The sequence below is a fragment of the Numenius arquata genome, chromosome 9, assembly GCF_964106895.1.
Source record: "Numenius arquata chromosome 9, bNumArq3.hap1.1, whole genome shotgun sequence".
Lineage (NCBI taxonomy): Eukaryota > Metazoa > Chordata > Aves > Charadriiformes > Scolopacidae > Numenius > Numenius arquata.
The window spans coordinates 46,715,363-46,837,258 of record NC_133584.1 but is presented as its reverse complement, the minus strand read 5'-3'; the positions used below and the strand labels follow the sequence as shown (position 1 = coordinate 46,837,258).

At 39.2% G+C, this 121,896-nt stretch overlaps 2 protein-coding genes across 2 annotated transcripts in view; one reads left to right on the top strand and one right to left on the bottom strand.

The window, feature by feature from the left end:
* Nucleotides 1–4,398: 4,398 nt before the first annotated feature.
* ROCK2 (Rho associated coiled-coil containing protein kinase 2) lies at nt 4,399–104,562 on the top strand. The gene is made up of 34 exons (XM_074154104.1): nt 4,399–4,556; nt 48,795–48,876; nt 59,316–59,416; nt 65,887–66,024; nt 68,654–68,914; nt 75,292–75,436; nt 77,624–77,762; nt 79,447–79,538; nt 80,329–80,488; nt 81,092–81,155; nt 82,962–83,041; nt 83,403–83,451; nt 84,380–84,515; nt 84,645–84,736; nt 84,957–85,203; nt 85,505–85,611; nt 86,216–86,375; nt 87,253–87,413; nt 87,855–88,039; nt 89,260–89,329; nt 89,898–90,001; nt 90,097–90,283; nt 90,618–90,711; nt 90,827–90,921; nt 91,551–91,730; nt 91,967–92,135; nt 92,528–92,704; nt 95,217–95,287; nt 96,344–96,432; nt 97,142–97,220; nt 97,433–97,694; nt 98,397–98,610; nt 102,101–102,219; nt 103,466–104,562. Exons 1-33 carry the CDS (start codon nt 4,407–4,409, stop codon nt 102,204–102,206), a joined length of 4,446 nt encoding a protein of 1,481 aa, XP_074010205.1. The 5' UTR covers nt 4,399–4,406; the 3' UTR covers nt 102,207–102,219; nt 103,466–104,562.
* A 7,331-nt stretch (nt 104,563–111,893) lies between these two features.
* The window catches only part of SLC66A3 (solute carrier family 66 member 3), an 11,513-nt gene continuing 1,510 nt past the window's right edge, over nt 111,894–121,896 (bottom strand). The window contains exons 2-7 of the mRNA XM_074153647.1: nt 120,329–120,411; nt 119,793–119,862; nt 119,107–119,164; nt 117,765–117,885; nt 116,589–116,630; nt 111,894–113,633 (exon numbers count right to left, since the gene is read on the bottom strand). Coding sequence (XP_074009748.1) covers nt 113,545–113,633; nt 116,589–116,630; nt 117,765–117,885; nt 119,107–119,164; nt 119,793–119,862; nt 120,329–120,411 — 463 coding nt within the window. The 3' untranslated portion in view covers nt 111,894–113,544. The remainder of the gene's footprint in view (nt 113,634–116,588; nt 116,631–117,764; nt 117,886–119,106; nt 119,165–119,792; nt 119,863–120,328; nt 120,412–121,896) is intronic.

Below are 121,896 nucleotides of genomic sequence, written 5' to 3'. Positions count from 1 at the left end.
AAGAATGTTAAAAAATGTTTTTTTGTGGATTTTACATAACTATAATATTTGCACCAAGACAACACTAGAATCAGAAAATCAACAATGACGATGATTGCGGCCGACTTTGCAAATCCTTAAAAACATGTGCTTATAGATCTCCCAGATACAGAAGACATCTACCTTTCTTCCCGTCCATTTTCCTTAATCTAAAGTGAAGAAAAAGGGGTTTATTTTAACCCAGAAAAATAATTTATTAACCCTTAGACTGATTGAACACCAGCATGTGAGAAAGGAAAACTAGAAAAAAGCAACATGATACACTTGCATTCCTTTCTGTCCCCATTTCATATTTATGAATCTAAAAATAAACCCTTATGCTAGTGAAGTAAATGTAAATTATTTTCTGAAGGTAGAATGACAATCTTTAGCTACAATCTCCAAAGTCTCAAGACCTCATTACCTAAAAAACCCACCTCTTGTCCTATTTCCATCACAACAACAATGATCAACTGTGACGTTCAAACTGTCAGAGCGGCGTCCTCGATGCCCCAGTGGGGAGGGATTATAGTTATGCACCTTTGCCTGTAGCAGTTTGACATGGCTTAATTTTGGGCAGCTTTCAAATATTGTGTATTTGCTCAGACTATTTGGCTCTTTTGTCCTTCCTACTCTGTTGTCACAATTTGCTTGTCATTCAGGATGAGAGTCAATTCATGTCTCTAGGCAGAGACAGACCATGAGATCATCAGCAACTTGCTTAACTTTTCTATGCATGTTTTCCCATATGCAAAACAGAAAAAAATGGACTAGATCCACATGAAACATTACACCTAAGTTTTAGAGACCCTACCAATTACCAGAAACAACTCTCTTGTCAATAGCGCTTTTATGCTCTCTATACAATACATCCAGAGAGTGGGAGCCTAAGAAGAGGATTTGCGAAAGCCTTAACTAGCCAGCAGCAAGTGCTCAAAACGTAGCAGCCCTTTCTCCTGAAACAGATGCACGGATGGGTAGCTTGTCTCCTTTTTCATCTTTTGCAATAGCTAGTAGCTAAAAGCGTGCCTGAGGTCCAGAGCCAAATCCCTCTTCCTCCTGAGAAGTCCTGATCCCTATGGAAGTACCCTAAAGGAACAATGTGAAGCTGGTGACTTTTAACCAATAAGCCAAATTTCTTACAAATCCGGTTGTTAAAATGCAGCCAGTTCTGAAAATGGTCGACAGCAAATTCCCAAGTGCCTCAGGACACCTAAAACATATTTGGACTGTAGACACCTAAAGAGTTAAATGGCTTCTGAGGGCGTAGAGAGAGAGGTAAAGGATCCATCTGTGGACTCATAGGCTTAAAGCTGCAACACACACGCTGGAAGCCTTGGACTTTGCCTTACAAAACATGGTAAATAACATTTGACAATTCACTGTAACAGACTTCAAAACCACCGTACGCAGATCAAGTAAAAAGAGTTCTTTCTTAAGACGGTCATTGTCAAGGATGGGTGTTATCCTAAGAGATAAATGCCACTATAGGCAGAAAAGGTCGAACTGTAAAAAGACCGCAGAAGGTGGTGCTAATTTTCCTTCAGAACATCCATATCAAATTTGCCCAAACTGCATGTTAAAACAGTATTTTTTGCAAATAGTGAGGGCAGGACCTGACTTTCTGGGTACTCTTTTTGCCACTTAATCACTTACAACCAGCAATAAAGCTTCTGCTGTTAGACCTTAGCTGATGATTTTGTTGAGGATTTGTGTTGCGCAAAGGAATTCAGCTGACTCGGCCGTTGTCAATTTGTCCCTGTAACAAAGTAAAACTTGTTTCCTCGGTAAACAGATATGTCCTGGAGGCTGGAGGAACAGATCTATGGTAAAGAATTTCAAGAAGGTACTGTTTCTACACACTCGCTTTTGAAGTCACAATCACACTTTTTTTTTGTATGCAAAAAGGGCTGTTATGCTAATTTAAGAATTTCTTTGTTATGGTCGTTTAAATAGCACTGTGAACAATGTCATTAAATCATATAAGCTAGATAAAGATTAGTTTTTACAAAGCTTATTTTATAGATAAGAAACATGAGGAAAAGAGAAGCAGCTTGCCTATAGCCAAGGGGAAACTGAGAAGAGAGTTTAAATCTTCACAGCACCTTGTGCTCGACTCAAAGCTCATTGAAATCACTCCCGAGGTTCCTGTGGACATAAGCAAAACCCAGCCCAGGCTCCTTATTGATCACTGGAGACACATTCCCCACGTGCCGTCTTTCATCCAAACCTACTTTAAATCCCTTCTTTGAAAAACCAAAACATTTGTGCTGTGTTGCTAACAAGAAATTAGCCTATGAGTAGGCTGCATGTGAAGAAATCATGTTTCTTTTAGGTAATTTAGAGCTTTGAATGGTTGATGTGCTAGGCCGTGTAACTTCATGTAACCCATGTCCTAATCCTAGTAGGAACCCTACTAGTTGTTGCTCCTACTTATTTTTTGTAAACTGTTAGAGAAAATGATGTGATTTTTGTTGTTGGTGTTGCAGTAAAGTGGATCTTAACCTGTTTTTGCGATGAAGTAGTCCTATGATATAAATAAAGCGCCTCTCCCAAACAGATTTTCACTAATTTCTTACGAAAAGTCACAAACATGGTTCAGTGATAGAACGAGCCATAGCACCCGATTTGTGTTTTCACAACATTCATACGTGTGTTTCTGTCAGGTTCAGGGATTTTGATTCAGCAGACTGTAAAACAGAACCCAGTTCTGGGGTTTGGGTTGATCTTCAGACCTGACCTTCCCTCGAGCCGGGGGTTGTTCAGCACCAAGGCCCTGACTCAGAATATCACAGAGTGATCTCACTCAAAGCCATCCAAGTGACTCATGTATTTACTTCTCTTTGATTCCCTCTCCTTTTCAAGTTAAAAATATTGGCCCGTTTTTTCTGACATCAGCTCACTGACATCCAGCTACCAGCTGAAAGTCAACACAATAAAGCTGTTAACCTTTCCTCCCTGAGGTCCCTCCACCTCTGCAGATGGCACTTCCATGGGCTCTGCCGCCCTGCCCAGTGACGCTGGCCGCATCACCGGGCTGCTGGAACCACAGTTGGGCCACAACCTCACCACGTTGTCCCATGCAGCGTCCCCGCTGTTCGACTCGCCTCCTCTGTCCCCGCAGCCACAGCTGGAGGTGTCGGTGGCACTCTCCCTCTCTGCCATGGCCAGCTCTTGCCTGGGTCGGACACACATCATCCCCACCCCGGGAAACGCTCGCCGTTCTGTCCAGCACAGCCTGTGGGGGTTCATCTTCCTCAGGGTGAAGGAGGGGATTCTGCATCTTCCCTAGCACAGCTCCTCACCGTCAAGCTCTCCATCTTCCCTCCGATACATGCCCTGAGCACTGCTGCTCTACCCGAAACGCTGCTCGCCCGCTTTCTCAAATGTTTCCTATATTCATTTACTTTTCGGTGTGCTTCACACAACGCGGGCAGGATGAGGTCTCGGCCAAAATTCACGCAGTCACCACACGGCCCTTTTCTCTCTCCGGCCCCTCCGTCGGGCCTAGCCCGCAGCGGCTGCCTCGGGGGCCGGCGAGGCGGGAGGGTCACCTTGGGCGCTGCGGCCGGGCTGCGGGCTCCTAGGGCGGCGGGGCGGCCCCGGCCCCGGGCCTCCCCTCCGTGCGGCGGGGCGCTGAGCTCAGGGTTATAGTTAGGCGGTGAGTGAGCGCTGAGCTATGCGCCGCCGCTCGCAGCGGGGCCTTGTGGGTAGGGGAGGCCGCCTCCGCGGCGCGGGGCCGGGGGAGGAGGAGGCCGGGCCGAGCCGAGCCGGGGGGCGGGCGCAGCAGCAGCAGGGCGCCGCGGGCGGCGGCCGCACCATGGAGTGAGCGGCGAGGCGAGGCCGGGGGATATCGCAGCTCCCGCCCGAGCAGCCGACGGACGAGAGGGAATCGGAGTCCCAAGTCCGGCTCCGCGGCGGCCCGTTCCCCCTTCCCTTCCTCCCCTCCTCCCTCCCTCCCCGCCCTCGCAGCGGGCGCCCGGCCGGTGCGATGGCCCCGCCGGCGGCGGGGAGCGGGCAGTGAGCCGGCGGCCGCTGAGGGGACGCCCCGAGCGAGGGGGAGAGGCGGGGGCACGGCGGGAAGCGCTCCCTCCTTCCCTCCCTCCTCCCCTCCCAGCTCTCTCCTCCCTCTCCCCGCGCTCAGGCGGAGCAGCGGCCGCTTCCCCGCGCCCTTCATGCCCGGGCGGCCGCCAGGCGGCCAACGGCGGCGCGCTGCCCTCTGCTCCCGCCTCGCTGCCCAGGCCCGGCCCGCCGCCGCCGCTCCCGCCCTTCCCCCGGCCTCTCCGCCGCGCTAGGCCCCGCGCCGGGCCCGCCGGGCGACCCCGCTCAGTCCCCTCCTCCCCGGCAGCGGGGGCCGGTGTGCCGCCGCCGCTAGGCGGGCCGGAGGGATGAGCCAGCAGCCGGCGGTGAAGATGTCGGCGGCTCCCCTCACGGCGGAGGCGCTGGAGCCGGCGGCGGGGATGCTCGAGGGCCGCCAGAGGAAGCTGGAGTCCATGATCCGCGACCCGCGCTCCCCGGTCAACGTGGAGAGCCTGCTGGTGAGGGAGAGGGGCGGCCGGGCCGGGCCGCGCCGCGGGGGGAAGCGCTTGGCGGGGTAACAAAGGGAGCGCTGCCCTCGCCGCGGGCGGGCGGGAGGGGGAAGGAAGGAAGGAAGGAAAAGGGCTCCCCCGTCCTGGAGGAGCTTTCCTGGGGGAGGACGAAGGCTCCTTCCCCGGGGGCGGCGCCTCTCCACGCCCCCGGCCGGGCCGCCGGCGAAAGGGGCGAGGGGCGCCCGGGCACCTGAGGGGAGGTGGCGGGGAGGGAGCGGGGGCCTCGGCCCCTGGGGGCTGCTTTGGTGGCAGTGGGGGGGACTGCGTCGGGAGTGACCGCTCTCCGTTTAGGTACAGCTTATTTGAGGGGGCGTTCGGAAGCGAGAAACGCCTCTGGAAAGATCTGACCTGGGGAGGAAAGCGCCTTTTTTTTTTTTTTTCTTTTTTTTTTCTTTTTTTTTCTCTCCCGACATCGTTTACATAGTCTTTACTTTCCCGCTTTCGTAATCCCAGCGTGTCCCTTCCCAAAGTACCTGCCTTTGTGTGCCCTGCCGGGCACCCCGTACCCATCCTCGCCACCCCCCGGTAAAACCGCCCTCTGGTAAAGCTGGGGTTTGCTCTGCGATGTGGGAATAATTCGGGAAAAGGACACGCCTAAGGGAGAAATGTAACGGGGGAGGGTCCTGTGGGGTCACATTTATTTTCCATTGGGGCAGATGGATTCATCTCTCTCCTATTTCAAATAGCATTTTTCGGTGTGAGTGTCTGAAATATAATTTCCTTTAGTAAGAAATCCATGCCCTCGGGAAGGAGTGGGAAGAGAGTTACATTTCCCCATTTAAGACATCCAAACCCTGCAAAGGCAGTGAGAGGCAGTCTTTATTATTTTTATTATTATTTTAACTGAACTTCAGGGTCTTCAAACGTTAAATTTCCAGTCTGTCCCTAGATTTCCAATGTGTCCCAGCTATGAGGAACAGAAACGGGGGGAAAATATCCCAGTCCTTCCAAGAGCTGCTCAAGGCACTTACACTGAGTCTTTTTTTTTTCCTGCTTTCAAATGACTCAGTTCTGTTTGGCCAAAAGTACAGGAACTGACTGAACTGTATGTATGCCTGTGCTGTGTGGAGAATATAGGAATTTCCTATAACATCTGAAAAATGTTCTTCTCGAGGCTTTAGTACTGTATTACTGCTCTCATAGATGTTCAGAGGCATAATGACAGCCATAGTAGTCAATGAAGGGGGGTGGGAAACAGTGCTACATATCTAACTGGATTCAGATAAGTTTTTGCCTAGGCCAAAGCAAAGAGAGCTGCCTCTGGGCTTCGCTCCCAGCATTTTCACTTTGGTATTTTGCTAGGAAAGCTTTGACCTGTGGCCAAAAAAGAGCAGTTAAAAATAGTACAGTTGTTCTGAAAAATGCATCAGGTTAATACTTAACCCCAGTAGACTTTTTCACACTCTCTGCTTTTATACTCAACAGCGTGTTTCTTTTATTCTCTTGCCTCCTCTGCCTTGGACATAGATTAGATAAACTAAAAACTGTTTATGTTTCTAAAGAGAAATTGTAATTGCAAAATTGAGACTGGACTGCTTAGCACTTGATTTTTTTTTTTGTCATGTTTTGTACACTTACAATGTAGACCACTTCATGTAATACAGTGGACAAATTAGCAAACCATGGGAGAGTGTTAGCTGGATTGTAACTGCATATTTTTTAAGGTAAAAGACATCACTTCGCTCTCTGCACTAAGTATTGTTTCAAAAATTAACAGTAAGTAAAATATAATACTAATCAATCAAATTTCCTAGCTTGTGCATTCTACGTGTCTATGTGTGAAACAATGATCTACTTCATTGTTTTAAATATTCTTACTTAAGAAATTTGCAGTGTATTTCCTGTAAAAGCCTTTCTTTTGGGCTTTGGTATTGTTGCTTTATGCTATTTGACTTTAATTTTGTATTGGCGTTCTGCTAGGCAGTCTGAGTATGAAAACATCATATTCAGTTGCAAAATTTATTTGTTTGCTAAACAGTTCACTTTCAGTGTGAATTATCATAAGTGGAAATGTGTTTTCAGTTAAAAAGTAGAAATACAGCAACAGAAACCGAGAGTCAAGGAAAACGTCTTAAAGAGACTAGCTGGAATGCCACTATTTCATCCTCCAAAAATAACATAACCAAAACTAAAAATGTGGAATGGAATTCAAAGTGGAATTCATTTCCTTACACTGTAAAAAGTCATAAACAGCTGCTATTCTGCATTTTGTGTGCATGCTTTATTTTTGGGAAGCCGTAAAAAGCAAAAAAGTAACTGTTAATCTACAGCACATGGTGCAAATTTGAAAGATGTGAAAAGCTGAGGTAATAAGCTGTCTTTCTGTAGATACCGGTTCCGCTGCCTATCAAGAGATAATTTATTCAGTGGCTCTAAATGAAGAGACTTTCTTTGTGTACCTTCCTGGCCACAGGATGGCTGGCCACATCCATTCAGTTCTTTAGCAGGGGAATCTATGAAGCCGAATACATTGATTGATTATTTTTCTCCCATCCCCCTTCGGGGCTCAAGAGAGACAGTCAGATTTTCTAATGTGTTTTTTGCTTTATTGTACATCTTAACACTTGTCTGTTTATGCCTGTGTTGAGCATAATTGTTTGTGTTTGATTAAAATGTACCTTTGAAAAAGACACGCGGTCTCAGTTCAGAGGCATTAAGAGATGGAGAGCTTGCCATTTAGTTTGTCCTGGTAGTTAGTTATAAAGGCAAAATTTTTCAAAAATGTAAATTAAAATTTATGGCATGGTTATCACTATCCTTTTTCTCTAAATTAAAAAAAAAAATAGAGAGGACTTTCTGCTCGTCAGCATGGGTCAAAGGCATAGCCTGCACTTTGTGGGTTTCTTCTGGCTTTGGTCTGATAAAGAGGTGACAAAGGGAACGCTGGAACTGTATAAACTGTCTATGATGGGTTTCAGCAAAGATGTCTACAAAGGGAAGTGGTTTTTGCAACCTTCTTTAGACATCCACTGAGTGCTCTTCTCATTGTTTCACGTTGAAAGTCTGTGTTAGGTTGCCTATGGTAAGATAAATAACTTTTTTATTTGTCACAGCTTCCTATGATACAATCTCTTTCTCTTTTTGGTCGTGCAACGTCGCATTAGTGGTTATGAAAACCTGTTTCGTGTATTACCTTTAGAATGTGCAGATCAGTTCCTAAAACTACTGTATTCTTATTATTTGCTCTTCTGCCGGTTAGTGTCATCCACTAATTTAATGAAGTGACATTTTTATGCGTACTGCATGTACACATTGATGATAACGCTAAATGGTATTTGACCTTGGGTGATCCATAAGAAACCCTTCTATAAATACATTCCTACCGAATAGTTCCGAGTTGGCAGCTACATTTAAGAAGAGCTTAACGGTTCTCAAATACATTTGTGTAGTTATTCTTTTGCGTATATGCTCTATCTGCAGTGTTAACTGAGTTGTTTTACGTAGTATTAAATACATGTTATTTAAGGGTGTATTGGTAAGTGTTAGCTGAATGCTTAATGTGTTCTAAAACTAGAGCAGATAGCTCAATGTAGGCTGTGTAAAACTAATCCAGATCTCGACTTCCTTGCCATGTGTAATTGTATCACTTCAGCACATGTTGAACTCAACTTCAGAGTTTTATGGTGGTGACGAACAGCTCTGATAAATCTTATCATCCTCCTCCCTGCAGTTGCCTGCCTGGTCCTTTTGCTGGAGCTGCAGCCGAATGCAATTTGCTGGAGAAAGGAACCTGGTGCCTGCCCTTGCTCTCGTTCAGTGCAAGCCTTAGGATTTTAGTATTAAGCTTAAACCTTGACATAACACTGGAGATGTAAAGTATTGAGCATTTTCTGCCTGTCCTGCTATGGTTGTGTCAGCCTTTGAAAGGAGGAGTTCTTAAAACTATTAGGCAGTGTAGTGCTATGCTGAGCTACGCTGGGAAGGTATTCATGGCAGGCAAAGAAATGGAGAGATGATTAGCAGGAGAGTGCTTAATTGCCTCGGAATATACATGCTGTAAAACGTAAAAAAACCCAAACCCAAAACCGAACTAGTTTGCTATGTTCTTCATTAAAATAAAGCTGACAGGCAAACTGTGTATTTATACTACTTTGAACATGAATAGATGTTCATCTAAGTTGATCCTTGCCATTAAGACCCTGGAATTTTACTCTTAATGAAAAGTGGGTTGCAGATAGAGCCGTGACTCTGATCCTTTCAATAGGTGCATCTGTCCATAGCAATCTCATCAACTGGGTAGATACCACCTTTATACCGAGAGTGTTAAATTAGCGGATGACTAGGCTGAGCTCTGTTAATACAGGGTCTCCAGGTCATCATGGCTGACATACATGTATCCCTTGACAGGATTTTGGACTTACGAGATTTGAAAATGTTTCATATTGAATATTAAAGTTGTCTCATATTCCTAATTTTATTGCCATGTAGTTTTGAATCAGTAAGAACAGTCTGTTGTGTTAATTTGAACCAGCACGCACAGGGAAGAGCTGAAAACATAGCAGTTAGCAGGATCTGATCTGAAATTCATCTCCCAGTAGTAAGCAGAAAGGCCAAATGATTCTCTGTTCTTGAAGAAATATTTTCTGTCTTGTTTGTTACAGTTCTTGTGCTGTTACTTCTCCTTTAGCTTCTGACTATAAATTTTCCATTTTTGATCTGTAATTTCAGAACATCTACTGCAGAGTTGAAAAAGATGAGCTTTAAAGAAACAAAATTGTCTTTTGTTCATTGTTCCCGTGTGATGGATTTATATATAGCAGTGTAGTTAACTGGAAAAGGACAGTTCTATTTTCTGACAGTTTTACGTGTTCTTATATTCTGTTCTATTCCACTGTAGGATTAAAGCATTTCACTTTTAGTTTAAGAAAGGAAAAAGCCACTTTGTTCAGGTTTGATACTTTTACTGCGGCACGAGATATGTGCAGATTTTGCGTGTGCATTCACAAGAGGAATGTTTACTCCCGTTATTTCATCTGTATTGATCAGATTGCAGGGTGGGTCAGTAGTATCTTTCAGTTGTTCAGCCTCTGTAACAATTTAAGGGATGAAAAAAAAAGACAGCCACGCTATCAAATTAGCACAATTCTCTTCTGCTTTATCTGTGATGGAATAAAAATTCAGGAACTCTTCACTTCTCTAAGTATTAGTAGCCTCAGTGTCAGTTGGGAATGTGTGCAAATGCTGATTAAAACCTGTTTTTTTAAGTACATTTTTAGTTTTCAACTAATGGCAGAGCAGTGCCAAAGCATTTGGCTGCCTAGTTATGCAATCCATAACAAAAGCTGCCTAATTTAAAGAGAAAAGAAAATGCTACCACAGTAAGTAATCTCTGCAGCTATCACTTTATGATTTCTTGCCAGTGGCTGAGCTACAAAATATGACTGGAATTGTAGCACTTCCACAGAGGAACTGACCTTGTATTTTAAGGGTGAAAGTGATTGAAACTTGGTAGTAGTAGAGTTTTACATAATGAAAGAATATATATAAAAAAATAAATAAATGTTTTTATAACCCATAAGGATAGGGGTTTTTTAGGGGGGTATGTGTCCTATATTGTGTCCAAGGCTGGTCTGAGCTGTTATACTGAAAAGCACCAAATGTTTCTGCTAAGAAATTTATTTAAAATACTGTTTTCTTGGTACATCCCATTGGTTAAGAACAAGAATACTATGTTTATATTGGCAGCCTTTGCAAGTAATAAACTTATTTTAATGAGTTTTTCGCTATGTAAACAGAATGTTGAATGTAGTGCTCAGTTCCAAAGCCATACCTACTGTGCGCGAAGCTTTTGCTGCTACAGTAGTGAAATGTCAAAACACTCCCCATAGTGCCAGCAGCAGTGCATCTTCACAGCCAGCGACATGTAAGCTTCTTTAGTGCAGGTGAAGCGTCACTTGCATCCTTATTTGGGCACATTTTAGTAATTACCCACTAACAAAGTTTTAAGAACCTATGCTTAAAACAGTGATTTGTCCACCCCCTAATGTGCGGAGGTTCTATATTTGGAAGATTACGTGAATTTCGTCCAAATTTCACTAGATTGGATAGTCTCAATCAGTAACAGCTGCCTATGTGGTGTGGACTTAGCCTTTTCTTTTTTTCTGCGTTCATCTGCTATGGTTACAGCTACTGAGAGAGGGGGCTTTTTTTTTCTTCTGTGACATATTATGGAGTTTAGTTTTTTAGTTTCACATAAAGGGACGCAAATTTCTCCCTCTTTGTGAAACATTCCTCTTGTTCAATCTCTGCTTCAGTTGTTGTAAGATCTGGAAGGTGAGACATGAGAAGAAAAACAATCTTAGTGCCACATACAAATGTTTTTTCATTATGCCTGCCTTTTATTAATTTTATGTAGAATGACTTACTTAAGTCATGTGGTCACCAGTCACATATTTTGTGTTTTCTGTGTGCCCAGATGGAGGCTACTGGGTTTTGGTGTTAGTGTGCAGCATTGGTACTTTAATGCCGTAGTGATATCATTGTCCATTTTTGTTGGTACGATGGTGTTGTTCAGACAGAACAGGCGGAGGGATAAATAAAAAGGATGATGTGCAGGAGGATCTGAACCCTAATCTAGTGCTGGCACTGTGTGTCATCAGACAAATCTTTCTTCTTTTCCAACTGTATGAAATGGAGATGATGAAGGGTTTTTTTTTTTTTGCCCTTTTTTTTTTTTTTTTAACTATACTGGAGAAGAATTAACTATTTAGAAAAAAACCTTATGTCATATAAAAAAGGTGATCACGAGGAAACTTCACGTCAAAGGGTTTAATTCTGAACCTTGAAGATTCAGATAACTGAGTGGTTGGTTTATTGCCTCTTGACTCTTCTAAATCACGGGTACTGATTTTATTAGTCTGTATTTAAAGTACAGAATAACAGGATCCCACATAAAGCAGGATAAAGTTTGGGTGACTCATCCAAACAAGAATTTTTTTTATACTTCAGGAGGAAATGAAGAGGAGGTCACATTCAGACACGAAAGAAAGTTTGAACTACAATGAAATAAGAAAAGCTTCTCTTTACAAAATATTCTTTTTATTATTTTTTTTTAATCTCACAACAAATGATGTTCACTGTTACTATTACCAAATAAATAACAAACTAGAAGGAAAAAACACTTTCTTCTGAATGGTATTTAAAGTTTAACTAAAATCTTGATTACTATTTGAAGGCTGTAACGCATCATTGTTCTTTGTCCATGTCTGTCATTGCTGTTACGGGTAGTTGTCCAAAGTCTCTAGCTTAGTTGTTGATTAAGTATCAAACGTTGCTCTCTCAACAGTGTAGGTTTACCCTAGTATGCTGTGGGTATAGAGAAGTACCTTTGGGTGCTTCTTGGAAATTACTTCTTATTGAATGAGTTGTGAATTTGGAAAAAAGTCTGCTTGTGTTTGTTGCTGCTGTACGAGTTGATCCTCTGTATTTTTCTTTTGTTCAAGACAAAGAGTGTTGCATCAATAAATTCCCTGTAGTGTGTATGGACATATCTTCAGAGATTATGCACTAAAACCTATGATAGCACATGTTTTGGTCAAGGGGTATAAAATCATTTGGCTTGACTATGCTATGAAAATGTTCTGTTTCGTATGGAAACTAGTTTTAAACTGGTTTTCCCTGTGGTTTCTGAAACTGGTTTGTGCTGGTCTCCATTTTCAGTTTAGTGCTGATTATGTTGAGTGCAAGATTAGGGAGACGAGCCTTGTCGTTTGTTACATGGATAGGGCACAGGTTTTTATTTGTAAATGACTTTTAGCACCATCTGGCATACAGGAGAGTGTATGTTGTGGTAGACTTGTAATATGTGCAGCTAAAGTAATTTGGAACAAGCTGTAATAAGTAGATATAAGGTGTTAGGGGGTTGCTTAATATTATTTCTTCCCCTTCTTACGCAATTTTATAACCATGCTTGACTTCTGATTACGTTTTTGTAGAATTTTTAAACTTCTGTGATGAAACAACCGTGAAGTCGCTTGCCTTAGGAGTAGAATTATTCCTTCTAATAACACAAGAAAATGGAGAAGAGCAGTAAATAATACTGTTGGAAGCTGTTGGTGTAGTGAATAATGAAAACCTTTCTAATGCCAGCTATGCGCACGTACGGTCTGTTTCTGTTAGTGAATATTTTGTTCCTCCAACAGTAAAAGTCAGCCCACTTAGGCCTTAAGCCATAAATTGCAATTCTTGGCCTATTTAATTTAGTGACCTCTTTAATGTGTATAATCCTGGATTGTGAGGTACCCCTCCCCTCTGTTTTTAATTTTAGTCTTTCATATGAAAAGTGACTGAAAACAACTACTTGAATTACTCATGTGGCAAGGAGGCACTGACAGTTTACTATTGTATTGCAGCTACTGCAATTAATTTAAACATTATTCTATGTTAAATTTTTTCTCTATGGGTACAAAGTAGTTAGTTTTGTTAAACTTCAGAGTTGCATCCATGCTGGTATTACAAGCACCTAAACTAAGCTATAGATCTGATAGGGAAAGCTAAAAATAACTGCATTTTCAAGGTAAAAAAGTATTCCTGTTACTAATTTGTAAAATTTTCTAAAGCCCTGATTTTTTTAATTGCTGTCAAGTTCACTGTTCAATATTACTATGAAAAAATTACTTCAGTTATATGAAATGTAGGGGTTTTTTTTAATCTTTTTTTTTTTTTTTTTAATTAATTTTCCTTAATACCCATCTGTATGGGTTTCTCCACCATGCGTCTCCCGAGAGTTGAAGGGCTTGTGTGGTGCAGCGGTGGTGTTTATGCCTGTAAGGGTGGGGAGCAGCAGAACTCTCTCTGTCAAAATTCTGCTGGGAAAACCTAACTGTAGCAGAAACACTGTTTTGTACGTGTGTAGTATTTGTCTGTTTCGGGAATATTTCAAGGTTGAATTAGAAGATAAATATGTAAGAAATAATGAATGTACTAATACAAGCTGCATCTCCTGAAAAATAACTATCCTGACAAATCCTTATAATTGTAGACATCCAGCTAGTTCTCTGTTTTGAAAATAATTTCTAACTGTTAGGATTATGAAGAAAACCTCTAAATATGGACAGTATGATGAAGAATGGTTCGTACGTGTAAAAGCCTGAAACAGTAGCACCATGAAGTGTGAATCACTTCATCTATTTTAATGGTTGGCAGCCTCTGAAGAAAGGCAATTTAAGTGTCAAAATAAACTATTTCAGTGCTTTTCATTTTTTTTAGAAGAAATACCAGTATTCTTTCCCACGTGTGCCCTGCAGTGTTTCTCAAGAGCCAGAAATCCCAACTGTCCTCTCTCAACACATCAAAGCATTTTTGCCAAAATTTAGCATATTAAAAATGGAAAATGGTTGAAAACCAATTCTGTAAAGTATGACAGTGTCCATTATTAAAAAAACTCCTATTGCAGAACTTATTTGACTAAATCACAAAGCCAGAGACAATATTTGGCCTAACTATAAAGTTTATTTTAAGTTTTCTATACAGTATGGTGTGTTTTGGTTAGACTGTATTGCTGAAAGTGTGTTTGGTAATAATACAGTATTTATTTTTTGAAATCGCACTGTGTACATTTATGAGGGAAGATGTACAGTGTGTCTTTCAGGCTTAGGTGAAAATTGGTGATGTTTCAGTATTCTTGCAATCCAAGTACTCTTTTATTAAATCAAAACCAAGCAATGTACAATGAAGTTAATTCTGTTTACCAGCGTGTTACATCAAATGGATGCTGAATATTGGGGGTAGAGGAATGGCATCGCGTGTAAGCTGTTTCGACTTTTTGTAGTATGTGAAAAGCAGGACTGAAGAATAGTCTTACACACGTTTTATTCCAAGGTCAAACGTTTTAACTACATTGTGATTTCAAGCTTCATTTCGAAAGCATAACTGTCAGAAGAGGCTACCATGTGAAATGGTAGCCAAGGCTACTCCTTTCTTGCCACATGGGAATTGTTCTTGGTTTTATACACCGAGTAATTTTCTGAATTGTGGAATTGTTTTTACTCTCACCATGTCTTGATTTTTTTTTTTTTTTCTGATGTATGAAATCTTATCGCTATCGGGTTAGTTGTCATCGAAAATGGTGAAGAAGCGGGTGAGGGAGTAAACAAACATGTTTGATGCTGTAACACTGTAGAGTCAGTCAGTGATGCTGAAAGCACTTACAGATAGTCAGAGGATCGTAACATTTTCGTCCTTTGTGTTTGATTGCATGCAAGTAGTCACGAAAGTAAAATATCGCCGTCGTCTGTAAGTCTGTATCTCTAACCATAAACCAGGCAGTGTCAGGGTCCTGTTGTGCTTTAGCTGGCACGGTCTTGCCCTGTCGCTGGTGTGGAAGTTCTCAGCGTCCAAAAAGGTGCCCTAGTGACAGCGTGAGGAAGGGAGGGCTCTCGCGGGGGCTCAGGTGCTGCTGTTGTTTCACTTGCTGCTGCACATGTGGTCTTGGAAGCCATCATTGGCCCTGAGCACTGTCAAGGTTCACTTTAAACATAAATTGCTGATGATTCTGCTGGTTTTGACTTAATTACTAAATTAGACACAATGTGACAGAACAGGCTAAGAAATATTGTGGTGAAATTCAGTACTACCATTCTTTTGGTAGAGCAAGAGGTAGTAAAGTAGAAGCAAGAGGTCTTTTAATCTAAAATAATGCAACTCCAATTATCTGGTTTTATTCCTATGTTCACTTTCTGAAAATGCTGATCTGTGAGTAAATGGACATAGCTCTATTCCATAATCAATTTTTGTGTATGTTTGAACTCCCTTGGAGAGTGAGGCACATATAGCTAGTTGTATGCAGATTTTCCGTTGAAGGGTAGTAAGGAATGACAAGAAATCCAAGTCAATTAGGGACACAACTTTGTAATGGCCTGAAACATTAGGGTCATGTTTTTACCTAAATGATCTATGGTGAAGCTGACAAACTGCTTTTTTGTTGATGTAAGGATTTCGTTTTCCCAAATTTAAATGCTGCTTTAGTAGGCAGCTAGTAATAGTCCATGCTTGCTCTAAGGTAGTGCCGCGCTGGTGTGGCTGTCCTTCTGGTTACCTCATGGGTCTGTGCTCTCCACTCGCGTATATACGTACACGATGTGTGCTGCAGTGCTCTTACAAGAGACGTATGTAAATTTTCTTCTCTCCCACAACACTTCAACAAGTGCATACACCTCTTCTGAGCCTAGTGATCTTGATGCACAGGCATTTTTCCTTCAAATGTGAAAAATCTGATTCCTCGAGGAAGCAACTGATTCAGATGGCTCATCTGAATCATCTGTGGGGCTCATCTGTGGGGCTTGATCTGCTCAGGTCCACTGGAAAGGCGAGATAGTATCTCAGAATCATTTGTTGCCAAAGCTTAAGGAAATTTTAGGAAACATCAAGTTATTATCTATGGGAAAACTATTTTCCATTTATGGAACCATGATGAACTGGAAATCTATTTTCTGTTTTGCTTTATATTCCCAAGTAACTTGGTATATTCACTTAGCCCTGATTTTTTTGTTGTACTTTTGTTTCACAATCATGTTTTTTAGTCTTTGTATTCCAAAGTAAAATTTGCACAGAAAGGGGAAACTGATCACAATAAACACACGTGGAATAAACACAAGCTAAATAAACTGAAAAATACTCTTCCATTTTAAAATTTGTTTTAGCTACCATAATCTCATCTGATATTTTTATTATCATTATGTAAACAAATTCTGATAGAACTGTAACTTAACTGTCTCATTAAAGGCAGGCATGCATGTCTTCTGCTAAATGACATGGTGGTTAAGGCAACATTTCATTGCCCAAACGTATGAAGATAACACCACTACCTTGCAAAGCTATTGTCTGTTGGAGGAAAATTTTTATACCTGCTTTAAGTTTTACAGTACCTAGGAGTCTTTCCTTGTAATAACTTTATCTTGAAAAGACTGTGAAATAGTCCTACCTTTCTAAAGGTACAAGGTACTTAATTGTCAGGTTGAGACCAAAGTTCCTCAGGATGTGGGTTCCTTTGTGAGGATCTCTATCAGCCGCAGACAAATACCTTTAGAATGTCTTTTCAGATAAGCTCTGTCGTCATCCATTTAAGACCCATGAGTTGTCAGGGGATTAGGGAAACTTTAAAATGCTGTAGGATGCAGTATCTCTTTCTGAATGATTTCTAGAAGCAGAAAGAGATGAGATTTTGCAGACCTGAGCTTACTAAATATGCGAGTATGGTCCTTGGGTCAGACAGCTCTGCTCTGCAATGTGGAGGTGAGTACAGCAGTAATTAAGACTAGCCTGGCTATTTTCAGGTAGTCTGTCATGCTCTGAAAGAAGGAAGCTGCAACAAAGAAGGTGACCTTTTTATTTTTAAAGAGGTGGGCACAGCTGAGGACAGACATGAATTCTCAGTGGTATGTATGTGCAAAAACTATTATTAATGGAGCCAACTTGGCTTTTCTGCCTTACTAGTAGCACATTTAGCAGAGGAATAAACATATCTTGATAATTGAAATAATGGTTTTTGCGTTGTTCTCTAGTAGTCTAGATTCTGATTTTTTTTTTTTAAGTGTTTATATTTTTGTATTTATTTTAGGGCTTCAGTCATTAAGGACAGTTACCATCATGTTTTTATATATTTAATAAATATATTTCTCTTACAAGAGTTTGTAAATGAACTGATAAAGTTGTACACTGTTTGAGGGAGATACCAAGCAGCTTTTAATATTAGAAAAATAAATGTTCAGAAATTTGAAGAAGGTAGAAGTTTCTCATTACAGGAGGCTGAGCGTGAGTGATCGCAGAAACTTTTTAAGGTGCGTCTTTCTCCCTTAGTTATATGGGTCCATTTAAAAACAAATGGCTAACAGAGTTCCACAAATAGCTTCACTATCAGTTAAAGAAGTAGCTCCACCTGCTTCCATGGGGCACCACCTCCATGGTGACACAAATGTTTGTGCTGGTGTGTTTTAAATTGACTTGAGTAATTAATCTGGATTAAAACTAATCTGAATCATTTTCCCAGTTAATCCTGGTACATTTGCAGAACACAATGGTAACTACCACTATTACATTTTTTAAAAAAAACAAACTCGCAACCCTAAACCTGTCCAAAACAAACAAAAAAAATCCATGTTGTCCCTCCTTTCCTCAAAGAACAAGGTTTCAAATGAATGGTTTGTTTATTAATTAAAATACACAGCCTGCTTTTTTGAAATGTAGGCCATCATCTGTGTGTCCTACCACAATGTCGGTAATAAAACTTGGAAGGGAGTGTGGGGACAAGAACAAAGCTCCGTGTACTGCTCTGCAAATACTGTAGCTACTTTGAGAATTGCAGAGAAGTTCACGGATTCGGCTCGAATCTGCTTTTTAACTGTTATGTAACGGTTGGAGCCCTAGAAAAAGGTGTTTTGAGACACTTCCTTCCAAATCTACTTTTCTGAAAGTTAACCGAGTTAGTATAAACTTGGAAGAAAAGCAAATTGGAATAGAAGAGTGAAATAAATTCTGCTATCACATTCAGACCTATCTAGGAAAGTAATGGAGCAATAGCATGCCATCTTACTAGCCTATGTACAGAGATGACTATAGGAACTGGAAAGATTTATTTTTTTAAGAAACTTGTGAAAGGCTAATTGCTATTAGTACTTGTCTACATTTGAATTCAGGTAACCTAAACCTATTTTTTTTTTTTTTTATTGTAGTCTGTTGCTTTAATCTGTTGTTTCCTCTCCTGTTTTAGGCAACAACAGCATTGTCTGTAAACAGGCTTCTTTTAAAAATGAATACTGGCTCATATTTTCTTCTGAAAATAACGGGAAATAGTGGAATCCATCGACATGCAAAGTGCCAAAATGACTAATTTGAGGTCTTAGCTGCCAGTGCTTATTTGGAAATTGTTCTTAGTGCCATGTTACTATTGCTCCATCTCTAATACGTATCTTATGTTATACTGGCACAAAGCAAACTGATACCAGTGCAGCCTGCTTTGATACCTGACTGGATTAAATTATACAAATGCTAATTTGAATTTACACTCATGCAGTTTTCTGATTTCATATTCTTACATCAGAGCAACAACGTCAGTTACATCAGTAGCGTTATATTGAGTCGGAATTGTTTTAAGTTTAAAGAATAAAAGGGGTTACTTCTAGGTTGTTAATGGAGAGATGGGTATGTTTATCACAGATAAAACAATTCTGAAGGTTCCACAGAAAATAAATGTTTAATTTTACAGTTGGTAAAAAAACCCAACAACCTATTTTTAATGACAGATACCATTTACAAATTATTAAGAAAATAGTTGATTATTGATGTAGACTTGTTTTTTTTTTCCAGTACTACTAACAGAAGTATTTCAGAATCACAGAATAGTCTGAGTTCGAAGGGACCTTTGAAATCATCTGGTCCAACCCCTCTGCAATGAGCAGGGACGTCTTTCACTTGATCAGGTTGCTCAGAGCCCCATCCAGCCTGGTCTTGACCACCTCCAGGGATGGGGCATCCACAGCTTCTCAGGGCAACCTGTGCTACTGTTCCACCACCCTCATTGTAAAAAATTTCTTCCTTGTATCTACTCTAAGTCTTCCCTCTTCTAGTTTACAACCATTATGCCTTGTCCTTTCACAACAGCCCTGCTAAAAAGTTTGTCCCCATCTTTCTTATAGGCCCTCTTTAGGTACTAGAAGGCTGCAATAAGGTCTCACTGGAACCTTCTCTTCTCCAGGCTGAACAACCCCAGCTCTCAGCCTGTCCTCATAGGATAGGTGCTCCAGCCCTCTGATCATCTTTGTGGCCCTCCTCTGGACTCGCTCCAACAGGTCCATGCCCTTGTTATGTTGGGGGCTCCAGAGCTGGACGCAGTACTCCAGGTGGTGTCTCACCAGAGTGGAATAGAGGGGCAGAATCACCTCCCTTGCCCTGCTGGCCACGCTTCTTGTGATGCAGCCCAGGATGTGGTTGGCTTTCTGGGCTGTGAGCGCTCATTGCTGGCTCATTTTGAGCTTCTCATCCACCGACACCCCCAGGTCCTTGGCAGGGCTGCTCACAGTCTCAATGCCCTGACCCACATGAAGGACCCTGCATGTGGCCATGTTGAACCTCATGAGGTTCATGTGAAGGAATACGCCAGTAGTCTACTGGAGTTACAACTGGAATTGTTGTCAAACAACTCTTGATTGTTTGTCTTAAAATCTTACAAAACTGTCAGATATGCTTTATGGAGGGAACAGACACTTGCAGTCAATTTTACATTTAATTTGTTTCCTATTTGTGCCCTGATGTTAAGCAATTCAGGACCCTGTTTTGGTAAAAAACCAGATTGAGGGTTGTACAGAAAGTATTTTTTCACCACTAGTATTCATGAACTGTGACAGGATCACTTCCTGTAGATACCCGATCTTCTGGTCAGACATGCTAAAGGAAATTTTCTGTCAGAGAAGTATGTATCCCAGGGGATGGTATTAGTCAGTTATTTTCATAAAAATTCCTTTTTTGACAATACTGATCTGAAAAATCAAATGCAGCAAATCCAAAATCTGTTTTATTATACTGTGCAGATGTTCCCAAAATGTGAATTTATCATGTATTCATAAAAAAGGTGAGATGAGTTTCTCTGTCACAGTGGGGAGTTTCCTTTGGTTTTCGTGTTCTCTCAAATCTCTTATCTCTCTTTTATTATAAATTCTTTTCCCCAAGATAAACAGATTGGGTAGCTAGACTAGGATATCTTTTTTTTTTTAATTATTTAACAAATTATGAAAGTGAAATGGATGCTAGAGGGAGAGATTCTTGAAAGTTTTTTTGAAAAACACTTTGGGACTGGGGGAGTATTTTTCAGAAATATTATTAGAGTTCAGTTTTACAAGCACTTACATGCTTGTTTAACTTAAAACATTTTAGTAAATGCAACTAAGTGGGTAGGACTACCTGTGGGCCCAGAATTAGACATGAGATTGATTTAGTCCAGAGGACTATGGATTTGGTGATTGTTGCCAATGACTGTGTTATTTTTTTATTTTGGTCATCTCTTTGATATGTAAGATATCTGTTGTACCCACTTCATTTTAATCTTTCTTCTCATCTTAGAGCAACATGGAGCCATTTCAATTGAGACTAACAAACGAAGTCTATTTCCTAATAAAAGTATGTTTTGTTTAAGTGGATTCCTGATATCTTAGACCTAATATTTGAATGTGTGTTTTGTTAACATGTAGTTCTGTGAGCTCAGTCATTACTGCTCTAAAGCCAAACTGTTTACCTCATGTGATACGTTCAGTAATTTAGTAATACATTCAGCTTAATTCTGTGGAATTCCACCCCTTTTTTCTCAGGTATTTCATGGTATGTTTGGAGTGAGTTTTGTGTGCCTTATAGAGAAATAATTGAAGGAAGAGGAAAGGGCAGATGTCCTGGGTTGGTGATGATTTGATTTTGTTTTTTTCAGACTCCAGATGTTTTGTTCTGTTGTTAGCATATCCGGGTGAAACTTGAATTGGAGTGTAACTGGAATATTTGCCACTGTGCCATTGTGATGAAAATAATGGAATTAAGATTACTGGTTTATCATATCTTTAAACATGAACAGGTTGATAGAATCTTTTTATTGATTTTCTTAAAGGATGGTATTTTAATTACATTGAATGTTTTGCTTGGTACTATCAACTTTTCTTTGAGTTCATTGTTAGGAGCTACAGCGTGCCTTGTTATGCATACATGTATGCATACTTGGAAGTTAATATTTCTTTATATTACTGAAAATGAATTTTGGCCAGAGATTTTTTCATGTGCGTGACTTGAGTGGTTACAAAAATGTGTTAACTGTTCATATCCCCTATGATTATTTAAGTAATTGTTCATTTTTCTGAGTTATTCATCCACTTTGACAAATATGAACATGTAACACTGGAAATAATAATAAAAAGTATTTTCAATGATTTTAGTGAGGAAATACATCCATTGCCTGTATTTCCTTTCCTCTGAGCTTTTCAGTAAGTTTAATCAAGTGATATTGGCTGATAGATGTTCTGTCCAGTTCATTGCATTTTGCCAAACGTTTAGTGAAAATTACTTCAATTTTATATATAGTTTGCTCATCTTAGCGCGAGCTGCATTAGCTTTGTTAGGCTAGTCTTTGAAAAGCAATTTCAACCCAAGCTGTCAAATAATAACCAGCTATTCTCTCTTTTTCTCCCCTTTCTCTCCACATGCACACAGAATAAGTATATTTTAAAACTTTGAGATAAACTATAGTATCTTCTAACCGCATATGTTATATGTAATTTTGGTAACTGCTAACCTCTGTTGCATGTAGGAGAAACTCTGCAACAAACTTCAAATGTGGTTGGAAGAACACACTTCAGTCTTATGAAATGTGTTTTAAAAATGAGCTTGACATAAGCAGAGAAAACTCCAGTTTATCTCACACTCACGGGGCTGGCTGCCCTCAGAGCTCCTGTAAGCTCTCTTTATCTTAGAGTTTGGGGCATTTTATTGACTTTACTGTAAGCTGTTACGCTTCCTCAGCTATGATTTTTTGAAACAAATCCTGTAGCAATCAGCCGCATCTGACTGGGAAATGCAACTGGTGCTGGTGATGTTGGTGAGCTTTTCTGTGATCTTCAATTTGTGTGGAATTTCATTGCCTGGTTTTGGACCTGTACCTCAAAAGCTCAGGCTTCTAGATAGAGATGATAAAACTTGTCTGTTGTAGAAAGCCTCTTTGCTCAAGAGGAATGTAATTATAGACCAGGATCTTCAGGTGGGAGATTTCATTGATGTCTTGATACTGGAAGGTGCAGTTCATGAACGCAGTGTTTCTCGAGGAGCGGTAAGATCAGTCTTCAAATTCTAAATCAACCATGGGAGCCAAAGGCAAATGGATTGAAGCGGCTGGTGTGGCTGAGGAGGAGCACTGAAGTGTTCTGAACAGCAGGACTAAGCTCCAGAAGTCTTCATGTCCATAAAATTGTCCGGCAGTACTCCAGCCAAGATTTAAGATAAGTGAATAACTAAGGCTTATCCGCAGAATGGGATAGGAAGCTGAGGAGGAAAAGTGTTGTTCGGATTTTGGCAGGGTGGTTTTTTTGTTTTGTGGTGTTTGGGGTTTTTTTTGAAGGGTAGGGAGGGAAAAGGTTTTCAAGTTGACAGCCCAGATACATGAAACCCAGGATAAACATTCTTTCCAACTACTTAGTATAAATCCAAACAACACTTTTATGAGAGGGGTCATGACCATTGTCTTACATAGAATGAGAAAGAAAAACTATTTGAAGAGGTGAAGTGATCTTACCATTTTGCTATAAAGCATGGGTCCATCTAAAATAGAATTATTTAAATGACAATAGTTTGTAATTAATCTTTTCCCAAAATATAAATTTATTGATACAGCTGTGTATGTTAGTTTACAGCTGAACATGACCTTTGTGCAGCATGTAAATATGACTTACAAATTATCTTTCTAACACTCTCTAAATTTCCTGCTCTATTTCCTAAGCAAAAGGAGGTATTATAATAATGTTTGAACAATTTTGTATTTAATTATATAAATATTCACTATTTCGACATTTTGCTTTTTTCTTTGTTTGTTTGTCAGGAAATAAAATATGAACTTACTGGATGACTCTCTAAAATATGTAAGGGAGTGTTTTGTTCTTGAGACATCTATCTGTCCACTTGGATGTGAACCATAACTCAGTGAAATGCAAAACATTTTCTATGGTTAAACTAATAGCTATTGATAGTGTGCTGAGCATATTTTTCTTAGAGTTACGAAAATATTTTCTGTTCTTAAAATAGACTGATTAGTATGACCAGAAACAATCAGTTCTGAAGACTCAATACATCTTCTCAATTGAAGTTGTATTGGTAGAATAAAAGAAACAAGTTCTTTCCAGGTTTTTGTTGGTTTTGTTGTTTTTTTCTCCCCTCTTGGTTTTTCAAGTTTGAATGAAATTACATTTTCTCAGAAGACGCACAGGGAGAAAATACTCCTAACTGATCTGTCTTGGTTGCTATATTCTTTCTGTTGCCTTTCCGCTGATCGTTTTACTTCTCTGACCCTGCAGTGAGCAGGTTTACGAACCTAAATGGCCAAAACTGCAGAAGACCTGTCCCGTTTAGCTCCCTAAACTGGCTTGCTCAGGGTGAGAAAGGCATCTCTGCAGAGTCAAAGGAGGGGTGGGGATTCTTGTTTAGGGGACGGAGAGACTGGTTGAGACTGTCCTGGAACTTCATCCTCAGAGCTTGACTAGATCATTGCTGTATGCAAACATATGCTGCTTGACTGGTTAATCTGCAGCCCTGAAAATTACTGTGGGTTGCTATAATTGATTACTCATTGTTAGATGCCTGCAACATACACAACTCTAGAAGCAAATGATAATGTTAACCTGCTTTCGAAGCTTGTTTTGAGAGGAGTCAGGTGGAGTAAGTGCTTGAGAAATCTGTCTTAACTGCTGTGGATATCACATTTCACAGAACTGTAGCATAGGCTTGAGCTTCTCATTTCTCTCCAGTTTTCATTCAAATGCTTCTTAATAACATAAACAATATAATGACTTTCCTACAGTTTGTGGCAAATGGAAAGAAACAAGCTTCAAAAGGTTCTTTTACACTTGTCCTTGATACAGCATGTGTATTAGAATGCCATATAATGATGATTACTTTATATGAAAATTTGATCAGAGTTGGTCAGTCTTAATTAAAAGTACAGGCTGTTCACTAGATTCCATCTTGGAACCCCTCCAAAAGAACTGGTTTTGATCATTTTCTTCAGTGAATTAAAACAAAGCAATTACCAACACATTCACAATTTCAGCATTTTCACATTTGTTATTTGTGGAGGTCGTTCAGGCTTTGTTAAAATATGTAGCAAATAACTGCTTCATTATGTGTTCCAAGAGTCAGATTCACTTACTACAACTTCTGGGGTTTTTCTCATTTTACTGCTAACACAATCCTATGTAAGTGATTTTAATAGACTATAATATGTTTAGAAATAAGTTGCAACTTTATTAACTTTATTTTTTAAAACTTGCATTTTAAAATAACTTTTATACATTCTATATAGTTCATGGGTGGAATATTTGTTATGATTTGTTTGTATAAGCCAGATATTTTGAGATGTTGAGACCTGGAGGTAGGTGATGTAAGAGGGATAGAGTACATAGATTTTATTTATAAATTTCTTATATGCATCATTGCTAATGGGAGACTGTCACGTTAGGGAAAGAATGTATAAAAGGGGAGAGCATGCATTGATGTTCTCATTTAGATAACCTTTTTAATGAAATGGTTTAATTGGCTGAAGGCTGTATCTTACTAAAGAGGTGAAATGACATTACACACCTAAAACTTAGACTGGAAAGACTTCTGTGCTAAACTATGAACTGCATTCCAAGAAATTACGGAAAATAAATACTACGAATGTAAAGCTGCAACTTCATGTGGCCACCCAGGCGCTGTGTCGATGCTGGTGTTCTGAAACCCCGGCAGTTTGTGCAGTGATGTGCGTCTCCTTCGGAGATGGTGCCAGGCAGACCCTCTTTTGCACCCCTGTGATGGTTTTGAAGTGCTCTTAAATAACGTTTCTATCAAACATTTGCTAATTTACTGACAGCATTTTTCAGTTACATTGGGTACTTCTGTTAAATCTCACTGTGTAGCCTTGCTCGCTCAGAAATTCTCCTTGAAGCAGATGGAAGTTAAATGCTTGTGAAAAAGGTGCAACTTGACTAAAATTGTGTAGTAAATGTAATGCTTTCACAGAAAATGCTGAGATACTATCATTCTGTGCAACAGACCTCCAGAACCTCTTTCTAAATAGTTATTAATAGTAGTTATTTAGCATTTCTCTGCTTTTGTGAAGTTGGTAGAGTGCCATTGTTTAGCTGTGAAGTAGGTTGGACTATTGTTTTTTGCCATTGAGCAGACTGAAAAACAAAAAGCCTTCAGAAAGCAAGCTAAAGAAGGCACTAAGTTCAAGGAAAAATTCTGTATGTGCATGTAGGGAAAAAAAAGAACAGCTGTACTGTTGGAATGTAAAGAGAAGAATTCTGAAAATTATTGTTTAAAAGCTTGGCTTTCCTAAAAAAGTCCCCAATCTTCAGAAGTTTGTGGTTTTTTTTCAATCTAGAAGTTTGAAAAGGTCTTCTACTGCGTGATTTGATGCGAAGAGCAGCACGCATTGTTAAAAGAGCAGTCCTCTTCACTTTTAATGATGGAAAGACGGCCGTAGGAAAAAATGACATGGCAGTGTGGACCGTGTAGATAAGATGAGTTTAAAAAGCTGTAAACGTGCTGGCCGGCAAAGACATTGCAGCTCTGAAGAATACATACGACTGTGGTCAAACATTTCATGTTAAGATCAGTTAATGACAAATTATGGAAATAATGCAAGATCAGTTTCGAGACAATGAAATTTTTCCTGTGAATCAAGCTGAGATGGAGCTTTAGCAAGGAAAGAAACCCCAAGAAAGAAAAGGCAGGAGACAAGAGGAGCACAGGAACACCGCTTTGTTAAGTAACGACTGCTGGCATTGTATTACTGACACAGTTAAAGCACTTTTTAAAAAGCCTTAAATATTCAAGTGAGGCAGCTCTGCTGACTTCCGTAGAAATGAAGTGAATTTTGACTGAAGAGCAGCACAAAGTAGGAAGAAACTTTTAGCGTTTCCTCCTTATTTCTGTAGCATAAAGAGCTGGTGCAACTTGGTTTGCAAGTGGAGGTTGAGAAAGCACATCTCATTTTCATGCCTGCTGCGCAGAACAGCTTACCTCTCTGCATTTATGGGGACAGTACTTCATGTTCCTCGGAGCTGCCCAAAAAAATCACAGCATAAATTTCCATTGATCTTTATGCTTCTATCTTACTTTAACATGTGCGTTCAGTCCGTTTCTATCCAGGGAAGGACCTAGGTCTTTTAGTGGGGCATGAGGTGCCAGTGGGAAGGTTGTGCAGCTGGGAGGTGGCTGTGTCATAGGGCTCTTGGTGGCATTGCTGAAGGTCTCTGAATGCTTCCTCGCTTTTGATTCGGTGAGAAAATTTAAAAGGAGGGAGTTGGTTTCCTAAGGTCATGGCTAGTTGGAAGAATACGCTTAAGTACAGTGTGCCATAATTACATAATCAGTCAGAAAGTGAGTTTGCATAGAGCATTGTGACTTACATTGTCACAGCTACATTGAGCGTAGCTTCCCTTCTTTCTATTGCAAATGTCAGAGCTTAACAAATGTATGATAAAACACTTTAAGTTTGACATATGTATAGTTTGGATACATTACAGGTCACTGTAATATTGTTAAAAATTCCTGCTTTTCACACAGACATTCACAAGTAGCTCATGCAGATGGCTATGTGTTATGTAGCACCTTCTTAAATTTGAGGCAGATCAGGAACTTAAATGATTTTCCCATCTAATCGTGTATTTACTAGAAGATGGTATTTGAGCAGCTGTTCATAGGGATGGGCAGGTGTCCTGTTCAGCTTTTGTTCAACTACTTCCTGTAGTGAGTGGAAGATGTTTTTTAAATGAAGCAAAGCATTATTATAATTTTCTAAACATTTTAGAAGATGAAAATGTCATACTGTTGACTTTGCATGTACAATCTTAATTGCAGCACTGAGCGGGTAGAATTAATACACAGCAAAGCGTGGTTGCAGGTTTCAGTGTATATTATAAAGTAAGATTGGATTGCAAGCTTATAGGTAGCTTCAGAACTTGGGAGACTTGTGAAAATGTCTTCTTAGTATGATTCCTACTTATTGTACGTTTTCCCATAGTATATTTTTTCCTAGCATTTTTTTTTAATACAAAAAATCTAGTATCGTACTAGTAAGATGCTTCAGGTTTAAAATATTTCTCCATGGCAGAGGGAGTGAGTTAATATCTTCATTCTTGGTAATTACCAAGCCTTCTTGGTAATGGGATAGCACAACCCTAAACATAGAATTGATACGCAGAACAGCAAACAACCCTGATTTCTGGTAAACTGCATTTTGATAAAGAAGGATAACATTTGTTCAACGAGAGTAGAATTCCATGTCAGAAATAAGGGTAAGACTTCTGCTCTGCAGGCAGTGTTGGCGTTTGTGTGTAGCTGAAAGACAGTCTCCTCCTTTTGGAAATTCTTCTCTGTGGGTTTGGGGGTGGGGTTTTTTTCCTTCCCCTTTGCAGTTTTCAGACAGGCAGATGTTGCCATGAGGTGGAAGGGAAGAGCTGGGAATGGCGGGGAAGCAGCTTTGAGGGCTTCTTGGCACAAGGCGGAAATTCTGTTTTTTACTCCTGAGTGCATAAAGGAGCCACGCCTGGTGGCGGAAGGGGACCAGAGTGGCTGTCCCCTGGCCACGGCCACGGTCCCTGCCAGCTCTCAGCGCCGCACAGCCCCGGCTGGCTGCAGGGGGACAGGCTGCTGCCGCCCTGAGATCCACGCTTCCCCACGGCCTCGGCCAGCGGGCACGGGGATGGTGGGTGGATCTGCTGAGAGTGCTTGATAAGGGTAAAGCGATAGATCCTTTTGAAGCTTGTATTTGGATATGGTGTATTTTGCATATTTCTTTCAAGTTGTTTCAAGTTTTTTAAAAGCCAAAGAGCAGTCTGTAAAATTTCAGTCAGCAGATGAGTTACATAGTAAGAGGGTCAGCTTTCGTGCACGTGACAGCTCTGCGATGGTGGTCCATGAGGATTTTTCCCAAGTTTAAAATAAGTTACAGGTTTTATTACTTTGAAAGATACTTCTTAAAAAGATGCTGTGCTTTCTTGGTTTATTTAAAGCACTCTTGCTATATAGCGCTTTTAACACATGTATTTATACAACTATAGACAAGGGACATTTCAAATAAGTGCAAGGTTTCTAAGTGTCAAGTAAAGAGTTTTTTGTTCCTGAACTGTAGAAACTCCTGCAAAAGTGGGAATAAGCAGGGGATGTAACAGAAGAAGATGGCACTGAAGTACTTTGGTTGCTTTCATTGCGTAGATAGATGTTTTCTAGCTAATGGATATTGCTGGTAAACATTTGCTTCTTCTAATTTACGGCACCTCACAAACTTAGCTTTGATCTTGAGGTCATTTGCTCCTCGTTCGCTGTGTACACTGTCCTGCTGGTTCGGCTAACAAAGGGGTGGAAATGCAGCAGTTTTGTTAAACCGATCTGATTTCCCAATGAATGAAGTTATTGCCCGAGTACCTGAGGGTTGAGTTTGCAGCATGGATGAGGTACGAGCTGTGACATTGCTAGAGTGAAAATTGGTAAGAGGGAGGAGAAGGGAAGTGCATCAGTTATCTTGTGTGATTGTGCACCTACTCCAGGCAGAAGTCTCTGTCCACAACTCTGCCTGTGTTTCAAGTTACCACGAGAAGTGCAAGTAACAGCTGTTGAGATCGCCCACCTTTCCATTTGCAGTGCAGCAGTAAGGCTGTGCTGGACGCTGGGCGTAATCTCTGCTGCTGGTGTTGCTCTGAAACACAGTCACGGGCATGAAATACAGCTGTGCGGTCTGCACGGGGCCTGACTCACCGCTTTGGGTGGTTTCACTGGAGAAGGCTTCATTGGCTTGTTGTAAAGTACCTTTCCTTACAAACTCAGAGCACTTGTGATTCTGAAATCCTCTTGGCAGCAGACAGGACTTTTAAAGTTTTGGGTTTGTGTTTTTTTGGTTTGGTTTGGTTTGGTTTTTTTGTTTGGTTGGGTTTTTTGTGTTTGTTTTTTTGTTTTTGTTTTGTTTTTTTAATTTTATTTGACCTGTACCCTTCCCAGCCTGTGCTCTCTACCTGAAAGGCATCCCATTTGTCTGTACCCTCTTGTCTGGGCTGCTGCCATCCCCGCTCTTGCTTTGTAAACCTACTGGATTGCTTATCGTAGAGTCATAGAATCATTTAGGTCGGAAAAGACCCTTAAGATCATCGAGTCCAGCTGTTAACCTAACATGACAAAACAGCAAACTTCCACTTCCAGGTTATTTATCCCCGTGTTATTCTCATGGATGTAACGTGAGGCATCCTGGAAACCATTTGCAAATACCAAATCATGTACTGTGTTATGTACATGTACTGGTGAACGACCTGAAAGAAATCTGTCTTACTGGCTCAACAAGCAACTTGAAGGCACATGTATTTTTCCATGATTGAAACTGGGATGGACTAAGATAAGAGGTCATAAAATCTGATTGTTAATTTATGATGCTTTATTGCTGTGCTGGTTTTTATATATGTATGTAAGAGGAACTGCAAAAAAAAAAAGTATGCGGTCCTTTTACTAAAGAAATTTATGAACAAAAATTATAAATAAATCTAGGACTAGGTCTAGAATTCTAACACTAGTTTGTGTCAATAGTATTTTAAAATTTTATGGGAAAGCTCACTTTTGAAATAAGCAGTTTCGGTTTCTCTCACTGTATGGTTCAATGATAGGTAGGGAGTCGAATTTCCATTTAATTCATTTGGTGACTTTTTTTAAAATTTTAAAATCTAATTATAATTTGTGATACAGTTCAATCACAGTAGTACAGTTTAAAGGCATAAAAAATGTCTTTGGAACAATCTTTGGCATTTCCCTGTTCCTTTTCTATGTTTTCATCTTTTTAACTGTTGACCCCCTTTCTTGTCTACATTATGTCTGCTGAAACTCTGGCCTGTTTTTTCTGATCATTTTACTATAAACTTGGATTTTCAGTAGCATGATTTACTGTAGAAACCTGTCTGTGGATTTTCATTTTTCCAAATTAGGAAATAAACGGGGTCTAGTTTTCAAGCCAAACTTTCATCGGTATTTGTGATAATTAATATTTCAGATCTTAAATATCTCCTAATTTGATGAGTGCAGTATTTTTTAGCCTCTTTAACACTTCTTTACCTGTTCTTTGGAGAAGGAGTTTTACTTTGCTGCTATCGGGTAAATAGTTATACATACTTTTCAAACAGGCATTCTGTGGTCAGTTTATTATTCAGGTGTTTTTAATTCGCTGTAGGATCAGACCAAATGACAGGGATTAGTTCACATTAGTGAAGTTTCACAAACTTAGTGTGAAAACAATAACTGTAATTCAGAGTTTCTGAAACGCACACTTAAATATCGGTGTTTTGAGCACATAATAAAGTTAGATATATGCTTTCGAAGAACCGTAGTTATATTTTCAGATAAATGAGTCAGCATAAAGGATTACTGCTTCTAGGAGTTCTATTTTGGTATCTAACTAAAGTATTTCCACTGAGAGTGAAGGCATTCTGACTGAAGAGATGACTTAAATATAGAATTTCATAGTGTGTAGTATGGGGTGATACCAAAATTTAGACATAAGTATTAGAAAGTCAGCTGCATTGTGGTTTATTGCACCTTTGTTTTAAGTGATTAAATCAGCACACTACATTTTTATAGTGCTAAGTTTGTGTATTAGTAATGAGATGTTTTCTTGGGAGTTGAAAGTAAAAAGGGAATTATTTTTATCTATCACCAACATACCTTCACCTTCTTGATTTGCGTGGAGGAAGTTAGGGACCAGGAATTCTCTTAAAGAGTAAAAGAAGGTAAAGATACATACTGACTTCAAAATGTAGTGGTTTTTGATGGGATTTTTTTCTTGAGAGCTTGAAAACTTGTATATTCATCTGAAAATCACATTACAGGTCTCATGGCTAAAAGGATGAATGTGCAGATGTACAGCAAGAACTTCATTTTACTTCATCTGTAATGAACAAAAGTGAATATACCGTAGTCCAGGAACATCTTCTTTACTGTAAAGGAAATACGTTTAGTACTACTGATTTCAGAACAATTTCACAATACTGCTTGTGTTAGTAAGGATAAGTCTTATTTTGGATTGGTAAAATTGTGTGACAAACACTAAATTGAAAATTGAGATAGTTGTTGTGTCTTAAAAAAATGACACTGGAGCCTTTTAAAGATGAATCCTATATTTAAAACATTGCTACACCTTGCAACTATTTTCACTCTCAGCCATAAAAAAACCTAAGGAACTGCATTATGATTTTGAGTCTCTTCTAGAAAAACTGCAATTTCCTTTGCTAATTTGATGTGATTCCTTTTCAGAAATGCAAACACAAAGGTCTTGTATACATAAGCACACCCAACTGTTTGATTTGCACCTACAGCTGGAACACTTGGGAAGAAGAATGTTCTGGGAACTCATTATGCAAATGCCAGACCAAGTGTCCCACTTTATTTCAGAGTTACCATCTAGAGTATTACCACAACAAATAGCCTTTTTTAACTAGAATGAGGTTTAACCAGCTGTAAAATTGATAATCAGTCATGGTATTTCAGAAATTGCAGTGTGAGTGGTTTTTGCATTGTCTGTGCAGTAATGAAAATCAAGTTTCTAGAACATTGACTCTACCTGAAATGTTGTTTTTCAACTACCAAAGAGAAATTTTATACACTTAATTCCATTGGTTTTATTTTCACTGAGCAAGAGATGACGTTGCATCCAGGAAAAAGGACACAAAGCAATATTGCACAGCCACCCATTCCATGCAGGAAGGATTATCGTGATGTGGAAGGGGAAATGAAGTAAGGTTGCGCAATCAACCTCTATTCTATTATAACCTAAGTTTTGAATTTTCTTTCCCTTAATGTATCTATATGTGTATGTAATTGTAATGCTGCTTCCAAGACTTACAAGTTAGCCTAAAATAGATGCAGTATGACTTTTAAACGTCATTAATGGTAAATAGTTTTCTGTGTGTTACTAAGATTAGACAAATTGTCTTATTCCACATAGGGCTGATACTAAGTCCTTGCAAATGTTGTCTGCAAGCTCATAGCCTGCTTTATAGCAGTGGCACTTGACTTGGCTGTTGCCAGAGCTGGCATTTGAACTCAGCCTCCATTTTCTCACGTTTGAGGCAAGAATCAATGTACTGCTGGTTTCAGAATGGTTTCTCCTAGTCTCTGTTGTTGAAACTCTTCTCTTTTTCCTTGTGTATTTTTGAGTTTGACACCTGGTGTCCTCTTTTGTCCAGAGCATGTAATACTGAGGCTGAAACTGTCTGTCTTATTTCCCTGTAATTACTTACAGGGAATGAAGCTGCTTGTGTAGGAATAAAAAGACAGTTGCCTCAAAGTAATAACATGAAAGTGGATCAGTACAGTGGAAACTAGAGTGAATCAGGGGTTTAGTCAAGCCAAAATACCCTGTTTCCAGCAGTAGCCAATAGCTCAGAAGTGCCTGGGACGGAGTGCAGGAGGACTCTTCCTGTTCCATTACATTCCCTCAGCCTGTGGAGAGGAGGCAGCTCGGGGACTCTCCGAGGTAGATGTGGTCCTTTCCTGTCTCATAGCTCTTGACAGCTTTATCTCCCTTGAATCGAGCAGCCTTCAGCCCAACGTAAACTCCTTGGCAGTGTGACAATAAGTTCTAGCTTAATTCTATGATGTGAAAAAACCCCTTCCTTCTGTGTTGCGTCTCCTGAGTGCCAGCTTCCTTTGCCTTCCATCTCCCTGTTAGTGGGGATCCAGTAGCCAGGGAGCTGAGTCATCACGTACATAAGAGACCAGGTTCCAGCTGATGGCCTGCGATACTGTCTGATGTTGTCTCTGCTTATTTCAATTTGTGCTTATCCATCAGGCATCTCTTATCTTAGATTTGACTGCAGTACAAAACAAAACAGTCGTGATCTTCCACAGACAGGCCCTGGTCCGTGATCGATGGCGCTGTGATAATACAATTCACAATGATATAATGTTTCACAAAATAGCCTGTCGGCTTTTCTAACAGCAGTGTCTAGCCAAATAATTTGTGCTATTTCTGGAGACTTACATGGCACCCTGTCAGTAATTAAGCTCTGGTTGAAACTCTTTTCAGACCTGAATAAAAATACCCATCATAGAGTAATTTAGGATGTAAGGGACCTTTGGAGGTCTTCTGGTCCAAGCCACTGATGTGCTCTTAAGCGGGTTCAGTCAGATGATGTGTAAGAACTAAGTTTTGAAAATCTCCAAATGCGGAGATGCCACATCCTCTCTGGGCAACCTGTTCCAATGTTTGACCATGGTCAACATTCCATATAGCCAATTGCAGTTTCCCAGGTGGCAACTTGTGGCTGTTGCTGCTTGTCATACCCCTGTGCTGCAGGCCTACTGCTGACTCACGGCCAGCTTCTTGTCTACTAGGGCCACCAGATCCTTTTCCTCAAAGCCACTGTCTGGCCGGCAAGTGCCAGGCTCTCCTGGTGTGTGGTGGTATTCCATCCCATGTACGGGCACCTGTGTGTGTCTTTGAACTGCATGAGGCTCCTGTCATTTTCTCAGCCTTTCCCAGTGCCTCTGAATGGCAACTCTGCCCTCCGGCATATCAGCCGGGTTGTTTTTACCCATGAAGTTGCTGGAAGTACACTGTGTCCTAGCTTTTGGGTCATTAGTAAAAATATTAAACAATATTGGTTCCATTATCAGTCCCTGGGAATGCCAGTGGTCACCAGCTGCAAAGTTGGACTTGATACTACTGATCATGATAATTCTTTGAGCCTGATGGTCCAGCCAGCTTTCCACCCAACTGATGGTTCGCTTACCTGCTTGGCCCATAAGATGACTATAGGAATCCATGTTGAATACCTTGGTGAAGTCCAGATAAACCACATACACTGCTCACTCTTTGCGCACTGAAACAGTCATCTCATTATAGGAGACAATCAGGTTGATCAGGCACACTTTGCTTGTGATCAGTTTATTTGGTTATCTGTTTCCTCGTGTACTTGGAAATGGTGTCGGGGGACCTGAAGTTAACCTGTCCTGTTCTGCAGGTCCTCCTTGTTGTCCTTGTTGAAGATGGGTGTGACACTTGCCCTTTTCCAGTTAACAGGAGCCTCCCCGAGTTGCCGTGACCTTTCAGAGGTGGTAGAGAGCAGCCTGGTGATGGTTTTGACTGGTTCCTTTGCTCCCACTCAGATGGATCCTGTCAGGGTCCGTGGAGTGGAGCTGTTTATATCCCAGGGAACAGCGGCAAAAAAAGTATCGAGTGCCCATCTTCTGTCCCTAGGTCTCCTATCCACCAAGAAAGTGTGCCCACGTCTCCTTTCTTTTGCTGCTGATTTATTCATAGAAGCTTTCCTTCTGGCACTTCATGCTCTTTCATTGCCAAGATCTGAACCTGTCTTTGTGTGCGAGGGTGTACCTGTTTGTGTGTGTATTCTGGTTTTCTAGTCTAAATGCTTCCCAGTTTAAGAGAAACAAGTTCAATCATAGTCGTTCAGATATTTAGCTGCTCTTTTATGCTTGGCACAGGATGTTTTTATCAGTGACAAAATACGCTGATTTTATTACGGTCTTGTATGGCATTTGACTATCTCACAAACATTGATAAGGTGATGTTTTATTCCCCCACTGAAACAAAACAGGCGCTGTGTATTGACACAAACAGTATTTATTGATGATGGTTTGTCTGTTCAAGCTGCAATAGTTCGGAGTTTTTTCGTGAGTGCCTGGTGTTATGTATGATTTAGCTTATTTTTAAATACAATTCCATCTGTCTGATACAACTTGTAATTAGCACTAAAAGCTTCTGCAAATTCCTTCGTAAAGCAGAAGGTGTAACAACACCCACTGACTGAAAGTTACGGGTAGATAACTAGAAGTCAAGAGCTGTTATTTTCCCCAGTTTGTGGTCAGCTGTGGTGGAAATTGTAATGATTTTTTTTGCTAGCAACTTCTAAAACAAGGTTCTGCATTTACCCTGATGTCTTTTAAACCTTACCTTAGGTGGATTTTAGTGACTGAAAAAGTGACCATTCTTTGTGACTAAATCAGTTTATTGATGAAGTAGCGGACTTCAGAAGAAATTATCTGCTCTCTTCTGTGGCCCTTTGCATCACCTCCTCCTCTGAGAAAGAAAACCAAAGATCTCAACAAAGCCTATCCACAACTTTGGGGAGCGGGTTGTTTGCAATGTGAAAGTCCTGACTGATCTTCTAGATGAAATAGCTAATTAATATAGATATGTGCACAGAACAAACTTGTTGCTTAGGGAGTTGAAAAATGAATAATTACAGCAGCAGGTTGCAAGAGGCACTCGCTTCCTCTGGCTTACTGAAGTTGGTCTCCAAGATCTGCAGGGAGGAAGCTCCTGTCAGCCACGCTTCTTTGCTATTGCTATACTTCTTACTTTTTTCAATAAGGAAATTCCCTATTTAAGGATTATGTTTATCTCACGCTAGACCAGAACTTTTTGGACTCATTGACATAAAAAACCTGATTTTAATAGTGCCGACCTGCATATGCTCAGGTCAAAGATAATTGTAGCATCACAGAATAGTTCAGCTTTGAAGACCTCAGGAGGTCATCTGGGTCCAACCCATGCTCAAAGCAGCTGCTTAATGTCTATCCCAAGTGCGGATCCCGTCTCTGTTTTACAGGACAGTCACTTATATGGGTCTCATAGGTGGGGGAGGGTTGGGTTTTTTACCTTTTTTTTTTCATCGCTTTTTCTTTTCTGTCTGGTATTTCAGGAATAGGAAGTTTCTCCAGATTGTTTCAGATGACAATCTTCTTTTTATTCCAGAGAAAAACATGGGAGATCAAACACTTGTAATTGGACTTTCAATTCAGCATTTTCCTTTCCAGTCTTAGAGGCTGAGGCTACTGACCTCTTAAATATATTTTTTTTAATTGAAGTTGGTGAGAAAATGTCAATTCATTGATAATACATCATCATCATGGATTTGACTTCAGATGGAATTATTATTCTAGTGAATCCCTAGAAGAGGATGTATTGAGTTTCAGCAGAAATCACCTAGCAAAGTTCCTGTTCTGCTTTAAAACCTAGAATGTTGCATTAGTAGTCCTGACAAGGGAATTGGAATTTAAATGCTATTTTACATATTTAAACATTTAAAAACACTTACATATTTTAACATAGTTACATGTAGGCTTATTTTGTGGGAAAATACATTACTTGTTTAAGAGACAAATTTAATAATGAATTTGACTGCAATCCAGGGTCATGAGTGAAGTTTGCTCCCAGGATGCATGTTGGACTGTGGAACAGTGTATCACAATGTGTTTATTTGAAACTCCAAATGAATATAATGTTATTTCTGAAATGGGAAGCATTTTATGTGAACACACTGTTCTACTAAAAAAAACCTAAAAAGCATTTCTTCAAATGTATTCCGTAAAAATGTTTTTCAAGTTGTATGCCCCTTTTTGTCACTAATAGAGATCTGTATTGACTAAGATCGTGAACAGCTATAACTACTTTCAAGAATGTCAGACTTAAAAATAAGGCACTCGTATCTCAAGAAAATACTGTACGCTTTACTAATTAAATGAATGGAAATTACTGTAAATAACTTCCTTTACTCTCAAATTCATTTCTGTGAGAAGGCTGTTTTTAGGCTTACTATAGCTTTTTAAAATAAAAAACTAATCTTCTTACCAATCAATAATGCATATATATTATTGCAAAAATAAAAGCTCTTTTTCCTGATGTTGATACTCTTTTGCCCCATTTATTTTAGCTATTGGTGATTGCCGTAAATGGATATATATATTAGTTTTGTTTAAATTCCATTCATTTTCCACCAGTACCATTAGGTCTCTACTCATGCAAAGATAATCTTAAAATACTTGTTTTATCCCCATTACTAGACAATAGACCAAAAGCAGTTTAAGATTAAAAAAGGTCTTTTGGCTCTTCATTATTTAAAATTAATTTTTTAGCCCATTTTGGTTTCTTTTCCATGTCTATTTAATGTTTCTTGCTTTCTCTTACCTACAAGCTCCCTTTCTTCCAGCAATCAGTTTCACAACTATTGACTTTTCCAGAAATTGTCCTCAAAACACATCCCTGTGTTAATACGTGAACAGCAGCTAAATGGTAGGACTGTCTCTGTTTTCACTATTTCTATTTTACTTGAATTATTGTCTCCTGGAGTAGAAGCAGTGCCTTTTTCTGCTAGCGTATGGATCAGCGCCTCCTGATACTGGATGGATTGGTCTTGATATCCAGACTTTAAAAAAAAAAATAAAATCCATCTGCGGCAATAAATGTTCTACATCTCTCCACACTGTATCCAAATTCTGTACTCCAACGTTAGATGTGGTTTTGATTGCTTCAGTTTTATTTGTCATTTTAACTGGAAATCTGGGCGTATAGAATTATGGTGGACCACAGCGCTTGTATTTTAAAGAAATACGTGGTACAGCTGACTAGAATGTGCTGCTGACATTAGATTTGAAGTTAGGAGATAACATGATAGGCAGCTATTATTTATTGGGTTAGGAATGTTCTGAAGAATGATACTAAATAGTTAATTTTCCTGTACTAAAAATAACAGTTTGTTTTCAAACAACCGTTTGTTCTGAATCAGTGATAAGAAAAAACAAGTCATTTTATTACTTCCAGTCAATCGTGCTTTTAGGTGAGGAGGATGCTAGATGAAATGGATGATGCCAGGGAAATCTTCATCTGAACTGATGGGTAAATGGCTGCTGCGGGAGAGCAACAGGCAGAATTACCAGGCTGCTTTTGCTCTCCTGCTAAGGAGAATTCCAATTAGTAAGCCTCGGAGAATTCCAATTAGTAGGAAATTATCTCTAGTGTTATTTTAACAGGTTTGCAATACTGAGCATCGGTGCACATTGATTTTCTTGAAAGTGATATGAATTCTGAAATCAAAAATACCTAAAGAACGTGGAAATGTACAGTGACTTTGGATGGAAGCAGATAATGCTGAACTACTGAATTTTCCGTGACTATAGCAATAACCAGCAAGATGTGCAAGACCAGTTTTATCTTATTAAGGAGAAAATAGCAACAATTGATCTGGATAAGAAAATACGCATTTTTGTAATGGTTAAGTGTTAATACATTGGGCTTTTTAAATGAATACTATTTTAGAGATTAAGTTGTATATTCACAGCTGCTGGCTTACTCCTCTTTCTCAGTCCTTTCTCTTTGGCTTAATTTACTGCTTCTGTGTATTTCTTCAACTAATTTATGAAGAGTTTCCAGGTAAGCTTGGAAGGAATCTTAGAGGTCTCTAGTAAAGTCCGCTTCACAGAGGTAGGATCCACAGCTGGATCTACTGTAATAAATATTTCTCTAACTTGTGAATCTCTAGTGAAGGTGATTTCTTAGCTTCATTGGATAGGTGTATTATGTCAGTTTTTCGCTACTGCTATTTAGAATTTTTTCTGAATCTGTAATCTAAATCTCCAATCCTAATTCAGCTATTTTTTTTATGCTGTTTCTAGGGATGTGAGGAAGCGTCCATCATCATCGCTTATAGCAGCTTTTTATGTTCTGAAAGAAGTTGTCCTGTCTCCTCTTAGACTAACCTTTTTTAAGACTGAAGTCTCTGGTCTTGACAGCCTTCCCTAGCACAAATTGCTTGTCACTTCCCAGCTCTTGTTAACTTCCCTTCAGTTCTTTTCCAGCTTGTCTTTTGCAATCCCCTGTGTAGGGATTCACAAAGCTGGACACAGTATTCTGGTTTAGGCTGTAACAATATCAACAAATGATTTCTGATCTTTGTTTACAAAGGACCCTTAGCTCTATGAGGTCTTATACAACGCTCCTCTTGTTTATGCATCCTAGATTGGATTTTTAGTTTGCTAAAACCCTGTGTCTTTTTCTTTCTTTAAAATAATGTTTACTCATTATTGCTGTTTTATGTTCTCTGCAATTAATTTCTTTCAAACGCATATGTTGGTGAGGATTTTCCCCCTCTTTTTGTGCTTATCAACTTTGACTTACATCTGTATTTTGTTCAGATTTTTTCCTTTGTTTTGACATAATTTTAAATGCAGTAAAAAGCATGTGCTCAGAATTCTGAAGTTTGGTATCATTTGCTGATTTTTATTTGTTCTTATTAGATTAGTTTCTTACTTTGTTGCTTTATTGTGGTAATGAAAATATTCTGTGTAACTGGAACAGGACAAACCCAGAGGAATTTCTTTTTGACGCACTTTTCCAAGTCCTGATAATTATGAAACTTCTGATAGTTACCTTTTGGACATTGTGTCCATTATTTCCTCTACAGTATTTTTTTACTTTGCCAATGAGAGTGGTGAGCCTTGTGTTTTATTTCTGTGCTAAAATGCTTTGCTTTATTGATTACATCATATATTCTGCCAGAAATCAGTTACATGACACTATTTTATTTTTGAGAACACAAAAAACCTTAAAGCCTGAATCTTACATGTTAGTAGTCTTGGTGTTTACAAATTGATGAATGTCTTGTTCTAATTCCCTCTCCCCGGATATTCTGATAGCCAGTTTGGAAAGTCCTTCCCCTTTTAATGGTAGTGCTTTGATTTGCCCTTTTCTGTCCTGATGACCTCTCCTGAGTTCTCAAAGAAAATTGATTAAGGCAGTCTCCTTAAATATTTTAGAGTGAAATTCAGTTGCTCTTGCTGTTCTCAGCACATTTTTTCATGCAGAGTGATTTTTCTTTAGGATTTCTTTTCATTCTTATCCCTTGCAAATATGTCCAGATAAATAACATCTTAAAAAAGTTGAAGAAAGTATGGAAAATTTAAGCCTTCTGTGCATTCTTTGCCTTTCTTAACTCTTAATGGACTTTAATCACTTATGTAAAGTATCCTCCCTTATTTCCTGTTGTCCCTTGTAAACTACAACTTATTATGTACCTTTGCTTTTCTGATCTTTATTTACATGCTTTTACAGTTCCATAGTGTTATTCCTTAACGTTCTTCTTGTTGCATCTTGGAACAATTTTGTGATGATTATTCTGTTAGTATTTAAGGATTAAGTGATTTTTGGTCTGCTGTCATCCTGTCACTACATTGGAACAGTTTGACCCTGTGCCTTTCAAATAACAAGGTAGATTCTATAAAACCAGTCAAGTATGTGTGTAGGGTGCAGCACGTGAGATGGTGGTCCTTGAGGAGTATTGCTTTTACGATGAAGAACAATTTGCATTTATTCAATAGTAGACAACTTCAAAATCATTTCAGTCATTTAAGTCACTTCAGTATTTGTTTACTTTCATATACAGAAGCCTGTTGTTAAGCATTCATATACTTATTTGTGGCCAGCAGCTGCTTTTAGGTTTCAGAACTGCACATACTCAATACTCCTAAATCTGTTAATTAATGTAGAACTATTAAACTTCTAGAACAGCAAGACCTCTCATCAGTAAATGTTGGCTGCATTATCATGTCCTGAATTATTCCTTCACGTACTAATTATGCTTCAGTAAGACAAAAATGAATTGCAAGATATCCTAATGATCGCTGAGTAGGATACGCTTGGGGAAATGATATATTTGTCTTGCATATGACCTTTGAGTTGTTTTTCATATTGTATGCTCTTACTGAGCTGTCAGCCTTATATCCAAAGGTATCGTCTAGAATTTGGAAAGTAGCTCCTCAGGGAAGACCAGAATTAATTAAGGGTCCATTTGGCATATAGAAGAATATAGTGGAGGTTTAATCCATCATTAGATGGTCAGTTCCTGTGTGCATAGATTTAGGAAGTTCTGTCTTAAAAAAACATGTAGGTCAAGTTAGAAAAATGTAATCTGAAGTTACAGACTTTTTACCCTTACTTTCCACTGCAGCATATTTTATTAAATTTTATTTGAGGATTTGGAAGGGGAAAAGAATAGTGTTTTGGTTTTCTTATATGTAATGGTTTAGTGATGTTTTCATAGAATCACATGGGTTTGGGTTGGAAGGGACCTTGAAAGATCATCTCTGCCGTGGCAGGGGACATCCTTCTCTAGATCAGGCTCCTTACGTTTTCCAGTTATTGCAGGATTATGAATTGTTTCCTGAAGCAGCTGATACCTCTTCTGTTCAGTCGTCATTACTTTTTGTTCTTGAGTTTTACTTTTTTCTCATTGTGAAAATGAGGAATAAATTGAAGTAGCCAAAGCTGTTGTGACATCCCGGGGAGTTTACGTGTGCATATCAGTGTTAGACAGGTTCAATTTCAGAAATTTTAATTTCAGAAATTGGTATCAGCACAGTGTGGCTTAATTTGGTGAGGGCTTCAGTGGGATTGCATGCATTGAGCTCACTATTTAGAAGCTACCATTACTTTTCCCTATTACTGCCCCTTTTGTCAGGGAAGACCATAAAAACGTTTAGTTCCCGTATCTCCTGAACTTTTCTTGCCTGTTTTTTCTTGGGTTCATTCAGGTCTGTAACAGTAGAAGCTGCTTGTTGTCCCTAGAGGTGGTGGCTGCTGCCAGCGTGGCCTGGAACTCTTCTCCTGGTGTAGGAGGGTGTTGCAAAAATAGCAAATTTGGACGTTTCTCATGGAAAACAAATCTGTGGAGAACATTTTAGCATGTTTGCCATGAGCAAAAAGGTTTTGATGGGGGCAGAGCTGTATTTGCCAACAGTGCGTTTGTTTGGAAGCTGCTATTTTTGGGCTGTGAGCTTCTGAGCCTTTTGTAATAGCAGAAAGAGGAAGCGAACAGTGAAATCACTTTAATAACATATTTCCTGGTTGAAGTGACTTATCTGTGAGGCCTAGACAGAGGAGATGTCATTTCCTGCATTACTTCTCTTCAGTTTGAACAGTCTGTGTAGTTTTTTGACCCAGCTTCATAATCGTAGTGCAATTTTCATGTTAAGTGATGTAAACTAGCACTTTTAATGAAAATGTAAAGCTTTAAGGAGACACCTTTTCACAAAATGCTAATGTGCAAGACAAGTCTTTCATAATCTACATGTTGATGAGAGCTTGAAATCCTTCACCTTAAAATTATGTTCAAGAGCTTAAAATCTTGTCTTTGAGAGAGTATGATAATAAGGTTTGTTCACAGGTATTAAAAAAAAATTGTCGCTCTTTCTACTTCTCATGATGCTGGTACTAATCACCTTGTCTGTGCCACCAGCTGTAGCTGAATGTCCTCAAGAGTTAGGAGACTTCCAAGTCGTTAAGAACAGGCAGCTGCGCTGTTTTCAAACTTCTGTTCATTAATAGCGACTTGTGAAAATTGTTACCAGAAGTCCCTGAAAAGGAGACAGAGAGAGCTAATATAAAAATTAGCTGCAAATATGGTTCTTATTTTTTTATAACCCACAGAAAAGGCTGTGGAATTGGAATGACATGGAGGGAAAAAACAATGACATCTGAAATGATAATGTACAGCTCAGTTTAAATTGGAAGTTATGGTTGGTTTGGACCTTGTAATCCTACTTTACTAAAATGTCTGTTAGGGATGATAACTTTATTCTTTTCCCTGACTTTGTGCATAAGATATAAGTAGAGCATACTATAAATGTTTTACTTGTCAACCTCTAAAATACCTTTGCGTGAAAAGCATTAAAATAGCAGATGATCTCACCTTTCTCCCCCAACAAAAATATGAAGAACAAAAATATGCCTCATTGGTTTGTGTTAGCACAGAGTGCTTTTACGTCTCCCCTAAAATGTCTACCCAGTTGTTAGTCATCATTAAAATATAGTTTCAATAGAAATGAAAGATGAATGTAAAAGGCGTGATAAATAAGGTATTAGACTGCGAAGAGAGAAACAGAGTAAGAAGGTGCTTGGAGCCCTAGAGAGCTAGTTTTTATTTTTGAATCTGTGCAGTAGAAACACGAACTGTGATTCATCAGAAAAAAATATGCTCAGGACCAGTTGTGAAACTAATTGCATTAAGGGATCCTAAAGAGTAAGAAAGACTCTTATTGTGATACTGTACATAGATACTGTAAACTACACTCATATATTAATGCAATTACACTGCAAATATATTAATGCAAGTGTAGCTTCAAGTGATATTCGATGTTGGAGTTAGGTGTTGTGTGTAAACTACCAGCTGATTGGAACTGAGACTTCATTGTGTTGGGTAAAATCATAAGAGGTCCCAGCTGTTCTCCATCAGGGAATTCAGTATGGTCCTTTTCTACGCATCGCAAGGTGAAGATCCATGTTTCTGCAGATACACTGTGCTACAGAATGAGATATCCTTTTTTGGAAGGCAGTGTTTGCTACATAAAAGAGTTTGGTATTACAGATTCTATTACGTTATTTTACAGGAAGTCACCTCAAGTCAGAGTACTTTCCGTTGGATTTGTCCAGGTTATTGGGCAGTTCCTGTGCAATTCATGCAATGATTAATCCAGAAGTATTTAACAACTTTGTTACTTTGGTTTAGTATCTTTCATTAAAATGTCATCAAATTTTAAAAATAGGTACTAAGTCTTCTGTCCCTCTGAAAGATGAGTACAATGTCCTAATGCATCACTCCTTCATCCTTAATGACTCTTGCGGGAACAGTTACAGTCAAGACTAAAATAATGCCTATAAATGTTGTTCTTAAAGTGACTAACGATTGATACTGTGTCTTCTTCATTGACTTCCCTTTTGGCCTATTAACACTGTTTTCTGTTTCTTTTTGTAAGGAAGTTCTGAAACATGATGCAAAAGATCTTTATGACACAGTTCATATTTCAAGAGTAAAATTCCACTTTTACTCTGTGCAGCAGTGGAAATATTATAGGTGTTACATCACAGAATGGTTGAGGTTGGCAGGGACCTGTTGAGATCACCTTGACCAACACCCCTGCTCAATGCAGGATCAACTAGAGTAGGTTGCCCACAGCTGCATCCTGTCAAGTTTTGAATATCTTCACTGATGGAGACTCCACAACCTCTCTGGACAACTTGTTTCAGCGCTTGACCACCCTCATGGGGAAAAAGTGTTTTCTGGTGCTCAGATGACTGCTATTGATACTTCTCAAGACACTTTCATTTGTTAGGAATTAAAAAAAAAAGCAATCAAATCTCTTAGTTTTGAAAATGTGCTTAATCATTAATGTCTTTTGTGGTGAAAAGCAACATCTCCACAGATGAGGTAGTCTTATCTGTGCATGTGCGTATTTAGGACAATCTGGCATTCAAAATTTATTTAATAATCTTGGGCTTTGCCTTTAACTCTATCCAAGTAGATATATTATTAGAGTGAAGATAATAATCTTAGTGAGATTTACAACAGAAATGATCCCTTCCCAGTTACATTCTTCTGACTATTACCCCCTTGTAGTTTTTCAGGTAGGCAGTGATGATGTATATAATACATCCAGGAAATTAAAAACAATCATAAAGGACTTTAAGACACTGGGAAAACTGGTTGAGGGATCAGGGGCACAGGTAATTTTTTCAGCGATACCCTTAGTTGCAGGAGGAAATCCTGAAAGAAATAAAAAGGCAACTGCGATAAACAAGTGGCTCAGAAACTGGTGCCATCACCGAAATTTTGGGTATTCTGAACTCAGGGAATTTTATATGGCACCGAGTCGGATAGCAACAGATGGAGTACACCTGTCTCAGAAGGGGAGAAAGATACTGGCAAGTGAGTTGGCGGGGCTTGTTGAAAGGGCTTTAAACTAGGATCGAAGGGGGAGGGGGTTAAGCGTAGGTTGAGCAGAAAAAAACTCAAAGAGAGCCTTCAACCTGCCATCTCAGCTAATAAGTCGGCCCCTTTAGGCACCCAGCTGAAGTGCCTTTACACAAATGCACGCAGCATGGGGAACAAACAAGAGGAGTTAGAGATGTGTGCACGCCTCCAGGGCTACGACATTATTGGCATCACCGAGACGTGGTGGGATGGCTCTTACGACTGGAGTGTTCGAATGGAAGGTTACAAGCTCTTCAGGAAGGACAGGCTGGGCAGAAGGGGAGGGGGTGTTGCCCTCTATGTCAAGGACCAGCTGGAATGTATGGAGCTTCACCTGGGGATGGGTGAAGACAAGACAGAGAGCTTATGGGTCAGGATTAAAGGGAGCACGGGGGCAGGTGATGTTACAGTAGGAGTCTGCTACAGGCCACCAGATCAAAGTGACAGCGAGGATGTGGCCCTCTACAAACAGATAGGGGCAGCATCGCGCTCACACGCTCTGGTCCTCATGGGGGACTTCAACCACCCCGACATCTGTTGGAAGGACAACACAGCAGAGCACAGGAAATCCAGGAAGTTCTTAGAATGTGTCGACGACAACTTTCTTCTGCAAATAATAGAGGAACCAACGAGGAAAGGAGCAGTGCTGGACCTTGTCCTCACCAACAAGGAGGGGCTGGTCGGGAATGTCAAGTTCAAGGGTAGCCTCGGCTGCAGTGACCATGAGATGATAGAATTCAAGATTCATAAGGCAGCAAGGAGGGTGCGCAGCAAGCTGGCTACCCTGGACTTCAAAAGAGCAGACTTTGATCTCCTGAGAGATCTGATTGGTAAGGTAGCGTGGGAAAAAGAACTGGAAGGGAGAGGGGCCCAAAAAAGCTGGGTGGTATTTAAGGATTGCCTCCTCCAAGCTCAGGAGAGGTGCATCCCAAAAAAGAAGAAATCGGGCAAAATAGCCAGTAGGCCGGCGTGGATGAACAAGGAACTGCTGGACAAACTCAGGACCAAAAAGGAGGCCTATAGAGGGTGGAAGCAGGGAAAGGTAGACTGGGAAGAATACAGAGAAGCTGTCCGAGTCACCAGAAACCTGATCAGGCAAGCGAAAGCCCAGGCAGAACTAAATCTAGCCAGGGATGTGAAAAATAACAAGAAGAACTTCTATAGATATATCAGGGATAAAAATAAGACGAGGGAAGCTGTGGGTCCCCTCCGGAGGGAAACGGGAGACCTGGTCACCCAGGATGTGGATAAGGCTGAGCTACTGAATGACTTCTTTGCCTCAGTCTTCACTGGCAAGGGCCCTAACCACACTGCCCAAGTCACGGAGGGCAAGAACAGGGGCTCTGGGAATGAAGAAGCACCCACAGTACAAGAAGACGAGGTTCGAGACCTCTTAAAGAACCTGAAGGTGCATAAGTCCATGGGACCTGATGAAATCCATCCACGGGTCCTGAGAGAACTGGCGGACGAAGTTGCTAAGCCCCTCTCCATCATATTTGAGAAATCGTGGCAGTCTGGTGAAGTTCCCACTGACTGGAAAAAAGGGAACATAACTCCAATATTCAAAAAAGGAAACAAAGAAGACCCGGGAAACTACAGGCCGGTCAGTCTCACCTCTGTGCCTGGCAAGATCATGGAGCAGATCCTCCTGAAATCCTTGCTAAGGCACATGGAGAATAAAGAAGTGATTGGAAACAGCCAACATGGCTTCACCAAGGGCAAATCGTGCCTGACAAATTTGGTGGCCTTTTACAATACTGCCACAGACTTGGTAGACAAGGGCAGAGCGACTGACGTCATTTACCTGGACTTATGCAAAGCATTTGACACTGTCCCGCACGACATCCTGGTCTCAAAATTGGAAACTCATGGATTCGATGGATGGACCACTCGGTGGATAAGGAACTGGCTGGATGGCCGCATCCAAAGGGTTACAATCAATGGCTCAATGTCCAGGTGACGGCCAGTAACGAGTGGTGTTCCGCAGGGGTCGGTACTGGGACCAGTACTGTTTAACATCTTTGTCGGTGACATGGACAGTGGGATAGAGTGCACCCTCAGCAAGTTTGCTGATGACACCAAGCTCGGTGGCGCAGTTGACACGCTGGAGGGAAGGGATGCCATCCAGAGGGACCTAGACAGGCTGGAGAGGTGGGCTCGTGCAAATTGCATGAAGTTCAACCAAGCCAAGTGCAGGGTCCTGCACCTGGGACGTGGCAACCCCAGGCACAAATACAAGTTGGGTGGAGAATGGCTGGAGAGCAGCCCCGAGGAGAAGGACTTGGGAGTGCTTATGGATGAGAAGCTCAACATGAGCAGGCAGTGTGCACTGGCAGCCCAGAGAGCCAACCGTGTCCTGGGCTGCATCAGGAGAAGTGTGGCCAGCAGGTCTCGCGAGGTGATTACGGGTCCAGCGGAGGGCCACGAGGATGATCAGAGGGATGGAGCACCTCTCCTATGAAGACAGACTGAGAGAGCTGGGGTTGTTCAGCCTGGAGAAGAGAAGGCTCCGGGGAGACCTTATAACAGCCTATCAATACCTGAAGGGAGCCTACAGAAGAGCTGAAGAGGGACTCTTTGTCAGGAAGAGTGGTGACAGGACAAGGGGCAATGGTTTTAAATTGGAAGAGAAGAGATTTAGATTAGATATAAGGAAGAAATTCTTTACAGTGAGGGTGGTGAGGCACTGGAACAGGTTGCCCAGGGAAGTTGTGGATGCCCCATCCCTGGAAGTGTTCAAGGCCAGGCTGGATGGGGCTTTAAGCAACCTGCTCTAGTGAGAGGTGTCCCTGCCCATGGCAGGGGGGTTGGAACTAGATGATCTTTAAGGTCCTTTCCAACTCTAGCCATTCTATGATTCTATGATTCTATGATTCTACATTAAGAAAAAAAAATAATCAGCAGGTTCTTAGATATAGCCTCAGTTATTAAGACAACTGAAAAGGTGTCTAGTTCCTTTGGCGGCCTATTAATAAAGGTGATGTGGTCTCTGACTTAAGTCTCTGGGATGCCCTGTCAAGGCTCAATAACCTGAAGAAACATCTCGGGATTTTCTTCTTAGAGCAATGAGCAAAACTGCCAGTTCACTGGAGATGCTGAGAACGAATGGAGTCTCTGCCTCCACTTAGTATCTGAAACTAATTTTTATTTTTGTTTGTCCTTCTGTAACTAGAAAGGGCTGTGTGTTTTGAAGAGTAATTTTATAAGGTTTTCTAGGTTGCTGAAAGGTGGAATTGAGTTAAGTCTTTAGATTTTGGTGATGTCATCCCTTGCTATTTTAAGAGGTCTCAATTGTTCTTTATGGGGACATTGATAATTGGTAGCAGAATGGCATGTAGACCTCTGGCTTGTCTTCTGTTGAGTCACTTAGAAAAAGTAATCTAGTCTTGTGATCTTGAATTATGTGGTGAATTTTCTTAAGTTTAGGCCATGTCTTGCTTCCAGGAAGAAAAATGTGCAGTTGTTTTTTGAATATCCAGAATGAGAAGGCAGAGAGAATGTGATCAAAGCAATAATATGGATAATACAAAGATAAAGTTTTTTAATATGCAGGAAAAGTGTAATGGAAATAAGAAAAGCAGATTGACTAAACTAAGTACCTTAAATCAGTGTTTAATGAGTAAGATTACTTAGTGGTTGAGATTAAAACTACTACTCCAGTTTAAGTCCCAGTGCCAGTAATCGGTGGTAATGTATCTGTACTGTTTATAGACCAACTTGGAGCCAGTCACTCTGTGTTAGCTCCTTTGCGGTGACTGGTTTATAAACATACTTGAGAGCTTGTTTGATTTGCCTACTAGGAATGTAATGCGTGCTTGAATGATATGTAATCAGTCTCAGCATAGTAGTTTTAAGAAAGTTGTTAGTTACTCAACTTATTTTTATTTCTTTTCAGGATGGCTTGAATTCTTTGGTCCTTGATCTGGATTATCCAGCGCTGAGGAAGAACAAGAACATTGATAACTTCTTAAATAGATGTAAGTTGCAAGTGGCCCTTAGACAATGCCTTCGTTGTGATCTCAGTCAGGGGAAGACGAGTGGTCAGAAATGCATTGCTGATTTTCATTTTACTAATTTTTATAACTCTGAGCTTTTATATTCAGAAGGCTTTGGAGGGCCATTTATAATTGAGAATTTTAAGTTTGGGGAGTCATTGTATTGCTGAAAATAAGTTGGAATATACCAGTTGGAAAACTCCTTTTATGTTAATTTTTAACATAAGTATGCTCGGTGACATAATTTGCAAAGCATATCACAGTTATTATTCTTTAGGAATTAATTATTCAAAAATGTCAACATTGCATATACAGTCTTGCTTAGCATCCAACAGAGAAGCCTTGTGTTGATTTTAAAAACTAAATTATTATACCTTAAAATCTCTTGGTGCATTTTTGAACCTTTGTTGTAAATGTTTGTGGTTCTCCCCACATTAATTGTAGACAGGGTCTTGGAGTTTATTGGGCATATGAAAATGGAAAACTTACATCAGAGTAGCTGTATTTTGTCGTCTTAAAGTCTTTTCTGTCCATGTATATAAACAATTTTTTTTCCCCGTGTAAAAATAGTATATTATTTGCTTTAAAATGTAAGTTACAATGAGTAAGCCTTCTTGGAACAATTACGCTTTATAGTGAGCTTATTTTGAGATACTACTTTTTTAAAAGAAACTATTGCATATATTGAGGTTACTGCAGATGCAGTCTTATCAGCAACTCTTCTTTTGGGTCGTTACTGGTAAGGTATGTCTGCCCTCCGTTGCTCTGGGACTCAGTTTGAATATCCACTCGTGCTCCTCAGATAAGTGGTGGCTGGTGTAGTCATTTGTGGTAATTTCTTATATTTGGAACCAAGTGCTTCTCTGTGAGGTTTAGCAGAGCCCTGTAGCTGGACATACAGCTTTACAGTGGCCAGTAAAGTCTCACTTAGAGAAGTCACTGAAAACAGAATAAATAAGAAGCAGCAGATTAGGAAGGAGAGACATACCTTGGGATCATTCTCAGTTTGAGTTCAAAGGAATTCAAGCAGATATTTATGAAAGAAAGGGTCAGGAACAGCATTTTAAGTAAGTTTTTTACCTGCAACTGTGCATTGTGAGTGTGATGAGAGGAGAAAGCCCTATCTACAGCAAATATGAAAAGGACGTAAATGACAGTATCATCACTTATGATCTGTTCAGATTTGCCTTTACATTACAATACTAATTTTGCAGTAGGACAAAATTGGAAGGTTTTTATAATCAGAAGGCCAGTATCTTGTGGAATCTGGCTATTAAAAATAGCAACTCTGGGAAAACAATTTAACCTTGGGAAGAGTGGGTTTTTTTGGTTTGTTTTTTTTTTTTTTTCTGCAGCCCCTGAACATTCTGTCTTCACTTTTCTGAAGGCTGTTGCTCCTTCTCCTACTCAGCTCCTCTCCCATTGTTGCAGTAAATATTACTAAGCATCTGATGTGGCCTGAAGGCTCCCAGCAATGGCAGAAACCCAAAAATATATTTTGGTTCACAATTTTATTGCTTTTTTTTTTTTTTTAGATCAGTTGACACTTTTCAGTTGAAATAGGCAGATAATAGTTGAAGAAAATTCTGAGATGTGTTACAAAAAAAAAATCAGTGGAGTTAATGAAGAGTTTTCACCTGTTGACCTTTAAAAAAAAGCATTTAAGAGCTGATTATTTTGGTCCACACATAGCGAGGCCGGGCATCTCTCTTAAGTATCACCCATGCAACCTCTCTCCTGTTTCTCTACTGCCTGAGAGAGAATGAAAACCAGTGCTGCGTATCTTCTGTGATTTATACATTTTTTTTTTTTTTAAATATTTCTGAAATTAGACTTTTGTAAACATTTGAAGCTGGTAATATTTCAACATTGCAACTGAATCAGTCCCACCACAGTGATTTGTTTTAAAGTCCTGTCTGACATGGGTGTTTGTGTGGTTTGTTATGAATCAGGTTGGGGAACTGAGCAGAATTAATGCAAAGAGTGGGGTGGTTGGTCTGTTTATTTCTTTTTGTTGAAACTTGTCAGGTAAAAGAAACGCAAAGACCAATTCTAATTTTTATTTCACTTTTGTGCCGGCACAAAGGGAGCTGGTCGGGTGCAGGAAAAAACAGGAGGGCAGTTGGGTTCTTGCTGGCATTGCCATTTTATGCAATTTAAAGTTGTTGAACACAGCTCATGTCTTTTTGGAAACTGTTCTGAGAGTAGCACGTATCAGTGGAAAGGAAGAGCGTACACGTGCTTGCTGAAGCCTCTCGCTACCTTGGACTTGGAGAAGGAGCTGGGGCTTGTATTAAGAATTTGTGGAACAGTAAGTTGTTTCTCTCTTAAGTTAGGGATCAGCGAGTTCTTGTCTCTTCTTGATTTTTCTCAGCATGTGAAGAGCTGTAGCAAATGCCTAGATGAGAATTATTGTCAAAAGGTTCTGACAGACTCTGATGAGCGGTTGGTGCCGGAGGCCTGGAGCCTGTGTCCCTCCTCAGGGCTTCCTGAGGCAACCGCGGAGAGGTGACAGGGCCATCCTCCGAGATAGCACTCTGTACTGCAAAGTGGAGCAGCTGAGGCGGAGTTGTTGCTTACGATTGTTTTAATCTGTATTACACAAGTCCTCAAAAATTGTGGAGAGCAATGCAATAATCATCACACTTTCAGTCAATTTAATCACTTAATTCTTCCACAATAACACTTCAAGAAGGAAAAATTTTTTTCTACCATATTCCCAGGAGTTTGGAGATACCCTGCTTCAGACCTACTGCGAGTCATTGCTAATCAGGTTAATGTTTTATTAATAGCTTATTTTAATTTAAAAATGAAATAGTTTGCGTCTCAGCTGAGACATTAATTGATACTCAGCTCATCTCCTAGTTTCAAGCTGAAACTCAAATGTTTTAACTAATTTCACAAACTACTATTTATTAATTGCCCATACTATAGGAGTTTGGTATATCCTGTTTCTGTGACCACTGTGCAGAAGGAACCTCTTCACGTTTAATTTGCAAGAAACTTTTTAATTGCCTGCTTTCCCTTATTATTCTGATTTCTTACCGCTTTCTCTAAGGCATTGAACCAAAGTAGAGCTTGTATTTATTATTAGAGGCACCTAAGTATCTCGTATATTACAACTATTCTTTTTCAGTCTTCTGTGTTGCTTTAATCAACTGTTAGGATTCTGGTTAAACTGCTGCTGTTTTTCAAGTATTCATGGGACAGGGAGGCATAACACTATATTTAATTCCCAAAACAATGAGAGTAATCTCATAGTCTTCTGAGAGCGAAAATTGACTTGCTTATTTTAGAAAAGAAGCTTGAGCTTTCCAGCATGGGCTTGGTGTATCAGGTCTTTCTTGGTCTTTTCTTTTCCTCTTCTGTCATCTAGGCCATGACAACAGGTTGAGTCAATTCTTCCGAGTCACTTTTTCTGCCATCTGAGATTTGCCAAGTGTTGAATCATGTCTTAGTGGCTTGTGCCTTTTTTGGTGGTCTCCCATGCAGGTACTACATAGCTTGTTAGCTGCTTTAACTTCTGGGAGCAGATAGTTAAGCAACAGTTAAAAATATTTCACCATTTATAATATTATCATCAGGAATAGAAAGGCATGAAGAATGGATTTTGAGGAAGTCCGAACAGCCGCACAGGGAGTGGTGCCATCAACAGGCCTGGTACAATCCAGAAGCCTTGACTCCCTAAATGGATCAGTGACTTCCTATGCATTATCCAGCATCACTCAAAAATTGGAAACCTCCATTGTTAAAATGATTTGCTGATTTTGTGGAGGTTTGCAAACTTCTAGAGTGTAATAGCAATGGACTTATTTACAGTAGAAGGAATGTTTAGTACAGGTGTGTCACTCATGCAGCAGCTTTGCTAACCCCCAAATAAACTTCCTCAAAAGTTGCTCTTGCCATTTTCCTCTCCAAGCAGACACTGCTTACTTAGAAGATTCATCTGTTAATCTTAACTTCTTGCAAAAAGTACCAGTTCTGGTTCCTTTCCTTATATTTTGTTGTGTTGCTTGCAGTTGCTGAATCATATGCCAGCCATGTGGTTACCAGCAGAAATGCGTGATCTGGTATGGTGTTAATGCCTGCCATGACTGTGATTCTCCGTGCTCCGCGCTTCCTGGCAGTGACACAGGCGAAATGTCAGATGCTAAGAAAAATCTTGGAAATTTAATGCACTGTAGAATTTACATTAAGTTAAGGTGCTAATTGCCCCTCTGGTTTTCTCTTGGCTTCTTTAAGGCCGCTCCTTGCCAGGTCTTTGCAGACACCTTGGCAGGTGGGGCTCTCCTTCCATTCTTAATGATACTGTTCTGCTAAGAGTAGCTATGGGAGAGGTATCGAATAAGAAACTTTTCCCAAGCAGAGCATGAATTAGAGCCACAGTTTTTAGATGTCTTAGTTGTATAAATGAGTTATATGTCAGTCAAAAACTACTTTTGCTTTTGGGTACTTGATAGATACAAAGCAATTCATTTCTGCCATCAGACTTACTTTCATTAAGTCAGGGATGTGTCCTCTGCAAGTCAGGGGACTGCTGCTTTCCATTTCCTTAAGGCAAAATACTTCTTGTGTTCCCATTCCTTTTCTCTGGAGGGGGAAACGCTCGCTTGTCTGAAGCTGTGCCTTCTGGTTTCTGCTCCTTCTGCAAGGTCTCCAGCAGCTTCTTATTCCTCACACACCTTTGACCAGATATTGTGTATGCAGCCCTAATTACTTCAGTCTTTCTGTTGTGCTTTTTTGTTTGGTTTTGGGCGGGTGTGGGATTGCAGCACTTCCTGGCTGTACTTCAGTTTAACTGCTGGCCAGACTTTTGCCTGGGGCAGCAAGTTTTGACTTAATGTACTCCATAGCAGCACTCATTGACTGACTGTGTCTGGTCTGTGGGGATAAAATTGCACTCCCTTGCATTTTTATTCCTCATATATACACACCCCAGAACTGCTTGATACATATTCTTTTTAACTTTCAAGAAAATAACCTGGATATGAACCTTTTTTTTTTTTTTTTTTACCTCAAAGAGTGGAACAGGTTGGTTTTCTCCTCCTCCCCACCCCCCTTTACTTTTCTAGTCAGGTATTTATTCCATTTTCACAAGCGCTTGTAACCTTCAGCCACATTCTTGCTGCCAGCTGTCAGTGACTGATCCAAACACTCTGCCCTTTCAGAAAGTGAGGCTTCATTTGTTTAAAGGTTATAGTGCCATTTTCAAGCAGTAAATCAAAAGCTGTCTTTAAACATTCATGCTGTCCAGCATTCCTGGTCCTTCCTGCGTTAATGAAGAAACCTGAGTCATAGGCGATGGCATTCTCACATTTTAGGACTTTTACTCAAATATCACAATGCTTTCATAAGATTCCATTACATTTTGGGGCTGGGGAGTCCATCTAATATCTTCCTTTAAACCTAACATTTTTCTTCTGCTGAGCTTTGTGTTGTTGCAGATTCATGGGGCCGTAAGACAGTCTGTGGTATGTGTGCAGATACCACAAATGTACAAACTCATCTGTGTGAAACCTTCTGAAAATTCAGTCCTCTACTAAAAGGATAGTGTTGGAAAGGTCTCCAGCACCTTGAATTAGAACATGTTATGTGATACATGAACTAAATCATATGATCCAGCATGTTGCAATTATGACATTGCTTCAGGGTTTCTCTGAGCTTGCCTTGGTGCAGCCCGTTTTTTGTTTCAAGTTAGTTCTGTGCTTTGATTATCTGTTCTGTATCTGTTAGATTTTATGACAAAATAGACAATCCATCTGTATAACTGATACTTCCACAAAACCTGCATCCCTAGATGATGATGATTGTTTTTAACCAAGATTATTAAATCTTAGTTTAAGGAGTTGTGAGAGCGATGACCTCATTGCTCCCTTCAGCTTCCTGAGGAGGGAAAGTGGAGAGGGAGGTGCTGATCTCTTCTCCCTGGGATCCAGTGGCAGGACACGTGGGAATGGTTCAAAGCTGTGCCAGGGGAGGTTTAGACTGGAAATTAGGAAACATTCCCTTACTGAGAGGGTGGTCAAACACTAGAACAGGCTTTCTAGAGAGGTGGTCAATGCCCCAAGCCTGTCAGCGTTTGAGAGGCATTTGGACAATGCCCTTAACAACATGATTTAACTTTTGGTCAGCCCTGAATTGGTCAGGCAGTTGGGCTAGATGATTGTTGTAGGTCCCTTCCAACTGAAACTATTCTATTCTATTCTATTCATCTTTTAGTAGAGGAAGGAGGATTTCTGCATCCTCAGCAATTCACAGGGAAGACAAAACTAGCAAGTGCTCAGTTGGTATCTCATTTTCTTCTTCAAATATCGTTGGGTTTTTCATTGCTTAAGTGCAGTGTTTAATGCTTGAACAGTTTCACTGGAGCTGTATTAACATTGTTTATAGTTTCTGTATTATATTTTGAACACAGAAGTATTCCTGTGAGTTTCTGACCAATAATGGAGCTGTGTAAAACTGCACTCTACTCTTTCAACATGTTTAAATCCCTGCCATCTCATCTCACACATCTGAAAACATTTGAAACATCTCAGAAACATTTGAAAATAGACTCATGTGATTCCTCTCCCTCGTGAGATGTAACATTGTGTTCACACGTGTAATTGCACATTCTCTCTGACTTGAAATGTGCTCATACTCCTTCCCTACTGCTGCTTCCCGTGAATTTGCATTTGTCCTCCTTGTCTTCTGATCTGCAATTAAGTAAGCTTCCAAGCACAGTCTTCCCTTCTCAGACTGCAAAATTAGTTCACATCATGAACAAAATAATAAACTTGGTGTGGGTAAAGCACTGTTGCTGTCCTATGCTTCCTGTCTAAGTTTTCATGATTCACTGTAGAAATCAGCCTCAGAATTCTCTCAGCTCCTTTTCCTGTTCACACTCTGGATTACTTCACAGTCTTATTGATACACTGAATGTAGCAGATTTGTCTGCTACTGAGGTTTTTACTTGCCTGTCCTTACAACTTTATTAACAGACTCTTTCCCTCAGTATTAACTTTTTTTTCCCTTTAAATCTCTCTCCTTCCCCTTCATACATAATCTTTTCCTCAGAAGAATAAATTTTTAGTTGCAATTTGTGTTCCACAGGTTAGGAAGGACCTCTGGAGGTCAATCATCCAACTCTGATCAACACCAAACCAGTTTTGATGCCAGATCAGGTCGTTCAGATCCTTGTGCAGCTGAATTTTGAAGATTTCCGAAGATGGAGGTTTTGCAGCTCCACCAGTCAGTCTGCTTCATTCCTCAGTTCTCGGGATTCTTTTCCCACAAAGTAGGATTTCCGATGTTCCAACTTGTCTGTTGCCTCTTGTCGTTTCACTTTGCACCTCTTATAAGTAAAACCTCCTTTCTGCTTCTGTTGAGGTCAACCATTTATTTCCACTTCCCTAAGCTGAACAATTCCAGTTCTCTCAGCTTCTCTATGAGCATCATGTGGTCCCACACTCTAAGCACCTTGGTGGTCTTCCATTCAGCTAGGGAATGTTTTGATATTTTTCTTGCACTGGGGAGCCTGAAGCTAGACATAGCATTCCAGATGTGGCCTCACAAGTGAGAGAGGGGAAAAAAAAAATCACTTCCTTCAACCCACTGGCTGTGCATTTACCAGTGCAGCCTTGTATGCAGCCAATGCAAGGGCTTGCTGCTCATTCCTCTTTGTTCATCTTCCACTCCAGTCCACCAGGGCTCTCGGGTCCTCTTTCTCAAGGTGCTGATGAGTGCCATGCTGTCCTGTTGTGTGGTGTCGTTCCATCCCAGCTACAGGACTCTGCATTTACCTTTGTTGAACTTCGTGAGGTTCCTGTCAGCTCATTTACCAATCCTGTCTGGGTTGCTCTTAGGAGCAGCCCTGCCCTCCAGCGTATCAGCTTTGAACTTTGAAGCACTGACCATGACTCCAGCAGGTTTTCCGCCTACCTTGTATTTTGTCTGTACAATCCATGTCAGCCTGGTTTGGCTACAAGGATACTGAGATGCTCTGTTGAAAGTCATTCTACAGTCAAGGAAAGGAAAAGTGTACTGCTCTCCCCTTGTCCACCAAGCCACACATCTCATCATGGAAGGCAAATCACGTTCATCAAACACAGTTTGTTCTTTTTAGTTCCTTTCTGGCTGTTCCTATCCTTTCTTCTCCATCAAGTGCTTGGAAGTGGATTCCAGAAGGATTTGCTCTGTGATCATACTGGGCAATGAGGTTAGGCTGCTGTTCCAGCCTGTAGCTTTCTGGATCCTCCTTGTCATCCTTCTAGAACACAGACGTGACATTTGCCCTTTACCAGTCATCAGGAGCCTCCCCAGGATGCCATGACCTTTCAAAGTTGATAGAGAACAGCCTGGTAATGGTGTTGACTGACTCCTTCAGCACGGTCAGATGCATCCTGTGTCATCTTATGGCCCACTGTATGTCAAGTTTGCTTTATTGGTCCTTAACTCTGACTTCTACTGCTATACCACTGCCTCACACTCTGCTGTCACCTCTGGGGAGCTGGGAGGTCTGTGAGCAGAACTTGCCAGTGAAGTCTGAGGCAAAAGAGGCATTGAGTACCTTGATCTCCTCCATGTCCTTTGGCACTAGGTCTCCTACTCCACCAGGAACAGCAGGCCCACATTTGCCTCATTCTTTTTTTGATTGCCAGTGTATTTATAAAGGCTAGTTTCATAACCCTGGCTAGCTTCAGTTCCAGCTGAGCCTGACTTTCCCAGTTCCATCCTTGCATGCTTGGGAGATTCCTGCTGGGTAGCACATCTCTGCTTCCATGTTCCAAACCTTTGCTTTTTGTGTTTGAGTTGAGGCAGAGGATGCCCATTCAGCCAAACTGGCTCTCTGCCATGCCTGCTCGGTTTCTAGCTGACTAGAACAGACTGTTCTTGTACTATGAACATGTCATCTTTGAAGATCAACCCACTCTTCTACCCTCCACAGTAGCTTCCCACGAGATGCTGCCTGTGAGTTCCCTGAACAAACTGTGGTCTGTTCTCCCAAAGTCCAAGGTCTGCTATTTTCCTTCCTCGGTTCTCTCAGGGTCTTAAATTCCACCATCTGAAGGTTGCTTCAGCCAAGGCTGACACAGACTTTGTCACCCCTGGCCAGTTCTTTCTCGTTAGTGGGTAATAGACCAGAGTGCCTCCCTGGTTGGGTTTGTTGCTCACTTGGGTCAAAAGAAATGTTCTTGATGGTCAGGCATCTCCTGGATTGCTTGTAGCCTGCCAGGTTGCTCTTCATGAATGTGCAGGAATGGTTAAACTATTTACTAGATGTTTCTTATCATTAACTCCCCACTGACAGTGTCATCTTTAATGCCATACTGAATTAACTGTACCTCTGATCTGTTTTCCCCCTGTGTTCAGAGCTGAGGTCCCCTTTAACGCCTTTCTTGGGATCAAATTCCACAATCTTTGAGCCTAAATGGGGATCTCGCAATATACAGCTCTGCTCTTCTCTGAATATAAGCATCCACAACTCTTTGTACAATTTCATGCTTTTCCCTGGTAGACATCTTGCTCCAGCCAACCAGTTTTCCTTTGGTTTGTTCTTCCTCTCAGCATGTGTGGGGACAGTGTCAAAGATTGTCACCTTAAGATTACCTCCAGTAGTATGGATTCCATTCATTGCTCCCATTGTCTTTGTAATAAGAATAGATTTTTAAAATGCATTTAGCCAGGAATACATTCACTAGAGCATTCAACCTTTGCCAAATTAAAGAGTTTAGGACCCTGCACGTTTTTAGAATTTGTCAGAGGTCAGAATTTCACTGGTTTTCCTTACAGATTCCCACAACTGCCAACAAGAAAAATACTGGAAAAGTTTATCTGCAGAATATTGCACCAGAGGATACTTGAATTGAGCATCATAGACCTAATTTTAAAAAATGTAGAACTACACATGCAGTGAATGCTAAAAAGCGCTTTGAGATGGCCAGCAGTTACATAAACATATGTAAATTTGAATTACCATTTCCTATGGAATGAAGGAGTGGATCTGAAGCCATATCCCTGCAGTTGAACCCTCCAGGTGTGTAGGAGCAGGTTGCACCTGCAGAGCTTTTGTGTTCACCAGGTATTTCACATGTTATCAGTGGAGTGTCAGGGGATCCTGGCAACACAGCGGGTGGCAATGAATAATTGTCTGAAAATTCAAGATAGGCTTTTCTGGTTCTTTTCCTTACCAGAGTCTTCCTGTGAGCTTGTGAATGATTATTAGAGGTGCGAAATGAGAGTCAGCAAAATCCAAAAGACAGTTCCTGAACAATAATGAAAGGGGATATTATTCATGACTTCAGATTTCAAGAATTACCAACAAGGCTCTAAACGTTTAAATAAAAATAGGTTTTTTTGAATCTGAATGAAAAAATCGTAAAGAAAATTCTTGTGTTCTGTTAATGCATGCGTTATCACAGCTTTTATTTGATTTGTTTTAGATGAGAAGATTGTGGAAAAAATCCGAGCTTTACAGATGAAAGCTGAAGACTATGATGTTGTCAAGGTGATTGGAAGAGGGGCTTTTGGAGAAGTGCAGCTGGTAAGAATGTAATGATTTAATGATTAGACAGATTTATGGCTCTAGCCAAAACCCTCCCTGGTCTTGCATGCTTTCTATCTAAAAGTGCATTCTTACAAAGAATAAATGTTATTTTCATTGTAACATAAGGTCATTTCTGTACATCTGAGTTTAAAACATGATGGATTGGAAGGGAAGGACTTGGGAAACAGTTTGCTATCCTTTCATCAAAATGAAATAAAGCAGTTCATGGTAATTCTATTTTTTTTTGGCCACAAGCCTTACTATATAATACGTGAAACCTTCCTATGAAAGAGCAAGCTCATTGTGCAACAATGAAATATTTGTTTTGCCCTTATAATTGTGCTGCTTGTATTGTATTTAACTGATATAACTCATGTAAGATTGTCCACTCAATGTTGTATCCTATATAATATCTAATGTAAAAATGGGATTGCTTTTTAAATTTATATTGCAGAGAAATTCTATTTTTAAAAAAAGTGATCAAAATACATAAAGTAAGTTAGTATATGATGCTTAGTCTGCTTTTCATTTAGTTTTGAATTTTCCTGGACTTCCAAGTCATACCATGTGATAAATAGCACAAAAATGTGAGCATATGTATATGATGGATTGATAATGTTGCTTTTGACATAAGCTATGGATGTAAGCACCAAATAGAATCTGAGAATACAAACATTGGGAACAAGTTATCATGAACTAACAGATAACTGTGCACCAGCTCATCCATTTTAATTTTCCGTGTAAGCATTTGTAGAGGAAGAGAGATGTGAAGCAAGTCAGTGGGAAGGGGAGCAACTGATTAGCAGCAATTGAAGCGTTTTATCTTGTTACCACAAGGTAACCAAAATTACCCTTTTGCTTGAGCCTTTTCGTTTGACATGGAACTGTCATTTTACAGTTCTGGGCTAATTTTGCACAAAGAAGCTGGGAAAATCATATTGTCTTGTAATATAAAGCAATTTTGGAAAACACAAAGATGTTTTGGAGTTTTGTTGAGGAATGTGGCAAGATCTTAGCTCTGAAATGCTTATAGGAGGTACACAATATATAACGGCAATAAATTTATTATCCTTTTATAAAATTACTTGTATCTTTCGTATCAGTATTGGTGAAATTGTTTAGAACTGGGGAAAAAACTCTGCAACTAGCCTAACACTATTCACGTGACTCATAGGTGATTTGCAAATTTAGATGTAATTCATGTGGCAGTTAACATTTAATCAGCAATTTTTATTCATTTATGTTATTTTTAAGGCAACTTCATCCAAGTATGGCAACGTGAGAATGTAGCTCCCTCATCCTTGTTTCTTTCTGAGTCATTTGCACTTTGTTTTTACCCAGAAGAATTTATGAAGTATGGAGGGGAGTATTTCCAAAGATCCCCATTTTACAACAGACTTAAAAAAATTAATATGAATCTTTATATGCTTTTATATCCTTGTAGCAAGAGATTAAAAACCAAAAACCTTCAGCAGAACCTTACTTATCTGAGAAGGGGCTGCTGCAGGGAGGTTTGTAAGAAAGCAGTCTACTCTTTGTCTTTTCACTAACAGTCATGTCAAATGGTATGTTTTAAAGTCTTCTATTAGATATTTTTATCATTATATATATTATAAAGCTAATAGAGATGCTCCATTTTCACGCACTTGCATGGGAGGTCAATGAAGAATTGAGCTTTAAGGAGCAGAATTCCTCACCTGTTTGTTGTGAGGGGAAGATGAAAAAGAGAAGATCCCAGTAGCAAGTCCTGCATTTTTTGGATGTAACACTGATGTATTTGCTGGAAGCATCCAAGAGAATTGTATTTTTAATGTACTTCAAAAGTCAAAATACATTGTTTTCATATATGTATTTTTAAGAACTTAAGGGCTTTTCTAAATTTTTTTTTTAACATTTCATTTAAAATATAAGTTCTTAATTTGTTCTGGCTTAGAATGGAAATTTATTTTTTTTAATTCACTGTGTCATGCACAATTTAAATTCTAAAGTAGAGATGATTTTTCACAGTGTACGGACTGCAGTTAGGTAGTTTGAGGGGTCTGAAGGCAAACTTCTCATTTGCCTCATCATTATAATGTGCTGGTAAAATGCATAGTAACGTAGTCATATAATGATGGGGTTTGAATTTTTATTCTTTTTTTTTTTTTTTTTAAATTCTTTAAATAAGCCCTTCAAGCTCTAAAATAATAAAAGCTAAGAATGCTTAGTACTGGAAGGGAGCTCCTGTGTGTTCATATAGAGCTCTTCTGTACTTCATGCCAATTTAAAAGAACATTTTTTTTCTGGAGTGTAAAAATATAATTAGAAATCATAATGTTATGCAGTCTTACAGCTAAAAAGCAGTGGGTTAATAAATACAGCTGTAGATCTGAACTAATATTAGCTGGTGATGAGGGCATACATACCTAAATTTTTTGCCTCACAAGGTATGATACAAGTTTAAACTATTGAGCTAAGCTATATCTATTTCTACTCCATTCAAAATGTTAACACCACAGTTGCAGATGATGGATTTGCAGTAATCAAAATATTTTGCAACACATTCTGTGATCAAAATAGAAATTTGCTTCAGTGGGGGCTTAAACGCAGAAAGAACCATAAATAAAACATGATTAAATACATGGGTTAAATTAATGAATGTCATGTTACCAGTGTGTGCTGTTGTGCATAAATATTTGTAGCACAAATATTTGTTAAATATTTGTAATAGTTAAATATAACAAGCCAAAAAATGAGTATGTTAATATACAGCATAAAATAGTTGGCGATGGCCTGCTTCATTTATTTTTGTTTTCCCCAAGCTTTCTGCTCCAATATAGCATTTTCTTGTGAAAGAAGTGGTGTGCAGAGAGCAGCTTCCCAGATTCTAGCAAGAAAGGAAAACAGTCTCTGCTGCTGTATTAATTAAAATTTAGAGCTAGATATTTTTTTTTTTTTTCAAATAGCCTCGCTTTCTCCCCTCCTTCCCCCCAAAAATTCAAAAACTCAGTCCCGTAAAGAGAAATCAGATGACTCTGGTCTGAGCATCTGACTTTGGTGGAAAAACAATTTCCTATAACTCCAGAAGTAGTAAACTCTAGCCAGAGCTTTGGCTTCTGGTTTTGCTGGGTCTCTAGTGATGGGGAAAGCGAAGAAAATAATTGCCAGCTGCCAGATCGTGTCTTCTCTTATGCAGTGCCGTGAATTAAAAGTGGCTGGTGTCTAGGGCAGACAGAAAAATTGAATTATGGTGCTTAATATGTTACTTGTGGTTTATGCAGAAACAGTAATCATGAAAGCACATCCTGAGTAGCTCTTGTTTGTTTTCACTTGAGGAGAAATCCTCTTGATTTGAAATTGAAACGTATCCTCAGTCCCTTCTCCCAGGTCTAATCACAAAGCGCTGTAACGTTGCGGTGACACAGCAATGACTGACTCCACGTGCTGGAAGAGAAAACCAAAGCAAGGCTAACGCTTTCTTGTGTTGGCTGGGAACGGATGGTCTGGGTGAGATAGTGTGTGATTTCTTAGTGTTGCACGCCAGCCGGTTGTCATGGCGTATGTAAACAGGTGCTGGTTTAGTTCTTTCCATTAAGTGCTTTGTTTATTAGGTTTAGTTCCCCAGCTGCTGCTGATGCACACGTCTGTAGTAATGCGAGTAAAGCAGTTGTGGTCTATTACCTGAAAATTTGTCAGGACATGGACTTTGGTACTATAAAGTATTTTAGGATACTTGTGATTATTTCAAACCTTATTTCACAACTCCACTCTAGGATCTTCATTTTCTTTTATCATAAAAGAGATGGTACCATTATCAATACTGTGTACTCAATCTGATCACTTCAGATATATTATTTTCTTTACCTACAGATTGTTTTCTGACACGATTCCTATAGAAATGATGGATGCATTTTGTGCATACTTGTTTCTTGATAGGCTTAGATTGATGAAGCAGAGTAGAGGGAAATTCTTATTTCTTAATGCATTTCCATAAGTTAAATGAGACCGTGTTACTCAGTCTGATGGCACGAAGGGATTTTCCTACCTATTTTGAGAGTTGCTGTGGTGAGCTGCAGTTTAAATTTGGCAGTTCATTTAAACAGTTGGAAGAAATCGAAACATCGTGACAGTTTAATACATGAATAATCTGCTATATGAGCCAATATATGTATGTACAAATATAGCTCGGGGTAAAGAGCACAGCGGTTAGCAGCTAAATAGGCTGTGTCCAGGGGCCATGGTGGTGATTTAAGGAGTAGTATCACCAGTGGGGCTTTCACCTGTCAGGCACGGGCACGACACACTCAGCCTTTGGGTGTACCAGCAGGATAGTTGTTGCTTTGTTTCCTTGATTTTTGTACGGGGAATGAACCTATGTTGAAATTTTCCTCAAGAAATAAGTTACCCAACTAATAACCTGTTGGCAGTACTTCAGAGAGGAGCCCAGACTGTGATTTCTGGGCCCCCTACCCCTCTTTGCTTCTCCTGTGCATGAGCTCGCTTCAGGCTGTGCTGACTTTTGGAGACTTTCATCAACAGTAACTTTTTGAGGTGGCTGGTCTTCGTGTTTCTTCTGGTTTTGAGCAGGATTACAAAAGCTCTACTTCGTGGTGTGTAGTTCGTGGTGCATCACTGAGTCTGTAAATAATCACATGTGGGATTAGTAAATGGGAAGGAGGTAGTTTTCAAAATCCTTTTTTTAGGACACCTTCATTAGCTGGTTAATTGTTAATGTCTTAAAAAATAAATTCTTATAGGGTCGTTAATGCATGTAGGTAATGTGTTTCTGTTTTGGTGTTTGGTTGGAGGGTCTTTGATATGGATGTACAGGAGGTTGTTAGTTACTGTTAAACTATGCAAAAGGCTAATCCTAGAACTTTTGTACCTATACCTTGAGAGCAAAAAGTTCCAATTTCAAGAACAGTAAGTTCATAAATATCCTCATTTCTGTTCACGTTCTCACTCTTTCCATGATTCCCCCCTTCAATGCCACTTCTATTTCTACAGCTCGTTCCTGTTGGCCTCAGCAGCTTTAGCCTTTACAGCTCCTCAGGAGCTGGAGACTGATGCTCCCAGACCTGTAGACCAAATAGGTGCCTCTCTGAAGCTTTGCCCTGCAGATGGAACGGTCCTGAAACATTTACAGCTGTTCAGGAAAAGAGCTTATTAAATATTCTTTCTAGTAATGTAATTAAACTTAGACATTGTGTAAAACTAAAAGATTGGGGGATAGGGTTTATTTTACTAAATGTCAGGTTTTTAAATGTACCAGAAAGTCGTAACCGTTTGGTTCTGATTTCTCAAATTAGTCCACTGAATTTTTTATTTTCATGTGAAGAAAATATGCAGGAACTTAAGATGCAGTTAATTTATTTTATTCTGCTGACTCAGGTATCTTACAGCTGAATACTTCTCACCTCGATTTCTGTAAGGAACACTCAAGAATATTAAAAAAAATGGTCCTTCAGTACTTGTTTCATAAAGTAGCATAAATCTAGCGTTGTTCATTAACAGGGTAATGACTTTACAGTCTGGGCTGTAAGGATTTTGTTTCGTGTCCATATTCAGATGAAGTTTTCCAAAATATTTTCAGATTTTGTCATAAAAGTTTTCATTTTAGTTTTCCAACAAGATTTATGCTATTAATTTTACACCATTTAAAGTAAATTTATTAACTACTTAAGATATATGACCAATCTTTTTTGTGGAAAATAAAAATTGAAACGGGATGAACTGGACTGCTTGTAGAATTTCTAGCATGAATGAATGCAATGGATAGATGGTATTCAGAATATGATCTTACACTGTGAAACTTTTGAGGGGGGGATAGATAAGCATTTCCTTTTTCTTCTGTAAACAGAACTATTTCTTTTTTTTTTTTTTTATTTGCTTCCCAGTGTTCTGGGTGATTTGAAGTAAGCACTTACTCAGAAGATGTTAAGAGCAGTCCAGTTCTTTGGAGAAAGATGGTGCTTTTCTCATTCTAAGATTTGGGTTGGTTTTTTTTGTTTGGTTGGTTTTTTTAGCAGTTTCAGTTTGAGTAAGCAGACTACTGGAGTCAGCTCATTTTTATGCTGATAGCCATAGTGAGGAAGAACATAGGCTTGTGTCCGTGCATCTCCAATAGAAGAGCTACCTCCTAAGAGCTCCCACCGCCCTGAGGTGCGTCCTTCTCGTGGCCCTGCAGCTCCTCTTCTGGGGTTGCAGCATGACCTGCAGCAGTTGGCTGGGCTCTGGCATATCTGCCTTCATTTGGCATCCTTCTTGTTCCATCCCTGCTATGGTTTTTTTGGAGCAGGCCTTAGTTTTTTTTCTCTGCAGGTTTGGAAGTTCAGAAATCCTATTGTGTAGAAAATTGAGTATACGAAGACCTGGAGGAATCGCAGGCCAGAAAGCAATTTGCATATAAGAGAAATATACTATGCTGGTATTCCATTTTTTTACAAGGCTTTTAAGAAAAGTTGTTTCTCTTCTTTCTGAACCAACAGGTTCGCCATAAAATGACACAGAAGGTTTATGCAATGAAGCTACTTAGTAAATTTGAAATGATCAAGAGATCAGATTCAGCCTTTTTCTGGGAAGAAAGAGATATCATGGCCTTCGCCAACAGTCCATGGGTCGTTCAGGTAAGGAAGTTATATAAGACTAAAAAAATAATAATAATAAAGCCATAAATCTTTCCCAGTCTTGAGCTGGTTTTGAATTTATATCTAAACTGAAATAATGGTTTAGGTTCAGATTTTACTTTTCAAAGATAGATATTTTTAGCAGTTTCTCTGAGTTTTGTGTATTTGGCTGCCTTAGAAAGTAGATTAATTTACATTTTAGCCATTCCAAATGCATCATAATGGAGTTAATAAGATTTTTTAAATATCCACACAATTGTTAGGAATAATAGGAGGTTACCTGTCCAACTAAGAAAAATTCTGTATAGAAATGTAGAAACAAATGTCAACGTTATTTCCAGTCTTTTCTCACGATAGAGTCAGTTGATCACAGGCAGTTAGTATTGAGAGTGCTTTGAGTAGTTACCGTCTTTTCAGCTGCAGTTTGATAGATGGATGAGTGCATGCTCTTGGTCTGCAAAGCAGGAGGTTGGAGCAGAGGTTTGGTTGAATCCATCTCCTGTCTGGTGGTCAGTTACTGCATCTTGGCTCAGAAGTAATATCCAAGCAATGGAGAGTTGACTTCTTCAGCTGGTCTGAAGCACCATTCAGCTTGTACCTCTCTCATGACATGTATCGTCATCATGTTTGTAATATGAATTATGCCTTTGGGACGAATTAGTACTGAATATTGCAATTTGTCGTAACTGGTAAATTGCACCAATTAATAAAATGAGTAGTGAAAGCATATGCGTGGAGAAACCATGAGTACTTCATTTTGTTAAATAATTAATATATTTAAATGCTTTCACATATATTGCCATGCTTCTGTATATTTAATAAGTAAAGACTGGCCTTAAGCTTTACATATATTCTTCATAACACTTTACGTCACGTACACAAGAAATGTTTTACAAGGTTTTTTTATTTAGCTGTTTTGCTTTTCTGAGCATATTCTGTGTTCTTGCCTATATTCAGCAGAAATACTTAAGCAAATCGATGAATTTTTATTCTTTTTTTTCTAATAAGAGTAGTTGTCTGGAATTATTTTTATTTTTCACAGACAGTTGAAAGTAATGAGAAATATATGGCAATTTTCAAAGGAAAGTGTAGCAAGCATGATGGAAATGTGTGTGTGTGTGTGTTCGTAAATAGCAAATGAATTAAAGTGTAGCTGCAGTTGTGCCTTCTATGATGAGATGTTTTAGTGTGATATATTTAGGTAATGTGGTCCAGGGGGATAGGACATGGAGCTGGTTTTGAGAAAGTGTAGGTCCTGTTCTGAGCTAGAATCTGGGACAGATCACACTGCTGCTCTGTGTCTTCTTTTTTATGTGAAAAAGAAGTGAAACCAGAGCCGTAGGTAACTTTGGTGTTTTTGTTGGTGTGGGTTTTTTTTGGGTGTGTGTGGCAGGGGTGGTGATGTTTGTTTTTTTTTCTTTATCAAATTGCTTGAGGGCAATAACAAAAGTGCTGTAGAAAGGCATAGTGGTGTTATTTATTATACTGTTATATTAATATCTTTTACATGTGAGAATACAGAGAGACTATTTTGGATTTTAACTTAGATTTTAATGACCAAATGCATGATCATATTACATATTGTATATAATATCCATTTGTGAAAAGAAATACAGTGCAACATATACGTATTAATAATATAGGTCTTTGTCACTACTATACAATGAATTTTAATCTAAAGGTCAAATTTCCATAATAACGTTCCTCATCCTCCACAAACTCCCTGTTTTTGATTTCCTCCTTTCCACACAATCCTTTCAATTGCCTTTGAATTTTGTGTGGGTAACTTAAAGAAGTGAATGAAATCAGTTTTTGAGGTATAAGAGCAGTATTCCCCAAGAAATAAGGTGAGAGAATTTCAGCGGCTTTTTCACACCCGTCGTTGAACATTTGATAGTAATCTTTTTGCTGGTTTGGGCCATTTTTAGACCTTGTGATCACTGGGTGAAATCTCCAAAACATCAGCACTCTAGATCTGAAATAAATTTTAAAGAGACTAAACTTACTTTGACTGTCATGCCGGTATGAAACATACTCGCTGCAACCTATACCAGACTGTTATTTAATAGTTAAGGATAATTTCTTTGTATTGTGTTATAGTTGTCTTCAGAAACGTTTTGTTTTTTTTTTCTTTCATATTTCAATATATGTGTTGATTTACGACAAAATCAGTAGTGATGAATTTTTTTGTAAATATGTGCAGAGATAAGGAGATTTATAATATATGAAATTTAGAAACAGTCTAGGATGGCATTCGCTGTTGAGCCGTTTTCAAATCAATACATGATGCTTCCTTTCTCAGAGTTCATACTTTGCATTTTGATCCAGTGATACTTTTTAATGCCAGGAAACATGGATGTACAGACGCTCGTACTACTGAAATAATCAGGAAATCTTACTCGCTTTCTTAAAAAATGAAAATGAGGGGGTTTTGAAGTACAGTAAATTTCAAGTTAGTCATAATTAATAAAAAATGTAGATTTAATATAAAAAATAAAGTTACATCAGTCTTAAAAACATATGCTTGGGTTTAATGAAATTTCAAGATAAAAGTGCTTTATTGTTTTTTCTAGCTGTCTCTAAAAAATAATTGCACTTTTTTCTTTTCTTTTTTTTTTTAATGTTGCAGCTATTTTGTGCCTTTCAAGATGACAAATACTTGTACATGGTAATGGAATACATGCCAGGTGGAGATCTTGTAAACCTTATGAGCAATTACGATGTGCCTGAGAAATGGGCCAAGTTCTATACAGCTGAAGTTGTTCTTGCTCTTGATGCAATTCACTCCATGGGCTTGATACACAGGGATGTGAAGCCTGACAATATGCTTTTAGATAAATATGGGCATCTGAAGCTGGCAGATTTTGGCACTTGCATGAAAATGGATGAAGTAAGTATGCATCTGATAAATTTATCATCTACAAAACTGTAATTCTAAGGTTATTTTCTTATGAATTATAATAGCTGAAGGAATAGTCATCAAATGGTCCACTTGGTTGGAAAGCTGTTCCTTGTCTCATAGTGTTAAATACAAGGGTGCTTTAAATAGTATAACCTTGTCTGTAATAAACTGTTCTGGCACACGGAAGAAGGATGTAAACTTACTTTTTGTTATTTTTGAAAGCATGCGTGTTTATGAATTTCTGAGGTTCATTTTTTTGCCAAATGTCTGAAAAGCTTATAAGACAACTCCTAGTTTCAACATTAATAACCTCACAACAGTTAATAAACTGACGTTTTTCTGTAAATGAAATTATTTTATAGGCAAGGTACAGTCCCTATTTATTTTTTTCCAGTGTCTAATTGTTCTCATAGCATCCTCTAGTGGTCATTAAAATGAGGTCACAGTAAGGCAGCAGTGGTATCTGATATATTGATTAAAATTTATGTTAGCTATTTGTCGAGGTGTCATACATTTTAATTGCCCAGATTTCACCATGTACAGCCAAATACACATTTTTCTAATGGGATTGTATAAGAATATGTTATTTTTAACAAGATGTAATACTTTATATTAATAAAGGAGACTTAAAAGTAAAGCTACCTTTCACAGTTTGCAGTCTTAAAATCTACCCTGACAAAAAATATTATGCTGTAATTTACAGAATATGTTCTTCCTGTGAAAAAATTATAAGAGCTTTTAAAACAACTGTGTATGAATGTGTGTTATGATTTGCCTGGCCTTTGAAAGGCTTCTGTATTAATGTTGGCAAGGATGATCATTTTAAGCTTATTTGCTTTAATTTGTTAGATTTTTTTTTTTCCTGTATTGTTTAGGCAGTGCTTGGTATAATCTCTGCAATCTACTTAATTTGCATTTGCATCATTAAGTTAATGTCTCTTCAGCTGTATCCAGAAGTACTGTCTCTGGTTAGGGTTTGTTTTTTCTCTTTCCTGTGTCAATATATTAACTTCATTGAACAACTACGGCTGTTTATTGAGGTTCAGTAACCTGTTTAGTTTTGCTGATTTTAAGTTGTTATTCTAATGGCAGATAGATTGTTTACCTCCACTTTGGTGTTTTACTTGCCAATATTTTAGGGGACAGCATTTACTTTAATTGAAAAAATCAGAAGCAGTACTTGATCTCTTAATCTAGTCCTTAAAAAATTAATCTTGGTTTTGAGCGAGTATACTGTAGGTCTTAAGGGAATCTAATGTTCATCAGAAGAAACAATAAAAAAAGGCATCAAAAAGTTCATGATATAAATTACAAAAAAGGGTGATCCCTTATGCTATTTTAGGGATCCCAGAAATGGGGAACCTGAGCCTATTTTTCCTTTTTTTTTCTTCTTTGTTGCTGCTGTTGTTAAAAGAATGGAATACTGAAATGTGGTTATAAATGTGAGAAGTGCATGCACATTTCTCATAAAGAGTTATAGTGAGCTCCAGTTTGGACTGGGCATCGTCAATGAACCAGTGATCTCCTAAAGAAGTTAAGTTTTTAACAGATTACATTTAAGTTCTTCATGTTTCTCAGACTCAGTGGAATGGCAAAAATTTTTTATACAGGAAGCTTTAGAAGTTGAGAGGTTCTGGATTGTCTCCAAGTCTCATGCTACTTCTTACAAAACATGAACACATCCCAGCTGTGTAAATATAATATTGATGTTGGCAGGATGATTTCTAGAAAATATATGTTTGCCCAATACTTATTTATTTTTTCTGATTTGGAATTCTTTTCGTGATTGTGCACATTAGCATCTTCCTTATGTTGTTGAGAGCCCAGGAAAATTCTGCTGCAATTTGGTGAGAGACTTTTTAGACCCTTACTGTGGAATTGAATTCAGTCTCCTCTGAAGTCTTCCAGTCCAGACACTTGCAGCAGAATTCCTCCTTACCGATATGCAAGAAGAATTACTAAGTGTTTTAGTGATCTTTTCCAAGATAAAAGGAACCGGCCTGTTCACGTAGCTCCATTGTGATGGTTTTGGGTTTTTGTTTTGTTTGGTTGGGTTTTTTTTGCAACAAGGTAATTCTATAATTGAATAGAGTTGACCTCAAAGGTCTAGTAGGAATTGTGTTCTCTTTCGGTATTTAGGTGGGATAAGTAAGCCCAGGCCAGATCTCACCAGACTCTAATCTTCAGGTTTTCTCTAGGAAACTAGTCAGTAACATGGTTGGCTTCGATAGAGCCGGGAACGGATGGTGCTGCCAGGGTTGGGACGTAGTGCTGCCTTGTGCTAACTGAGCTTTCAGAAGAGCACAGGTTTAGAGGATATCTGTTAAAAAAAGATGTGACTTAAAGGAGGGATATTTACCATCTGGGATTATCGCCTCAGCTCAGGCAGTTTAGCTAAAAGAAGGAACGTGTTCCTCTTTTTACAACTCGACTTATTTCTCATTGAAGCTGGGCCAAGACTCTGCTGGATACTTCTTGCTGCAGTCCATTGTCTGCAGCTCTCTGTGTGCCCAGCTGCAGTGGCAACACCTCATCTGAGACACGAGCACTCTGTGGCTCTTGTTTACTGAATAGAATTCCATGAGGAGTTGAAAGCGTGATTCAGCGGATGAGGAACTGGTTGGATGGTCGCATCCAGAGAGTAGTGGTCAACAGCTTAACGTCCAGATGGAGATTGGTGACAAGTGGTGTCCCTCACAGGTCCATCCTGGGACCAGTACTACTCAATATCTTCATCAGTGACATAGGCAGTGGAATTGAGTGCACCCTCAGCAGATTTGCAGATGACACCAAGCTGAGGTGTGGCTGACATGTCTGAGGGACAGGATGCCATCCAAAGGGAACTGCACAAGTTTGAGAAGTGGGCCTCTGTGAACCTCATACGGATCAACAAGGCCCATTGCAGGGTCCTGCAGCTGGGTTAGGGCAATCCCCAGTATCAATACAAACTGGGGGATGAAGAGATTGAGAGCAGCCCTGCTGAGAAGGATTTGGGGGTGTTCGTGGATGAAAAGCTGGACACGAGCTAACAGTGTGCGCTCACAGCCCAGAAAGCCATCCGTGTCCTGGGCTGCATCAAAAGAAGCATAGCCAGCAGGCCAAAGGAGGTGATTCTGCCCCTCTGCTCTGGTGAGACCCCACCTGGAGTACTGTGTCCAGCTCTGGAGTCCTCAGCACAAGAAGGACATGAACCTGATGGAGCAAGTCCAGAGGAGGGCCACAAGAAAGATCAGAGGGTGGGAACACCTCTCCTATGAAGACAGGCTGAGAGAGTTGGGTTTGTTCAGCCTGGAGAAGGCTTTGGGGAGACCTTATTGCGGCCTTTCAATACCTAAAGGACCTTATAAGAAAGACGGGGACAAACAATTCTGAATGATGCTAGGAAGCACTACAGCCGCACCACCAAGTTGTCGTGAGCTGTAGGAAGATGCTGTGTCTTGGTGGACACCCTTTTTTATTTCTGCACTGCACATCACTCACATAGCTGCAGGAGCCTCCCTTGACATGGAGTTGCAAGATCCACCATGATCTTTTGAGGTGATAAGAAAAGTCTCAGGTAAAACAGTGGCCTGAGACTCCCCCAGAGAAGCTTTGTATGAGAGCTGCTGTAGTAAGTATGCTACTCGGGCATAAAACAGAGGCTTTGTATTTGAAACACGGGAGTAACACTTTGTCCAGAGAAAACAGCACCTTTTAGATCTCTTCAAATGCTGAAGTACAGAAGGCTGAAGTCATCGTGCAGAATGTAGGGACTCTCAAGATGCCATGTACTGCACAGAGAGGACTTACTTCCCTGTTTGCTTGGCTTTGATGCCAGAGATCATAGAGGCTAGCCTGACTGTGGTATTAAGAGTGTCCAGCACTTCAAAATACCTACAGAGCAACACCCAAGTTCTTTCAAAGAACTAGTGTGTAAATGAGAGGAACAGACATCTGGGAATATTATATTCAGGTGATAATGGACCAGCCTCCCCAGGAATGTGGCAGTAATCCCCATCGCTGGAGGTTTTCAAGATGCGATCAGACAGAGTGCTAGATAATCTCATCTAGGCTCCCTTTCCCCAGACGGGTTGGGCCAGATGATCTTTGAAGGTCCCTTCCAAAGTTCTGTGATGCTGTGAATGCATTTTCAGATTTGTTCCTGAGACAGAAGGCAGAGAGTTTTATGGGGAGCAAGTACAGCCAAACACATGTGCTTCAGAGAGATACAGTTCATTGAAAACTGCTGTTAGCACACAGTGTCCTTTTAACTGTAGAAGTATTTTTTTGTTTCACTGTTCAGTTCTTTGACATCTTGTCTGAAAGCTTAAGGCGTTGTTCCCTGGAGTTCTTTAGGATCTGTACTGTCATTGGAAAGAGGCTTTCTTGTTGCTACATACCAGCCATCAGGCTTGGGTAGGACTGGGGATTTTTTGGCACAACCTTTGCTTTGTTTGCATAAGACTTCATAAAATATAAACATGTATACCTTATTAAAATTGTTCTTGGTTTGCTGTATTAATTATAGAGGAATGGGAAATGGGGTGTTATTAAGTGCTTAGGTGTCAAGGTGATGAGGCTGCGACTGAAGCTGTGTTCTTGAGAGAAATCTTTCAGAACTGTTTTGGTGACTTTGTTTTTAAAGAAGCTTCTTACCCAGGGAGGGATTCAGGTAGCTTCAGCCAGTCATCACTGAGTGAAGACTCAGACTTTCCCTTATTGTAATTGTAGACTTGGATAAGGAAGAGAGAGACATGCACCAGTGTTGGAGGCCTCGTTAAGATGCCACAGCCCTACTAAATCAGCAGAATCACATGAGCCTGGAGCTATTCCTCCAGTGCTCAAGGCGAAGAGAGGCTTGAGCTACAGAGAAGACCTGAGGGTTGTGCACCTTATTGTCTGTTACAAGCAAGATTTTCAAATAGTGGTTCCTGCCATGTGTCAGATCCATTTTTAAATGTTCTCAGCTTCAGATTTCTGGAGCCTTTGGGCTTTAGTTTATTTCCCAGTGTTAAAATGTGTTCATCTGTATTCTTCTTTGTCCAAGGAATGCATTAGATCTTCTGAAAAGAGTTAACTTCATTTTCTTATTCCAGGATGATCAAGCTATGTGCTCTCTGTTTCATAGTATAGAAATCAGAAGTTAACCTGCTCTTCATTCTGGAATTGAGAAATTAAAATTACTTTAGGCTTCAGCTTCAGCATAGAGTTGTCAATGATAATAGGCATTTGACAGGAGGACATTTGAAATGCTCCTTGGGTCTCTGCAGTGTTAAGTAATCACTTCAGGTTTTGCTGCCAGTTTATGACTTTCCAGGATTCTGGTTTAGTATATAAATAAAACCTTTTGCCAGTTCATATTCTGTGTAAAAAGAAGTATTGTAATTTGGTGTCTAATTTTTACATGTCAATATGTTTCCAAATGCAAAATTATTATCTTCCTTTTTTTAAATACGTATTTTGGCTTTAGTCGTTGCTACTAACATTCTGTATTAAAATTCAGAGTTAATATATATTGCCATTTATGCTGATGGCAAAATGTATGAAGAACTTTGTGAGATGACTTAGAAAAGATTTCAGGTTGAGAGACAGAATAAAAGACGAGTGTATTTTTGGTACTTCTCTAACTTCATCCAGGATTTCGTTTCATTCATCCATCTGGTCTCTCTTGGATGAATGCAGTGAATTTGATTAAAGGAAACAGGACTGATAAGTCCGACCCAGCGTGCTGGCAGATCTGACGATGCTTCTGCGTCATTTAGCCCCTCCATTTTTAGTCTTTCAGTGTGGAGCAAAGAGGATGAAGAATCATTCCATTAATACGGTTGTGTTAATATGTTAATAAAAATAACTTTTTTTTTCTTTAAAAAAAGCTTTGCTATTCTTTAAAAACAGCTTTTCCTTTTATTTTTTCCTGTCTTTAAATAAAAGACAAGGTGTGACTATAAAAATTTACCTATAACTTGATTTATTGCCTGAATTAGACAAAACTGTTATGCACCTGATACCTAGGGCCTAGAACTCATAGCTTGTCAAAAATAGTCTAAAATTTTTCCCTGAATTCAGTGAGATAAGGAACAGTCCAATATTCACGTATCTTCATCTTGAAGCCAATGATAACAATAATAAAATTGGTCAATTTTTGAAAGACGTAACCAAGAAAACCGCTATGGAGTAGGCAGGAGAGAGCACGGTACCTAGAAGCGGTCATTTCAATCCATATTGCTTCTGGAATAAAAAACAGAGTCTTTCAACCACATTCCTCAAACGAGATATTTTGGTCTATATTTTTTATGTTTTTTTTCTGGTCGTCTAGTAGATGACCAATTGTTTAAAGGCTGAGCAGTCCTTTGAATTGAGCTGTTGGAATTGTTCCTGTTGAGCAGACAGGTATGGTGCGCTGCGATACGGCTGTGGGAACCCCTGACTACATATCGCCTGAAGTGTTGAAATCGCAAGGGGGCGATGGCTATTATGGACGGGAATGTGACTGGTGGTCTGTAGGAGTTTTCCTTTTTGAGATGCTGGTTGGTAAGTAGCGATTTCTTCTGCTAACAAGCTTATCGTTTAGTCTTTACTGTGCCTTTGGCTGCAAGGGGGCTGGTTGTACCTCACTATCTCACAGCTTCTGACTTCTGGCTGTTGCTGTTGCTTCATTCCTGTTCTCTTTGCTCTCTCCCGCTGTTACGCTGCGACAGCTGCTTGCGTGCTTCCTCAGTGATTAGTTCCCTGACTCGCCTCAGCGTAAAACTAATTCTTAGAATAGTTTTAACTGGGGTCAGCTACCTCACCATCTTGTGAAGGTTTGTGCCACCTCAGGGGCAGTACTGAGTTTTCAGGGATGCAGGGATGGGAAAGGAGTGGGCAGGGCAGGACTGTCCCCCTTTATTTTTCTCTCTTCTTCTTTTTGTTTTTTCTTTTTCTTCCTTTTTTCCTTTTGTTTCCACCCCACAACTCCCTCCCATTGTCCCCCCCACCCCCCAGCATTAGCAAAGGCTTCTGTTAGGACAAATGACTGTGGAAGCACGGTTTGATTCTTTCTTTTATGCTTGAGTCAGGATTTTCCAGTAAAATACACTGGACTACTATGGCAATGAACATAGAATATAATCTGTTAAGGAGATGAGTCATCTGCATCTTAAAATACAGTAAGGATCAGTATTATAGTCTGGTAGCAAAATACTGATTATAGAAGGGTGGAATTGAGCATATAATTATTAAAAATCCAAATCAGCATGTTCTGGGAATATTGCAGATTTGATACTTCTGGTATCCTGAGCCAGGAAAGACATTTGGTTATATGATGCTATTAAAATCTTTGTGTCTTTCAGAATTAAAGCATTTTGACTTACAAAAGCTGTGTTTCATAATTAATAGTCTCTCAGAAACAATTTTAGCAATAAATAAAATTCTTCAGTTATTAAAATACTGGACATAGCTGTCCAGAATGTTTTCTCAGGGCCTCTTTTTTTTTTCTTCCCCTTGTATCTGAAAGAGAGGATTCTCTCCTTTTTATCCTTCTAATGAACATTTTTTTTAAAGGGAAATATTACTTAGTTTCTCCATACCCCACATGCTGGTAGAAAGTATCTATTTTTGTTTGTATTTACAGATCAGATTCTGCCTATGGTCTTCTAAAACTTTACACTTAAAAGGAAGCACAGAAAGCATTCGGTTGCTGTGGTTTTAGTAAAGACGCGGTACTAATGAAAACGGTACTGCTTTTTATTGCACGCTTAACTAAAAGCTACAATACTGGTCACAGGATGAATCCTAACATTAGTTCCGTGACTTAGGATGGTTTTGAGGTGTGGCCTAAATCACACCAGTGCGGAGGAAGGAGCCGAGCTCACGCCATCAGTTGTTCACCTTCTCTATTAACTCTATGGGTTAGTTGTGAGAAAGGGTTTATATAAAAGTTGCAGCCTCTTGATTGCTGACCCGAACCATTCATATATTCAGAATATCGTCGGTTAACTTGAATGTCATTTATCTTTATCAATATTGATTCTTTTCAGTTGTCCTAATTTTTGCCTTTCTTAGGGATATTTGCAAAGAAACTAGACTTAACTAAAGCCTGTGCTGCAAACCTGTGGGTGAGAAAGGTCTATGATTTTAAAAGCCACCTGCCTATGTTAATATGGGCACCCAAGCTAATATAATGTGTCAGTCAACAAGATTTATTAATATGATTTTAAGAGTGTAGTAACGGCCTGTGAAGGCTCCTGCTCGGAGCTGACTTGCCTTAGGTGACTCCAGGGGGAGGCAGGGCAGACCTGTATGCCTCTGGAAGCATCTTCGGAGAGCTTTGATGGGTTCCTTCCAGCAAATGTGTATTAGCAAATCTTTAATGAGTCCATTATACCTATGGAAGCACTTAAAAATGGGAATATATGTGGGTGTCAGCCATCATGTAAATTAGAAAACACAGTCATAGTCTTCAGGTAGCACAACAGATGTAATTCACTGGGCAAAATTTTGGAAGTGATATGCAAGATGCAATGTGGTTTAGGTATTTTAGGGAAAGAGTATTTTTAGTAGTATATGTTATTTTTTACCCTGCATTCCAATTTTACTGTTTGGTCTTTTTTTTTTTAAATAAAAGACGATTTTAGGTAAAAGTGCTTTTAGACTTTTCTTTATATCTTTTGACTTTTTCAACTTAACATGAGTTGAACATGACTCAAAATCACAGTCAATTTACTATTTCCTTTTCAGGCGATACTCCCTTTTATGCAGACTCGCTAGTAGGAACATACAGTAAAATTATGGATCATAAGAACTCACTACATTTCCCGGATGATGTGGAAATCTCTAAGCATGCAAAGAACCTCATCTGTGCCTTTTTAACTGATAGGTAAGTGCTTGTATTATTCTGGTACTGTTTTCATTTTGGATGGTATTAGCACATGTGCATTGTAAAAATTAATTCCTTCCATTACTTCACCTAATCTCTGTTCAGATCTCTTGGGCAAAACCTCCCGCTTTCTAGTTTTTCTTTTGGGGTGGTTTTTCCAGGTATTGTATATTATTTCTATGACGAGTTGTGACAGCTCTTGTTAACAACACAAGTTGTGCCAGACAAATCCTTCCAATTGCGGTGTATAATACAGTAACAAACCTGTGAGGTTGAAAGTAATTTGTAAGCTCCAAGGCAGGGACCAAATTGTTGTGCTCAGTGTTTAAGCGGTTGTTAGTTAAGAAAATGAAAGCAAGTACTGTTGTGAAAATAAACATGTATTGACTGAGTTTAAACTTTCTTAGAATGTTTGCACTTTCTGTCATTTACTTTGTTATATTAATTGACAAGTACAGCTAACAAACCAGCAAGGGTATTGTTTTGGCTATAAATAGTTCCTAGAGGTCTCCCTTTGTGGAACTGAGGCGTTTATTGATATTAAGCTCTGTAAGCTTGTTCTTCACCTGAACACTTATATTTTCTTTAGTTCCAGAAGGAAGAGATCATCTTCAGTTTCTCTGATATAAAAGAACATTGTCGGTCCATAGTTAACTCTGATTGATGATGTCTTCTTAGGCTTTCCTGTGGTCTCCTGAATTTGGCTACAGCAGAAAATCTAGCCTTTATAGAATGAGAGATTAGGAAAAAAAATTGCCTTTTAATGGTTTTTGCATTCAAAGAGATATTGTTTGCTCTGTTGAGCAAGGTCATGGTTACTCAGGAAGGATGTTCTTTAACAGGGGTTTTCACCCTTAGTAGCTGAAGGGTAGAGAGAAAATACGAATAGAAGTTACTAATGTAAATGCGGTGAGGTGTACTTCCACTACGTGTGTCCTTCTTCCTGTTTATATTTAATACAGTACTCGAGCGATTTATTTGAAACAGATGCCTTCTTTCCATATGCGTGGTCACTGCTGGAACACTTAAAGAAGGAATCAGCACTGACCCTATGATTTATTAGTTTTTACATGCGTTGGTTTTTTGTCCTGTTCTCGTAGATAGTTTTAAGAGAGATTCTTTTGGCCAAACTAAAAGTTTCTTGTTGCACTTAAGATTTACTTCACTGCAAATGTCAGCAAAAGATGTGTCAGGGTTAGTTATGGGGCAGAGGATGGAATTCTTAAAATATTTATTTCAGTCCAGCTTTGAATAACTGTTCTGTGCACTCAGACCTTCCCTCACTTGCGTCTTAAGGTTTGTCATGTGGTTTGGCAGACGTGGAACTTCTGCAGTTTTTTTCCCCCGAGGGTGTTGGATTTTTGTTTGTGTTTTTAGTTTTTTCTTAGTTTTTGCCTCAGTGCTCTCTTTCTTGTTTTACTCCCCACGTGGCAGACTCCAAATTCTGGACATTTTAGCAGTCGCAGGGAGAGCGCGTGCTAAGAAACAGAGTACATTTTATATAAGAAACTACGGATCAGTGGTTGGTGGTTTTAAATTTTTTTTTTATTTGACCATTACTGTGGTTAACACAGACAATCTTTACTGAAAGTGTCTTTGCTGCTTATGAGCAAGTCAGAATTTAAATAACAAAAAGCAAGTGCTATTTTTCCTAACGTGAATTTGACTGAATTGCTCTGTTCAGGGATGTGCGACTTGGGAGAAATGGGGTTGAAGAAATAAAGCATCACCCTTTCTTCAAGAGTGATCAGTGGAACTGGGACAACATTCGAGAGAGTAAGTAAATTAGCTTAAAATTCTGGTGGTTTTTTTTTTTAAGTCAGTATTTGCAATAGTAGAAATGAAAAAAACTTTAGGCTGTATAAATTAAGTATTTTCTATTTACCAAGAATCTTGCTCAAACCTATATTTATCATTTGTATTATAAAAAGTCTATCAGTAAGCATTAGTAAATACACATTTTTCCTACTGGCATTATGCCTCACCTTTATCATGCTTTTAATGTATAGATTTCCATTTTGAACAATAGGACTGGATGTTTCAGAAATCTAACTAAAAAGCATGCAGGTTAGGTTTGTTTCTTTGTGACTTCTGTTTTGTTTTGGGTTTTGTTGTTGTTTTAGCCGTCTCTAGTTAAGACAGTAGTTTGACAACGGTCTTGTGAGTTTTACTGCTTTTCATTTAAGGCATTGTGAACTTGATAGCTTCAGGCAAAAAACTAAAGTGTGTCAGTTCAGATCATGAGGTTGACTTCTAAGTAACTTCTAAAGTCATGTATTTACCAAAGTTTCTTAAAATGATGATTGAATTTAGAGTTCTATTCTCAAATGTGATTACCATAGCAAATCCATTTTGAGCATTAGATATTCTACGCATTAAGCCAATAATGTAAAAATACATTTCTCTGGAAAAAAAAAATCACAGTAATATTTACATATCTGCTGCATGGTTAATACATATTTAACTAGCAGGACAACTTATAGTCTTTTTAAAATTATAGAGATACCAGTGTATAGCAAGTGCCTGAATCTTGGAGTGAAGTTGATCTTTTCTCCCCTTCTTATAGCTGCTGCTCCTGTTGTTCCTGAGCTTAGCAGTGATATAGATAGCAGTAATTTTGATGACATTGAGGACGACAAGGGAGACGTGGAAACCTTTCCAATCCCCAAAGCCTTCGTGGGAAACCAGCTGCCTTTTATAGGATTTACCTACTATAGAGACAATTTGTATGTAATACTTCAATATACATTTTTAGAAATACATTTGCAGATTTTTCTTCTGTCCTTTTTTTCACTCTAGATACATGATTTGTTCCTTGCATTATATTAATTTATGTCCAGTTGTGAAGATGCAAAATGCGGAGTTTAAGCAGAATATATAATTTGCTACTATTTTGGTTATTTCGATAACTGATTAAAGACAGTGTTTTTAGATGTACAAAATTACAGTGTCTTAAAAAAATCTTTTAGGGTTAAAATACTGATAGATTTGTAACTTAGCTCTAAAATGACGTTTTTATTAGTAGCTTTAGGAAGAAGTTTACACAAGACAATAGCTTGCTAGAATTTAACTTGAATGGTTAAGAAATAACTTTCTAAATTAAAAATTATAAACTGCTATGGATTTGAAAACGTGTTATATATAAGAAAAGATTCAAATCAGAAAGATTTCTGTGCACTCGCACAGAAATACAACAAGCTTCATTCTGAGAATGGCGTAGGGCAAATTAAGACTTGAGAGAATTGATTAAAATGAGTTGATTGGCAAGGTTGCCAGAGTTGTTGAAAACTTGAATAAGAGCTGGAGGGATTTGGTTTTGTTTTTGACAGGTTGCTAAGTGACTCCTCTCAGTCTTGCAGAGAAAATGAATCTGTGCAATCTAGTAAAAATGAGGTTAGTGCCTTTTTTCATAAGTATTAATGGTATGGTTAACTAATTTTAAGTCTGTTAAGAAAAGACAAAGTCTAAAATAAGTTTTCAAGAAATTTTTGGGGGGATTTTTGTCTTTTAATAATCCTCAATAAAAATGGTATTTTCTATTTACAGGACAGCAAGGAGGTAAGAATACTACTTGAATTATGAAAGGAATAAAAAAATTCCTACATAATTTATGTGAATGTGAAGTACCTTAAATGTTTATTCACCAAATTGTTAACAGTAAAACAGTTATATTTGAAACCGTTGTTCTCAAGCATTAAGTTACTATTGTATAAAGATGAATGAATACAGTTTTTTCTCAAATTTTTTAGGCATCTAGAATTTGTTTGGAAAACAAATGTGTAAGGCTCTGTTTCCCACAAACAGCATCACTCTTGGGAAGGTTGTGAGTTTGGGCTCTGCACTTGCCTGAGTGATTCATGACTGATTTATTCAGAGTTTGGAAAAGTAAATTGGCACCTGCAGTGATAAAGGAATGTTTAAATCGTGCTCTCGGTTGGAGTGAGCGTATGGAGGATGTTTATCCAGCTTTTGAAAATTGATAATTGAATTTAGATTTGCAGGTGACAGGAGAATGCTATGGAATTTTCACGTACTTACTTCATTATGTTACTTACACATTCATATTATTCAAGTGTAGATAGTGTAATTGTTACCATTTCTTAAAACTTAAAACTCCTTTTCAAAGTTCAAAAAAATAAGTAAAGGAAATGCATTATGTATTGACCAGCATGATTTAAATGCAAATGTTTGTTAGACTCCACTTCATTCCTTCCTGTCGCTGCTGAATAGATGAATAGTTTTAGACGTTGCTGGATAGATTAATAGTTTTAGAGTTTCCCTTTTAAAAAGAAATGATGCTGATGTTTAAAATACGCAGCTTCACATTCATGATGTTTGCTTTATGTTGTGAGAGTAAGAGTAGTTGGTAAAATTTTGCATTCCACTTCTGACAACTTTTTCTATTTGTATTTTCTCAAGCAACGAATCTCTGTTTTTGATGTCCTTTTCAGAGTCCCTGTTCTGGGCATCTTCTAATTGTAATAATTATAAAGTGTTTTAGAAAACCACATATTTACATTTCATGTTTGGGGAGGTAGAGGAGGAGGGGGAAGCGAGGAAAATGCATTTGAAAGCCTGAAGACACAAGGCAGATACAGAATTTATTATTTACCAATTATTTCATGAACATTTAGGTACTTGACTCACAATTTCTTTTCAATATTTTAGTAAGCAAAACAGCATTCCCAAACCTGAAAATCGTTTATTAGCTTCTATATGTGTTACACTAAGAAATTCCTATTTATGTGAGGTCATTGAGCGTACTTAGAAATATTCCCTGGATATTGTCCAATTTGATCATGTGCCCCCCTTTTTATTTTTTAATTTTATTTAGAAAATACTATCTCAAAAATTCTGCTGTAGTGGAAAGTCTCTGTCTACAGAGAAAGAGTACAGCAAAGGGCCGGTAACAATATTCTTTGCGCATAGTAATTTTATGACTCACAATCTGTGGCACATGATTCTGCGATGCTTAGATTTAATGCAGCAAATTTCGTTGCTATGGATCCGTATCTTTAAAATCATCAGGATTAATACCTTGTAAAGATGTAACCCTATAGTGATGGTTTTAAAACAACATAGTGGAAGATTGAATTCATTTTCTTTGCTTTCTCTTTTTTTGTTATTTAATTGAATTACCCTTGTTTTGTGTGGTAGCGTTTTTACATGTGGGCCATGCTTTTTTGACATTTTACACAGTTTCAGAAAAAACTAAGCAAGCTAGAAGAACAGCTCAGTAACGAATTACAAGCCAAAGATGAACTAGAACAGAAGTACAGGTGAGACTGTTTTGACATCTTTATAAAAAAGTTTCATTACATCATTTGGTTTTGAACGCTTAAAAGCATTTTAACCCACTTTGGGGATTTCCGACCCTGCAAGCAGACCTCACTGTAAATTGCTGGCTTAATTCATGCTACTCCTGTGACTACTGGGGTGGTTTTTTGGGTTTGGTTTTTTTTTTTTTGCCTTAACTGTCCATAAGAATCTCTCTATTGTTTGAGTGATTTCCCCAGTCCTTGGAGTTTCATGTGATTGCTGAAAATAGAGTATCTTACATAAAATTAACGAGACGCTTCCAAACATTCTAATTTCTTTCTAATCAGCAGGGTTTAAAAATATTTTTTCAAATTTCTTCAGGTCTACTAATACTCGTTTAGAAAAGATAGTGAAAGAGCTAGATGAAGAGGTAAGTCCATCATATTTCTTATTGGAATTAGTAGTTTTTCTGTGTGGCTTTTTTCCTTAGGAAACAGCAAATTACTTTTGAGTAGCTGTGTATTTATAGCAAGTAATACCAGTTGATTTCTTGATATTCACAAGCATGAAATTTTTGTCATTGCTAAAATATTTTCATTATTATTTCTGTACCACAATTACACATTTGTTTCCAGAATTTGTTTTTCACCATGGTTTTAATTTGGAGGACAGTGTGGTATAAATATCCCATATATGACTCTAAAAATTGAAGACGTGAGAGTAGTGTTGTTAGAAGAGGAAGGCCATTCCATTCAAAAATTTTTGAATTCCATTAAAAATTTTTAGGAAATTTTTTTACACTGAAAGGGTTATTAAGCATTGGAATGGGCTGCCCAGGGAAGTGGTTGAGGCACCAGCCCTGGAGGTATTTAAAAGGCAGGTTGACATAGTGCCTAGTGACATGGTTTAGTGGTGTTTTTTTTATCAGGGTTAGGTTGATGGTTGGACTAGATGATCTTAAAGGTCCCTTCCAACCTAGACTATTCTGCGATTTTATGATTCAGAGTCAGTTAAAAGGACCCAATTTCTTGCCCCGCTTTGCACTTTAGTGCTACTACAGATTTGTCATATCTATATGTGTGTTTCTGTGCATCTGGAGTGGCTGCTGGGCAGGGTTACCAGATTCGTCAATTCCAAACGATTAAACGGTTTTTAAATTGTAAAAGCTCCTGGCTGTAGGCAGCCCTGTCCTGGGCTGGATTTGACCACGTGTTGTGATGCTCTGTGTTTGCTGCAGACAAAGAGACTGTGTCTTTCTCCATTACGAACTAAGCCGAGTGCGTGAGCTGTCTTTTTATCATTTAAAGCATACCACTCTTCTATAGGTAATTAGTGGTGTTTCTTTTAAATATATCCAGATAACTTCAAGGAAGAATGTAGAGTCTGCAGTCAGACAGTTAGAAAGAGAGAAGGCTCTTCTTCAGCATAAGAATACAGAATATCAGAGAAAAGCAGAACATGAAGCAGATAAGAAACGCAATTTGGAAAATGAGGGTATGTTGAACCACGCTTGAAGGGTTCTGTTGTGATGTGGGTTCTTAAAAGATAAAATAAATGAATTATAGTTCAAATTGATGGTTTTTCATGACAGTGACTAACAACACGGAATTGTTTTTGTTATAGTTAACAGTTTGAAAGACCAGCTTGAAGATCTGAAAAAGAGGAATCAGAACTCTCAAATATCCAATGAGAAAATCAATCAGCTTCAAAGACAGGCATGCCAACTTTATTATGTATATTTTAAAATAATAGCTGTTTGAAGTACAAATTTATTAAAAAAGGTTTAAAATCTGTTCTTTCTTGCCATGTTTTGGTGTTCAAAAGTAATCTTAAAATACACTCCTTTCTGTTTCTTTAATCCATAAAATCTAGTATTCTGTAGTGGAAATGGTAGTTGTTATATTGTTTCTGAAATATGTTTTTATCCATCTTTAGTTGGATGAAGCCAATTCTTTGCTGCGGTCAGAGTCGGACACTGCAGCCAGGTTAAGGAAGAACCAGACGGAAAGCACGAAGCAAATCCAGCAGCTGGAGGCTAATAACAGAGAACTACAAGATAAGAACTGCCTGCTAGAGAATGCGAAACTCAAACTGGAGAAGGACTTTCTCAACCTGCAGTCAGCTCTAGAATCCGAAAGGAGGGATCGAAGTCATGGATCAGAGATTATCAGTGATTTACAAGGTATTCCTGCAAATCTTCTGAGTTAAGCTTGCTTCTTGTGTCAGAAACAAAAATAGGTTTGGGTGATGTTATTTGAGCTTCAGATTGTGACTAGATTAGTGTGTGGACACACATTTAGGAGAAAATGTGTGATAACTTTTTATAAAAAGTTACTGTTAACTTTTAAAATCAACCCAGAGGGAGATGTTCTTAATAGAATTAGAAGCTGTTACATTTGAAAAATGTTATCTCTAAGTAGATAAAAGTTCATTGTTTTTTTTCACGTACTGCCCAGCCTCATTGACATTTTGGTCATTCTTAGGCCGAATATCTAGCCTCGAAGAAGAAGTAAAAAATGGAAAGAGTGCATTAGCCAAACTGGAAATGGAGAAGAGACAATTGCAGGAAAAAATTACGGATTTAGAAAAGGTAACAGCACTTCTCAGTGAACATTGGTGTTACATTCTTAGGGAATTTTTAAATTTGCGCTTCTGTTACTTGAGACATAGAGACAAAATCTATGCAAAAAATAAGACTTATTTTCAGTGTTTATTCTTTGAATTTTTTGTTGGTTTTGGAATTTGAGAAGTGGTCAGAAAAAAGACATCATTTCCCTTAACAGTGCAGCAGTAACATTTCATTTCATCTGTTTAGGTTTTTTAACTCTCGATATTGCCCAAAATAAAAAAGCTTCTGCTAATATTTTTTCCAACAAATTTGTCATTGAAACGGAAGTATTGAAAAAAATCTTCAATAAACTTAATCTTTGCGCCGCTCTTAGTACAGCCTGTTGGTTGTTGGGGCAGTAATTCTATAATTGTTTGCAGCGGGGGATGTCATTGTGCGTTTTTGGAGCACTTTGCCATCCACAGAAAAACATTTGTGGAAATGAGTTCCCAGTTAGCTCTTTATAATCTGAGCTCTCTCTCCTACTCTGAGCACACTTCCAAGCAGCATGTTACTGTTGTCTGAAATTCTGTCTTTAACCTGATGTATTTAATGTTTTATTTCAATGTAATTTTTTCTTTAACAGGAAAAGAGCAACATGGAAATAGATATGACGTATAAATTCAAAGTTATGCAGCAGAACCTTGAACAAGAAGAAGCTGAACATAAAGCCACAAAAGCACGATTAGCAGACAAAAACAAGATCTATGAATCCATAGAGGAAGCAAAATCTGAAGCGATGAAAGGTATGTATTTGATGTCACAGTTGGACTTGGGTGTAAATTATACAAAGTTGATAATATAATCTTTTGATGATAGTGGAAGCCTGAGTGTAGGCCTTTTTTCCTTGGTTCCCCTGTTCTTTTTAAATATCATTAGTGCCGTAAAAATCAGTTGTAGTCCCTTTGTCCTTGCTTTGCTAGGTTAAAGACACGCTGGTTTATTCTCAGAGTACAACAGGTTCTCCATTGCACACACCGCTAATTCATTTTCTGTGCTAATATATTCTGAATTAATTTTTCTTAAATTTATATTACTAAAATTGCTTGAAACATTTTTATTAAGAGCTTGCCTGTGTTCTTTCTCCGTGTACTCATGCCTTTTTTCTTAATCTTAAATACAATTTGTGTCAGCAACTTAACAATTTAAGTATGTAGATCAGATAGAGTTAGAAATGGCAGAGCCTTTGCTACGCTTCCATAGTGACTGGGCATATTCTGGTGCATCTCATGACAATTTAAATCTCTTGGAGAGAGGGATAATTACCAAACAATTCCAGAAGATGGCTCTTAGTTTTGAATTAAACGGCTTATGTTTATTGCAGCTACCTAAAAAGCTACCTACAGATCCTTTTTATCCATCTCAGATATGTTGCAGGTAAACTGGAAGTTATCTTGAAGCTCAGGAGTAGGAAATAGCTGTCAGTCAGGAATGCTTGCAAAAACATCCTCTGGGTCTGGGTTTACTGTGAAAATTGTAATGAATCACTTTTCAGCAATCTCTCTCTTCAGTGTTCAAAGGATAAACATGTTGCTTGTTGTTAATATGGGATATACATCCTCCTCTCCTCACCCTCCAAAATCTGCTGGTTTACACTGACTGACGTCTTAAATCTTTTCACAGAAATGGAGAAGAAACTTTTGGAAGAGAGAGCTTTAAAGCAAAAAGTAGAAAATCGATTGTTAGAAGCTGAAAAGCAGCGCTCCATGTTGGACTGTGATCTCAAACAATCTCAACAGAAAATCAACGAGCTCCTCAGGCAAAAGGATATACTAAATGAAGATGTAAGGAACAATGCCAAAAGGAGTCCTGAGTGGAACCTGGTTTTCAATGTCATAATATTTTCCCTGTTGTAACTATATTTAGGAGTTAATGTATTTGTGAATGAATATATTTAGGAATGAATATTTGTGAATGAAAATGGCAGCAGCTTTTTAGTTCTCTGTATTTGGAACTTTTGAAAAATCTGCTTTACAGAGTGTGGTTTCATTTTTATGTAATGTTTCAGTGTTGCTGATTCTGGAATGTCAAATGCTGTGAGAGTGACATTGAAAAACTAGTTTATCTACCATGTGCTAATGTCTATATTCAGGAGATAGCTTTGATTTATGAGAAAACATGAGCATGTTGTATAAAAGTGTGAAGGAAGTCAGTAACAGATGCTGTTTAAATGTTGCTTTCCTGTGTAGCTCTGTAAAATTCACAGGTTTCTGTTTATTTTTCAGGTGAAAAACCTGACATTAAAAATAGAGCAAGAAACACAAAAGCGCTGTCTCACTCAAAATGACCTCAAGATGCAAACGCAACAGGTCAACACCTTGAAAATGTCAGAGAAGCAGTTAAAACAGGAGAATAACCATCTTCAGGAAATAAAATTAAGTCTGGAAAAACAAAATAACGAACTGCGCAAGTATGCAAAGTTGCTATTTGTTTTTTAGTAATGTTGCTGATTTGTAATGATTTTTTTGCAAAGCTGAGAGCTAGATTAATTTTTAAAGTTTGCTGCACAGAACGTGCTATTCTACAGTGCAAAATGTAACCGTTGTTTAAAAAAGTTTACAGTGACTCTAGCTGAGATTTTCCCTAGTGATTCAGCAATGTATAGATTTGCAGTAAAAGATGTTTGTCATCCTGAATATCTTAAAAAAAAACAGCTTAAAAACAAGAGTGTGAGGACTTCAGAGAAACATTTTATAGAAAGTCTAGGAAGGTTTGGGTTTTTTTTTTTTTAAAAATAACATAAGACTTCCGTGAAGAGGAAAGTTACTGGCATTATTAGTCCAGGAAAGCTCATTAGAGTTGGAAATGAATACTAATACAGAGGTGTGAAGGAAAATATCCACTACTACAGATGTTTGAACACATCTGTTGTGCCTTCATATAGGAGTTGCATTAGATCCCAGCAGTTCTTCAAGGTCTTTCAAGCAATATTTGCACCTGATAATAAATAAATAAATATTTTTTTAACATAAAGAAAAAACTTGTCTTCTCATTCACAAGAATAGCATATGCATCAGAGGAATCCGATTCTTAGCTCCTCTCTGCCTTCGGATGGTTCATCTCCTTGTGCTTTACCTTTCCTGTCAGCACGATGCAGTTACTCACCTAGAAGGCGGCAACGTGTGACGGGTGCTGTAGTGTGAAACACTGGCAGAAATCTTTTCTGCTACATTACTGTTCTTTGTTATAGACTGACTAATTGAATTTCTGAGTTGTTTTAATAACAGATGAATTCAAGAAATGATGCGTGTCAAAGAATACAGACGTGTTTTCACAGACTGAGCTCTAACAGAGACCCAAAACAATCTGTCAGATCAGTGATGTTTTACATGGAAATAAGATTCTGTCAGTGACTGTTTGTTTTATGAGCGTCTCCTGCTGGTTAAACGATGTGCCACTGTTGTAGTCAGTGTGTTAACAGTATTTAACTGACTTCTTCTTAGTGCGGTTTTCTCAGCTGTACAAGTGAAAAAGAGAGCTGGTACCCAGGGGAAGCCTCAAGTTTAATTGTTGACTGCACTTTGGTCAGGAAATGATTGAAGATCTTGAGGGTGCGAATGCTGTCTTTTCTATTTATTGGTTTGGAATATCTCCATATCTTTTCTTTTAAAATACGTTATTCCTTTCTAGGGAACGTCAAGATGCAGATGGACAGATGAAAGAGCTTCAAGACCAACTTGAAGCTGAACAGTATTTCTCGGTATGTTTTATGCTTCTTTATTTTAATACTAATTTGTTTACTAAGTAGAACGTTAGCTTTCCTTCTTCCTCCTCAGCCATCAGGTGTTTCACATCTGTAACCTAAAGCTAATAATTTTTCTTGTGTTTGTCTTCAGTCTTGTCTGCAGCCTTGTTAAAATGTAAATTCTACCTACCTTCGTCCCTCTGACAAAGATCTAAAATAGTAGAAAAAAAAAATTACGGATTTTTCTTGTTTCTGATACTTCTGATTTTTTTATCAAATAGTGGTATTCACATAGAGAGTCTCTTTAACAGTATGTTTACAAACATAAAATGTATATCATACATCTATCCATTCACAAATACACAATAAATAAAAAAGAAACCCAACAAAAAAGTAAAATAACCAAAATGTATTGGGGAATGATGATGATGATTTGTTAACTTTAGAGAAGGCATTGCACAACTGTACTCTAATTGAGTGTGTGATTAAAGAATTGCATACAGTGTCATCTTGTATCATTTTTTGTGTACCTTCAAGCTGGAATATGCAGATCATGTCCTTTTCTATCCAACTTAAATTCTAGACCCTGTACAAGACACAAGTTCGAGAACTTAAAGAAGAATGTGAGGAAAAGACCAAACTTTGTAAAGAAATGCAGCAAAAGATACAAGAGTTACAGGATGAGAGGTAGGATTTTTGTTTTATCCTTTTCTTTTTTTTTTTTTTTTTTAATCCCCAACCCCCCGGTTTGTAAGCTAATAGTATGTATCAATAATTTGCAGAGATTCCTTGGCTGCTCAGCTAGAGATTACTTTGACAAAAGCAGATTCGGAACAACTTGCACGTTCCATTGCTGAAGAACAGTACTCTGATTTGGAAAAAGAGAAGATTATGAAAGAACTGGAGATCAAAGAGATGATGGCAAGGCATAAACAGGAACTGACTGAGAAAGATGCCACCATAGCCTCTGTGAGTAATAGGAATCATCATTTGATAAAGGTTTACAAGCGCTTGAGTTTAATTTACAGTTTGAGTTATCTGTTGTTATTTAGGATACTTAGAGGTGATATACAAATATATCTTGACATTTTAAAAATATTTATTTTCTATGAATGAAATAAATTAAAAAATCTGTTACCATGTTTCGTCCATGCATATTTCTGATAGTTCTTTCTCTGTGCCCTTACCCCTCTTACAGCTTGTCCTCTTATCCTTATCCTGGCTTCCCTCTGAACTGTCTTGTAATGCCTTCGTGTGCCAAATGTGTTCTGTTACATTGTCACATCTACTTTCTGTTTTGTAGTTGGAGGAAGCGAACAGGACGCTAACTAGTGATGTGGCTAATCTTGCTAACGAGAAAGAAGAACTAAACAATAAACTGAAGGAAGTACAAGAACGTATGTATTCTCTGAACCAAATGTATTTTAAATTGACACCCATTTTGTTCTTTAATAGTACTATTTTCTTTTGTAATGAGCTTTCATAGATTTTGTTTTAATTACCTTGCTACAGAAATTACCAAGTTAAAAGAAGAAGAAGCAAATATAGGAAATATTAAAGCACAATTTGAGAAACAGTTGTTGAATGAAAGAACATTGAAAACCCAGGTAAGCAGATGTATCTGAATGAATGAAGAGATAGTGTTCATGAATCAAATAATTTTTAATGGGAAACTTTCCATGGTAAACATATGTACCATTAACACTTTATTCTTTTTGAAAAAAATATATTGATACTTATTTTTTTTTCCTTCTACTAAGTAGACTTTCAGTGTAGTAAAACTTTATCCTCTTGATTTATTATAGAGGAACTCCTAATCTAGTCCACTAGCAAAAAAATTCATTTCAGTCAAATGAAATCATATTTTACTGGTTTCCATCTTGATCTCAAGTTCCATAAAACTGTATATTTCTGGTTGTTTTTTTAGATAAGTGGCATTTTAATCCAAAGATATATTTTGGGGCTAGCTAATGGAAACAGAAGAGAATATTGAAATGAAAAGCTGTGTTCAAAGCAAATGCTTGCTTAAAGCAAAAGTGCCATCATAACCTTCTCAGTTTTGAGTAGTACCTTGAATGAAAGCAGCTTTGTAGTAGCGGATGTGCAGGGGTCTTAGTTTACAGTTAGATTAAAAGCGTCTGGTCGTGGGTGGGAGAGAAGACTTTATTTCTTCACAATATAACTCTGTGTATTTATTGGTGTGGGTTTTGTCATTTTTTTTCTTCCCCACGGGAAGGCTGTGAATAAGTTGGCTGAGATCATGAATCGGAAGGGTCCAGTCAAACGTGGAGCTGACACTGATGTACGGCGGAAGGAGAAGGAAAATAGGAAACTGCATATGGAACTGAAGTCTGAACGAGAAAAGTTAACCCAAATGATGATCAAATATCAGAAGGAAATCAATGAAATGCAGGCGGTAAGATCCTTTTTCAAATATAAACATTGATAGCATTTTCTGTAATTCTGATTTAATTGATACAGACTTTAAGGTTGTGCGTACAGTCTCTATTCCTCAATTTCCTGTGACCAAAAGAAAAACACAGTGTATATATAGAGAGATTGACTAAAAAGTCTGCGTAATTTTCTACTTATGTTTTCTCTTGAGTAACTGAGTATTGCGATACTAGGAAATGTTGTAATTTATCCTTACAGCAAATAGCAGAAGAGAGTCAGATACGGATTGAACTCCAGATGACGCTGGACAGCAAAGACAGTGACATTGAACAGCTTCGTTCACAGCTACAGTCCTTACACATTGGGCTAGACAACAGTAGCATAGGCAGTGGACCTGGAGATGCTGAAGCAGATGATGGATTCCCTGGTATGCTAATTTTAATATTTCTGCATTAATTGGTTTTATACCAGTGTTTTACCGTAGAAGCTGAAGGATTAAGTTAACCTTCTGATGATTTTGTGGCTTTTCATCTTCAGGTGTTTCTACCATCTTATTAATGTTTTGATAATGATCACTCTCCACCTACTAACTAAATTTGTTTGTAATCACACTTCATCTTACATTTATTTAAAGAAATTTCTTTTAAAAATTATTTTGTACCCCATTAAAACTAAATGGGTTTGTTTTCCACTTTATCATGGTGGTTACTTTGCAGTTACTGTGTTACGTGATGAAATGTAGAACTAATACTGTCTATTCTTATAGATTCTATTTTGACTTCATTTCTACCTTTTTCCTCCTTTATGCTTTATGTTTAGTCCGTATCACTCAATCCCACACTATGGAATCCATGTCTTTTACCTACCAGCACTCTTCTACCTCTGTCAGTATTGCCACTAAGCCTTCCAGTTCTCGCATGCTTCTCGATTCTGATTCTGACTCAGAGGAAGAACCTTTGTCTTGTTCCCACAGCCCTACAGAAGTTGATAGCACAGGTGACATCCCTGAGAACTGTTTGGTTTTGTTCTTACTGTGTCCTTTCCTCTGTTTCAAAACTAACACTATTAATACATTGTTAAAAAAAAAAAATCTGGCAGTAGACACACTGCAGTGGCAGTAAACATTGTCATCAAAGATGTGAAAAGTTCGCATGAGCAAATAACTAGCCTGTTTTCTCTAAATGTTTACAGATGCTTGCTGGCATTTATAAAAACACTGATGTTATTAAAGCATTGAATAAATGACCCTTACGGCCTTGTTTTCAAGGTAGCCTCTATCCAGTATCTGGATCTGTACAACCCTAAGATACTGGATACCAAAAAGTCAAATCTTTGTGTTTAAGTGAAGTGTGGAGACATCTAACTCCTCACCATCAAAATGGACATTACTTGCTTGTAGAAAGTCAGTCTTCTGAGTATTACATTGTTTTGCCTGATTTCGAATCTTACACTTTATTCTTCGGATCGTAAGGCAAGCAAAATTTACTCGTTTTTCCAGATACATAAAACATATAATGAGATGATCTGGTTCTGGTAAAACAGAGCTTTGTTTGACTAATCCCATATTCCTTTTATACGACTACACATACACCGTGTTGGACAAAACTTCTGTTTAGTGTTAATGTCAGAGGTGGGTTTTTTAATTACATTCAAATTTCTGTATTTCACTTGAGGTTCCTTTGAAGTGTGGATACCTCTCCACTGAGGGCAAAACTTGTTCTGGAGTATTTACATTACTTCATCAAACTAGACTAAAGGATAGTCCATTTCCTCTGTTTTCTTCATTCTATGTTTTTTGCTATGGGGCTTCTAATAAAAGAATCGTTAAGTACCTACATAATTTTTTCCTTGGTAGCTGCTGTTGCAGTATCTGCATGGTTTTGTTTCGTTCTAAAGTAAAAATCATATCTAAGCTGGGACTTTTTTCTGACATAATTATAACAGATTTGAGGTATGATGGTTGTGCTTTATTGGTTTTTTCCCCTCCTAGTGCTTTTAAGCATGTACTGTGAAAATTTTGGAATATTCTGGCCTTTCTCTGATCTGTTGATATAGAATGGACACTAGAAATGAAACAGTGTAACCAGAAACTCTCATTTTGTCCAGTTTCATGTAATAGTATTAGAGGTTACAGAGAAAAATAGGAACAAAATTAATGCGTATTTTTCACACCGTTAACAATCTACATCTGCTTCTTGGATGAGGGGAAGGATTTTTTGCATCAGTGTTATGCTGCTTACCCTTCGTATCAGGTGTAGTTGAAAGTTACAATTTAAAGTGGCAGGTGCAAGGCAAAATATACGTTACAGACCTACTTCATGTACTTGGTATGTACATTAAAATGTGTCATCAACAGCAATGCTTACAGAGCAGTAAATTTTGAAGACAGCGCATAACTGAATAAATAACCTCGCTTCAAGTCTCTCAAGATAAAGTGAGAATTCCATGAATATCTAATAACTAATTGTTATGCTGTGTTAAACATGGGCAGGAACTTGCAAATGCCCTCTGATGAGAAAGAAAACATCTTTTGCAATTTTGGAGCATGTTTAGGCTCCTTTCATGGTTTTGTGTTTGTTAATACTTAAGGCTTCAGTATTTTTGACTCAGAGGTTCCTCAGCATCAGCAGAGGTTATTTGCCAGGGTGGAAAACTCATTAGAGAAATAATATTGCAATTGAGTAGTTTCTGCTAATAAAACATAGGGGAAAGAAATGCTTGTATTAAGTGCAGCTATAAAAATAGCATCAAAGGCTGGAAGATACTATGGACTACCAAGCCTGGAAATGGGTGATCCTGGTCAGCTTTTGGTTACGACTGAAATGTGTATGTCAAACAACAGTTGAGCTGTTAATACTGTTGATAAATCCAATCTGACTAACATGCCGGTGTAATATAAAATAACGCAAGCATGTGAAGGGGCCGTTGAATTTTAGGCAAGGCCTAAGGATTAGCCAAAACTGACGTATTTTAGATTAGAAAGCCTAGGAGATTGAGGCACAATTTGAAAAAAGGAAAATTGACAGAGCAAGAGATATGAATTAAAATACTAAACTTCCGAAATTTTACCTGGTGTATCAAGGGTATAGGTTATTGGTGCTGGTAGTTTGCCTTTTTTTCGTCTTGAACTGGATGTTGTGTGGTCTGTACTAATATCTTCAGGCGCTGTTTTAAAAGGTAAAGGTTGATAGACATAAGCATTTTAAATCTTGAAAAATTACTAAAGGGAATGTGTGTGCTATAATTGCAAGTTTGCGCTGCCCGTTCTTCTTTGTGTCTACTACTTTTTTTGTGGTTGCATTGTTGGTTATTGGCTGTACTCAGGAATACACAATTTAATTTATTCCTGAGCATTTACTTTGCAAGACCTTGGAGTTTTAAATAGTTCATGTTCTCATGTTCGCGCTGTTGCTTTATTATTGATCTCCAGTAACTATTTTAAAATGCACAGTAGTCTCAAAAATAATGTTCTGTGAATATTTATGTTGGTAATATGTGTCTTTTTCAGAATCGAGATTGGAAGGCTGGCTATCACTGCCTGTTAGAAATAACACTAAAAAATTTGGATGGGTTAAAAAGGTAAGAAAACCAGATTTATGATCTTGTTTCATGTGTAGTCTGGATTTTAAACTTACTGCAGCTTTTCAACACTTTAATTTTTCTTTGAGATATGTTCTTTCATTACTTAAATGTATAAAATATGTTAGCTGGTGTAGCTATGTCTGAGAGGAGCAGGTTAAGCCAGTTGTTGCAGGTTAAGACACTTCTTTGTCCAACCAGAGGTGAGAACAGCTGTTTGTGATCTTCCAACGTTTGTACATTCAGCCATAAGCATTCCCAGCACAATTTCATAGCTGGAATTCAGCAGAATCTGGACGCAGATGGCCTTGACAAATTATTTATTTAGGAGATAAAACTAACAACTGCTCCTCTGCCTTGTGCAGCCTTCGCTTGTTTACTGCTTTTCAGTAGCCTCTTTGATGGATCTTTGTCCAAAAAGTAACTACACAGTTTCATACCAGTTCACTTAGTGCTCAGTCACACTGTTCGTTCTGGACAAAGTTCTGGAAATAGGAGGTCCTCTAGGAAACTAGCTTTTTTATGAAAATTGCTAGTAATGTTGGTAAGTATAACAGTGATCTTTGTGAGCATGATCCCTATTAGTTGTGAACTCCACGTGTAAAATAGGTATCATAAGACGACAGGTGTTGGTGTCGGGGGATATGATATAGGGGAGAACTTTGTAGTGTAGGGTAGATGGTTGGACTCGATGATCCCAAGGGTCTCTTCCAACCTGGACAATTCTATGATTCTATGATAGTTAATCTCACTACCAGTCCAAGTAAAATAGAAATGAAAAGGTTTTATCTTACTTCCAGACTTTCATTTTTATCTCTTCATAGGTACTTAAGTCTGTTTAAAATATCAATTAATTTGATAATGTAAATTGATCTATCGGGTAATCAGAGTTTTGTTTGTTGTACGATTAATTTATTGGCAAATCTTGGACTTGGAATACAGTCCTACTATTGTCCATTTAGCTACCATTTAATAAAATCATAGGAAAATATTGCTGTGACATCTTTGACGAGCTTGATTAAAACGTGTGTTTCATCCTTTTCTGCCTCTTAACAGTATGTAATTGTAAGCAGTAAGAAGATCCTGTTCTACGACAGTGAACAAGATAAAGAGCAATCTAATCCCTACATGGTATTAGATATAGAGTAAGTATTACCACGTGAGATTCCTTCTTCTGATTTGTAGGTGAACTTTGTCGGAAAGACTTTGACAAAAGGCCTTTTTGAAGCCCAGTCTGGGAGCGCAGTGTCAAAATGGGGCAACTTTTGCGCTTTGAAGTACAGAGCTGGGAGCTGAGGGATCCACGGTGGGCGGTGGTGCAGCAGTGTGTGGTGCCCAGTGCCGAAGCTAGTGAACTCCTTCCACTAGCTCAGCTGGACCCACCTCACATACACATCGTAGCAAAAAAAGTTAAGCAAACTGTAGCAGAGAGGCTATAATTTTCAGTGTTTGTACATTTTCAGTTACATGTCCTCATGCATAGGTTCTATAGTTAATTAATTCATTTTCTTAATAAATACAGAATGTGGATATTCAGAGGTTGTAGTGTGGGTAGAGGATTGTGTTAGAAAGCTACCGGCAATCGTTAAAGTCACGTGGTGATGGTTTTTCAATGCTGTCATTTCTTTTGCAAATATAGCTGGATACTTGTGGCTTCTTTTTATTCAGGGTTTTGGAAGTTCATGTGCAGGACTGAAAGATAGGACTTTAATCAAGTGATGAGAAAACTGTACTGACAAATCTTTAATGACTCTAAGTCTTAATGTGGTATGTTGTGTCCTAATTAAACAGTCAATTTATATTTATCATTTTGGTAACATTAATTTTTGTCCTTATTGAAATAATTCCCCATAGCAAACTCTTCCATGTCCGACCAGTCACTCAGACAGATGTGTACAGAGCAGACTCCAAGGAAATTCCTAGGATATTCCAGGTATTCAGTAATAAATTAATGTTTCTAGTGTAACAAAGATGGTATTTCACACATTGCCAAAAATATTTTCATAACTGTGTCTAACAGAATATTCACTAAAAATACTTGAAAAAAATCCATTCCGTTATGTATTTCTTCCATCTTTCTACTTAATTACTCTGAATTTCCATTTGCCATATAGGCGTACTGAGATTATTTTGCTTTGATTTTAGATTCTATATGCTAATGAAGGAGAGAGCAAAAAGGAACAGGAATTTCCTGTGGAGCCCATGGGAGAGAAGTCAAATTACATTTGTCACAAAGGACATGAGTTCATACCTACTCTTTATCACTTCCCAACCAATTGTGAAGCCTGCATGAAGCCACTGTGGCACATGTTTAAACCTCCTCCTGCTCTAGAATGTCGCCGTTGCCATATCAAATGTCACAAAGATCACATGGATAAAAAAGAAGAGATTATAGCACCTTGCAAAGGTAAATAGCAAGTATTTGAATGTGCATATAGTGTTAGGTCCCGGTTTTTCTCTTGGTTTCTCACATATAGTCACTTGAGTCACAAGGCGTCCTAGTAGATCAGAGGAGTCTAGTGATAGTCTGACACCAACTAAACGTGAACAGGTGGGTTTTTCTATTATTAGTACGTAGCTGTCAGAACCTTTCTAAGGGTGTCTACGCGAGGATCAGCTCACTGCTGTCAGCTAATGGCACACGGGCAACGTATTTCCATACCTGTTGTGTTGCCAGCTCATGCAGTGAAGCCTGGTGGTTGTGAGACGGCTCACACTGGGTGTGGTGCCGCGTTGCTGTGCGAAACCGTAGTGTTGGTGCATGGGATGAAATAGTTTACATTCGGTGAAGTTTACTCCTTGTGACGCGGGTTACATAGTTTCTTGGGCTCAGGTGTTGGGCTCTTTGTGTTACCGTTCCTTGGTTTTTCCCACGTGAGTGTGTATCTCCCACAGCACCGAGTTGTCACCCTCTAAACGTAAGGAGGGGGCACTGCCAGCAGCCAGGAAACTTAAGTATGGCAAAATCTGGTTCACTTTGCTTTTGATTTCTCTGCTGATTTCTCTTTGTGTTGACCATGAGAGTATTGTAATCTGACAGCTAATTTTTGAAGTGGGGACATGTTTAGAATAATAATACTCATTTTTATTTAAAAAATTCTTATTACAGTGTACTATGATATTTCAACGGCAAAGAATCTACTACTGTTAGCTAATTCTACGGAAGAACAGCAAAAATGGGTGAGCCGACTCGTGAAAAAAATACCCAAGAAGCCTCCAGCACCAGACCCCTTTGCTCGATCTTCTCCCAGAACTTCCATGAAGGTACAGCCAAACCAGTCCATCAGACGACCAAGTCGACAGCTTCCTCCAAACAAACCAAGGTGACACAACAGATGCTATTTAGTTTATTCTTTAAAACATTTTACTACAATTAATGCTGTATATTTTGATGAGGACAGTTGACCGCAAACGTTGTTGACTACTGACGCGATCTAGCAGGCCATCTTCTATAAACCTGAATTAAGGTATAAGAAGAGCCACTGTGTTTATTCCTTTGTTTAAAGGACCCCCAATAATGTATCCTGTTGTTCTTGCAATAGTAACGCTTACATGATGGCACAGTACAGAACTTCTGGGTTTTTTCAGTTTGCTCTTTTTACCACCTCCAGTACTAGCTGACACTTGGTTTTATCAGTCCCCAGTTGTTGACAGCCCGTGAAAAATTTGGTCTGACTTGTTTTGCTTATTGCAGTGTTCCAGCAGCAAAGAGCGGTTCAGCAAAGGCTTAACATTTTTTCCCCGAGAGGTGACTTGGCAATGGCCAGGCGCTATCGCTTTCCTTGCTTCTGTGACCAGTTTGCCACCAATATTTAGGCTGGTTGCAAACTGGGTTGGGTGAGTTGCCAGAGTTCCAGCGGGGAGTGCGGCGTCAGCGTGCTCTGTCTCACTGCGATGCTGCTGTTATCGCAGAACAGCCTTGCGCTACCAAGAGTTAGATCTTAAAAAAATACTGGTATTTTAATGTGTGGAAATGCATAGTGAAAGGACTCAAAGTAACTTCATTTCACTTCCCTCCTAACTTCCATACAGTCTAATTTTTGGCCATTTACTTTACCTAATTAAAAGGAAGTCAGACCTCATAATTTGGATTTTGAATTATTAGATTTTTTTATTATAACCATGAATTTTTTTAATTACTACTTTTTAGGGACCGATTATTGTAGAGTTTCTTTGTGCAAAACTAACCAAAATATCGCTGATTAGATTGAAGCACGAATCAAGGAGACATTATTCATGACAAGTTGGGGGACAAGTAAAATGCTTTTCTTCTGTGTAGTGTTTACATTCTAATTCGTTCGCATTATTCTGTTTCTTACTGTCGACATATAAGGGGTATATTATAATTTCTGATTCTTTTCCCGCAGCTATTCTTTGGTGCTCTGAAAATAATAGTTCTCCTTCTGACACCCTTCTTTCAATCTTCATGACCTTTTTTGCAAAATGCTTTCACAGCACGGTATTTACTCTTAGCGCTCCTTTTAGTTGTGGTTCTCCTCCCCTACAAATCAGTCTTGACTGCTGGGTTTTTCTATCTGTATATTTTGGTAATGGTGGGGAAAGGAGGGGAATGAATATTTTTGTGTGTAAGCCATTTTATTTTTGCAGTTAAACTTTCCAAGTTGGCTTTGCAAATGTACTTAAGAGATGGAAAAGTGTAGTTCTGCGAGGTCGTGTCACCTATCACCTTACTAATGCAGCTCCGTCAAACCAGTGGAAATTTGTATGGATTTAAACAGTTGTAATTAGAAGCCACATACTTATAAATTATTCTAATTGCTATGGCCAGTTTATATCTGAGTGGTGCTTCTATGAGGCTTTTGTGCAAGGCCTTACCTTATGGAATAATTAATTTTGTGTTACCAACTTTATTAAAAATGGAGATGTAGTTGCCGGTTAAATCTGGGGACTGAGTGGCCGGGGAGAAGCTGGAGATGAGCCAGCGGTGGGCCTGGGCAGCAAGGTGGGCGCTGGGACCACACCAAGGGGAGCGCGGCCAGACAGTTGAGGGAAGAGATTATCCTCCCCTGTTCACTCCTTGGTCTGCAGCGAGATTCTGCCTCCATGTTTGAGTCCCCGGATTCCAGCCAGGCATTGCAAAAGTGGGGCAAGTCCAGCAGAGGTCACCAGGGTGGTCAGAGCAGAGGCTTGAAGGAACTGGGTTTGTTCAGCCTGGACGAAGGAGAGCTCCGGGGGGGTATCACAGCAGCCTGCCGTGGGGAGGGTATGGAGGAGACGGAGCCAGGCTCTGCAGTGCTGCCTGGCGGGAGGGTGAGAGACCAGGGGCTCGGTTTGAACCAAGGGAGATTTCAACTGGATAGAAGGAAAAGCCAAGGCACAGAGCAGGGCAGGGAGGCAGCTGGTGAGGCTGGATGGGCTCCATCTCTGGAGGCTTTCAGGACCTGAGAGGACAAAGCCTTGAGCAGCCTGGGCTGACCTTGTAGCTGACCTTTGAGCAGGAGCTTGGGCTAGAGATCTTCTGAGGTTCCTTCCAACTTGCATGGCCCTATGAATGCTGTCCCTGGTAGGAATTTCACACAGTGATTGTTTCTCCAGGGTTTTCACAGCTGTTGTTCTTCGTGGTGATTTAAGAAAGGGCAATCCAGTTTTTTATACAGACCACACAATTTCTGCTTATCCGTTCAGTTGGATTGTGCCAAAAGGATAATTCCAAATTGGAAAAAAATCAACTTTAAGATATTTGAATGCCTAATAAATTCTTTAAGTGTCTTAGAAATTACAATAGCCATAGTTCATATAATAAATGAATATCGAGCCTTTTCCAGGGGTATGTCACGTTTAAAAGTATAAAAATTTTAAAACCTGAAAACCCAAAAAAACCCTGTCACCCATTTTATTTAAAGCATGTGATAACTGTTAAACACTGTAGCATGTTGTAGTTAAAACACCCTGAACGCTCTGTCAGGGGAAGGTTTCTGTCTCTGCCTCCTACGGCGAGCAGATAATCCTGATGTAAAATCCATTGAGCTGAGTGGAGAGATGACTGGCCTGGGTTTCATTTCTTGTCGCTATAGCAATGGAGAAGCGAGTGCTTAAGATATTTGTCTGAGATCCCTCAATAACAACAGAAAGAGACCAATGCTTCTAGACAATGATTCATCCCGTTCCAAAATAAATGCCTAAAGTAGGTAAAATGACTCTCTTGCTGACAAGGTTTGCCTCGTTTGCTTGCTTTCTTCTATATTGACCCTGGAAGGAGCGCAGGCAGCGACAAGGCCTAGAGAACAAATTGGAATCTCCTCATTTTGGCATCGCTTACCTTTAAATATTGAGGTACAGGATAGCTGGGTTGTGTCACCTCACTGTATTGGGGATACAGTAAAATCCTGCTGCATTCATTTGTAAATTCAGGTGACGCCATTTTATTTGATGTTCAGCAATCAAAATTACTTCATTTTATTGGAAAAATTGTTAGCTTTGTGTTATTTTAGCAAGGGGCAGCAGGACAGCGTAAAACTGCACCTCAGTCAACAAGAACAGCAGCAAAACAGGAGGCAGCTCATTTTATGAAATGTACGTGTTGGTCTTTTCTGTTGAAATTTTTGGGGAAAAAATCAATATGGTAAGTGTTCTATAGACCTGAGTGATTTGTGAGATAAATTTCCAATGCGTACAGTATTCCCGGCTTACCTGAACACTAGCTGAGTCTTCATATTCCACGATAGGCGAAGGAAGGAACTCACCTACCTTAACACGGTCTCTTCCTTAAAAAGGTTCAGTGATAACAAATGGAATGTTGAAGTCTTTTATAGAAATGTGACACACGTTAAACATCAAACCCTCCTGTTGCAGATTACTTGATCTGGCATTTAAGGACTGGGATTGGTCATTTGATGATGTTGATGATATTGATGGTGGTGATGATGATGATGATGATGACGATGTTTTTGATTTCTGAAGAAGTATAAGGGGTAAATCTAAATAGAGAGGAATGGATTTGTTTGAATACAGCATGCTATGTTGGATTTTGTTTCTCAAAGCAGAGAAAACACAAGATCTCATTTTAGTATTCTAAACAGTAAAAATGAGATTCTGTTCGTGATGTCGAATTTTTTAAAGGAGTCGTTTTCATTAAAATGAAGCTGTTGCCTTTGTCAGTGGTTTTATTTTTCTAATTTTAGATCTTTTTCCAAGATTCATGTCTGCCTGCCCGAAAAGAAAAAATCTGCTGGTTTCAGCGTGGCTCATCTGTAGCGCTAATACTGCTAACCTCCAGCGATCGTTTTTGAAAACTAAAAGGGAGATTGTAGCAGTTGGATGTTTAGCTGAAACAGAATTGGTATTTACAAAGACTTTTCATTTTTAAGCTTTAACATAAACCGACTGTTCTACGGCCAGCAGACATGAAATCACCGGAGTTCTGCATTTTGCTTTCCTCCCTGTGTTATGAAGTGAATTTGACGTGGCTTTCCTTTGCAGTGCTGTGCTTTTGGGGTACCTAACCATGCCTTTGAAAACTACATAAACAAATGAGCTTGGCAGCTTCTGTGATACGATTTCCTTGAGTGCTTTAGAAAAGATAGAACCGCTTTATTGGTCTAATTTGTCCCATGACTCACTTAAATATGCAGTGTGAATGTACTGGAAATGCTCATAACTATTTTATAGTTCTCAGTCTTCAATCATTTTACATGTTGATGCAATGTTATGTTTACACAGAAAAAAAAAAAAAAACCTTAAATGTTAAATTCCTAAGAATTGTTTTAAATAGTTCATAAAGCGTGTCTCAGCCTTATAAATAATGGGCGACAACAGCAGCGCTAGGGCTGGACCTCAGCTCTGTACTCGGTTACCCGAGATACCAGCTCCGGTAGACTTTAACTGGCTTCGTGTTTACAGTAACAAGCATTACGTTAATTAAATATACTACATCTTTATGTATTAAAAGCATATAAATTACTGACCTTTTAGAAGTGACTTATTACATTGTGTGTATTGCACTTTACCCTCATATATTGCAAGGGGGTTTAATTGATTTTGGGATCACACTGCATAAGGATGTACTATACTTAAGTAACGGTGCTGCTGAATGCCCAGGAATGACGTTTCTCCCAAGTACGCTGTGAGCCCATCTTAAGTGCAGGCTTTGAGGAAATACATTTTTGTCAGATTTACGTTTGTTGCATTTACTGACCAAACTTCTTGCTTCTTTTTCAGCTAACTGCTTCCCGTGAATGCAGACACAATTCAAGGTGATAATTTTCTTCCCGTTACAGCAAGACTGAAACATATCCCAAAATATATTAAAAATATATATTTTCCTGAGAGATTGTGCTATATATATCAGAGGTTTACATTTTTGCTGCAATATAAATTACTAATCTCTGAGGGTTTTCCTGTATTCTCCTGAGGGACTGATCAAATGACGAATGGTTGGTAAATAGTAAAAGGATATGTTAGGTAACCTTTTAAACTCTGTTCCACAAAAGCTTTCTTGGCGAGACACATACACTACATTTCATAAAAGGATCGAGAGGAATGAATATTAAAACGGAAGAAACTGACTTTTCAGCTTTCCTAAAGATGCCACCAGCATGTCTGCAAGAAGAACAGGAGGGAGATCCACCACAGTGATATAGACTGCATCTGTAAGAAGTGACCATTATACTGTGTATATATATTGTACTGTAATACTGCAAGAGGGTTTTAAAAATCTTTCCACTTTATTTTTTTATGCTTATTAATCAGATACCGTTACTTATTGCAGTTGCAACTATGCACTTGTATAAAGCCATAACGTTGAAGTTTATATCATTCATACACATCTATCAGAAGCTGCATGTCAGTGTTCAGCAGCTAGTATAAGTTTGAAGTATATACTAGTTTCAGCTATGTCATCATGGGCAGTCCTGTTTTACCTGTCTAATTGCCTTAATTTAATTTTTTTTTCAAGTTTTTTGCCCATTCTCTCTATTTAAGGAAAAAAAAGAAGGTTTACCAGCTCTTAGGATGCAATTTTGCTTTGTGGCAGAAAAAAATAGTGCACTATTTTTACACCTAGTAAGTATATCAATGTCAGCCTATTTTGAATGTATATCGACTGGTTTCAAGGGTGGAGAAGTGTTGGTTACAGAAACAGCATCTGATACCATTGGAATGACTACACCATTTGCTTGGACGTGTAACTGCTCATCCAGCCCTTTTTACAAACCTCAATATTAGTTATTGACTTATATTAACCCTCATTAAGTGCTATGAAACTTCATTTTGCCTTGTTTTTGCATACTCTCCTAGATGTGTTTTTTATTTCTGGGGAAAAAAAAAAAAAGAATCTGTGACTGTTTTTACATTTCACAACACAATGTCCAAGGACTGTCACAAACGTTAAGAAAATTAAACATACTGTAGATGTATTTTAAAATTTTAAATCTGGTTCTCTAGCACATAGCTGTAGGCATAGATAAATATTTCAGTAGTGTGTTTTGAGAACTGATAGCTGGGAAGAAAGGGCCTCAGAGGCACTTAATTGACTTTTTTTTTTTTTTAACTTGGAGTTGTACAAAAAATATAATTTATGTGGGCTCATTCATGATGTGTTCATAATTATCCCAGAAAATGCATGTTTTATACAACTACAGTATGCGATGTTAAACATATTGACAGTAAAAAATGTAGTCTCCTATTTGGTCTCTTTATATATATAAATATATATATATATTTAAAATATATATATATAAAAAATATTGTGTGGGAGTGCAGTAATTTAAAATATGATCTAACACTTCAATGAAGGAAGACATTTCACTTTAAAATTTTGTTCGTTTGTTTTTGTTTTTTAAAGAGTGTTGAAATGTTTGGAAGGATAGGACCATGATTTATTTAACACTATCATGAAAGGTGGACTTGGAAACACTGAAAATGAATAAATAAATATATTTACATTTTGTAACCTCTACTACAGTTCAGCTTAACAGAGCCAGAATGTATTCAGTCTTCTATTTATGCACTCGCAAAGTAAAACGTTGTTTGTGAGTTCTTAAATTCAAAACAAAAGCTCTCATATCATTTCTGTGAGGTATTATAACCCAGCGCACAGCTACAGTGTTTTTTCCCTGCTTGTTTTGATTTACGGAAGTACGGTATATTTTTAGGTAATGCAGATTTGCATAGAGTACAACATTAAAAATGTATGCAGTAAAACTGTTTCCATTCACTGAATGCATAAATATTTTATATATATATAAAAAAGAAAAATGTTACATTGTGGGAAGTTCTATCCTTTTCTGAATTGGAGAATATTATATATATATTTTTAAATAAACTATTTGAGTAAGGTAAAATAGTTCCTGAACTTGAGAAGCTGGTAATTAATTGAAATATCTAAATATATAGGCAACTGCTGCGGCAGATACGGGAAAGGCAAGGGTTGCTCGAGAGGAAGCGGAGCGAAGGCTGTGTGTGGAGGAAGGGCAGACTCCCAGGGAGATGTTCTGGCTGGCCACCAGGTGCTGGGGCTGGATCTGGCACGCTTCCTCTCCTCGGCTTGTCCTCATTTCCTGGGAATCCCTGGGGCCCGGGTAAGCCTGAAATTTCAGGAAATGTACTGTATGATAGTGTTTACTGGCCACAGTTGATACGTTCTATACTTTTAGAAATAGTTTTTAGCTATGCGTACAGCAGGCTGTATTGAGATGCTATGGTAGAACGGTATGGGCTGGTAGCGCTGCAGGTCCTCTGCTCTGACCTCTGCCACAAAGCAGGGCCAACTTAGCATGGGTTCCTCGAGGTTCTTGAGTTTTCAGTGCCTCTAGGGATGGAGGTATCATAGTAATCCTTAGTTCTCCTTCGTGGGCTGTGTTGAGCTGTAACGTGGAGGTCGTTTGGCCAGTGGTATGATGTGCACGAGCCTTGTTTTGTACCCAGGACACAGAAGGCAAAGCTGCTCTTCTGTTCTTCTCACTTGTCCTTCTGCTCGAGACAGAGTTCCATCTGCTGATCTATGGAATGCAAAGAACTCTTAAATGTTTGTTCCTGGAGATTGTGGAGTTTCCATTTTGTCCCGTGGTGACCTTTTAAAATTTTGGAGAGAAGAGCATATTCCTGAACTAAGGAATAGTTGTCTTAAAGTCACTGGCGTTAAAACACTTTCTTTTTGTAACAGGGCTGTCCCCGCAGACAGGACATTGTTATGGCCTGGGTGACTTGATCTATAGAAATTCTCTCGTTGCAAGTCCTTTTGTTTCGCAGAAGTAAACAAATAGCACAGCCAAGCTGCAGATTAACCTTGGGGAAGAATCGGGGTCAGACTTGGAGCCAGAAGCTCAGGACACTTGTAAGGAAGTTGCTCTTTGGTTCGCATCCAAGAGCTCACCAGCACGGAAGCTGGACAGGAAGACCGCGTTGGAGTTAACGTGTCAGCTGTCACAAAGGCTTTTCTGAAAGATTTTCACTCCTGTCCTAGTTGTGTACTGCAGTTTCCCACTTGTAGTGGTTGTTGCCAAAGCTCAACCCCTCACAACGCTCCAGCACCAAGTCTGCACGCTGAAGGAAACATCGTGGTTCTTGTGCTTCATAGCACGGTTGATGCTGTAAACAAAATGTGACATGGACCGTAGCACCATGTAGGACTTGGAAATGTGCAAGAGGCTCAAGTATCTCAGCACTCGGTGACGGTGGCCAAATTTAAACCATCACTGAAGTTTCGTTGCAGTATCTTACTACCTCTGTTGAAGACTCTGAACCTCCTACATTTTTGACAGGCTGTCAGTGGCTCTCTGAAGTCACCAAGGCCAGGAAAGCCGCCCCTGGAGATGATTTTAGGCTTTCTCTCTTTAGTTTCTCAGGCAGTGTCAGATGATCATTAGAAAACTGAGCATTTACGTTTATTATCTTACAATGTGTTCGTTTCCCATCTAGCTTTGAGAGAGTCATCTTGGAAGAGGATTTATGTCTCTTGGTCTCAAGTGCCTTCACCCATCCTGTGATTGTGAGGTCGTATTTGGGATGCTGCTGTGGAAAGGGGGAACTTGTATGAAAACAAACTTCTCATCTGCGTAGCTCTTACAGACCCTCACCACTTCCTTATTCTGTTCCTAAGGCAGGAGAACAAAACGGTCCATGGTCCAGTTCAGGGAAGTGGAGTATTTCAGTCTCCTCCACATTCCTGGATAGTTTTCCTTGGCATTCATGTCAAAATAGTGGCTCGTTTGTTTTTTCATTGGATTACAGTTGATCTTCAGAATATTTTGTGGACTGCCATACGTGCACGTACTACACTTCAGGTTGAAAACATTGTTTGCTATTTTTTAAGACAATCCTATAAACCAGATAGGGGATTTTCAGCGTCCCATGGATCATGGGTTTTTGCCTGCTGAAGTATCCCTCATGAGAGTGGGAAGGAGCTGTATTTGGGATCTCTGTAAAAGATGTTGATGGAGCAGTTCTGAAACTAGTTCATGTTCTGTGTTGAAGTTGCCTCTAAAGTGGACGACGATGATGATGATGTACTCAGACACGCTCATCTAAGAAGTAAGACAGCTCTATGGAGATGTATGTGGCAGAAGAGAACGCTGCGTCTAAACACATCGCATCTAGTTTGCCCCAGAAACAACTGCAACAATTGGAAAAGCTCACTGTAAAACCATTGCTCCAAGAAGCGGGGACCCGGAGGAACTGTAATTTATTAGCACAGGGATGCTAATTACTAGGCCTTGTTATGAAGATCGGGGTTTTTCCCCTTTCTAGGCAGAAGGCATTGTTTTATGAGGGTAAGAAAGTCAATTTACTGCCTGATAGTTGCTACAGCAAGTGGGCAGCTAGATTGGACCACTGCTGCTTTTGCTCCAGTCATCTTACAGAAGCTCCAGGATTAAAGTGATCTTTCAAAATGAAAGTCACAGTGAAAGGTGGCAAAACTACAAAGTTACAAGTGTATATCTTATCCTGCGGAAGACCTTAAAGAAGCCTGGAGAGACACATCCTCACCCTGAAGAGAAAGGGCAGAGCGCAGCGACTGCAAGCCCCAGCAGCCCTTTTGGGTTGCTTGGAGGAGCTGGGTAGAGACGCTTTCACAACCAGGGCGACTGCCTGTGATGCTTCTGTTGCGTCACCCCATTTTGGGGTCTAGGCCTTCAATGTCTGTTCAGAGATGTGAGCCTACTTGAATGTATAGTCTTATATTGCCACGTCCCAGTGCACCTCTTGGGTCATCAGTTCTTCTTGTCACTTGGCATCACCTTTGCTAGCTCTTGGGGATTTTTTCCCCCCAGGATGCTGTTGCACCACTTGGTCCACGTGGCCACCCAACAGGAAGTACATCAGGCTTGTGGGATCGCTGCCGATCCTCCTCATTCCCTTTGGCTTGCCACCTGCTTAGACTTAAGGAACTAATTTGGCACTAATAAGGCACCAGCCTTGGTGCAGTGGGGGCCAGCTGAGATTCAGTGGGATCTGTGTCACCATTTGTCCACTCTGGAGCGATGGATGGGTTTGATGGATCCAGTGAGGGGTCTCCTCTGTGTGCTTCCTGTACCATTCAGAGCTGCAGCCATGGGAGCTTTATTACTGGGAGATTGGGCGTGCGTGCAAGCTCAGAACAAGTATCGACACCGAGAGGAAAATATCCTTGAGCTGAGAGAGACCATGAGGACTGTAGGTCATGCTGATGCTGTATTTCAGGAAAAACAATTTATAGTCTCTCAAGATAAGTCACTGTCTCGGAAGTCAGCTCAGTGGAATCTGTATGGAGTCCATTGCTCAAAGGGGAAAGAATTTCTTTACAGGAACTGGGTAACGTAAAATATGCTTTACACAAAGTCAGTTTGTGCTTCGTTAGAGTCCTGACTACCTGATTTACAGACGCAGGGGACACTGAGGCATAGGAAGCGTGTTCTTCCGTTTAAGGTTTTCATACGGCGTGAGACAGGTCAGCGTCTTGGTGCTGCTGCCCACAGCCCCCAAATTCAAACGCAGAAACCGTCTACAGCCCGGAGCAGGGATATGCACATACACAGAGGACTTGTGATTACAGTAAGGTGATAAGTAGAATTAATTTTCACCACGGGGCCATGCCACTATTCAGTTTGGATCATAATCATTATTAGCTGACTTCTCTTGTCGCATTTTAGGCTGGTGCAGGTTCTGCCCTTTAGTTTCCAGAATCTTGACAGATAAGACAAGGTGGCTGCCCTCTTACCCACTCACAGGAAGGGAGCTTTAATACCACACAGTAGACAGAAGTACTTGTTTAGGCTACTGATAATTTAAGGTAATTATAATGAGCCGAAATAACAATTGGGGCACAAACAAAATTATGACAAATATTTAAATTGTCCGTAAGGTACCCCCAGGTAAATTCCATTGAGAGTATCACGTAGTGTAAAAAAAACCTCTTATTTTCCACCCAGTCCAAAGACTGTGGATTTTTTTCAAGGTTGAGATAGTGCTTGCCTCAAACCACTTCCAAGGGGGAATGGAACAGTCGATATCTTTAACTTGAAGATGTCTCAATCTTGCCATCACTTGAGGTCCATCAGGACTCGGGTCTGTGAGACTGCCAAGGTCTTGCAGTTGGACCCAGCACCAGTGATGAGGTGGCAGGTTCTTACCATCATGTTTAGCGTGGCTCCTGGGCACCTATTTGATGTCAAGGTCCATCATCTCCAAGAACTCTTAAGTATCTTGGAGAACTTGTAGCTCAAAGTCAGGCAAATTAAATTCAGTACAAACCAAGAATTTAATAACATCCTATTTTAAGGGGTTTTTAACTACCTCACATTCCAAACTGGGACATCCTTCAACCATCATTAGTGATGAAGGCAGCATTTCATGTTCCGCTTCATACTCAAATACGAAGGGAATAGGACAAACCAGCCTGAAAAGGGTTAGCGGGGAAATAATTGTTATTCACCATCGTAGAAAATACACGGCTGGGAAACTACTTCATTTGACTTGATCTCCACAACTGTGTGGCTTTTCATTTATAATGGTTCTTCCTGTGGGCTCTGAGGTGGTTTTGGTTTTTGGCAACCCCCCCTTACACCCCCGTATTACATGTCCTTGAATGGATAGTGATTGGTGGAGGAAGAGTAATTTTACCTCATTTCAAGGAGTGAATGAAAGCTTTCTACAAGTTGTAATCTCTTTGGGACCGTTTAGCTAATTGTGAATGACTTTCTCCAAAGTGCTTTAAAACCTGGCTTCTGAGCTCCAGCGGTTGAGGGGGGGGCATGTGTCCACCTCCCACCCTGCTCCTTGCTCTCCTGTTTCAATGGAGCGGCTCAGCCGAGCCGGGTGAGGGAGCAGCCACGGAAGAGGACGGGCAGTTCTCAGAAGTCCAAGCAATGAAAACTTTTGCTGAATTAGAGGAACACGAAGGAACACGTCTGCATCTGTGTAGTTCTGCTCCGCACAAGATGCGGAGGGTCATGGAGGCCCGTAGGGTGGCGGAGGATGGTGGGTTTGCGTCTGCGTACGACGTTCCTTTCACTGGGGACAGTTCAGAAATAGGCTTTTGGAGAAAGTGAACTGTACCCATCTTCCACTGTCCACATCCTCACTTCCAGACCCGCAACCTGCTGTCTCTGGAATCACATCCCTATTTTTGGGGAGACAGTATGTGATATGATACACATTTTCTCTTTCACACTGTTAAACTGAGCTTTGGCCACCTGCAGCTCGTAGCTTGCATTAGACACCGGCTGTAACTCCGCACTCCTGGAGGATCTGTGAACGGAGGCCCGTTGCTTCCAGCCTTAAGAAGAAAAGTTTTTTACTGGCTTACACACACACGGCAACAAATCCAAGATGCTGTCCCAGCCTATCTTCGGTCCGCTCTGTGTTCCACAGCAGGCAGCTTGCCCCTGTGCCCCTGGTACAGCCCAGTGACACGTTTAACAGGATTTACCCTCTCCGTCCATCTCGGCTGAAGCCACTGCCTTTAATCCAGCTGCAGAGAAGATTATGGGTTACCTACTGGAAAACCACAGGGTCTGGGCTTCTGTGGGGCTTGCCCAGCACTTGACCATGCTTCTGCCTTAGAAAAGTGAAATAAATTCTTCTCTGGGGGGAAAAAAAAAAGTGTATAAACGATTTACTGCTACTGATTTGTTCCCTGTCTCCTGCAGCTTGAAGGAGAACTCGCAGTCCAGCTTTCCAAGTCCATGAAGTTACTTTACCTTAAGCTTGTGAATTATCCAGTTTTGTTTCTTTTCCTCAGTCTCTTTTTTTCCGCAGCTTTCTAAGATTATTTATTCTGTGTTAAGTAACCTGTAAAGAACTTCTCTTACATGTATTTTCAGCATTTTATGATGAAAAAACCCAATGTGATCCCGAAACCATGTCTTCATGTTGCTACATCACTCAGGAGTTGAAAGATGTCAGTAACAGACACGGCTTGGACTCTATACAAATCTTCCTCTATCAAGAAGAGGCTTTAATTAAAATTGAGATGAGAAGTGTGTTTTTTTCATTTAAGATGCTGGAGCTCTTTAGCATTTTATGGGTTATTATACAGCCTGATGCTTCAAATGGTAAGGTGAAAGCTGCCCATTAATGACCTGTAGCGAGTATTTCATTTTCTCTCCATACGTGGAAACGGAACAAAAGATGAAATATAATGAAAATTAATGGTAAGAATGACATTAGTCAATCATGAAGAATAGCATTTATTAAAATGACCTGGAAAAATACATCACCTGCCACCATTTAGACCACTTCAGCTACTTCACACAGCTCTAGTAACATCAGCAACAGGATGTTTGCAGTTACTCTCTCAACCAATGCAGAAACATTTATACATTTTATTGGAGCGGTAAAAAAATCCTCGTCTTTGAACTTGCTCTCAAGAATGTGAGATACACAAAATCGTATGTCCACAGACATAGCTCTTCCTGCTCTAAAATGAGGGTTTACGGAGCAGCCGTTCTCTGAGGGCGCAGGTCCCGGTCTGACCGCTGAGCGTGTGCTGGAGGAAACATCTGCTTTTGCAGAGCCTGCTCTTCCACAGAAGCCCAGTCATTTGGTGTCTTGCAAGGAAAACCTGCCTCAGATCTAGCCCGTGTGGTCTTTCCATAGTTCTCAAGGGTGTCAGGATCGAGGGTGTGTTGGTTTAACATGTGGTAATACTGTAAGAACTCTTGAAACAGCGAATCATTTCATTTTGAAGAACATAATGAGGTATGAAGACAAGCTATATGATGACTTCTGTGATTTTTGGTTGGAAAGGCTTCACTTCCAACAGCAAAATCCCCTGTTAATAGTTCTCAGTAATATCCTTTTCCCTTGTTTAATATACCTACTACAAACTGATTAGAATCACCAAAGTCAAAACTGAAAAATGTAAAAATTCTTTACATTCTTCAGCACGCCTAGCACAGACGGGCTAGAATCTGACACAGCACAGGGCAGTGTCCCCAGGAACTCAGACCCACCAGACGAGTCTGCTGTGAGGCATCGAGCTGGAGCTGTGAGCGGGTGGCTCTCGGTATGGATTCACTGGGGTCTCTGGGTATCGGCTCAGGAACTTCTGCTTGAACACAGTTTTTAACTCTGTTGGTCAAAGTTTCATTAATTTCTCTATGTTCTAGTCTCTGCTGTCCCCAAAGCAGCATGCTGAGTGAGTGAGAGCTCAGGTTGAAGAAGAAGAATTCATGGCTGAGTTTTTGCTCTTACTCTGATAAAAGCCGGATGCGTTGAGGGAAGTGCCCACGGGTAGCCTGTATCAGCTGTATCAGTTGTACTGTTTAAGTGTTGCATGGAAGCACTACAATCCCAACACATTTAGAACCTTATTTTGGATTTGGCCTTGACTCGGATTTTCTTCATCCTAAAATACAGATAGTTAATGTCGAACTAATTGACTTGCTTGCAAGAAGATGACAAATATCTGTTGTAGTTTGTCAAACTCACAGCAGATGCAGAAAAGACGAGTTGATATTTTGGTGCAAAACTGCAATTGCGTGATTGAAGAAAATTGTAACCAGAAAGTACTGAAGTGATATGAGAATATATAAACATCTAAATACGAAATACCTTGTTTGTTTAGTAAAAAAAGCCAGAGAAAATCTGGTATCAGTAAAACTTGTCTTAAATGACCAATAAAAATATGCTGCTTAAATTAAGTATCTTATCAGAATTATTTCTAAGGGAAAATAAGCATGACTCTTCTGAGTGTGCCTAGGGATAAACACCAGCCTAAGAGAGAGAGAGCGAGCTTCCCCAACCTTTCTTCTGTTGTTGAAGCTTAATTGCATCAGGGTTTTTCGATGGTACCTATGTTGTGTGCTGACGAGTGTCTTCTAAGCAGTCTTTTTAGTTTTCCTGTAGTGCAGGATTGTGGCTGTGACCCAAATATTGAGAATGAGCATGGTTATGAAGCGGATGAGAACTAAAAGGGAAAAAAATAATCTTGTAAGCATAAGTAAAATAAAAAAAATCAACTGTTGCCGTTTTCTGAAGACACGTTTTGTAAACCTTCACTGGTGTCCAAACAGGCGGGTTCCCATTCTGCAGCTCTTTGCAGTCAATTAGTTTCAATTACCGTGTTCAGGAACCCAGAAATTCTCAAAGTAACTATGGCAGAGAAGAGCATTTAGCACTTGCGAGTGGCATCTGAAAATATGACACTCCAGCACCTTTGATTCTTTTGTGACAAAACCAGGAGAGTAGTGCAAGTTTGAGTAGCCTCACATAGATTTATATTTACACCTAAAATTAAACTCAGAGCCGTAGCTCACGTGTCCTTTATAGTTGCGTGATTTGTTTATTATAAAGGGATTATTCTCTACTGTCATCTTTAGACTTCACAGCTCTAGTGGAGGTGTCCCTGCCCATGGCAGGGGGGTTGGAACTCGATGATCTTTAAGGTCCCTTCCAACTCTAACCACTCTATGATTCCATGATTCTATGATTCTATGACTTCAGGGAGACAGGAAATACTTGTTATCTGTCAGATTTTAATGAAAGAAAATCTGACAACTGAGAAAAAAGCAGATTTTCAGTATCTTCATTAACTTTCAGAGTTTTTTTAAACCAAAAAAAGCAGAGCATCTCTACGTGTGAGACCACAATCTGAAATATCTCTAACGTCCATTTGGCAAACAGAATATTCACAGAAATATACATAAAACTTTGTTTCAGAAAAAATATGTGATATTTCACTGAATTTCACTGAATTTTTTTTTTAGAGTTGGAAGGGACCATAGAGATCATCTAGTCCAACTCCCCTGCTGAAGCAGGATTGCCCAGAGCATGTCAGAGCATGTTACTCAGGACTGCATCCAGGCGGGGCTTGAAAATCTCCAAAGAAGGGGACTCCACAACCTCCCTGGGCAGCCTGTTCCAGGGCTCTGTCACCCTCACTGTGAAGTTCTTCCTCATATTTGAGTGGAACTTCCTATGTTCCAGCTTGTGTCCATTACCCCTTGTCCTCTCACTGGCAACCACTGAAAAGAGTCTGGCTCCCTCCTCCTTCAACCCACCCTTCAGATACTTATAAGCATTGATAAGGTCTCCCCTCAGCCTTCTCTTCTCCAGACTTATAAAGAGTCCCAGCTCTCTCAGCCTTTCTTCATAAGGTAGATGCTCCAATCCTTGAATCATCTTCGTTGCCCTTTGCTGGACTCTTTCCAGCAGTTCCCTGTCCCTCTTGAATTGGAGAGCCCAGAACTGGATGCAGTATTCCAGTTGTGGCCTCACCAGTGCAGAGTAGAGGGGGAGAATGACTTCCCTCGACCTACTGGCCACACTCTTCCCTACGCAGCCCAGGATTCTATTGGCCTTCCTGGCCACAAGAGCACGCTGCTTGCTCATTGTCATTTTGCTGTCTACCAGGACCGCCAGATCTTTCTCTTTGGAACTTGTCTCCAGCAGGTCCACACCTAACCTGTATTTGTGCCTGACATTCTTCTTCCCCAGGTGCAGGACCCTACACTTTTCCCTGTTGAACCTCATGAGGTTCTTCCTTGCCCAGCTCTCCAGCTTGTCCAGGTCTTGCTGGATGGCAGCATGGCCCTCCAGGGTGTCAGCCACTCCTCCCAGTTTGCTATATTTGACAGTTTTATAGGTGTGTATGAAACCAAGAACATGCCAAAGCATTTGACTTTACAAGTCAACTGGAAACATTTTCCATCAGAGTAGCGCAGCATCAATGTTTGCTGCCATCTCCTCCACGTTACCAAGTGTGTTGTGCTCTGTTTTAAAGAGCAGCTTTAGCCAGAGCCAGCTTAACTTTCAAGAGCCAGCTTTCTACTTTCATGGTGGTTTTCTCCCTCCTTCTCCTCAATACACCTCTCTCGCTTCTAATCAGTGTAAGTGTGTAGCTGTGGGTGAACTGGACTCGACAACTGACCCAGACTAATTTTGACGTGTGTATTATGCCAATTTTTTGGTGATGCTGTTAACTGCATGGGCCCACAAACTCCTGCTCTGGCAACGTGGAAACAGCAAGCACAGGGGCGAAAATGCGTGACTGAAAAGGGGACTTCTGTTTCCAGTGAAAGAGCCACTTGAACTGCTTGTAAAACTACAGCCTTATTGTGGTGCTTAAAAAAAATAAATCCATTCATATGATGTTTCTGATGAAATACTAGTTTTGAACTAGAACAAGGAACCACCAAATAAAGTACAATGTGATTTTGTTCCTGTTCATACAGGCACCGAGTCTCGCCTTCAAACCCTTTATTGAAAAATCTGCTGCACTCCGTAGCTCGTGCAGTTTTGTCAGGACGGTAAGAAGCTGTTCAATAAATTTCCTTTATAATGAAATCAGCTGCAAATTACGTACCTTAAGCCATGTTTTGGTATCTTCTCAGCCTACCGTTTCAGTTTCAGCCTGCTATAAACTTTCTGAATGTTGTGCCTAAAACTATTTATATACTAAGCTGAATTTTAAATAGCTTTATAGAAGAACTTTTTAATGCACAAACCCCACAATAAGAAAAGGAAGCACTTTATTATTTGAAAAGCTATCACTTAATTATTATAGATTTATTAAGTTGTATTTTACTAAATATATTTATTTATGTATTTAAATACTAAAGGTTTTAAAGCTTTATTCTGCTATTTTCATAATTAAGTTAATCTTGTGGTGGTTTTGCCTTTTGAAAAAAATAATGGCTGTTGATATGTATAAGCAGGGGGGGTTGTTGTTTTGTTTTTCCTTCAGGTATTTGACTAATTTGTAATCCTGTTCTACTTAGCGGTAACCCCTTCCCTTGCTGGGCTAAACCACCAGGTTCATGATTTGTTCTTCTGAGACAAGATAACTGTTTTTACAAAACAACTAGAAACGGCCACGGCAGCTGTCATCTTGGAAAGATGAGCAATTCCATACGTTACTCACCTGCAAAATCATTTGTAGTCATTACAGTTGTAAATATTCTTGCTGTAAATGGAATGAATTCTGATTAGTGGACTAGATACGACACATACCTTCATAAATTATAAAATATCTATTTTTTCAATAGAGGATAATCTTGCATGAAAATATACATTGTATAGACATTCCTGCTTCTACTGCATCCACTCTTCACTATTTTAGCTTCAGAGATCAAGCTCTCAAAGCTGAGTGATACTGTCTTAAAGGTCTTTTTTAATGATGAGATCACTGGTACAATTAGAATTTTTATATCTATCTCGCTAGATTGGATGTGATCAGAGTTTACTGCTCCCTTTCTGTTCAGCCCCCTCCTTCAGCAGTTAATTCTGAGCTACACCCACAGGCGAGTCAGCGTGACTGAACCATTGTCAATGTTCACACACGTGCTTTTAGGCTTCTGCAAATATGAGGAATTCAGTTTTCCTTCCCACAACAAATCTAAACATTAAATTATTTCACATTTGCAGCAGACTAAAACCTTTTACAAAGTTTACTGCTGTTGTTCAGCAAACATACCACAACTCCTAATTATTGACTTAAAACCATTTGTCTCATAGGGAAATAGATCCAGCATCGCTATGTTTTATAGTAAGAACATTTTAAACAAGTTCTGTGAATACGACAAAGGCATTTCTGACAAACAGCTGAAGAACTGTTCATGCAGACCACTAGGTAATTAACACATGAACTGCACAAATCACTGTTCTTGGTACGTTCTTTGATTCTCCGCTGTTGAGAAATGTATTTACAGGTAGTCACAGAGTCAAAGTTATTTAGCATTGTGTGTGTGTTTATTTGTAGATGCCTTTTCAGAATTCGTGTTGCCTGACTGTCTAATGCAAAATTTAGCACCTTTTCATGCTGGATCACTAACTTTATTCTTGCAGTTATTTCAACTTGACCACATTTGCATGTTTTCTAAGGCAAAGTGTCATTGTGACTGAGCTGGTGTTAATGATAAAACCTGATTTCAAGAGACTGTGTGGTATCTGAATCTCAGAAGTCGGCACTAAGGGAAACTACATTAGGCAAGATTTTTATCTACTCTGATTGAGTCAAGACCTAGTGAAAGAGGCATTAGGAGATCTGGCATTAAAAAAGGAAAACCCAGCGCTTCGCCCCAAGTTGCCCATCGCTTACTTGCGCAGGTATACGCAGACATACTCCAGGTCAGGGCGCTCACTTGTCCAGAATCTTTTGTCTGCCAAAGACACCGCAGCTGAGCCAGCTTACTGGCCGCACTGATGAACGTGCAGAGATTCTGAAAAGCAGGTAAAAAAAAGAGAAAGAACCTCTGCCATTGTGTTATCTGAGTGTTTCGTTTATGGTTGTTAGTATGTAATTTACAGGACTAGCTTTTTCATTTAGGATTTAAAAAATAATTCAATATTTGGCAACTTAGGCATTTCAGCTTCTTCCTATGGAACCGTGAAGCAAAAATTAAAGTTGCTAAAAGGAAGGCACCAATTTCTGAGGTACTGCCCAGAAAGAAGCTCAAAGAGCACAACAATTGCTACCGCTGTTGGCAAATGCTCAATAGAAGCAAATATAAGAGGCAAAGAAATAAAAAAGCCTCTGAACCTGCTACATAAAACTGTTTATGAGAGTTAGCTAAAATGAGACTGATCTAGTCTAAATAGCAAAGTTGATTCAGACCATCTGTTACCATCATGTCTGGCAAACAAAGCCATAAAAGAATGAGAAAACTGACAGGAATGTGTGGAAAATGAGTCCAATTGGTGGGAAAAATAATGAAGGGAATGGACTATTCACCCTGTCATGCTTTTAAGGGAGATTTTGCAAAGGCAGCGGGTAGAGGGGACCTCCACACGGGTCTCTCTGGCATGCCTGGATTTCCCTTGCAAGTAAGGATCAGTATTGGGCTTAGAAGCTTTTATGCCCATTTGTATCACCTTTTGCATTAGCAACTCCAGTTCATCTCAATTAAATTTTCTCTTTTCTGATGAAAAGGGCAAAGACCATCTTTAACCCTCATAGGGCATTATGAGATGATATTTTTCTTTCAAAATTCTAGGACTAAAGGGAAAAGAGATCTTCTGAAATATTTAAAATCCCCTAGTTCAAATGCTTTGACTGATGCGCTACTCCTTTTTCCTCTGATGTTGTAGGTTTATTAATAGGGATTGTGACATTAGGACTAAAGAGGCAATGTTTTTTCAACATTTTAAACTATTGCTAGTTTTAGTTAAGGTAACACAATTAACAACTTCACCTCAGAACATACTTTTCTCCTTTTTTTTCCCCCCTCACAGAGTCTGTATTGACAGTGCTGTATCTTCCAGCTACTCACAGAAGTGAAACAGCTGTATTTGAAAACTGGGCTTGTTCTGAAAGCTAACTCAAATGATTAATTCTTCCAAGGACAAATATAAGGAGAGAATTCACTGATAAAGATGTCCAGAAAAAAAAAAAAGTTATTTAATATGTGGACCTAATTTTAAATAATCAGGCAGGCACTTACCATGGCCAGGTCTATTATCCACTTCCGCAGTGTTAGCATGTACCAGCCTCCCCAAAATCTTACAATTATGTTAAGTTTCATAGCACTGAAAATTCTAGAATACCAAAGCTCTTGAACATCCCTGGGGAATTAGATCTTTTTAAACGTTTGGAAATAATCTTATTGAAACTTTACAACAGACTATGCAATCTAGACAGAACATATTAAGCACTGGTTGAAACACTAAGTGCTCCTATTTTTCACGCCGTCTTTGGTTGAACAGTGCCTGGAGTTTCTCAAGGGCTGCTCCAAAGCACAAGATATGAGATTTAAGCCCAAATCTTATTTTTAAAAAAAAACACAATACACTGCTGTGTTCATCATAGCAAGTACAATCTGCATGGGTAGGAATGAAAGAAAAAAAGATTCATCATTTCCACCCTGCACCTCTAGCAAGGGTGTAAATTAAGAACTGGCCTTAATCCTTATCAGTTGTGGACCTTCTAAAGCACAGCTACATATAAAGCTTATTTCTTGTTGATCTTTTACTGTGATCCCAGAAATCAGCATGTGAATGTGGAATGCATGTTGAGGGGTGGCTGAAAATGATTTACAATGGTAGCACAAAACAAGCGATGTCGTAGCTGCTATGCAAAGACCTACCAAACAAGCTACATATACCAAAATTCCCAGATTTCAAAGGATACGTGACTGCATAGAACAAAGCTCGCTTCATGTTTCCACCGTAACGCAGAATAAACAAAAGGAGAATGACATCTGAAATAAATAAAAGATCGCTCATCAGAGAAAGGGAAGAGCCTAAATGCAATTCTAGACAGAATGAAGCAGTTCTACAGGGCACCATGTCTACAGAAACTGGTATCTTACAGGTTTGTCTCTCAAATTTGATTGATGTCCAAAACACTGCAAGCTCCAAAATGAAACTTTTATCAGAATCTAGAGCGTTGATAAGGTTTCCCTCCCATGTGGAGTCACTGGAGAGAGGAGCTTACACTGTGACTCCACTCTGTGTGTATTAGATCTTTCTCCACTATCTGACCATCTACGTTCATAAAATGTATAGGAATTCAATTATATGTGAGATGTTCATTCCTTCTTCCCCCAGACCCCTGCTAGAACTGGTCAATGGATACGTATCATCGCAGTGCAGTACTGTATCTAAAAGCCTTGGAGTGCTGAATGAGCCCTGCTTTATTTCCAAAACATGGCTTAAAATAATTACCTTGTGCAATGATGATGGGATATTCCAGGTATGTCTGCAGAGGGTAATCATAATAAATCTGGTACCTCAGAAACACAAGGAAGCTGAACAGAAAGACACAAAACAGCGTGACTGCATGAAGGGACAGGACAGCCCATTCACGACTTCTTTTTACAGTTTTGCTTGTGCCAAAAGGCTCCAAACTGATCAAACAAATATGAAGACAAAGCACAAGCCTGATGGTTTTTGTTACCCTCAAACAGATTAAGATGCAGAGAGCTGCCCATACTTCTTGCCATGGTCTTCAAGTCACAGTGCAAAAGGCATAAATAATGGCTTATAAAGGCTTTCAGACCTAGAAGCTACCTTCTCTTCACAATTCCCTTGGTACCTCTGAGATAACTCTGATTCCTTTATTTATGTTTGTCGTTCAATCTGTACATTAAGCAAGTTTTACAGGAGTAGAAAACATTTCCTAAGCTGCCTCGACTACACTGTTACAAGATTGCCCAGTGTAACTGTACCAGTCAGACTCGGAGCCTCTTAAGTGCACCAAACAATGGCAAGTCTCCTTCTTGCTATTCCACAATACAGTAACTACAAGGAATTGAACTTTTATCACATTTTCTTTACTTTCTTCAACTTTCATGCAAATCCATGGGGTTAGACAGAAACATCAAGGCTGCAGAGAAAACAGAAAAGGTGTCTTAGGGCATAGTTTTATGTAAGGAAAAATTGATGGTTTCCAGCATAGAAAGATGGCATAAGGAACTGCCTGCCTTGTAAGAAACTGGCTTTTACAGAATTCAAAATTTAAATACCTGAACTTCCTAGAAGTCTTATTTCTTGTAGGGTCAAATTATACTCCTTGCCATTGCCACCATGCTTCTGTGTCACTCCTCTGCCTGGTCACTGCATTCTGACTCTGCAGAACCATCCCAGTTTGTACCAGTAGCCCCAAAGCTCTCTGCAACCAGACCCAAAGTCTTTAAGGCTGCAGGACGATAGTCTACTAAACATAGAGTCCCAATAAATGGTTCAAAAAAGCCTCATTGCAACTCTTCCAAAATAGTTTTGCCCAGAGCAGGGGCAGAACCTGCAGTTGTGTGGGTACCGCAGTTATCATTCAGGTGCTGAGACATTTATGGCTTCTCCATACCCGTCTGAATCATTACTTATAAAGCCTTTTTAATACACGTGAACAATTTTGATAGAATCATACAATGGTTTGGGTTGGAAGGGACCTTTAAAGGTCATCTGGTCCAACCCCTCTGCAATGAGCAGGGACATCTTCAACTAGATCAGGTTGCTTAGAGCCCTAACAAACCTGACCTTGAATGTTTCCAGGGATGGGGCATCTACAACCTCTCTTGGGCAACCTGTTCCAGTGTTTCACCATCCTCACTATAAAAAATTTCTTCCTTCTATCTAGTGTAAATCAATTCTCCTTTATTTTAAAAATTTAAGATTTTAAAAATGCTTCCACTACTTTGGTTGGGGCTGTGGGTAGGTTGTCTCTGCTGAAGCCAGAGTTTAGCTCACTTACTCTGAGGTGTATTAAGGGGAAACAGCAACAACAGCTCAGTGCC

Excerpts from the sequence above, each read along its gene's own strand:
- ROCK2 (XM_074154104.1), top strand. The coding sequence starts at position 4,407 with ATGAGCCAGCAGCCGGCGGTGAAGATGTCGGCGGCTCCCCTCACGGCG. Across the intron at positions 66,025-68,653 it reads ACAGTCCATGGGTCGTTCAG|CTATTTTGTGCCTTTCAAGA; the intron begins GTAAGGAAGTTA and ends TTAATGTTGCAG. Across the intron at positions 98,611-102,100 it reads CTTCCTCCAAACAAACCAAG|ATTACTTGATCTGGCATTTA; the intron begins GTGACACAACAG and ends CTCCTGTTGCAG.